Genomic DNA, 144,179 nt, shown 5'->3' on the forward strand with positions numbered 1-144,179 from the left:
CATCCAACATGGCCCCCACCCCTATTCAACACCGCTGCCATTCAACATGGTCCCCTGCCCCATTCAACACAGCTTCCCCGCCCCCATCCAAGACGGCCCCCACCCGCATCCAACAAGGTCCCCCATCCCATCCAATGCGACCCCCCACCCAATCCAACACAGCCCCCACACACAATCCAACGCGGCCTCCCCACCTAATCCAATGCGACCCCCACCCAATCCAACGTGGCCTCCCACCCAAACCAACGCAGCCCCTCACCCCATCCAACACCGTCCCCCAGTAACACAGCCTCACGCCCCATCCAACACCGCCCCCAGCCTCCAACCAACAAGTACCCCCAGCCCATTCAACACCGCCTCTGCCCCATCCAATACCACCTTCGCCCCATCTAACACTGACCCCCCAACATCATCCCACACTGCCCACCCGTCCCCGTCTACACCGCCCTCCAAACACATCCCCGCCGCTGCTATCTTCTCCATCCCCATCCCAAACAATGCAGCTCCCACAACAACAACATCGCTCCCGCCCCATCCAACATGTTCCCCCGACCCTATCCAATATAGTCCCCCCACCCCAAACAACACAACCCCTCCACCTCATCCAACATGGTCCCTGCCCCCATCCAATGCAACCCCCCTCCCACTCCAACACGGTCGCCAGCCCAACCAACACGGCCCCCCCACCCCCATCCAACATGGACCCCGACCCCATCCAACACGGTCCCCAGCTCCTTCCAACACGCCCCTATCCAACGCAGCCACCCACCCCCATCCAACACCGCCCCCCCCTTTCTACATAGCCCCTGAACCCATCAAACACAGCCCCCGACCCATCCAATATGGCTCTCACCGCATCAAACAACGCCCCAACCCCATCCAACGCGGCCCCCCCGCCCCCATCCAACTCAGCCCCCCGGCCAGTCCAACACTGCCCCGCCCCATCCAACACAACCCCCACCCCATCAAACATGGCTCTCTTCGCATCAAACAATGCCCCACTCTACTCCAACACGGCCCCCCACCCAATCCAATGCGGCCCCCCACCCAATCCAACAAGGCCCCCCACCCAATCCAACGCAGACCCTCGCCGCATCCAACACCGCACCCCCAGTTAACACAACCTCCCGCCCAATCCAACACCGCCCCCGCCTCCAACCAACACGGCCCCCCCAGCCCATTCAACACCACCCCCTCCCCATCCAACACTACCTACGCCCCCATCCAACACTGGCCCCCCAACACCATCCAACACTGCCCACACGTCCCTGTCTACCCCACCCTTCCAACACAGCACCCCGATGGTGTCTTCCCCATTCGCGTCCCAAACAACCCAGCTCCCGCGCCATTAAACATTGCTCCCATACCATCTAACACGTTCCCCCCGACCCCATACAACAGGGCCCCACTGCCCCATCCAACATGGCCCCCCCACACCAAACAACACGGCCCCCACCCCATCCAACACGGGCTCCCGCCCCCATCTAATGCGCCCCCCCACCCACTCCAACATGGTCACCATCCCAACGAATACGGCCCCTCACCCACATCCAATGCAGCCCCCCGACCCCATCCAACACGGTCTCCCGCCCCTTCTAACACGCCCCCATCCAACACGGCCCCCACCACATCCAACACCGCCCCCCCTTTCTACATGGCCCCCTGCCCCCATTCAATACAGCCCCCTGCCCCCATCAAAAACGGCCACTGCCCCCATGCAGCATGACCCCCCGCACCATCCAACACAGCCCCCGCCCCCATTCAACACTGCCTTTCGTCCCGATCCAACACGGCCCCATGCCCCGATCCAACATGGCCCACCGACTCCATCCAATGCCGCCAATGGGCAGTTGGCCATATCACGAAATCTCATAAGAGTAGGCTTCAGTGAAGTCCGGGATGACCCCTTTCAGTCAAGGTATACAATAAGTCAAAGGCAGTATCCAACATTTGTCCAGCAGTTTAGATGTGGTCAGACAACTAGAAGGTCAACAACAGGCAAGAGTGAGGGAATTGCACCTGGTCAGTGCTGGAAGTGGGTCACGGTTTGCACTGTGGGTTCATATACAAACTGTCATGGGGAGAGGTTCATGGAGATCAGTCTATCAAGAGAATGGAGTCTGGTCTATCTTGGGCTCCAGCCACTAAAAGTCAAGAGGGAGTGATCAGGCGCTAATGCTGCACAAAGCGACATGAGAATTAGATTGTGGGATTGGACGGCAGAAGGCTGTGATGCATAGGGAATTACAATACTGAAAGGGGACAACTTAATAGATAAGGTGGGGAGATGATAGACCATAGAAAGTGATCATGCATGGTGAGGGGAAAGTGGGAGGGGGTTATTGACTTAAACAACACCCTGGCTTCCAAAGGAAGACAGTGCACTACTAGACCTGTTACATTTTCTTCATATTCCTGCGGTTAGTGGGGAGAGGTTGATAAAGTTGACAGATGAAGACTTTGATTGACAGGTTAGGTGGGGACTTTGGGGAAATGCAAAGCCTACGCTATCACCTGGCAGGATGCAACTAAGATAAAGAAACTGTATCAGAGACTGACTACCCAGAGACCCTGCTCATCAGCCCTAACCATGAAATCCTAAGCACAGTTGTAACCTTGTATTCATATTGATTTTTCCCTATCCAGAAATGTTATTAGACACCATGGAACTGCTGGAACTTGAAAACACGCCATCTGGTTCGGTGTTAGGGCCACTACCACGGTGCCACCAGAGAGAATATGTCACCTCATTGCTGGACAGCTGCATTTGTGATGCCAACAGCGCAAGTTCAATTCCTGCACCAGCTGTTGTATACCTGAAGGTCCACCTTCTCAACGTCATCTTTTACTTCAAAAAGAAATTTCTTTATTCAGAAAGAATATCTTTATATACATAGTCACAAACACAGTTCAGTTCTGTACTCTAGCTTATCAAGGAAACAAAAAAACGTTGGAGCTTGACTCTATCCAACAAAAAAAAACAAAGGCATCTCTTACTTGTAGAAATAAGAGATTAGTTGAAGGTAATTGAGGGCCCAATAACTGACAAATCCCCATTTAACTTCAGCAGAAAGGTCTCAGTCTTTTCCTAGTGCACCTTGGCTGCAGCTGCCCCAAGCTTCTATACGTCCCTCAGTACATAGTCCCTCAGAACCTTCGAATGTGCCGGTCCAAAATATTTGGTTGAGGGCAACTCCTTGTTCTGGAAGACCGACAAGTTTTGGGCAGAGCAAACAACATCTTTCCCTGAGTTGGTGGTCTACCAGATGCAGTCAATGTTTGTCTCGATGTGCATCTTGGGGAACAGAACTCGGTGGCACGGTGATGCAGTGATTAGCACTGCTGCCTCACAGTGCCAGTGACCTGGGTTCAATTTCTGTCTTGGGTGACTGCGGAGTTTGCATGTTCTCCTCATGTCTGCATGGGTTTCCTCTGGGTGGTTCTGATTTCCTCCCACAGTCCAAAGAAACGCAGGTTAGTTGCATGAGCTATGGGAAATGCAGGATTATAAGCACGGAGTGGGTCTGGGTGGGAAACACTTCGGAGGGTCGATGTAAACATAATGGGCCAAATGGTCTCTTTCTGCAGTGTAGGGATTCTATGATCTTTGACAAGTTGAGTGATGACCACAGATAAGTACCTAATGCAATTTATCATTAAATTTAACATTAAAAATTAGAGCTACACAAACCCTGTTAATTGAGCTAAACGTTGAACTGGGAGCTGAGCTGAACTGCATTGTTAAATAATTCATCAATCTTGGAGAGTTGGCACAGGAAGATTACCAGGAGGGTAGCAGAGCTGGAGAACTTCATTTAAATTAGTTCACAAATGGGAACATCATTGGTTGGGCTGGCATTATTGTCCATTCCCAGTTGCCTCGAGGGTGGGCAACTGTGGATGGACAAGCACATTGGTCAAACACATTGCTGTTGGTCTGGAGTCACATGTAAGCCAGACCAGGTCAAATGGCAAATTTCCTTACCTAAAGCACATTAGTGTATCAGACGGCTTTTCATAACAATGTTTTAATGGGGAAGACACCTTCCTTTCCACCTGAAATTGAATTCAATTCCCACCATCTGCCACGATAGGATTCAAACTCATGTCCCCAGAATTATTGACTCAATTTTTTCTGCCCTTGTCTGGTCCCTTCCCACTTCCATCTGTGATTCATCTGACGCCTTACTTTGGTTTTGGATGCTGCCAGGTTTATAGTGTTGTCAATCACAGGGACCCTGTTTCCAATACTCCAACTTCCATGACAGAATAATCATCTCAATCCTTGTGCTCCTCATGTTGTGGCTCAGACTGGGAACACTTCACAGTTACCATCTTCATATCCGGCAGTTTGACCTAAGGATGGACTGGGCAAGGAATGGGAATTTTAATCAGTCACTAGGTTAGCCTGGAAGTATCTGCTGCACATTATATTCCATCTGCTAATTCCTTCCTCACTCAGTGAAGTTGTCCATATCTGTTTACAGCCTCTTTGGTTGTCCCCACAGTTTTCTCTCCCACCCACTGTAGGTCTCTTCAGTGAACCTGGAAACATTAAATTTGTTCCCTTCAGCTACTCACTGCTATTAATTGTAAGTGCCTGTGTCTTTAGCAGTGACTTTTCAGGCAGCCCCACCTTTTTTTTATTTCAAAAATATACTTTATTCATAAAATAATTTGATGGTGTGTACAGTTGGTCATGCCATGCATACGTAAGCATTTACATACAGAAATCAGAATTTATCACTTACATACACAGGTCTGTACGTTTATCAATCATATGCCCATATATTTAGCTGAGGCGTCAGCAGAGCCCAAATGACTGGGTGGGTCCCCATTCTTCTTCAGGCAGGCAGATATTACACTGTGGTCTTTCCCCACCGCGCCTTGGCGGCAGCTGCCCCAAGCTTCAGCGCATCCCTCAACACGTAGTCCTGGACCTTGGAATGTGCCAGTCTGCAACACTCAGTCGGGTTCAGCTCCTTCAGCTGGAAGATCAACAGGTTTCGGACTGCCCAGAGAGCGTCCTTCACCGAGTTGATGATCCTCCAGGCACAGTTGATGCTCGTCTCAGTGTGCGTCTCGAGGAACAGACCGTAGAGCACGGAGTCCCACGTCACAGCGCTGCTCGGGATGAACCTCAACAAACACCACTGCATTCCTCTCCAGACTTCTTCTGCTGAGGTACATCCTAGAAGGAGGTGTGTGACAGTCTCATCCTCCCCGCAGCCGCTTCGAGGGCAGCGTGCGGTGCGGCTGAGAGTCCGGGCGAGCATAAAGGATCTCTTAGGCAGAGCCCTTCTCACCACCAGCCAAGCCATGTCTTGGTGCTTGTTGGAATGTTCTGGCGATGAGGCATTCTGCCAAATGGCTTTGACAGTCTGTTCAGGGAGCCACTCGATAGGATCCGCCCTCTCCTCTTCACGAAGGGTCTCATGGACACTGCGTGCTGACCACTTCCTGATGGACTTGTGGTTAAAGATGTTTTTCTTCATAAACTTCTCCACGAAGGAGAGGTGATACGGAATGGTCCAACTACTCAGAGTGTTCCGCGGCAGCGAGGCCAGGCCCATCCTTCACAACACCGGGGACAGGCAGAATCTCAGTATGTAGTGACACTTGGTGTTTGTGTACCGGGGATCCACACACAGCTTGATGCAGCCACACACAATGGTGGCCATCAGGGTGAGGATGGCATTGGGTGTATTTTCTCCGCCGTTGCCCAGATCTTTGTACAGCGAGTCCCTTCGGACTCGGACCATCTTTGACTTCCATATAAATTGGAAGATTGTCCGGGTGACTGCAGTGGCACAGGTTCTGGGAATAGGCCAGACCTGGGCCACGAAGAACAGCAATGACAGTGCCTCACACCTGATGACCAGGTTTTTTCCCGCGATGGAGAGGGACTGGTTTCTTCCTCACTTTGCTGATACGCTCCTCCCAAGACTTGGCGCACGCTCCAGCACCCCTGAACCAAATACCCAGCACCTTCAGGTGGTCAGTCCTGACTGTGAAGGAGATTGAGGATTGGTCGGCCCAGTTGCCGAAGAGCTCCTGAGGCCTGTTCGACCTGGTCACATATTCACATGAGTGTGCGCACAGAGAGAGTATCCGAGCATAAAATGGCGACATCATCCATGTACAGGGAGGCCTTCACCTGCAGGCTTCCTTCTGTCAGGAATAGTCACCCCTCTCGGGCTTGCATCCTTCCTGATGGACTCGGCAAATGGCTCTATGCAGCACACAAACTAGGCAGGAGAGGGAGGGCAGCCCTGCCTGGCTCCAGATCTAACTGGGAAGCGAGCTGATTCCCACCCATGCATCCCCAATTCGTACTAGCTCGCCAAGCTGGAAATGACATTGTTTACTACCCACCAGCTAGTCCTCCACCCTCCAGGGCACAGCAAACACCGTTACATTCATGATACAATCTCTCTTAACATTGCAATGGTGTCACATACCCATAGAAAACGACAAACAGAGATGAGGGAGGGAGCAGAGAAGTGAGAGGCAAAGAGAGTGAGAAGAGAGAGACAGTAGAGGAGAGACAGATACACTGTCTATGCCTATGAGAGAGAGAGAGCTGTGAGGGCTCACTAGGCTGAACACATCCCTAAATGATGAACCAAAATTCAGAGACTGATCGATAGTCATATGACACTGTGGGGATGGCATTTCAAACCCATGGCCAAAGGAACAATGATGGGAACAATGTCGAGGTGAGTTCTTCCTCTGTACCTAACACCATTTTGTCCCTGTCCTGGGAGTGTTTGATGAGGATGGAGTGGAGGGTGATCTATTCTTATCAATCCCAGGATTGTTCCTGCCCTGGATGTATACAGTTGGCATTACATGTGGCATTACAGAGGCAACATTTCTCTTTGTATAGCTTCTGCTGTCATTGCCCTGTCAATTTTGGTGGGAGATGGATAAAATGGAGATGTCTGAGTCCTTGAAGTGTGAGCTGAAATGGGTTGCTGGAAAAGCGCAGCAGGTCAGGCAGCATCCAAGGAACAGGAGAATTGACGTTTAGGGCATAAGCACTTCTTCAGGAATTAAGGAAGTGTGTCCAGCAGGCTAATATAAAAGGTAGGCAGGAGGGACTTGGGGGAGGGGCGTTGGAAATGCGATAGGTGGAGGGAGGTCAAGGTGAGGGTGATAGGTCAGAGTGGGGTGGGGTCGGAGAGGTCATGAAGAAGATTGCAGGTTGGAAAGGCGGTGCTAAATTCGAGGGATTTGACTGAGACAAGGTGGGGGGGAGGGGAAATAAGGAAACTGGAGACATCTGAGTTCATCCCTTGTGGTTGGAGGGTTCCTAGGCGGAAGATAAGGTGCTCTTCCTCCAACCGTCGTGTTGCCATGGTCTGGCGATGGAGGAATCCAAGGACCTGCATGTCCTTGGTGGAGTGGGAGGGGGAGTTGAATTGTTGAGCCACAGGGTGGTTGGGTTGGTTGGTCCGGGTGTCCCAGAGGTGTTATCTGAAACGTTCCACAAGTAGGCGGCTTGTCTCCCCAATATAGAGGAGGCCACATCGGGTGCAGCGGATGCAATACAGGATGTGTGTGGAGGTGCAGGTGAATTTGTGGCGGATATGGAAGTGTCCTTTGGGGTCTTGGAGGGAAGTAAGGGGGGAGGTGTGGGCGCAAGTTTTGCATTTCTTTCGGTTGCAGGGGAAGGTGCTGGGAATGGAGGTTGGGTTGGTGGGGGGGTGTGGACCTGATGAGGGAGTCACGGAGAGAGTGGTCTTTTCGGAACGCTGATAGGGGAGGGGAGGGAAATATATGCCTGGTGGTGGGGTCCGTTTGGAGGTGGCGGAAATGACGGCTGATGATACGCTGTACATGATGGTAGGTGAGGACCAGTGGGGATCTGTCCTGGTGGTGTTTGGAGGGGCGGGACTCAAGAGCCGAGGAGCGGGGAGCGGGAAGTGGAAGAGATGCGGTGGAGGGCATCATTGACCACGTCAGGTGGGAAATTGCGGTCCTTGAAGAAGGAGGCCACATGGGTTGTACGGTTTTGGAACTGGTCCTCCTGGGAGCAGATGCGGCGGAGATGAAGGAATTGGGAATATGGGATGGCGTTTTTACAGGGGGCAGTGTGGGAGGAGGTGTAGTCCAGGTAGCTGTGGGAGTCGGTCGGTTTATAGTAAATGTCCGTGTTGATTTGGTCGCCTGAAATAGAAATGGAAAGGTCTAGAAAGGTGAGGGCGGAGTCTGAGACAGTACAGGTATATTTGAGGTCGGGGTGGAAGGTGTTGGTAAAGTGGATGAACTGTTGAACCACCTCGTGGGAGCACGAGACAGCGCCGATACAGTCATCGATGTAGTGGAGGAAAAGGTGGGGGGTGGTGCCAGTGTAGCTGCGGAAGATGGACTGTTCCACATATCCTACGAAGAGGCAGGCATAGCTGGGGCCCATGCGGGTACCCATGGCTACTCCTTTGGTTTGGAGGAAGTGGGAGGATTGGAAAGAGAAGTTGTTTACGGTGAGAACCAGTTCAGTCAGTCGAAGGAGGGCGTCAGTGGAAGGGTACTGGTTGGTACAGCGAGAAAGGAAGAAGAGGAGGGCTTTGAGTCCTTCGTGAAGGGGAAGTATGAAGTATGAAGCAAGCTCCATTAAACAATCCCTGGATGTTAGACTAACACGGGACATTCACACACAGAGGTCAGCTTCCGTCATTCTGTACAGAAACCACCCTGAACCCCTCGATTGGATTCCAGTGTGAAACTCACTCCCGCATATCTGGTATTCTTTATACAAAACACCCCGAGACCCTCAATTCAATGTGGACATTATTGCAGTTTTCTGATTTCTGTTCATTAAACAGCCATAATCAAACTCACTCAGTCCCATTTAGTTCCCATTTCTAAAAGGAGATTCTACCTCATTTGTTTTCTTTTTGACTGTTTTCATTTCTATCTGTATCTAAATGATATTCAGTGTCACTATTTCTGGGGTTAGTGTCTATAGTTGAAACATCAGACATCGCAGTTTTCAGCATTACACTGTCCAGTGTCACAGTCAGACCTCACAGTATCTAGTGATAGTGTCCAGAGTGACAGTGTTGTAACCGGCCTGAGAGTGTCAAGCGTTGGAGTGTCCGGACTGACAGTGCCATACAGGGAGTGACAATGTCCAGAATTATTGTGACCGGAGATACGGTGTCCGGAGTGACAGTATCACAAAGAAAGTGACAGTGTCCAGAGTTGTTGTGCCGGAGGTACAGTGTCCGGACTGACAGTTTCACAGAGGAAGTGACAATGTCCAGAGTTATTGTGCCCAGAGGTAAGGTGCCCGGAGTGACAGTGTCATACAGGGAGTGACAGTGTCCAGAGTAATTGAGCCCGGAGGTATGGTGTTCGGACTGACAGTGTCACACAGGGAGTGACAGTGTCCAGAGTTATTATGCCTTGAGGTACTGTGTCTGGCGAGACAGTGACATACAGGGAGTGACAATGTCCAGAATTATTGTGCCCGGAGGTAAGGTGTCAGGAGTGACAATGTCCAGAGTTATTTTGCCCGGAGGTACGGTGTCCGGACACACAGTGTCATACAAGGAGTGACAATGTCCAGAGTTATTGTGCCCAGAGGTAGGGTGCCCGTAGTGACAGTGTCATACAGGGAGTGACAGTGTCCAGAGTTATTGTGCCAGAGGTACGGTGTCCAGAGCGCCAATGTTCCGAGTAATTGTGCTGGAGGTACGGTTTCCGGAGTGACAATGTCCAGAGTTGTTGTGCCTGGAGGTACGGTGTTCTGAGCGCCAATGTTCCAAGTTATATTGCCCGGATATACGGTGTCCGGAGTGACAGTGTCATTGAAGGGAGTGACAATGTTCAGAGTTATTGTGCCCGGAAGTAAGGTGTCCAGAGTGACAAAGTCCAGAGTTATTGTGCCCGGAGGTAAGGTGTCAGGAGTGACAATGTCCAGAGTTATTGTGCCCGGATGTACGGTGTCCAGAGTGACAATGTCCAGAGTTATTGTGCCCGGAGGTAAGGTGTCCAGCCTGACAGTGTCATACAGGGAGTGACAGTGTCCAGAGTTATTGTGCCTGTAGGTAAGGTGCCCGGAGTACAGAGACATACAGGGAGAGACAGTGTCCAGAGTTATTGTGCCTGGAGGCATGGTGTCCGGCCTGACAGTGTCATACAGGGAGTGACAGTGTGCAGAGTTATTGTGCCTGGAAGTAAGGTGTCCGGACTAACATTGTCATACAGGGAGTGACATGTCCAGAGTTATTGTGCCTGGAGGTAAGATGCCCGGAGTGACAGTGTCATACAGGGAGTGACAATGTCCAGAGTTATTGTGCCCGGAGGTAAGATGCCCGGAGTGACAGTGTAATACAGGGAGTGACAACATCCAGAGTTATTGTGCCCGGAGGTACGTTTTCCGGAGTGACAATGTCCAGAGTTATTGTGCCTGAGGTACAAGGTCCAGAGCACCAATGTTCCGAGTTATTGTGCCGGATGTACGGTGTCCGGAGTGCCAATGCTCCGAGTTATTGTGCCTGGAGGTACTGTGTCCGGAGCGGCAATGTTCCAAGATATTGTGCCCGGATGTACGGTGTCCGGAGAGCCAATGTTGCGAGTTATTGTGCCTGAAGGTACGGTGTCCGGAGTGACAGTGCCATTGAAGGGAGTGACAATGTTCAGAGTTATTGTGCCCGGAGGTACGGTGTCCAGAGTGACAACGTCCAGTGTTATTGTGCCTGGACGTAAGGTGTCAGGAGTGACAATGTCCAGAGTTATTGTGCCTGGAGGTACGGTGACAGGACTGACAATCTCCAGAGTTATTTTGCCCGGAGGTACGGTGTCCAGAGTGACAATATCCAGAGTTATTGTGCCCGGGGTTAAGGTGTTCAGACCGACAGTGTGATACAAGTGGTGACAATGTCCAGAGTTATTGTGTCCAGAGTGACAGAGTCATGCAGGGAGTCACAGTGTCCAGAGTTATTGTGCCTGGAGGTACGGTGTCCGGAGTGACAGTATCATACAGGGAGTGACAATGTCCAAAGTTATTGTGCCTGGAGGTACCGTGTCCAGAGTCCAATGCTTCGGGTTATTTCGCCCGGAGGTACGGTTTCCGGAGTGACAATATCATTGAAGGGAGTGACAATGTTCAGAGTTATTGTGCCCGGAGGTACGGTGTCCAGAGTGACAATGCCCAGACTTATTATGCCCGGAGGTACGGTGTCAGGAGTGAAAATGTTCAGAGTTATTGTGCCCGGAGGTACGGTGTCCAGAGTGACAATGCCCAGACTTATTGTGCCCGGAGGTACGGAGTCAGGAGTGAAAATGTCCAGAGTTATTGTGCCCGGATGTACGGTGACCGGACTGAAAATGTCCAGAGTTATTTTGCCCGTAGGTACTGTGTCCAGAGTGCCAATGTTCCATGTTATTGTGATTGGAGTATGGTGTCCGGAGTGAGAGTGTCATTGAAGGGAGTGACAATGTCCAGAGTTATTGTGCCTGGAGGTAAGATGCCCGGAGTGACAGTGTCATACAAGGAGTGGCAATGTCCAGAGTTATTGTGCCCGGAGGTAAGGTGTCAGGAGTGACAATGTCCAGAGTTATAGTGCCTGGAGGTACGGTGTCAGGAGTGACAATGTCCAAAGTTATTTTTCCCGGAGGTACGGTGTCCAATGTGACAATATCCAGAGTTATTGTGCCCGGAGGTAAGGTGTCCGGAGTGACAGTGTCATACAGGTAGTGACAGTGTCCAGAGTTATTGTGCCCGGAGGTAAGGTGCCCGGAGTGACAGTGTCCAGAGTTATTGTGCCCGGAGGTAAGGTTTCAGGAGTGACAATGTCCAAAGTTATTTTGCCCGGAGGTACGGTGTCCAATGTGACAATATCCAGAGTTATTGTGCCCGGAGGTAAAGTGTCCGGCCTGACAGTGTCATACAGGGAGTGACAGTGTCCAGAGTTATTGTACCTGGAGATAAGATGCCCGGATTGGCAGTGTCATGCAGGGAGTGACAGTGTCCAGAGTTATTGTTCCTGGAGGTAAGATGCCCGGAGTGACAGTGTCATACAGGGAGTGACAGTGTTCAGAATTTTTGTGCCAGAGGTACGGTGTCCAGAGCACCAATGTTCCGGGTTATTGTGACCGGATGTACGGTGTCCGGAGTGCCAATGTTCCGAGTTATTGTGCTGGAGGTATGGGTTCCGGAGTGACAATGTCCAGTGTTGTTGTGCCTGGAGGTACGGTGTCCTGAGCGACAATGTTCCGAGTTATTGTGCCTGGAGGTACGGTGTCCGGAGTGACAGTGTCATTGAAGGGAGTGAAAATGTTCAGAGTTATTGTGCCCGGAGGTACGGTGTCCAGAGTGACAATGTCCAGAGTTATTGTGCCCGGAGGTAAGGTTTCAGGAGTGACAATGTCCAAAGTTATTTTGCCCGGAGGTAAGGTGTCCGGACCGACAGTGTCATACAAGTGGTGACAATGTCCAGAGTAATTGTGCCTGGAGGTACGGTGTCCAGAGTGCCAATGTTCCAAGTTATTGTGCCTGAGGTACGATGTCCAGAGCGCCAATGTTCCGAGTTATTGTGCCTGATGTACGGTGTCCGGAGTGCCAATGTTCCGAATTATTGTGCCTGGAGGTATGGTGTCCGGAGTGACAGTGTCATTGAAGGGAGTGTCAATGTTCAGAGTCATTGTGCCCGGACGTACGGTGTCCAGAGTGACAATGCCCAGACTTATTGTGCCCGGAGGTACGGTGTCAGGAGTGAAAATGTCCAGAGTTATTGTGCCCGGATGTACGGTGACCGGACTGACAATATCCAGAGTTATTTTGCCCGGAGGTACGGTGTCCAGAGTTACAATGTCCAGAGTTATTGTGCCCGGAGGTAAGGTGACCAGAGTGACAATGTCCAGAGTTATTGTGCCTGGAGTTACGGTGTCCAGAGTGCCAATGTTTCGGGTTATTTTGCCCGAAGGAAAAGTGTCAAGAGTGACAATGTCCAGAGTTATTGTGCCTGGAGGTACGGTGTCGGTAGTGACAGTGTCATTGAAGGGTGTATTGCAATTTTCAGAGTTATTGTGCCCGGAGGTACGGTCTCCAGAGTGACAATGTACAGAGTTATTGTGCCTGGAGGTACAGTGTCCAGAATGCCAATGTTTCGGATTATGGCACCCGGTGGTATCATTTCAGGAGTGACAATGTCCAGAGTTATTTTGCCCGGAGGTCCGGTGTCCAGAGTTACAATGTCCAGAGTTATTGTGCCCGGAGGTAAGGTGACCAGAGTGACAATGTCCAAAATTATTGTGCCTGGAGTTACGGTGTCCGGAGTGACAGTATCATATAGGGAGTGACAATGTCCAAAGTTATTGTGCCTGGAGGTACGGTGTCCAGAGTGCCAATGTTTCGGGTTATTTTGCCCGAAGGAAAGGTGTCAAGAGTGACAATGTCCAGAGTTATTGTGCCTGGAGGTAAGGTGCCCGGAGTGACAGAGTCATACAGGGAGTGGCAGTGTCCACAGTTATTGTGCCTGGAGGCATGGTGTCCGGCCTGACAGTGTCATACAGGGAGTGACAGTGTCCAGAGTTATTGTGCCTGTAGGTAAGATGCCCGGAGTGACAGTGTCATACAGGGAGTGACAGTGTCCAGATTTATTGTGCCTGGAGGTAAGATGCCCGGAGTGACAGTGTCATACAGGGAGTGACAGTGTTCAGAGTTTTTGTGCCAGAGGTACGGTGTGCAGAGCGCCAATGTTCTGAGTTATTGTGACCAGATGTGCGGTGTCCGGAATGCCAATGTTCCGAGTTATTGTGCTGGAGGTACAGTTTCCGGAGTGACAATGTCCAGAGTTGTTGTGCCTGGAGGTACGATGTCCTGAGCGCCAATTTTCCGAGTTATTGTGCCTGGAGCGACGGTGTCCGGAGAGACAGTATCATTGTTGGGAGTGAAAATGTTCAGAGTTATTGTGCCCGGAGGTACCGAGCCCAGAGTGACAATGTCCAGAGTTAATGTGCGCGGAGGTAAGGTTTCAGGAGTGACAATGTCCAAAGTTATTTTGCCCGGAGGTACGGTGTCCAATGTGAAAATATGCAGAGTTATTGTGCCCGGAGGTAAGGCGTCCGGACCGACAGTGTCATACAAGTGGTGACAATGTCCAGAGTTATTGTGCCCGGAGGTAAGGTGACCGGACCGACAGTGTCATACAAGTGGTGACAATGTCCAGAGTTATTGTGCCGGGAGGTAAGGTGCCCGGAGTGACAGTGTCATACAGGTAGTGACAGTGTCCAGAGTTATTGTGCCTGGAGGTACGGTGTCTGGAGTGACAGTATCATACCGGGAGTGACAATGTCCAGAGTTATTGTGCCTGGAGGTACGGTGTCCAGAATGCCAATGTTCCAAGTCATTGTGCCTGAGGTACGGTGTCCAGAGCACCAACGTTCCGAGTTATTGTGCTGGATGTACGGTGTCCGGAGCGCCAATGTTCCAAGTTATTGTGCCTGGAGGTACTGTGTCCGGAGTGACAGTGTCATACAGGGAATGAGAATGTCCAGAGTTATTGTGCCCAAAGATACGCTGTCCAGAGTGCCAATGTACCAAGTTATTGTGCCTGAGGTATGGTGTCCAGAGCACCAATGTTCCAAGTTATTGTGCCCGGATGTACGGTGTCCGGAGTGCCAATGTCCCGAATTATTGTGCCTGGAGGTATGGTGTCCGGAGTGACAGTGTCATTGAAGGGAGTGTCAATGTTCAGAGTTATTGAGCTCGGACGTACGGTGTCCAGAGTGACAATGTCCAGACTTATTGTGCCCAGATGTACGGTGACCGGACTGACAATGTCCAGAGTTATTTTGCCCGGAGGTATGGTGTCCAGAGTGACAATGTCCAGAGTTATTGTGCCCGGAGGTCAGGTGACCAGAATGACAATGTCCAGATTTATTGTGCCCGGAGGAAAGGTGTCAAGAGTGACAATGTCCAGAGTTATTGTGCCGGGAGTTATGGTGCCTGGACCGTCAGTGTCATACAAGGGGTGACAATGTCCAGAATTATTGTGCCTGGAGGTAAGATGCCCGGAGTGACAGTGTCATACAGGGAGTGACAGTGTTCTGAGTTATTGTGCCAGAGGTACGGTGTCCAGAGCGCCAATGTGCCGAGTTATTGTGCCCGGATGTACGGTGTAATGAGCGCCAATGTTCCGAGTTATTGTGCCCGGATGTACGGTGTCCGGAGTGCCACTGTTCCATGTTATTGTGATTGGAGTACGGTGTCCGGAGTGCCAGTGTCATTGAAGGGAGTGACAATGTTCCGAGTTATTGTGCCCGGATGTACGGTGTACAGAGTGCTAATGTTCTGAGTTATTGTGCAGGAGGTTTGGTTTCCGGAGTGACAATGTCCAGAGTTGTTGTGCCTGGAGTTACGGTTTCCTGAGCGCCAATGTTCCGAGTTATTCTGATTGGAGGTACGGTGTCCGGAGTGACGGTGTCATTGAAGGGAGTGACAATGTTCAGAGTTATTGTGCCCGGAGGTACGGTGTCCAGAGTGACAATGTCCAGAGTTTTTGTGCCTGGAGGTAAGGTGTCAAGAGTGACAATGTCCAGAGTTATTGTGCCCGGAGGTAAGGTGCCCGGAGTAACAGAGTCATACAGGGAGTGACAGTGCCCGCAGTTATTGTGCCTGGAGGCACGGTGTCTGGCCTGACAGTGTCATACAGGGAGTGAAAATGTCCAGAGCTATTGTGCCCGGATGTACGGTGCCCGGACTGACAGTGTACAGAGTTAATGTGCCCGGAGGTAAGGTGTCCAGAGTGACAATGTCCAGAGTTATTGTACCCGGATGTAAGGTGTCAGGAGTGAAAATGTCCAGAATTATAGTGCCCGGATGTACGGTGTCCGGAGTGACAATGTCCAGACATATTGTGCCCGGAGGTAAGGTGTCAGGAGTGAAAATGTCCAGAGTGATTGTGCCCGGTGGTAAGGTGCCTGGAGTGACAGTGTCATACAGGGAGTGACAGTGTCCAGAGGTATTGTGCCTGGATGCATGGTGTCCAGCCTGACAGTGTCACACAGGGAGTGACAGTGTCCAGAGTTATTGTGCCTGGAGGTAAAGTGTCCGGAGTGACAGTGTCATACAGGGAGTGACAGTGTCCAGAGGTATTGTGCCTGGAGGCATGGTGTCCAGCCTGACAGTGTCACACAGGGAGTGACAGTGTCCAGAGTTATTGTGCCTGGAGGTAAAGTGTCCGGAGTGACAGTGTCATACAGGGAGTGACAGTGTCCAGAGTTATTGTGCCCGGTGGTACGGTGTCCGGCCTGACAGTGTCATACAGGGAGTGACAATGTCCAGAGTTATTGTGCCTGAGGTACGGTGTCCAGAGCGCCAATGTTCCGAGTTATTGTGCCGGATGTACGGTGTCTGGAGTGCCAAAGTTCTGGGTTGTTGTGCCTGGAGGGACGGTGTCCGGAGTGACGGTGTCATTGAAGGGTGTGGCAATGTTCAGAGTTATTGTGCCCGTAGGTAAGGTGTCAGGAGTGACAATGTCCAGAGTTATTTTGCCCGGAGGTACGGTGTCCAGAGTGACAATATCCAGAGTTATTGTGCCCGGAGGTAAGGTGCCAGGATTGACAGTGTCATACTGGTAGTGACAGTGTCCAGTCTTATTGTGCCCGGATGTACGGTGACTGGACTGACAATGTCCAGAGTTATTTTGCCCGGAGGTATGGTGTCCAGAGTGACAATGTCCAGAGTTATTGTGCCCGGAGGTCAGGTGACCAGAGTGACAATGTCCAGATTTATTGTGCCCGGAGGAAACGTGTCAAGAGTGACAATGTCCAGAGTTATTGTGCCGGGAGTTATGGTGCCTGGACCGTCAGTGTCATACAAGGGGTGACAATGTCCAGAATTATTGTGCCTGGAGGTTAGATGCCCGGAGTAACAGTGTCATACAGGGAGTGACAGTGTTCTGAGTTATTGTGCCAGAGGTACGGTGTCCAGAGCGCCAATGTTCCGAGTTATTTTGCCCGGATGTACGGTGTAATGAGCGCCAATGTTCCGAGTTATTGTGCCCGGATGTACGGTGTCCGGAGTGCCACTGTTCCATGTTATTGTGATTGGAGTACGGTGTCCGGAGTGCCAGTGTCATTGAAGGGAGTGACAATGTTCCGAGTTATTGTGCCCGGAGGTACGGTGTCCAGAGTGACAATTGCCAGAGTTATTTTGCCCGGAGGTACGGTGTCCAGAGTGACAATGTCCAGAGTTATTGTGCCCGGAGGTAAGGTGTCAAGAGTGACAATGTCCAGAGTTATTGTGCCCGGAAAAACGTTGCCTGGACTGACAGTGTCATACAAGGGTTGACAATGTCCAGAGTTAATGTGCCCGGAGGTAAAGTGCCCGGAGTGACAGAGTCATACTGGGAGTGACAGTGTCCACAGTTATTGTGCCTGGAGGTAAGGTATCCGGGGTGACAGTGTCATACAGGGAGTGACAGTGTTCAGAGTTATTGTGCAAGAGGTACGGTGTCCAGAGCGCCAATGTTCCGAGTTATTGTGCCCGGATGTACGGTGTACAGAGTGCTAATGTTCTGAGTTATTGTGCAGGAGGTTTGGTTTCCGGAGTGACAATGTCCAGAGTTGTTGTGCCTGGAGTTACGGTTTCCTGAGCGCCAATGTTCCGAGTTGTTGTGCCGGATGTACGGTGTCCGGAGTACAAATGTTCCGAGTTATTGTGATTGGAGGTACGGTGTCCGGAGTGACGGTGTCATTGAAGGGAATGACAATGTTCAGAGTTATTGTGCCCGGAGGTACGGTGTCCAGAGTGACAATGTCCAGAGTTTTTGTGCCTGGAGGTAAGGTGTCAAGAGTGACAATGTCCAGAGTTATTGTGCCCGGAGGTAAGGTGCCCGGAGTAACAGAGTCATACAGGGAGTGACAGTGCCCACAGTTATTGTGCCTGGAGGCACGGTGTCCGGCCTGACAGTGTCATACAGGGAGTGACAATGTCCAGAGCTATTGTACCCGGATGTACGGTGCCCGGACTGACAGTGTACAGAGTCAATGTGCCCGGAGGTAAGGTGTCCAGAGTGACAATGTCCAGAGTTATTGTACCCGGATGTAAGGTGTCAGGAGTGAAAATGTCCAGAATTATAGTGCCCGGATGTACGGTGTCCGGAGTGACAATGTCCAGACATATTGTGCCCGGAGGTAAGGTGTCAGGAGTGAAAATGTTCAGAGTTATTGTGCCCGGAGGTAAGGTGTCAGGACTGAAAATGTCCAGAGTTATTGTGCCCGGATATACAGTGTCCGGACTGACAATGACCAGAGTTATTTTGCCCGGAGGTAAGGGGTCCAGAGTGACAATGTCCAGAGTTATTGTGCCCGGTGGTAAGGTGCCTGGAGTGACAGTGTCATACAGGGAGTGACAGTGTCCAGAGGTATTGTGCCTGGAGGCATGGTGTCCAGCCTGACAGTGTCATACAGGGAGTGACAATGTCCAGAGCTATTGTGCCCGGATGTACGGTGCCCGGACTGACAGTGTACAGAGTCAATGTGCCCGGAGGTAAGGTGTCCAGAGTGACAATGTCCAGAGTTATTGTACCCGGATGTAAGGTGTCAGGAGTGAAAATGTCCAGAATTATAGTGCCCGGATGTACGGTGTCCGGAGTGACAATGTCCAGACATATTGTGCCCGGAGGTAAGGTGTCAGGAGTGAAAATGTTCAGAGTTATTGTGCCCGGAGGTAAGGTGTCAGGACTGAAAATGTCCAGAGTTATTGTGCCCGGATATACGGTGTCCGGACTGACAATGACCAGAGTTATTTTGCCCGGAGGTAAGGGGTCCAGAGTGACAATGTCCAGAGTTATTGTGCCCGGTGGTAAGGTGCCTGGAGTGACAGTGTCATACAGGGAGTGACAGTGTCCAGAGGTATTGTGCCTGGAGGCATGGTGTCCAGCCTGACAGTGTCACACAGGGAGTGACAGTGTCCAGAGTTATTGTGCCTGGAGGTAAAGTGTCCGGAGTGACAGTGTCATACAGGGAGTGACAGTGTCCAGTGTTATTGTGCCCGGTGGTACGGTGTCCGGCCTGACAGTGTCATACAGGGAGTGACAATGTCCAGAGGTATTGTGCCTGAGGTACGGTGTCCAGAGCGCCAATGTTCCGAGTTATTGTGACGGATGTACGGTGTCTGGAGTGCCAATGTTCTGGGTTGTTGTGCCTGGAGGGACGGTGTCCGGAGTGACGGTGTCATTGAAGGGTGTGGCAATGCTCAGAGTTATTGTGCCCGTAGGTAAGGTGTCAGGAGTGACAATGTCCAGAGTTATTTTGCCCGGAGGTACGGTGTCCAGAGTGACAATATCCAGAGTTATTGTGCCCGGAGGTAAGGTGCCAGGATTGACAGTGTCATACTGGTAGTGACAGTGTCCAGACTTATTGTGCCCGGATGTACGGTGACCGGACTGACAATGTCCAGAGTTATTTTGCCCGGAGGTATGGTGTCCAGAGTGACAATGTCCAGAGTTATTGTGCCCGGAGGTAAGGTGACCAGAGTGACAATGTCCAGATTTATTGTGCCCGGAGGAAAGGTGTCAAGAGTGACAATGTCCAGAGTTATTGTGCCGGGAGTTATGGTGCCTGGACCGTCAGTGTCATACAAGGGGTGACAAAGTCCAGAATTATTGTGCCTGGAGGTAAGATGCCCGGAGTGACAGTGTCATACAGGGAGTGACAGTGTTCTGAGTTATTGTGCCAGAGGTACGGTGTCCAGAGCGCCAATGTTCCGAGTTATTGTGCCCGGATGTACGGTGTAATGAGCGCCAATGTTCCGAGTTATTGTGCCCGGATGTACGGTGTCCGGAGTGCCACTGTTCCATGTTATTGTGATTGGAGTACGGTGTCCGGAGTGCCAGTGTCATTGAAGGGAGTGACAATGTTGCGAGTTATTGTGCCCAGAGGTACGGTGTCCAGAGTGACAATTACCAGAGTTATTTTGCCCGGAGGTACGGTGTCCAGAGTGACAATGTCCAGAGTTATTGTGCCCGGAAAAACGTTGCCTGGACTGACAGTGTCATACAAGGGTTGACAATGTCCAGAGTTAATGTGCCCGGAGGTAAAGTGCCCGGAGTGACAGAGTCATACTGGGAGTGACAGTGTCCACAGTTATTGTGCCTGGAGGTAAGGTATCCGGGGTGACAGTGTCATACAGGGAGTGACAGTGTTCAGAGTAATTGTGCAAGAGGTACGGTGTCCAGAGCGCCAATGTTCTGAGTTATTGTGCCCGGATGTACGGTATCCAGAGTGCTAATGTTCTGAGTTATTGTGCAGGAGGTTTGGTTTCTGGAGTGACAATGTCCAGAGTTGTTGTGCCTGGAGTTACGGTTTCCTGAGCGCCAATGTTCCGAGTTATTGTGCCGGATGAACGGTGTCCGGAGTACAAATATTCCGAGTTATTGTGATTGGAGGTACGGTGTCCGGAGTGACGGTGTCATTGAAGGGAGTGACAATGTTCAGAGTTATTGTGCCCGGAGGTACGGTGTCCAGAGTGACAATGTCCAGAGTTTTTGTGCCTGGAGGTAAGGTGTCAAGAGTGACAATGTCCAGAGTTATTGTGCCCGGAGGTAAGGTGCCCGGAGTAACAGAGTCATACAGGGAGTGACAGTGCCCACAGTTATTGTGCCTGGAGGCACGGTGTCCGGCCTGACAGTGTCATACAGGGAGTGACAATGTCCAGAGCTATTGTGCCCGGATGTACGGTGCCCGGACTGACAGTGTCCACAGTTATTGTGCCCGGAGGTAAGGTGTCCAGAGTGACAATGTCCAGAGTTATTGTACCCGGATGTAAGGTGTCAGGAGTGAAAATGTCCAGACATATTGTGCCCGGAGGTAAGGTGTCAGGAGTGAAAATGTTCAGAGTTATTGTGCCCGGATATACGGTGTCCGGACTGACAATGACCAGAGTTATTTTGCCGGGAGGTAAGGTGTCCAGAGTGACAATATCCAGAGTTATTGTGCCCGGTGGTAAGGTGCCTGGAGTGACAATGTCCAGAGTTATTTTGCCCGGAGGTACGGTGTCCAGAGCGACAATATCCAGAGTTATTGTGCCCGGAGGTAAGGTGCCAGGATTGACAGTGTCATACTGGTAGTGACAGTGTCCAGAGTTATTGTGCCTGGAGGTACGGTGTCCGGAGTGATAGTATCATACAGGGAGTGACAGTGTCCAGAGTTATTGTGCCCGGTGGTACGGTGTCCGGCCTGACAGTGTCATACAGGGAGTGACAATGTCCAGAGTTATTGTGCCTGAGGTACGGTGTCCAGAGCGCCAATGTTCCGAGTTATTGTGCCGGATGTACGGTGTCTGGAGTGCCAATGTTCTGGGTTGTTGTGCCTGGAGGGACGGTGTCCGGAGTGACGGTGTCATTGAAGGGTGTGGCAATGTTCAGAGTTATTGTGCCCGTAGGTAAGGTGTCAGGAGTGACAATGTCCAGAGTTATTTTGCCCGGAGGTACGGTGTCCAGAGCGACAATATCCAGAGTTATTGTGCACGGAGGTAAGGTGCCAGGATTGACAGTGTCATACTGGTAGTGACAGTGTCCAGAGTTATTGTGCCTGGAGGTACGGTGTCCGGAGTGATAGTATCATACAGGGAGTGACAATGTCCAGAGTTATTGTGCCTGGAGGTACGGTGTCCAGAATGCCAATGTTTCGGATTATTGCACCCGGTGGTATCATTTCCGGAGTGACAATGTCCAGAGTTATTGTGCCTGGAGGCACGGTGTCCGAGCGCCAATGTTCCGAGTTATTGTGCCTGGAGGTACTGTGTCCGGAGTGACAGTGTCATACAGGGAACGACAATGTCCAGAGTTATTGTGCCCAAAGATACACTGTCCGGAGTGCCAATGTTCCAAGTTATTGTGCCTGAGGTACGGTGTCCAGAGCGCCAATGTTCCGAGTTATTGTGCCGGATGCACGGTGTCCGGAGTGCCAATGTTCCGAGTTATTGTGCCTGGAGGTACGGTGTCCAGAGCGCCAATGTTCCAAGTTATTGTGCCCAGATGCATGGTGTCCGGAGTGTCAATGTTTCGAGTTATTGTGCCTGGAGGTACGGTGTCCGCAGTGACAGTGTCATTGAAGGGAGAGACAATGTTGAGAGTTATTGTGCCCGGAGGTACGGTGTCCAGAGTGACAATGTCCAGGGTTATTGTGCCCGGAGGTAAGGTGTCAGGAGTGAAAATGTCCAGAGTTATTTTGCCCGGAGGTACGGTATCCAGAGTAACAATATTCCGAGTTATTGTGCCCGGAGGTACGGTGCCTGGACCGACAATGTCATACAAGGGGTGACAATGTCCAGAGTTATTGTGCCTGGAGGTTAGGTGCCCGGAGTGACAGTGTCATACAGGGAGTGGCAGTGTCCACAGTTATTGTGCCTGGAGGCATTGTGTCCGGCCTGACAGTGTCTTACAGGGAGTGACAGTGTCCAGAGTTATTGTGCCTGGAGGTAAGATGCCCGGAGTGACAGTGTCATACAGGGAGTGACAGTGTCCAGATGTATTGTGCCTGGAGGTAAGATGCCCGGAGTGACAGTGTCATACAGGGAGTGACATGTTCAGAGTTTTTGTGCCAGAGGTACGGTGTGCAGAGCGCCAATGTTCTGAGTTATTGTGACCAAATGTGCGGTGTCCGGAATGCCAAATTTCCGAGTTATTGTGCTGGAGGTACGGTTTCCGGAGTGACAATGTCCAGAGTTGTTGTGCCTGGAGGTACGGTGTCCTCAGCGCCAATGTTCCGAGTTATTGTGCCCTGATGTACGGTGTCTGGAGTGCCAATGTTCCGAGTTATTGTGCCCTGATGTACGGTGTCCGGAGTGCCAATGTTCCGAGTTATTGTGCCCGGAGGTACGGAGTCCAGAGTGACAATGTCCAGAGTTAATGTGCCCGGAGGTAAGGTTTCAGGAGTGACAATGTCCAAAGTTATTTTGCCCGGAGGTACTGTGTCCAATATGACAATATCCAGAGTTATTGTGCCCGGAGGTAAGGTGTCTGGACCGACAGTGTCATACAGGGAGTGACTGTGTCCAGAGTTATTGTGCCCGGAGGTAAGGTGCCCGGAGTGACAGTGTCATACAGGGAATGAGAATGTCCAGAGTTATTGTGCCCAAAGATACACTGTCCGGAGTGCCAATGTTCCAAGTTATTGTGCCTGCGGTACGGTGTCCATAGCGCCAATGTTCCAAGTTATTGTGCCCGGATGTACGGTGTCAGTAGTGACAATGTCCAGAGTTATTGTGCCCGGATGTACTGTGTCCTGAGCGCCAATGTTCCGAGTTATTGTGCCCGGATGTACGGTGTCCGGAGTGCCAACGTTCCGTGTTATTGTGATTGGAGTACGGTGTCCGGAGTGTCAGTCTCATTGAAGAGAGTGAAAATGTTCAGAGTTATTGTGCCCGGAGGTACGGTGTCCTGAGTGACAATGACCAGAGTTATTTTGCCCAGAGGTACGGTGTCCAGAGTGACAATGTCCAGAGTTATTGTGCCCGGAGGTAATGTGTCAAGAGTGACATTGTCCAGAGTTATTGTGCCCGGAAAAACGTTGCCTAGACTTACAGTGTCATACAAGGGTTGACAATGTCCAGAGTTAATGTGCCCGGAGGTAAAGTGCCCGGAGTGACAGAGTCATACAGGGAGTGACAGTGTCCACAGTTATTGTGCCTGGAGGTAAGGTATCCGGGGTGACAGTGTCATACAGGGAGTGACAGTGTTCAGAGTTATTGTGCAAGAGGTACGGTGTCCAGAGCGCCAATGTTCTGAGTTATTGTGCCCGGATGTACGGTGTCCAGAGTGCTAATGTTCTGAGTTATTGTGCAGGAGGTTTGGTTTCCGGAGTGACAATGTCCAGAGTTGTTGTGCCTGGAGTTACGGTTTCCTGAGCGCCAATGTTCCGAGTTATTGTGCCGGATGTACGGTGTCCGGAGTACAAATGTTCCGAGTTATTGTGATTGGAGGTACGGTGTCCGGAGTGACGGTGTCATTGAAGGGAGTGACCATGTTCAGAGTTATTGTGCCCGGAGGTACGGTGTCCAGAGTGACAATGTCCAGAGTTTTTGTGCCTGGAGGTAAGGTGTCAAGAGTGACAATGTCCAGAGTTATTGTGCCCGGAGGTAAGGTGCCCGGAGTAACAGAGTCATACAGGGAGTGACAGTGCCCACAGTTATTGTGCCTGGAGGCACGGTGTCCGGCCTGACAGTGTCATACAGGGAGTGACAATGTCCAGAGCTATTGTGCCCGGATGTACGGTGCCCGGACTGACAGTGTCCACAGTTATTGTGCCCGGAGGTAAGGTGTCCAGAGTGACAATGTCCAGAGTTATTGTACCCGGATGTAAGGTGTCAGGAGTGAAAATGTCCAGACATATTGTGCCCGGATGTACGGTGTCAGGAGTGAAAATGTTCAGAGTTATTGTCCCTGGATATACGGTGTCCGGACTGACAATGTCCAGAGTTATTGTGCCTGGAGGTACGGGGTTCTGAGCGCCAATGTTCCGAGATATTGTGCTGCATGTACGGTGTCCGGAGTGCAAATGTTCCGAGTTATTGTGATTGGAGGTACGGTGTCCAGAGTGACAGTGTCATTGAAGGGAGTGACAATCTTCAGAGTTATTGTGCCCGGAGGTACGGTGTCCAGAGTGACAATGTCCAGAGTTATTGTGTCTGTAGGTAAGGTGCCTGGACCGACAGTGTCATGCAAGGGGTGACAATGCCCAGAGTTATTGTGCCCGGAGGTAAAGTGCCCGGGGTAACAGAATCATACAGGGAGTGACGGTGTCCACAGTTATTGTGCCTGGAGGTAAGGTGTCCGGAGTGACAGTGTCAGACAAGGAGTGACAGTGTTCAGAGTTATTGTGCTAGAGGTACGGTGTCCAGAGCGCCAATGTTCCGAGTTATTGTGCCCGGATGTACGGTGTCCGGAGTGCCAATGTTCCGAGTTATTGTGCAGGAGGTACGGTTTCCGGAGTGACAATGTCCAGAGTTGTTGTGCCTGGAGGTACAGTGTCCAGAATGCCAATGTTCTGAGTTATTGTGCCCGGATGTACAGTGTCCGGAGTGCCAATGTTCTGAGTTATTGTTCCCGGATGTAACGTGTCCGGAGTGCCAATGTTCCGGGTTATTGTGATTGGTGGTACAGTGTCCGGAGTGACAGTGTCATTGAAGGGAGTGACAATGTTCAGAGTTATTGTGCCCGGAGGTACGGTGTCCAGAGTGAGAATGTCCAGAGTTATTGTGCCCGGAGGTAAGGTGTCAAGAGTGAAGATGTCCAGAGTTATTGTGCCCGGATGTACGGTGTCCGGACTGACAATGACCAGATTTATTTTGCCCGGAGGTACGGTGTCAAGAGTGATAATGTCCAGAGTTATTGTGCCCGGAGGTAAGGTGCCCGGAGTAACAGAGTCATACAGGGAGTGATAGTGTCCACAGTTATTGTGCCTGGAGGCACGGTGTCCGGCCTGACAGTGACATACAGGGAGTGACAATGTCCAGAGCTATTGTGCCCGGATGTACGGTGCCCGGACTGACAGTGTCCACAGTTAATGTGCCCCGAGGTAAGGTGTCCAGAGTGACAATGTCCAGAGTTATTGTGCCCGGAGGTAAGGTGTCAGAAGTGAAAATGCCCAGAGTTATAGTGCCCGGATGTACTGTGTCCGGAGTGAAAATGTTCAGAGTTATTGTCCCTGGATATACGGTGTCCGGACTGACAATGTCCAGAGTTATTGTGCCTGGAGGTACGGGGTTCTGAGCGCCAATGTTCCGAGATATTGTGCTGCATGTACGGTGTCCGGAGTGCAAATGTTCCGAGTTATTGTGATTGGAGGTACGGTGTCCAGAGTGACAGTGTCATTGAAGGGAGTGACAATCTTCAGAGTTATTGTGCCCGGAGGTACGGTGTCCAGAGTGACAATGTCCAGAGTTATTGTGTCTGTAGGTAAGGTGCCTGGACCGACAGTGTCATGCAAGGGGTGACAATGCCCAGAGTTATTGTGCCCGGAGGTAACGTGCCCGGGGTGACAGAATCATACAGGGAGTGACGGTGTCCACAGTTATTGTGCCTGGAGGTAAGGTGTCCGGAGTGACAGTGTCAGACAAGGAGTGACAGTGTTCAGAGTTATTGTGCTAGAGGTACGGTGTCCAGAGCGCCAATGTTCCGAGTTATTGTGCCCGGATGTACGGTGTCCGGAGTGCCAATGTTCCGAGTTATTGTGCAGGAGGTACGGTTTCCGGAGTGACAATGTCCAGAGTTGTTGTGCCTGGAGGTACAGTGTCCAGAATGCCAATGTTCTGAGTTATTGTGCCCGGATGTACAGTGTCCGGAGTGCCAATGTTCTGAGTTATTGTTCCCGGATGTAACGTGTCCGGAGTGCCAATGTTCCGGGTTATTGTGATTGGTGGTACAGTGTCCGGAGTGACAGTGTCATTGAAGGGAGTGACAATGTTCAGAGTTATTGTGCCCGGAGGTAAGGTGTCAGAAGTGAAAATGCCCAGAGTTATAGTGCCCGGATGTACTGTGTCCGGAGTGACAATATCCAGACTTATTGTGCCCGGAGGTAAGGTGTCAGGAGTGAAAATGTCCAGAATTATTGTGCCCGGATGTACGGTGTCCGGACTGACAATGACCAGAGTTATTTTGCCCGGAGGTAAGGTGTCCAGAGTGACAATGTCCAGAGTTATTGTGTCCGGTGGTAAGGTGTCCGGAGTGACAGTGTCATACAGGGAGTGACAGTGTCCAGAGTTATTGTGCCTGGAGGCATGGTGTCCAGCCTGACAGTGTCATACACGGAGTGACAGTGTCCAGAGTTATTGTGCCTGGAGGTAACGTGTCCGGAGTGACAGTGTCATACAGGGAGTGACAGTGTCCAGAGTTATTGCGCCCGGTGGTACGGTGTCCGGCCTGACAGTGTCATACAGGGAGTGACAATGTCCAGAGTTATTGTGCCTGAGGTACGGTGTCCAGAGCGCCAATGTTCCGAGTTATTGTGCCGGATGTACGGTGTCCGGAGTGCTAATGTTCTGGGTTATTGTGCCTGGAAGTACGGTGTCCGGAGTGACAATGTCCAGATTTATTTTGCCCGGAGGTACGGTGTCAAGAGTGATAATGTCCAGAGTTATTGTGCCCGGAGGTAAGGTGCCCGGAGTAACAGAGTCATACAGGGAGTGATAGTGTCCACAGTTATTGTGCCTGGAGGCACGGTGTCCGGCCTGACAGTGACATACAGGGAGTGACAATGTCCAGAGCTATTGTGCCCGGAGGTAAGGTGCCAGGAGTGAAAGTGTCATACTGGTAGTGACAGTGTCCAGAGTTATTGTGCCTGGAGGTACGGTGTCCGGAGTGATAGTATCATACAGGGAGTGACAATGTCCAGAGTTATTGTGCCTGGAGGTACGGTGTCCAGCCTGACAGTGTCATACACGGAGTGACAGTGTCCAGAGTTATTGTGCCTGGAGGTACTGTGTCCGGAGTGATAGTGTCATACAGGGAATGACAATGCCCAGAGTTATTGTGCCCAAAGATACACTGTCCGGAGTGCCAGTGTTCCAAGTTATTGTGCCTGAGGTACGGTGTCCAGAGCGCATATGTTCCGAGTTATTGTGCCGGATGCACGGTGTCCGGAGTGCCAATGTTCTGAGTTATCGTGCCCGGAGGTACGGTGTCCAGAGCGCCAATGTTCCAAGTTATTGTGCCCGGATGTATGGTGTCCGGAGTGCTCATGTTCCGAGTTATTGTGGCTGGAGGTTCGGTGTCTGGAGTGACAGTGTCATTGAAGGGAGAGACAATGTTGAGAGTTATTGTGCCCGGAGGTACGGTGTCCAGAGTGACAATATCCAGAGTTATTGTGCCCGGAGGAACGTTGCCTGGACCGACAATGTCATACAAGGAGTGACAATGTCCATAGTTATTCCTGGAGGTAAGGTGCCCGGAGTGACAGTGTCATACAGGGAGTGACAGTGTCCAGAGTTATTGTGCCTGGAGGTAAGATGCCCGGAGTGACAGTGTCATACAGGGAGTGACAGTGTCCAGATTTATTGTGCCTGGAGGTAAGATGCCCGGAGTGACAGTGTCATACAGGGAATGACAGTGTTCAGAGTTTTTGTGCCAGAGGTACGGTGTGCAGAGCGCGAATGTTCTGAGTTATTGTGACCGGATGTGCGGTGTCCGGACTGCCAATGTCCGAGTTATTGTGCTGGAGGTACGGTTTTCGGAGTGACAATGTCCAGAGCTGTTGTGCCTGGAGGTACGGTGTCCTCAGCGCCAATGTTCTGAGTTATTGTGCCCTGATATACGGTGTCCAGATTGCCAATGTTCCGAGTTATTGTGCCCAGAGGTACGGAGTCCAGAGTGACAATGTCCAGAGTTAATGTGCCCGGAGGTAAGGTGCCCGGAGTGACAGTGTCATTGAAGGTAGTGACAGTGTCCAGAGTTATTGTGCCTGGAGGTACGGTGTCCGGAGTGACAGTGTCATTGAAGGGAGTGAAAATGTTCAGAGTTATTGTGCCCGTAGGTACGGTGTCCAGAGTGACAATGTCCAGAGTTATTGTGCCCGGAGGTAAGGTTTCAGGAGTGACAATGTCCAAAGTTATTTCGCCCGGAGGTACGGTGTCCAATGTGACAATATCCAGAGTTATTGTGCCCGGAGGTAAGGTGTCCGGACCGACAGTGTCATACAAGTGGTGACAATGTCCAGAGTTATTGTGCCTGGAGGTACGGTGTCCAGAGTGACAGTGTCATTGAAGGGAGTGAAAATGTTCAGAGTTATTGTGCCCGGAGATATGGTGTCCAGAGTGACAATGTCCAGAGTTATTGTGCCCGGAGGTAAGGTTTCAGGAGTGACAATGTCCAAAGTTATTTTTCCCGGAGGTACGGTGTCCAATGTGACAATATCCAGAGTTATTGTGCCCGGAGGTAAGGTGTCCGGACCGACAGTGTCATACAAGTGGTGACAATGTCCAGAGTTATTGTGCCCGGAGGTAAGGTGCCCAGAGTGACAGTGTCATACAGGGAGTGACAATGTCCAGAGTTATTGTAACTGGAGGTACGGTGTCCAGAGCGCCAATGTTCCGAGTTATTGTGCCGGATGTACGGTGTCCGGAGTGCCAATGTTCTGAGTTATTGTGCCTGGAGGTACAGTGTCCGGAGTGACAGTGTCATACAGGGAATGAGAATGTCCAGAGTTATTGTGCCCAAAGATACGCTGTCCGGAGTGCCAATGTTCCAAGTTATTGTGCCTGAGGTACGGTGTCCAGAGCGCCAATGTTCCGAGTTATTGTCCCGGATGTACGGTGTCCGGAGTGCCAATGTTCTGAGTTATTGTGCCTGGAGGTACTGTGTCCGGAGTGACAGTGTCATACAGGGAATGACAATGCCCAGAGTTATTGTGCCCAAAGATACACTGTCCGGAGTGCCAGTGTTCCAAGTTATTGTGCCTGAGGTACGGTGTCCAGAGCACAAATGTTCCGAGTTATTGTGCCGGATGCACGGTGTCCGGAGTGCCAATGTTCTGAGTTATCGTGCCCGGAGGTACGGTGTCCAGAGCGCCAATGTTCCAAGTTATTGTGCCCGGATGTATGGTGTCCGGAGTGCTCATGTTCCGAGTTATTGTGACTGGAGGTTCGGTGTCCGGAGTGACAGTGTCATTGAAGGGAGAGACAATGTTGAGAGTTATTGTGCCCGGAGGTACGGTGTCCAGAGTGACAATATCCAGAGTTATTGTGCCCGGAGGTACGTTGCCTGGACCGAAAATGTCATACAAGGAGTGACAATATCCAGAGTTATTGTGCCTGGAGGTAAGGTGCCGGGAGTGACAGTGTCATACAGGGAGTGACAGTGTCCAGAGTTATTGTGCCTGGAGGTAAGATGCCCGGAGTGACAGTGTCATACAGGGAGTGACAGTGTCCAGAGTTATTGTGCCTGGAGGTAAGATGCCCGGAGTGACAGTGTCATACAGGGAGTGACAGTGTTCAGAGTTTTTGTGCCAGAGGTACGGTGTGCAGAGCGCGAATGTTCTGAGTTATTGTGACCGGATGTGCGGTGTCCGGACTGCCAATGTCCGAGTTATTGTGCCTGAGGTACGGTGTCCAGAGCGCCAATGTTCCGAGTTATTGTGCCGGATGTACGGTGTCCGGAGTGCCAATGTTCCAAGTTATTGTGCCTGAGGTACGGTGTCCAGAGCGCCAATGTTCCGAGTTATTGTGCCGGATGTACGGTGTCCGGATTGCCAATGTTCCGAGTTATTGTGCCAGGAGGTATGGTGTCCGTAGTGACAGTGTCATTGAAGGGAGTGTCAATGTTCAGAGTTATTCTGCTCGGACGTACGGTGTCCAGAGTGACAATGTCCAGACTTATCGTGCCCGGAGGTACGGTGTGAGGAGTGAAAATGTCCAGAGTTATTGTGCCCAGAGGTACGGTGTCAGGACTGACAATGTCCAGAGTTATTTTGCCCGGAGGTACGGTGTCCAGAGTGACAATATCCAGAGTTATTGTGCCCGGAGGTAAGGTGTCCAGAATGACAATGTCATACAAGGGGTGACAATGTCCAGAGTTATTGTGCCCGGAGGTAAAGTGCCCGGAGTGCCGGTGTCACTCAGGTAGTGACAGTGTCCAGAGTTATTGTGCCTGGAGGTACGGTGTCCGGTGTGACAGTATCATGCAGGGAGTGACAATGTCCAGAGTTATTGTGCCTGGAGGTATGGTGTCCGGAGTGACAGTGTCATACAGGGAATGACAATGTCCAGAGTTATTGTGCCCTAAGATACGCTGTCCGGAGTGCCAATGTTCCAAGTTATTGTGCCCGGAGGTACGGTGTCCGGACTGACAATGTCCATAGTTATTTTGCAAGGAGGTACGGTATGCAGAGTGGCAATGTCCAGAGTTATTGTGTCCAGAGTTATGGTGTCCGGAGTGACAGTGTCACACAGGGAGTGACAATGTTCAGAGTAATTGTGTCCGGTGGTACGGTGTCCGGAGTGACAGTGTCACACAGGAAGTGACAGTGTACAGAGTTATTGTGCCCTGACGTACGGTGTCCGCAGTGACAGTGTAACACAGTGAGTGACAATGTCCAGAGTTATTGTGCTCGGAGGTACGGTGTCCGGACTGACAGTGTCATACAGAGAGTGACAATGTCCAGAGTTATTGTGCCAGCGGTATTGTGTCCGGAGTGACAGTATCATACAGTGAGTGACAATGTCCAGAGTGATTGTGTCCGGAGGTACGGTGTCCGGAGTGACACAGCACCTGTGTGTGTGCTGGGAGGTGAACATTCCTTCAGGAGTGGACCAAAGCCCTGTGAGTTAACTGCACCTTTAAAATATACCATGTTCCTGTGAGTGGGCCTGGTTCTCCAAGGCTAGGACTACTTTTGAAAGTCTGCAGTTAGCTTATCTCTGTTTGAATTCTGTAAACATTCAACTCGACCTTGTGATAGTTGAACTAAGTGAAAGCTGAACTGTTTTGTCGAAAACCAGGGGATGAGAGGATAACTTGAGTTTTGCCTGTCTTCGCCATTGAGAGTGTGCTAAGAAACAGTGTAAGGCAAGCATCTGAACAATGCTCAGTACTCATTACATTGAGGCATTTGGCTTAGTGCAATGGAGTAAATTCTGCAGAATTTGGAATAAAGCTCCTTTCTTTGCTTTTGCTAATAATTAGTCAAGTTTGACAATACTTTGCCATTTCCCTCACTTGTAAAATTGCTGTTTCTCTGAATACAGCTGTAAGTGTTAATTGTTTGTGAAAACTGTGAATTTATTAAATTTAAAAAGAAACAAACAGGACTATTGGGTGTTTCTTTTATTCCTGGTGCTGGAATTTGAATAAGAATTTGTACACCTTGTGTCTTTCACTATCTCACCCTTGCACGCACACACCATGGTTGCTGGGGAAAATATTAACACTAACGCAGTTAGGTGGTCGAGCAGAGGTTACTAAAAATCGTAGGACTATCTGTTTCCTTTCTTCCTGGTGATGTTGTTTATCACTGCATCTGACACCTGCGTGCATTCACATGACATGGGTGCTGGTGAAATATCAGCACGACTGCTGTTCGGCGGTAGTGTAAGAAAAAATAAGCAAGTGTGCCTAGGGTTCTGCTCACTGAGAGCTGTCTCTAAGGGAGATGGATCAGCATATGAAGGACTCTTCACTTTGATAAGGAGGAGAGGAGACTGACTTCTGAATAGCCTCAGTGTGTCTTATTTGCTGCTGTTCATGTCTTCCTACTGAGGAGTTTATCTTGATTTTTGTTTTTTTATTGTTTAGTTTGTTTTCTGGGATATCTTTCTGCTTATTTCTGTTAATTTGAAGCTGTGCTCAGCTGCATAGACAGCTACTCACACCATTGCTGCTCCAACCTGGGACTGCTTCTGCTACTGAAGCCTGGACTTCACCTGCACCCCAGCACTGCTGCTGCCTGGGTCTAAGTACACCTGGGGTCCACTTCCACTGCTGCTCCTGGGGCTGCTTCTGAAAAACTAATAAACAGGACTATCAGATGTTCTGTTCACTCAGAGCTGGCTCTGAGGAAGCTGGATCGGTGTTGAGGACCATGTGGAAATAAAGGGTAGGTTGGTGACTGGATAAGGGCCTCTGTGAAGTTCTTCCTAATGAAGGATTTTTCTGCTCCTCTGATGCTGCTTGACCTGCTGTGCTTTTCCAACACCGTTCTAATCTTGACTGAAATCTCCAGCATCTGCAGTACCCAGTTCTGTGAAGTTATTTCACTATCAACCTAAGAACAATCCTTTACATGCTCTTAAACAAACTTACATTCTTTTGTACACTCTTAACTCTTAAGGGGTAGCCATGGGCTCCAGCTATGCCTGCTTCTTCGTTGGGCACATGGAACAGTCCATCTTTCACTGCTACACCGGCACCTTTCCCCGCATTTTCCTCTACTACATCAATAACTGGATTGGCACTACCTCGTATTTGCATGAGGTGCTTGGAAAGTTCATTAATTCTAGCAACACCAACCAACGTGACCTCACATTCCCATGAACAATTTGGACATCTCCTTTCCCTTCCTGGACCTCTCCATCTCCATCTCTGGCGACAGACTAACCGTGGACATCTACTACAAACCCACCAACTCCCACAGCTACCTGGAATACACCACCTCCCACCCTGCCCCTTGTAAAAACCCTATCCCTTATTCCCAACTTCACTGCCTCTGCTGCATCTATTCCTAGGAGGACCAGTTCCACCATAGAACATCTCAGATGGTGTCCCACCTCAAAGACCACAATTTCCTCTCCCACGTGGTTGACAATGCCCTCCAGTGCATCTCCTCCATTTCCTGTACCTTCACCCTTGAACCACACCACTTCCAACGCAACAGGGGCAGAACCCTTCGATCCTCACCTTCTACCCCACCAACATCTGGATAAATTGCATTATCCTCCACCACTTCTGCCACTTACAAACAGACCGCACCATTAGGGATATATTCCCTTCTGCACTCCATCTGCATTTCAGAGACCATCCCCTCTGTAACTCCCTTGTCAGATTCACACCCACTACCATCCCACCCTACCCTCCTGGCACCTTCCCTCGCCTCTGAACGTGCAAAACCTGCACCCACACCTCCCCCCTCACCTCCGTCCAAGGCTCCAAATGATCCTTCCACATCTGACAGAAATATACTTGTATCTCCACCAATGTCATCTACTGCCTCCATTGCACCCGCTGTGGTCTCCTCTACATCGGGGAGACAGAACTCTGACTTGTGGATTGTTTCAGAGAACATCTCTGGGACACTCACAACCACCAACCAACCCCACCGCCCCGTTGCTGAAAACTACAACTCCCCCTCCCACCAAGGGCATGCAGGTTCTGGGCCTCCTCCATCACCAAACCCTTTCCAGCTGACGCCTGGATATTCCACCTTGGAACCCTGCAACCAGGCGGATCAATGTCGACTTCACTAGTTTCCTCATTTCCCCACCCCAACTTATCGCAGTCCCAAGCCTCCAACTTAGCACCACCCTCCTGACCAGTCCATCGTCCTTCCCATCTGTCCACTCCACCTTCCACAACACTCCCGCCGGATGCCTTCATCTATCTATCACATTCCCAGATACCTCCCCCCACCCACCCAGCATCACATCCCTCCCACTTATCTCTCAGCACCTGGTCCACAAGCCTCATTCTTGATGAAGGGCTTATGTCCAAAATATTGATTATCCTGCTCCTCAGATACTGCCTGACCCGCAGTGCTTTTCCAGTATCACACTCTTGTCTCTGATCTCCAGCATCTGTAGTCCTCACTTTCTCCTACACCTTTAACCTACCAACATTCCTGCATACTCTCGTAAGCAGTCTATATCCTTATAACTCTTCTCATCACAGGCCCAGCCCATTCTTTCTACCCCATCCCTTTCACCTGACCATCTTCCTTTCCACCCATCTGCTCCACCTTACCCACTGACCAATCACAGCCACCTCCTCCCTGCATCCACTTAATGCCATCCCACCAATCTTTCCCCAGCCCCACACCCCCATTTATTTTTTTCCCTCTCTGACACAGTCAAGAAGGAGAGTCATTGCACACACACACACACACACACAGGTCTAGCTTCCTCAAGAGCCAGCTGTCAGAGTGAACTGAACCCCTGACTCTTGTTTTTTTTAAAATTTTTTTCTTCTTTTTTTATTTTTTCCCCACACTACCACCTAACTGTGGTATTGCTTATTTTTCCCCCAGCACCCATGTTGTGTGTGTGCAGGTGTGAGACACAGGGAAAGACACAAGGTGCACGAATCTTTATTCAAATTTCCACCACCAGAAAGAAAGGAAACACGCGAGTGACCAGTGACAAGCAGTGCCCTTCACATCAAAGTGCAATGCTGTGTGATCAAACAGTGAAGGGGAGGGCAGGGATTAAATCAAAATAGAGTTGGAGTGGGAAATAATACACTTCACTCCCTGCAGTGCCCATCTCTCCCTGAACAACTCCATGGTGTTGGTGGACACCGCATGCTCCTTTTCCAGAGCCAGCCGGGCTCTAACGTAACCGCGGAAGAGGGGCAGGTGGATGACTATGGAGGAAGCCAAGGGGAAGTGTTCCTCCTCAGGGCTCAGGGGGATTGTGATATACTTGCGGAAGCTCAAATGATCTGCAGTTTAGGGTCATGTTCAGAAAATCTACCTCAGTGGCGGCTTGGTGCTTGGGGGAGTTAGTAATGGAGTTGACGAGGGCCCTTTCCACCTCCTGCCTGTCCCCCTGGATGATCTGCCAGCAGTTGGAGTTCTCCTCGACCCGCAGGAGGTGTCCCTGCATTGTATTGGTGCCTGGTTTCACCAGCCTGAGGGTCAGCCGGCCCCCTCCTCTCTGGACCAGCAGCCATTGACACAACAAGACGACACTGAGCACACACAGCACTGATCTGAGGCACAACCAGAGGGGACAATGCTGGCTCAGCTTGGGCATAGCATTTTCCAGTGTGCAGTGTCCCCAGTCTACAGGCGATAGGCAAATGCAGAATGGATGCTCTCTGTGCTGGGCAGCACTGCCTCCACCAGGCCTTGGGAAAGGAGTGACTGCAATTTGCTGGAGACGTCGCATCAGCCAGTCCCCTCTCCCTGTTAAACTCTTCTCTTCCCTTTTTCCCAAGATTCGAGGAATTACTCCGAACTTCACTCCCTCTCCACCCGGAACTGCTCTCCCTCTGGAATTCCTCTCACTCTCTCTATGACTCTTTTGTAACCTGTCTCCCTCTATAACCCCTGTCCCTTTGTAATCCCTCTCTTCCACTAACTCCTCTCTCTCCCTCAGTAACTCCTCTCTGTAAGTCCTTTCTCTCTTTCCTCTCCCTCTGTAACTCCTCTCTCTCTCTCTCTCTCTCTCTCTCTCTCTCTCTCTCACTAACTCCTTTCTCTCTTTCTCTGTCCCTCAGTAACTCCTCTCCTTCCTCTCTCGGTAACTCATTTCTCTCTCAGTACCTCATCTCCTCTCTCTCTCACTGAGTAACTCTTCTATCTCCCTCAGTAACTCATCTCCTCCCTCTCTCTGAAACTCCTCTCTCTCTAACACCCTCAGTTACACCCATCCTCACTCTTTCTCTCCCCCAGTAACTCCTCCCTCTCTCTCAGTAACACCTCTCATCCCTCTCTGTAACACCTTTTTTTTCTCCCTCTTTCTCTCTCTCTCGGTAACTCATCTCTGCTTCTCTCAGTAACTCCTCCCACCCTCCTCTGGATGAAACCCAGCCAATGTTCTATTGTTTCTCTCTCGGAGTCCGGGCTCCTCTCACTGCTGTCTGCCGGCCTGGCTACAGGTATTTCCTTCCCCGGTCTCTGCTTCTCTCTGGCCGTTCCGGGACCGGTATTGCCTGGGTGAAGTGAACGAGAGGATCGCGATGGTGTGCAGCCTGGATCGGAGAACCCACAACCAGAGAGAACACAGAGCCAGCCAAGTCCAATAACCCACGCCCCAGCCTGGACTGCGATGCTCTGTCAGGAAGGAACCTGCCATCGAGTCCACAGCAATGTGGGAGGGGTAACCCTTCGATGAAGAGAGGACCAGCAGACGGGAAGGTTTGTACTGTGACTCTTAACTGCCGTCTGGGCAATTAGGGATGGCCAATAAACACTGGCCTGGCCATTGGTGCCCCCATCCCATGAATTTATTTGAAAAAAAGTGACAGTAATAAATCAAATTAAATCAAACTTCACACCCGTCATCCCTCTCTCCTGATGTGAAATTGGAATTATGGTGATTTGACCGTTCATAATAAAGCAGTGAATCTGAGCACAGCAAGTTTATATGAATCCAAAAAGACAATTCCCCTGGCTGAGAGTGGCTCAGAAGTTAGCCTTGCTGGAGCACAGTGCCAGGAACCAGAGTTTGATTCCAGCCTTGGGTGGCTGTGTGGAGTTTTGCATGTTGTCTGAGTGGGTATCCTTCGGGTGCTCTGATTTCAATGATGTTCAAGTTAGGTGGATTGGCCATGCTGAATTGCTCATAATGTAGAGGGATGTGCAGGCTGAGTGGGTTACCATAGCCCCCCCCCCCCCCCCCCCCCGCCCCCCCCCCCCACACACACACACACACACACATTCCTGCAGGTTTAGGCAATGCTCAATCTAATGCAACATCCTGGTGGTTCTCCTTTGCCCCCCCCCCCCCAGTCTAATCACATCCTTCCTATAATGCAGTGACCAGAAATGCGCACACGACTCCAGCTGTGGTCTCACCAAAATCCTGTAAAGCTCCAACATGACACCTCCCTGCTCATGTATTCAGTGGCTTTGACCCATCTTAATTCCCTTACCTGCCTATCCTGCTGCCTTCACGGATGGCTGGACACACAAACCAGGTTCCGTGTAATCTTCAGTACTTGCCAGGGTCCTCCTATTTAACATGTACTCCCTTGCCATGTTAGTCCTCCGGAAATACATATCACAGAAATTTGGGCGTTCAGTAGCGCAGAAAGGAGAAATAAAAGACTGGCATCAAGAACTGGCATCTTTTAAACTTTGTAACTGTGCCCACATACATTACTTCATCTGGAAGTTCACTCCATCAAAAACCATTCTGGGGACAAAAGAGTTGCTCCTCAATCTTTGAATCCTTTTCCTCTGACCTTACAAACATGGCCACTAGTCTTAACTCCCCCAGACTAGGGAAAAGACCCTTGTCATTCACCTTATCCAATCACTGTCATGATTTTACAAACCTCAACAAGGTGACCCCTCAACTTCCTATGCTGCAGTGAAAAACTCGTACAGTTCTGATTACCACACGATCAAAAGGATGTCGATGCTTTAGAGAAGGGACAGAATATATTTACCAGGACGTTGCCTGGTAAGGAGATTTTACTTGTGAAGGAAACTTGGATAGACTGGGTTTGTTTTCACTAGAATGCAGGAGGTTGAGGGGCGACCTTCTAGAAGTTTATAAGATTGTGAATGGCATGGATAGGGTGGAAAGTATGAGGCCTTTTCTCAGGATGGAAGAGTCAAGACACAGGTTCAAGGTTCAGGGGTCAGGGAGGTGTTTTAAAGAGATATGTGAGGCATATTTATCATGGAAATGTTGGCGAGTTCATGGAACACCCTGCCAGAACAGACAATGGAAGCAGACACAATTGTAGTTTTCAAGAAGCATCCAGCAGCAGGCATGAATAGGAAGGGAACAGGGGAATACGGATCCTGTAAGTGAAGACAGTTTTAATATGGAAGGCAAAATGTGTCAATGCAGGCTTCGAGGGTTGAAACGCATTTTCCTATGCTGTAATGTTCTTTGTAAAATGTCCCCAGCCTCTCCAGTCTTTTTTTATATCTCAAACCCTGCACTCCTGGCAACATCCTGGTAAATCTTTTCTGAACCGTTTCCTGTTTAATAATATCCTTCATAAAGCAGCGTGAGCAGAACAGGACACAGTCTTCCAGAACTGTTTTTATCAACTTCCTGTCCAACCTCAGCATGCCATCCCAACTCCAATATTCAGAGGTCTGAACAATGAAGGTCGTCACACTCCAGCAGGCATTGTTTCACCCTGACTCCCCTTGTAATCCAGATGCCATCTATCAACCCCTCAGAAAATTTACAGGAAATGACATCACCACAAACCCCAGGAACCCCGTCCAGGACAAACATATAAATAGAAAGCAGGAGACAACAACTTCGCTTCACTTGAAGGTTACCACTGATGATGTTACCTCGCCAGGTAATGAAATGTCCGGATATCAAACCTACTGCTCAGCGAGCAAATCTGCACCCTAATTTTTTGACGTTTGTTTGATTTCCAGCATCCACAGTTTTTGTCCTTATTCAGATCTGAAGATAAAGCCGTGCATATCTGCGTTTTAGGGGACACTGTTCGCAAGTAATCCATAGCTGATACATTAAACAATAAAGACATTTGAGAGTGCAGGTGGGAGATAATTTAAAACAAGGAAAAAGAGTAAGTGCTGAGAGAATGCAGCAAGTTTGCAGCAACTGTGGAAAGAGAAACAGACAGACAGAGTTAACATTTGGAGTTCAATGTTCAGTTTTCATGACAATTTAAGATCTCCTCTGAATGACAGAACCTCCCACGAGTTCTATTCTGGTGGCTCAGGACTGATGTTCATGTTCAAGTTTTGTGCAAAGGCCAGATCCTACTCAAATGACTACAGTTTAAGCAGGTGAAAACTGTGTAAATTTTGGGAATTAATAGGAGGGTTTTGCAGTTAAAGCACACAAAGCACACAAAGCAATGGCGGTGACTCTGAATTGCCCTCCGGTGCAATTAGGGATGGGCATTCTCATCCTAAGAATGAATGTATTTCTGACGCAAAAATTCAGGGTCGTGGGTGCAGGGGCAGGGGGTCCAGTGATGAGCCCTAACAATATAGTTGTTACAGCCAGGGGAATACATGCCCCAGTCAGGCTGAGCGAGGAGGCGCATAGGGCGACGGACAGGTAGGCACCTTCGCTCAGCTTCAGGACTACAAGTTTGGAATGGTGCAAAAGGGGACCAACTGGCGTTGGTGAATTTGCAGGTAAAATTTTGATGGATGTGGAAGGCTCCTTTAGGGCCTTGGATGGAGATGAGGGAGGAGGTGTGGGCACAGGTTTTGCAATTCCTGCGGTGGCAAGAGAAGGTGCCAGGACGGAGGGTGGGTTGTTGAGGGGGGGGGGCGTAAACCTGATCAGGTAGTCATGGAGGGAACGGTCTTTGCGAAAGGTGGAAAGGGGTGGGGAGGGAAATATATCCCTGGGGGTGAGGTCTGTTTGGAGGTGGCGGAAATGTCGGTGGATGATTTGGTTTATGCAAAGCTTGATAGGGTGGAAGGTGAGCACCAGGGTGTTCTGTGCTTGTTATGTTTGGAGGGATGGGGTCTGAGGGTGGAGCTGTGGGATGTGTACGAGATGCATGGCATGGTATCTTTAACAACGTGAGAAGGGAAATTGCCGTCTCTAAAGGAGGCAGCCATCTGGTGTGTGCTGTGATGGAACTGGTCCTCCTCGGAGCAGATACGGCGGACGAAGAGGAATTGGGAATATGGGATGGCATTTTTGCAGGAGGTAGGGTGGGAAGAGGTGTAAACCAGGTAGCTGTGGGAGTCGGTGGGAATGTAAAAAATGTCGGTGTCACGTCGGTCGTCATTAATGGAGATGGAAAGGTCCAGGAAGGGGAGGGAGGTATCAGAGATGGTCCTGGTAAATTTAAGGTCGGGGTGGAATGTGTTGATGAAGTTGATGAATTGCTCAACCTCCTCGCGGGAGCACGAGGTGACGCCAATGCAGTCATCAATGTCACGGAGGAAGAGGTGGGGTCTGGTACCGGTGTAATTATGGAACATTGACTGTTCTTTTACATTTACCAATTATACTGCCCCTTTTCCCAACTATCCGGATACACTCAAGGCAGAATGGCCAGCTCATCCTTGTACCAGCTCAGCAATCTGCATTATCCAATCTTTGTTTATTTCACCATTTCAAAGCCATCCTCTGAAATGTGAAGGAAGGATGTGACTCAGGAAACACATAGATTTGACAAAAATCTTCTGTGAAGATTGCAGCTCTGTATCAGCTAAGCGACAGAATTTCATGATTATGTGCAATGAATCTGTCACAGTCATATTCAATCATATTTTGTTTCTGATTTACAGTATCTGCAGTTCCTTCCATTTTATTTGATTATCAAGGACCTGAATGCTCAGCACTTCTCCAAAATAAAATGTTCAAATCGTCAATCACTATGAGACAGAAACTAACAGTTAATAAGTCTGTTGTCCACCTGTAAACTTGTGAAACACTGACTGTCTTTGTCCCTGTGCTGCGTAACTGACTTACTCAAGGGCTAATGCAACAGGCCAGACAGACAGTAAGTCAGGTGGCATGCCTGAAATGGTAAATGTCCCTTTATGTTTCTATGAGACAGTATTGAATGCCCAAAGGAATCCCTCGTTAGCATTTGGTGCGAAAAGGTTGGATTATGATGGGGTCTGGATAAGTTAGATATTGCAAACAGGAGATAATCAAATGGACAGTCAATATTTTCAATAACATAAACGAAAGAACTGTGAATGTTGGAAATCTGAAACACAAGTAGAAATTGCTGGATATTTCTCTTGCATTCTCTGCACCGATGCTGCCAGACATGTGGAGTTAACATTTTGACCCTTTTTGCCGAATTGGACTTGAAATGTTAACTCTACTTTCTCTCCACTGGCTTCAATAAGCAGCTCTGCCTCCCCCATTTTGGAGCAGATATTTTAATCTTCATTTACTGTGTAACATCAACTCTGACAGCTCAGTTTCCAGACATGAAAGTTATTTTTTGGAAATGTGCATGCAATTTAAATTCCTCTCATTTTCCCGTTGAAAAGGCTTTGGCTTCTTTTGATGGGCAACATAAAGACAGAACATTTTCTCAAGATTCAAATATAAATGGTTTCTGTTCATTTCTGTTCCTGCCCAATATGTTTGTATTTAAACCCATATCAAAATAATAAATGAACAGATTTTAACAAAGGCCAGAGCATCAGGGGATCTTTAATTGAAAATTAATCAAGATTCAATTTTTTGGATTCCAGAATCCACTGCATAAATGCCACCTTGTGATCCATGAACATCCAACATGTTCAAGAAAATATTGATGATCATTACTCCAGGTCGAGGAGAGCATTACAGCACCATCTGGATATACTGGCACTGAAGTGAAATCAAATAATGTTCATATTTAGATAATAGGGTAATCGAGTCAAAGAGACATACAGCACCCTTCAGTCCAACTTGTCCGTAACAACCAAATATCCTAAATTAATCCAGTCCCACTTGCCAGCATTTGGCCCATATCGCTCGAAACTCTTCCTATTCATATACCCATCCAGATGCCTTTTAAATATTGCAATTATACCAGCTTCCACCACTTCCTTTGGCAGCTCATTCCATCAACGCACCACCCTCTGTGTGTCAAAGTTACCCTTTAGGTCCTTTTAGATCTTTCTGGTCTCACCTTAAACTTATGCCCTCTAGTTTTTGACTCATTCATCCCAGGGAAAATACCTCGTCTATTTCCCCCATCAATATTTCTCATGATTTTATAAACCTCAGCCTCCGACAATTCAGGGAAAACAGTCTCAGTCTATTCAGCCCCTCCCCATTGCTCAAACCCTCCAGCCATAACAACATCTTTGTAATTTTTTTCTGAACGGTTTGAAGTTTCACAGCATCCTTCCAATGGCAGGGAGACCAGAACTGCATGCTGTATTCCAATAGTAGCCTTACCAATCTCCCTTAAAGACACAACATGACCTCCCAAATGCATGCTTCACTATCCTATCTATCTCCGACTCCACTTTCAAGGAACTATGAACCGTCACTCCAAGGTTTCTTTGTTCACCAACATTCCCCAGGATCTCAATATTAAGTGTAATAGTCCTGCCTTGATTTGCTTTTCCAAAATACAATACCATGCATTTATCAAATTTAAGCTCATCGGCCATTCCTTGGCTCATTGGCCCACCTGATCAAAGTCCTGTTTTATTCTGAGAAAAATATCTATTCTAGGTTGTCCACTGCACCGCCGATTTTGGTGTCATCTGCAAACATGCTTACCATACCTCCTAACGTCACATCCATATCATGTCTGTAGATGACAGAGGTGGACTCAGCACCAATCCTGTGACACAGCGTTCGTCACAGGTCTCCAGTCTGAAAAGTAACCCTCCACTACCACCCTCTGTCTCTTCCCTTCTAACCAACTTTTTTTCCAATGGCTAGTTCTCCTGTATTCCATGTGATCTAACCTTGCTAACTAGTCTCCCATGAAGAAGCTTGCCAAACACATCACTGACTTCCACACAGACAACTTCCACCACTCTGCCTTCATCAATCCTCTTCTTCACTTCTTCAAAAAAACTCAAAGAAGTTAGTGAGACATGATTCCCATGCACAAAGTCATGTTACCTATCCCTAATCAGTCCTTGCCTTTCCAAATACATTTAAATCTTGTCTCTCAGAATTCACTTCAACAATTTGTCTGCCACCGATGTCAGTCTCACCAGCCTATAGTTCCCTAGCTTTTTCCTTTCTTAAATATTGGCAACATGTTAGGCAACCTCCAGTCTTCTGGAATCTCACCTTTGGCTATCAATGATCCAAATATCTCAGCAAGGGGTCCAGCGATCACTTCCCTAGCTTCCCACAAACTTCTAGAGTAAACCTGATCAGATCCTGGGATTTATCCACCTTTACCCATTTAAAAATGTCAAGCACCTCATCCTCTGTAATATGGACACTTTTCAAAATATTCCCCCAAATTCTGTATCTTCCAATCCTTCCTCACTGTAAATACTGGTGCACAATAATTGTTTAGTATCTCACATATCTCCTGCAGATCCACATACAGACAGCCTTGTTGATCTTTAAGGGGCTGTATTCTCTCCCTAGTTAATCATTTGCTGTAAGAGTATTTATAGAATCCCTTTCGATTCTCCACAGCCCTATTTGCCAAAACTATCTCATGTCCCCTTTTTGCCCTCCCGATTTCCCGTTTAAAGATTCTCCTGCTGACTTTATATTATTCTAGGAATTCATTAAATCCTGCTGTCTCTGCCTGACATATGGTCTTTTTTTTTTCTTAATCAATACCTCAATTTTAGTAATCATTCGACATTCCCTACACCTACCATTCTTTCCTTTCACCCTGATAGGAACATACTGTCTCTGGACTCCTGTTATCTCATTTTTGATGGCTTCCCATTTACCAACCTCCACCCCCTCCCCTGGCAGCCCAGTCCACTCACACATTCCATTCCATTTTTCTCTTTTCCTTCTTCACTTATGCGTTTTTGATCTGTATACTCTCTTCTTTCTTCTCCTGGCCATGGGACTCCTGTCCTCAGACTGTGCACAAACCCAGCCGGACAGTCTCTCGGCCCAGCTGAGCAATCTCTCAGTAGCCTAAGGTGCCGCCCTCTCAATGGCTGAGCATGTGCAGTCTCTTGGCTAGGTGTGTTGATCTCTCTGCCTGACATGGTGATCTCTCGGCCGGCTGTGGTGATCTGTTGGCCGGGTGTGGGGATCTCTCGGCCGTGTATGGGGATCTGACAGCCCGCCATGGTAATCTCTCAGCCTAGCATGATGATCTCTCAGCCCAGTTTGGTAATCTCTTGGCCCGGCATGGTGTTCTCTCGGCACGGCATGGTCAACTCTCAGCCTGGCATGGTGATCTCTCGGCCTGATGTGGCGATCTCTCGGCCCAGCGTGATGATCTCTCAGCCCAGCATGGTGATCTTTCAGCCTGACATGGTGCTCTCTCAGCTCAGCGTGGTGATCTCTCAGCCCAGTGTAGTGATCTCTCACCAAGGTGTGATGATCTCTTTGCCCGGTGTGATGATCTCTCAGCCTGGTGTGGTGATCACTCGGCCCAGCATGTGCAGTCTCTTGGCCAGCTGTCGACTTAGCATGAAGCTCTAATCTGAAGGTGATTCTTTTAAGTGCAGTCCAACTAAGATTAAGCACTTAAAGACTGTAATGTTTGAACCTGCATCTTTATTCCTTTATTTTCCACTTAAAAGTCAGAAGGTCTGCAACGTATAACTTTTAAACTTACATCGTGTGTTTTATGTTATACTATATTTACTTTAAAAATAAAAAGGGTTGAATTTTTAACATTGTTCTTTCTTCATACCTTCTTCTTAAGATTCTGTGCCGAGGTATTTGTCCCTAAGATTGCTCATTGTGTGGTGACATCATACACTTCTCACTGTATTCCTGTACCTTTGTACTGAGTACATGTGACAATAAAATCAAAATCAAATAACAAACCAAAGAAAGAAGAGTTGGAATAACTATTGGAAAACTTAGCAGAACAATGGGTTATTTAACTCATAAACAGCAACTGCTGAAATAGAGTAACATCTCATAAACACATCTTTGTCACAGGCAAATTAGGTAAAATAGATTGTCTCACATGCAATTCTGGACAAGGATTGTAATAGAGTTGTTCAAGATTTCATTTACTTTCAGTGTTCTAGAAACAGTTCAATATTTATTTCCTATTCATGTCCCTGTCCAAATGTCGTAATTTACATTTACATTACAGTGTAAAAACAGACCTTTGGCCCAACATGTCTACACCGACCCGCCGAAGCATAACCAACATTTACCCCTTACCTAACACGACGGGCAATTTAGCATGGCTAATTCACCTGTCCTGCACATCTTTGTGACTGTGGGAGGAAACCGGAGCACCCGAAGGAAACCCACGCAAACACGGGAAGAACGTGCAAACTCCACACAGTCCGTCGCATGAGGTGGAGAATTGAACCCCAGTCTCTGGCAGTGTGAGGTAGCAGTGCTAACCACTGTGCTACCGTGCCGCCCAGGTAATTGCACCTGTCTGGACCACTTTCTCTGGCAGCTCATTCCATACCCACACCCCCTCTGCATGAAAATGTTGCTCCTCAGGTCCCTTTAAAAACTTTCCCCTCTCACCTTAAACCTGTGCCAACTGGTTTTGGACTCTCCTGCCCTGGGGAAAAGTCCTTGGCTATTCACCTTGTCTCTGCCCCCCTCATGATTTTATAAATTTTGCCAGTGATGATATATAACCCGGGTAGAAGATGAAAGGCTGAGTACCAGGAAATACAGAATCAGAATAAAGGCTTCAGTTTCAAACTGGTAACTAATGGAGTGTCACAGGAATCAATGCTGTGACCTCAACTATTTACAATCACATTAAACTACTGGGTTAGGTTGAGTAAATGGGAAGGAAAAGGAACCTGGAATATAATGTGGCTGTGCCATGAGGTTGTATGATTGACAGGAATAACAGAGAGCAGAACATTATTTAAAAGGAGAGAGATGACAGAATTCTGGAGGAGGAGGGTCTGCCTGTTCTTAGAGAAGAATCACAAAAGAGTAACATACAGGTACATCAAAGAAGTAAGTAGTCATATGGAATATTGATCTTTGATGTTAGGGAGTATTTTTTTAAAGGAGGGAGGTCTTGTTACAACTGCACAGTCACTGTTCAGACCACACATCGAGTATTGAGTTCAGTTTTGGTTTCCTTTATGAAAACGATATGCTTGCATTGGAAGCAGTTCATAGAAGTCTCAGTTCCTTGTTTCAAAACTCCAATTAACCTGGATTAGAAACATTAACTCTCTTATCCCTCCACAGATGCTGCCAGACCTGCTGCGGTTCTCCAGTGATTTCTTTTTAGCATGCTCCAAGAGGTTTATATCTAGAATAATCAATACCCCTGAGTTAGTTACAGACTGGATCTAATCAAGGGATTCAAAGTAGTGATCTGACTGGAAAGCCACTGGAATTCTGAAAATGTGATTGCATTGATATTTTTGTCTCAATAGTATCCAGCGGAGGTGTCTTTTTAAAAGTAAAACTCAACATTCAAACTTCCATGTGCACTAGTCTGGGAAAGCCACATCTGGGACTGTATCCTCCAAGGTGGGTCTGTGTCTCAGTGACCTGGAGCTGTTTCCTGGTTACTGCCTTATCATAGCATCCCTGTTGCAGTGTTTTAAATACAGGAAGAGCTCACTGAACAGAGAAGATCAAAGAACAATGCAGCACAGGAACAGGCCCTTCGGCCCTCCAAGCCTGCGCTCACACATGTTCCCCTTCCACACTAAAACTGTCTTCATTTCCAGGATCCGTATCCCTCCATTCCCTTCCTATTTGTGTATTTGTCCAGGTATTCCCTTAAATGCTGCTAATGTGTCTGCTTCTATCACTTCCTCTGGCAGTACATTCGAGACACTCACCACCCTTTGTTTAAAATAAGGGCCTTGCACATCTCTTTTAAACTTCCCTCCGAGTGGTTTTAACCTGTGCCTTTCGTACTTGACCCCTCTATCCTGGGAAGAAGTCTCATGTTTCCACTTCATCCAATGCCATTCACAATCTTATAAACTTCTACATTCCAATGTAAACAAATCCAGTCTATCCAAACTTTCTTCATAGCTAAAACCACTCATGCTAAGGCAACACCTTGGCAAACCTTTTCTGTACCCTGTTTAAAGCATCAACGTCCTTCTAGTAGTGTGGTGATCAGAACTAGACACAATATTCCAAGTGCAGCCAAACTAAAGTTCTACAAAGCTGAAGCATAACTTGCCTATCATAGAAATTATAGAATCCTTACAGCGTGGATACAGGCTATTTGGCCCAACAGGTCCACACCGACCCTCTGAAGTGTATCCCACGCAGACCCATTCCCCTCCCCTATTATTCCACATTTCCCCTGAATAATGCGCCTACCGTACTCATCCCTGAACACTATAGGCAATCTAGCTTGGCCAGTTCATCTCACCCACACATCTTTGGACTACTGTTTTTCTCAATGCCCATTCCAATGAAGGCAAGAATGCCATAGGCCTTTTTACTCCCTTATCCACCAGCAAGAAAGGAAGCATATGTCAGGTATAGGCAGGATAGATCGAGTGAACCCTTCGAAGAGTATACGTAAGAGAGACATCAGGAGGGCAAAAAGGGGACTATAGACCAGTGAGCCTGATGTCGGTTGTGGGCAAGTTATCGGAGGGAAATCTGAGGGACAGGATGTACATGTATTTGGAAAGGCAAGGACTATTAAGGATAGTCAATATGGCTTTGTGTGTGGGAAATCATGTCTTACAAACTTGATTGACATTTTTGAAGAAGTAACAGAGGATTGATGAGGGCAGAACGGTAGATGTGATCTATATGGACTTCAGTAAGGTGTTCGACAAGGTTCCCCATGGAGATTGTTGAGCAAGGTTAGATCTCATGGAATACAGGGAGAACTAGCCATTTGGATACAGAACTGGCTCAAAGGTAGAATACAGAAGGTGGTGGAGGAGGGTTGTTTTTCAGACTGTGACCAGTGGAGTGCCACAAGGATTGGTGCTGTGTCCACTATTTCTTAACATTTATATAAATGATTTTGATGTGAGCATAAGAGGTATAGTTAGTATGTTTGCTGAAGACACCAAAATTGGAGTTGTAGTGGACAGCGAAGGTTACAACAGGATCTTGATCAGATAGGCTAATGGCCTGAGAAGTGGCAGATAGAGTTTAATTTAGATAAGTGTGAGGTGCTGCATTTTGGGAAAACAAGTCATAGCAGGACATACACGTTCATGGTAATGTCATAGGGAGTGTTGCTGAACAAAGAGACCTTGGAGTGCAGGTTTATAGTTCTATGAAAGCGTAATCTCAAGTTCGTGAAGAAGGCATTTGTTATGCATTACTTTATTGTTCAGAGTATAGAGTACACGAGTTGGGAGGTCATGTTGTTGCAGTACAGGACATTGAGAGAAAGTGAGGACTGCAGATGCTGGAGACCAGAGTTGAAAATGTGTTCATGGAAAAACATGTGTTCATGTTTTTCCAGCACCACATTTTTCAGTACAGGACATTGGTTAAAGCACTGCTGGAATGTTGTGTGCAATTCCAGTGTCCTTCCTATCGGAATGATGTTGCGAAACTTGAAAGGTTAAGTAAAGATTTAAAGGGATGCTGCCAGGGTTGGAGAATTTGAGCTATAGGGAGAGGTTGAATAGGCTGGGACTTCTTTCCCTGGATCGTCAGAGGCTGAGGGGTGATCTTACAGAGGTTTATAATATAATGAGCAACATAGATAGGATAAATAAACAAAGTATTTTCCCTGGAGTGTGGGAGTACAGAACTAGAGGGCATACGTTTAGGGTGAGAGGGGAAAGATATAAAAGAGACCTAGGGGGCAACTTTTTCATTCAGAGTGTTTTACGTAAATGGAATGAGCTGCCAGAGGAAGTGGTGGTGGCCAGTACAATTGCAACATTGAAGAGGCATCTTGATGGGTATGTGAAAGGGAAGGGTTTGGAGGGATATGGGCCTGGTGATGGCAGGTGGAACTAGATTGTGTTGGGATGGCATGGACGAGTTGGATGGAAGGGTCTAGTTCCATGCTGCATATCTCTATGACTCTATGACTCTATGACACTGACACTGCCACCTTTAGTGATCTGTGGATGTGTACACCCAGATCCCTCTGCATATTAATAGTCCAAAGGGTTCTGGCATTCACTATATAATTGCTAGCTGTATTTGACCTTTCAAAATGCATCACCTCACATTTGTTGAGATTAAACTCCATCTGCCATTTTTCTACCTATACTTCCAACTGATTTATATTCTGTTGTACCCTCTGATAATCCTCCTCATTATCCACAACTCCACCAATCTTTGTATCGTCCCAATCTTTGTATCATCCACAAAAGTACTAATTAGACTCCTCACATTTTCCTCCAAATTATTTATATAGGCCATGAACAGTAGACGTCTCAGCACTGATCCCTGTGGAACACCACTAGTCACAGTCCTCCATCCTAGAAAGCTTCCTACACCACTTCCCTCTGTCTCCTATGATTGACTCAGATCTAGACAGGAAAATCCATCTGGCCAGCTCACCCCGATATCATGTGACCTCACCTTTTGTACCAGTCTGCCATGAGGGGCCTTGTCAAAGGTTTTACTGAAGTCCATGTCAACAACATAAACTGATTTTCCCTCATTAATCATCTTCATCATCTCCTTAAAAATATGGTCAAGTTAGTAAGGCACGACCTCTCCCGTATAAAACCATGCTGTCTGTCACTAATAAATCAATTTTTTCTCAATGCATAAAGATCTTCTCTGTGTGAATATTTTCCAGTCATTGCCCTAACACTAACATAAAGCTCACAGGTCTGTAATTCCCAGGATTATCCCTGCTACCCTTCTTAAACAATGGGACAACATCAGCTATTCTCCAGTCCTCTGTGGCCAGAGAGAATACAAAGATGTCTGTCAATGCTGCAGCAATTTGTTCTCTTGTCTCCCACAATATTCTGGGATCGATCCCATCAGGAACCAGGGACTTATTTACCTTAATACTTTTTAAGACACAGAGAATGTTTCCGTGTCCATGTTTAACCTGATGTCATGAGGCTTCATGGGGTCTGGCATTAATGCTGAGCACTTTCAGAGCACAGACCTCTTGACTGTACCCCCCGGAGCTGTTCCCTCTGCTGGCTCTGTCTTGCCAGTGGGACAGGACCTGCCCTGAGATGGTCATTGTGTGGTCTGGGACATTGTCTGTAAAGTGGGATTTTGTGAGTGTGACTATGTTCGTGCATATGTCTGTGAGGAATATACTGCAGATCAGTTTTAAGTGTATTACAAGAAAGAGTTAACACCTCTTTATTTCTTTGAATTTTAGAATCAAGCGGAACTAAATTGTTTTTCTCAGTTGAAGATAATTTAGTTCTCGTTTGCTTCAATAATCAGAGTCTACACCCGATTATTTCTCAATTCAGTAACTAAAGTAACCAGCTGATTATTGCTCAATTCAATAACTGCAGTAACCAGCTGGGTCACCTTCCCAACACACTGCCAGACCAAATACATTGAAAACGGCTTCAGAAAGGCCTGAATTTAAATATAGTTCTGCAGTACCTCACTCTCCCTCCAATAAAGAGTGAGACAATGATGGGATCTGAAATCTGTCTAGAGAGCTTCCAAACTGGGTCCACGCAGTTATTCAAATGCCCCCTCACTCCAAACAATTCAGAACTATCTCAGAGAGGGTGCAGAATATTCCCAAAGGGGAGAGGGACCAGCAGGATGTTGCTGTACACATTGGAACCCATGATACGGGATAGAAAAAGAACGGGTCCTGAGGAGAGAAAATAGGAATTTACGCAAGAATTTAAAAAGTCGAACCCCGAGGGTAGTTGTAGGAGGGGGGTGAAGGTGTGAGTCCTTTTAGTGTAGAGAGTAGGAGAAAGAATATCAGGCTTATTGATTTAACCAAATCATAACTTATACATGTACTTAATAAAAGCAGAGGGCTTAGTAAACGGATTCCCGCGGCAGGGTTTTGAGATTTCACTCCCTATTGCCGGTTTCCTCCCTCATTCATTCCATTTCACGGAAGCGCGATTTGACAGTAACTTTCTTAAAGGGGACAGAGACCCAATTCAATCTGTATCTAACAGCTCCGTGCTGTTGGAGACAACCTGTCTGATGTCCTGCAAGCTGTTCAAGTCCCGATAGATGGTTCTGAGGGGAATTAGTATTCTCGTCTTTTCATAGTTTCGGGTGAGATAGTGCGCTGGGGAGTGGGGAGATCACAGTTTGGTGAATGTCTGAATGAAATGCGGAAGGAGTAAATACCGAGCGATTGTGAGTGGGTTGGCAAATAAAGGGCCTTAATATAAAAACAAAGAAACATATAGTACAATATCTTACACAACCATAGAATATGTTAGTACATGTCTCTGGTGATACATGTCGGCATAAATTGTTGGTACATGTCAAAAATCACACAACACCAGGTTATTGTCCAACAGGTTTAATTGGAAGCACACTAGTTTACGGAGCGACGCTCCTTCATCAGGTGATTGTGGAGGGCTCAATTGTAACACACAATTTATAGCAAAAATTTGCAGTTTAATTAATTTTTGCTAATAATTCTGTGTTACGATCGAGCCCTCCACAATCACCTGATGAAGGAGTATCGCTCCGAAAGCTAGTGTGCTTCCAATTAAACCTGTTGGACTATAATCTGGTGTTGTGTCACCTCACCCTAGTTCTAAACTTCCAAGTCAGTAACTGTCCCCATGACTTGTCCGAACTTGTCCTACCTGTCTATCTCCTTTTCCACCTATCCACTCCACCCTCTCCTCCCTGACCTATCACCTTCATCCCCTCCCCCACTCACCCATTGTACTCTATGCTACTTTCTCCCCACCACCACCCTCCTCTAGCTTATCTCCACTCTTCAGGCTCACTGCCTTTATTCCTGATGAAGGGCTTTTGCCCGAAACGTCAATTTCGCTGATCCTTGGATGATGCCTGAACTGCTGTGCTCTTCCAGCACCACTAATCCAGAATCTGGATTCCAGCAGCTGCAGTCTTTGCTTTTACCTCGCTGATTTTTAACTTTGTCCACCCCAGTCCAACACCGGCATCTCCAAATCATTGATACATCTCGGCACAAATGATGTCGGGAAGAAGAGGAGGAACATACTACAGTGGGACTTCGGAGAACTAGGAAGAAGGCTGAAAAGCAGGACATCCAAGGTTGTTATCTCCGGTTTGCTTCCAGTTCTAAGGGCTGGTGAGGCCAGAAACATGGAGATAATGGACTTAAACGTGTGGCTGGGGAACTGGTGCAGGAAGCAAGGATTCAAGTTCTTGGATCACTGTGGTATGTTTTGTGGTAAGCATAAATTATACAAGAGATACGGTTTGCGCCTTAATAGGTTGGGAACCAGCATTCTGGCAGGCAGGTTTGCTACTGCAACACAGCTACGTTTAAACTAAGTAGCGGAGGGGGAGGGGACAAACTGGATGTTTAAGAAGGAAATTGAAGGGAAAGTTAGAACAAGGGAAGTCAAGAAAGACAACTGTATCAATGAAGCACAAAACTCAATGAGGGATAATGCTGTAAGGTTAAGTGAAATAGGAGTTGAAGGGAAGGGTGAGGGCAGTAACAAATTAAAAATAAGATGGGTGAGCTTGAGGGTCTTTTGGAAATTGGCAGATACGATATTGTGGGGATAACTGAGACGTGGCTTCAAGTGGACAGGGCCTGGGAAATGAATATTCATGGCTACACGTGCTTTTGTAATGACAAACTGACGGGCGGAGGGGTTGGGGTGGCCATATTGGTAAGGGATGATATTCAGTCCTTTGCGCGGGGGGACCTAGAATCAGGGGGTGTAGAGTCAGTGTGGATAGAGCTGAGAAATTCTAAGGGTAAAAAGACCCTCTTGGGAGTTATCTACAGGCCCCCAAACAGTCGTCTGTATGTTGGATGTAAGTTGAATCAGGAGCTGAAATTGGCCGGTCACAAAGATGTTACGGCAGTTGTTATGGTGGATTTCAACATGCAATTTTGTCTCTGGTATTGTGCAATGAACCAGAATTGATCAGAAACCGCGAAGTGAAGGAGCCATTGGGACGTAGTGACCATAATAGAATAACCTTCAATCTGCAATTTGAGTGGGAGAGGGTACAATCGGAAGTGATAATATTTCTGTTGAATAAGGGATCTGTGGAGCTATGAGAGAGGAACTGGCCAAAGTTCAATGGTGCAATACCTTAGCCGGTATTGGAGGAACAATGGCAGATATTTCTGTGTATAATGCAGAAGATGCAGGATCAGTTCATTCCAAAAAGGAATCTCCCTGAGGTAACAGTGGTTGAAGTATCTAAACTTATGGGAATTTATATTTGCCAGGAATTGGTGTTGGAGAGACTGTTAGGTCTGAAGGTTGATAAGTCCCCAGGGCCTGATGGTCGACATCCCAGCGTACTGAAGGAGGGGCTCGTGAAATCGTGGATGCATTGGTGATTTTTTTCCAGAGTTCGATAGATTCAGGATCAGTTCCTATGGATTGGAGAGTGACTAATGTTGTACCACTTTTTAAGAAAGGTGGGAGAGAGAAAGCAGGAAATTATAGACCAGTTAGTCTGTCCTCAGTGGTGGGAAAGATGCTGGAGTCTATTATAAAGGATGAAATTACAACACATCTGCATAGCAGTAACAGGATAGGTCAGAGTCAGCATGGACATATGAAGGGGAAATCATGTTTGATTAATGTTCTGGAATTTTTTGAGGATATAACTCTGAAGATGGACAAGGGACATCCAGTAGATGTAGTGTACCTGGACTTTCAGAAAGCTTTCATAAAGTCCCACACAGGAGGTTAATGAGCAAAGTTAGGCCGCATTGCATTGGGGGCAAAGTACTAACTTGGATTGAAAGTTGGTTGGCTGATAGGAAACAAAGAGTAGTGATAAACGGCTCCATTTCGGGATGGCAGGCAGTGACCAGTGGGGTACCGCAGGGATCAGTGCTGGGACCGCAGCTTTTTACAATATATGTTAATTTATAGAAGATGGTATTAGTAATAACATTAGCAAATTTGCTGATGATACTAAGCTGGGTGGCAGGGTGAAATGTGAGGAGGATGTTAGGAGATTACAGGGTGACCTGGACAGGTTAGATGAGTGGTCAGATGCATGGCAGATGCAGTTTAATGTGGATAAATGTATGGTTATCCACTTTGGTGGCAAGGACAGGAAGGCAGATTACTACCTCTTTGCTTCTATACTCAATCCCTCTTGTTATGAAGGCCAGCATGCTATTAGCCTTCTTCACTACCTGCCGTGCCTGCATGCTTACCTTCGTTGACTGGTGTACAAGAACACCCAGAGGGATTGAGTATAGAAGCAAACAGGTGCTTCTGCAGCTGTACAGGGCCCTGGTGAGACCACACCTGGAGTATTGTGTGCAGCTCTGGTCTCCAAATTTGAAGGAAGACACTCTGGCTATTGAGGGAGTGCAGCATAGGTTCACGAGGTCAATTCCTGGAATGGCAGGACTACCTTACGCTGAAAGACTGGAGCAACTGGGCTTGTATACCCTTGAGTTTAGAAGACTGAGAGGGGATCTGATTGAGACATATAACATTATTAAAGGATTGGACACTCGAGAGTCAGGAAACATGTTTCCGCTGATGGGTGAGTGCCGACCCAGAGGACACAGCTTAAAAATATGGAGTAGACCATTTAGGACAGAGATGAGGAGAAACTTCTTCACCCCGAGAATGGTGGTTGTGTGGAATGCTCTGCCCCAGAGGGCCGTGGAGGCCCAGTCTCTGGATTCATTTAAGAAAGTGTTGGATAGAGCTCTCAAGGATAGTGGAGTCAAGGGTTATGGAGATAAGACAGGAACAGGATACTGATTAAGGATGATCAGCCATGATCATAATGATTGGTGGTTCAGGCTCGAAGGGCGGAATGGCCTACTCCTGCACCTATTGTCTATTGTCTAATAAGATATTTTAAAGTGATTGACTCTCTGCATCAGTAAAGACATGCCAGCTAGCCCACGGAGACATTGGTAATGCTTAACTGATATGGGTGAGCAGGGCAGAACCTCAACAGATCACAGGATATTCAGGGACAAAGGTTACAAGTGACCACATCAGCGAACAGGCACCGTGTGTTAGAATCTGACTGGTAGAGGTGTAATAGACAATGACCTCATGTAATCAAAATGCTGAGTTAATTGAATTATTAATTTGATGTAATTAATTTACAGACCTGATGGAATCATCGCCCAATTGGTTGACTTGTGGACTTGATATGATCAACTGCACAACAACAGTTAGTTTGCAGACTGACATAACTTTGATGTCAGAAAGTGTAAGATTGGTATTATGCGGGTGTTTGACAGAGAGAGCTCAATTGTTCTGTGTGATGGTCTTGAGTTCCTCTCCTGGCTGTAATCAATTCCCTCTTGAATAAACTGCTATTCCTGCTGAATTCCCCAGGCCTTCAGAGTCTTCTTGCCTCACTCCGACAGCAGTTGTATTTGGATTTCTCACAGTGCCATGTCCCAGTGGGAGGAGGAACGGAAGGGTAGAGCAGATGAATGCGCGGCTGAGGAGCTTGTGGAGGGGAGAAGGATCCAAAGTTTTGTGTCATTGGAATCGCTTCTGGGGTAGAAGAGACCTGTATAAGGAGGAACAGTTACACCTGAATTGCAAGGGCAATGATATACTGGTGGGGAGGTTTGCTCGAGCTGCTTGCGTTGGGGGCGGAGGGGTTTGGAATTGATACCCAGATACATAGTGGGGAAAGAGATCAGTCTGAGATTGGTATAGTTGTGTGAGAAACAAAGCTTACGCACTTCAATAATTTCAGTCCGAGACAAGATCTAAATCTGTAGTGTCATTTATTTCACCCTTGCAAGAGGGTGCAATGGCCACTGTATACAAGGCAGAGACACACACACACACACACACACAGAATTCAACGAATACACGATATTTATGTAATTTTGTTCCTTTTTTTATCCCATTGCTCCTCCCCGTTTACATCTTCCACTTCTCTAAGACTGGCACCCATTACTCTTGTTTACCTCTTGCCTTATCCGGCCTTGTCTGTGACAAAATGTTTATTTCTGGCCTCACAAGGCCATTTGACCACATCCCACTGTGGCCCATTGTTAGGTATTATCTATTCCCTCCATCTGTGCTTTCCCCAACCATACAGATCCTTATGTTATTTTAATTGGGGTTTGTTCCTGTGTTTCTGTACAAGTGGGAAACAGATGCTTATAACTACTGCTTGTGCAAGTATCTGGCTTAACCTATATCCTCACAGCACCTTATCTATTTGTCTGTAACATCTACCATTGTTTTGCAGTCATGTTTCATTCTTGCATACAATTTTAGCTAATACAAAAACAATTATGTATTTCCTCCACATAGTTTGCATTCTTGTTGACTCAGCTCTTAGTTGAAAGAATTACACAATGGTGTGAGTTCATTTACCTTGCATAAGTAACTATAATTGCAGAAGTAACACGACTTTACCTATATCCCACAATTTCCCCTTTTTCTTGAATTACCATTTGTTATTTTCTGCATTTTTCTTTTAAGCATCGCCCCCAAAATTCGCAAGCATCATTCCCCAGATTTCATCCATCTTGATCTCACTCATCGCCTCATTATTTAGTCAATTTCCTCTGCTTGGTCCCTTTTAGTGGCATCTATTTCATTTAGGCTGTCTCAATCAGTCTTTGGGTGAGCCCTCGTATGATACAACAGAATATGATACAACAGCCAATGGCCACCAACACCCCGACTACGACTATCAGGGAATTAAGGATGGAAACCATCACCCCCTTCCATTTTCCAAACCATGATACAAGCCATCCCATGAGAGATGTGTCTACTCATGAATTCTCGGCCAGTTCCTCTGCTAAGGTAGTCAATCACCTTAAGACCCGAGTAATTGAACCACAGGCACAATGTTAATAGGAATCAAGGTACAACAGCTTCTTCCTAACACACACACACACACACACACACACACCCTTTTCCCGCTAGAATCATATCAAGGGCCATTCTTTTTTTCCCATGTCATCCTACTTGTCACATCAAACTGTTCTGATATTCCTTTAACCGCATCTCTTGTATAATTTATATTTCACTGTTGATTATAGAAAATGTAATTTATCCAACCTACATTTTTATTAATTGTTACCCACCAGAAGAGAGCTGACTCAAAGCCTGCTGCAATCTGGTTACGAGCCTTGAACTCATCAGGTACCCAAGGGACTCCTATAGAGTCCAGATAAATCCTGTCATCGAAAGAAGTGTCTAACAGTAATCTCTTACTCCTTCCCTTTTTCCCCACTATATTTTCCTTCTCAAATGCCAGGGTAAATGGAATTGCCAATTGCACAATTGTACATATCCCTCTCCAATCCATTGGTATGGTGGGTCTCAATATTTTGCCTCCGCAGTACCACCACAGATCCGCTCGGGGAGCCATTGGTGCTGAGTAGTTCCCTCCAGTGTCCGTATCGGTGCCATTCTTAATCTCTGTACATACTTTTAGCTCCCACAAATCTCTAGACCGATTTGTACCTTGTCTATTCACACACATCGTGTGATTTCCGACTGTGGCTGAAAATGTAGTGGGGGGGGGGCTTTTGAATCTTTCTTCTCCAATGGAGCGAAGATCAGGGATAGAGAGGTACAATTCCTATAATTCCATGCAGTCTTATCCTGATACAGGGTTATCATACATTTCATGACCTTCCTGTCTCGCTTACACCCGAGTGGAAAGGGAACCACCTGGGTCACTGGCCTACCAGAGGCGCATGCATAGCATTTGCTCTTGTGCAGACATCTTACAGTACACTTTACCCATTCAAACCAGTCATCCCCATATCCAGCTTCTATTTCAATGGTCTGTTTCAAGTCCTTTATCTCTATAATTTTTACTACTTTAGGACCATCGGAAGGGGTGAAATATTGTACCTTGTGATTCAATACTTCTGCCCGTTTTCCCTGTCCTGCGCTAATTTTTAAATCAACAGCCCAAGAAATACTTCCCGTTTGCTTATATTTCTATCACAAATGTTTCATCTAACTGTATCTCATAGGTGCCCCCCACCACCCCCACCCCGAGAATTGCTTTGTGCCATGTGGTTTTCTTTATCATTAGGTATATTGGGTTACGCTCTATATCGGCACAATCGAGAGGTAACTGGAAGGTGGCCCGGTGTATTGTGACAAAACCATTATACCAAGTACCATCCCCAAAGGATTTAAGATGTATCTCTGAGATGCAGTACTGTCTCAGATTATCTACATCCCCACAATTTACTAAGTTACATGCATCAGGTCTATTACTTGGGGATTATCAGACTCAGGGACCATTAATAATACATATGAAAATTATATTTGACAAAATCCCAATACAAAGAGAACTAGCATCATAATTCTAAGCATTCCCAGCATTCTACAAATTGTGCTGAAACACAAAAAAAATTAATACACAATCCTACAGAAATAATCCCGCGCTCGCATCGCCACTGTATAATCAGTTACTCAAAGTCTCTTCAGCCTGAGTTTCAGCGGGTCTTCCGTTGATTCGGCTGTCCAGACTTCTTCCTCAACTGGAGATTTCATTGGCCCTTTGATCCGAGTGTAGTGAGTCCAGCCTTTCTCCGCTGTCCTTATTGTCGTTTCAGTAATCAAAGGATCCTGATACGGCCTTTCCCAGTCCGGCTGCAATTTAGTCTCTGTCCATGATGTCACTAAGACCCAATCTCCCGGCCGGATGGGATGAACGGTGAATTCAAGGGGTGGAGTCTGTGCCAATAAACCCTGTTTCCTGAGGAAAGACAAAGAGGAGGACAAGCCCAGTATATACTTATTTAAGAACAAGTCTTTAGTTTCGAGAATTGTCAATTCTCCGTTCGTTTCCAGATAAGGTAATCCAAAGATGATTTCATAGGGGATAGTCCCAAGTCTTTCCTTGTGGCTGTTCGTACTCGCAAGAGAGTTATAAGTAAACATTTGGTCCAAGGGAGTCTGGTTTCTATTATCAATTTAGAGAGCTGTCGTTTGAGTGTTTGGTTCATTCTCTCAACCCTTCCCGATGATGGTGAGTGCCATAGAGCATGGAACTCCCAGGAAATTCCCAACCCTTTCATTATCTCCTGTAACACTTTAGAGGTAAAATGAGTTCCTTGGTCGGAATCTATACGGTTCACTAGCCCATATCGGGGAATTGTGTGCACTAATATTGTTTTAGAAACCACACACGCAGTGGCGGTGGCTAGGGGGTATGCCTCAACCCAACCAGATAGATGATCTACTATGACCAGCATATATTTTAGTCTTCCTACTCTGGGTAGTTCAGTATAATCCACTTGAATACTCTGGAAGGGTCTCAATCCCGGGTCTCTTCCTCACGGGCTCAGTTTTCTCAAGAATTGCTTATTTACCTTTCTGTATGTTATACATCCCTCACATATTTGTTTAGCAATTGTATGTATTCCTTTACATCCATATTCCCTAAAAACTAAAAGATACAATGCTTGTACTCCCCAATAACTGACTTGATGTAGAACAGCCACAATTTCTCACATCATCATTTTGTTTAACATTTCCCTTCCATCGGGTAACATCCATTGCCCGTCTGCTGTTTTTTTGCAGCCCCAAAATCTTTCAATTCTTTTTCTTCTCTTTCAGTAAATATAGGAGCTTCCGGGGATTAGGGACAGTAGGTATTAGGGAATGAATCAGCATTCCTTGTGGGTCTAGGCCTGCTTCCTTTGCCCCTTCATCGTCTAATCTATTCCCCTTAACTTCTGGTTCATTTCCTTTATGATGACCATTTACATGCACCACCGCTATTTCTCAGGGGAGTAATAGGGACTCCACGACGCGTTTAATCAACTCCTCACGTACTAATTCCTTCCCCCGGCTATTGATCAGTCCTCTTTCCTGCCATATCTTTCCGAAAGTGTGCACAACACCAAATGCATACTTAGAGTATGCTGCTCCGTCTTTATTTTCCAACGCCCTAAGGGTTATTTCCAGTGCATAGAGTTCGCAGGAATGAGCTGACCACCCATTTGGCAACCCTCCTGCCTCGACCAAACTAAATTTCATCACATCTACAACTGCATACCCATTATTTCTTTTCCCTTCAGGCACCTGGGATGATCTGTCTATAATGAGTCAGGCTCCTGCATGAAGCGGAACATCTCACAGGACATGCCGACCTTAGTTTGGTATTCTATAATGTCAAGGCAGTTGTGCTCTGGATTCTAAGGAGATTCTCCTTCCCCTTTCCAAAGAAAGGCAGCTGGATTTAAACAACTGTCCGTGACCAACACTAGATCATCCTTTTCTATTAATATTGCCTCATTTTTCAGAACCCACGAGTCCTGTCAACCATCGCCCAGCTTTTTGGGTTAGGATCGTTCTCACTTGGTGTGGGGTGCTTACTATTAGTCCCCAAATGTAAGCTTCCTGCTTTCCTCCACCAACAGTGCAGTGGCAGCCATGGCCTGCACACACTCAGGCCACCCCCGGGATACTGGTCCAATAGCTTCGAAAGATATGCTACTGGCTGTTTCATTCCTCCCCACCTCTGGGTTAATACTCCCAAAGCCGCTCTCTTATCTACGGTAGCAAAGAGCTGGTAAGATTTATCTAGAGAAGGTAAGGCTGACATGGGTGCATGGATCAGATCTCTTTTGAATTCTTAACTAGTTCTTTATCCTCTTCTTCCCAACTCAGACACTTTGGTTAATCCTCTAATAGTTTGAGATATAATTTATTCATCTTTTGAGCATAAGAATCAATCCACAATCTGCAATATCCGTTTAAACCCAAAAGATTCCGCAACTCCCGTTTAGTCCTGGGCCGTGGAATCCCCAGTATTCCCTCTAACCGTTCCGGGCTTATCTTTCGCTTTCCCTCACTAACTAAATGTCCCAAGTATATCACTTCTCGCTCCACATATTGTAGTTTGATTTTAGATACCCGCAATCATTGCTGGCCCAGGAAATTCAATATTTTTTTAGTGGCTTCTACTACTCTTTCTCTTCTCTTTCCTGTTACTAAGAGGTCGTCTACATACTGCAACAGGGTAGGTCCCTTGGGGCTGCTAAATTTCTCCAATATCTATTCTAACATCTGTCCAAATAAATTCGGGGATTGCGTAAACCCCTGGGAGAGCACGGTCCACCGGTATTGCTGTTTCTGTCCTTTTCTGGGATCGTCCCATTCAAAGGCACAAAAATCCCACTTGCCCCAGCCAAGGGACAAGCCCAAAAGGCATCCTTTAAATCTATCACACTAAACCATTTGTGGTCATGATGGATCTTACTTAATAACGTATAAGGATTTGGCACCACAGGGTGCCTGACCTGTTCTATTCAATTCAATGTTCTCAAATCCTGAACCAATCGGATTTTCGCACTGATAGAGTTAGGATATTATAAGGACATATACTTGGATCGAACAGTCCATCTCTAGCCCCTCAATGACTGGCTGCAGTCCTCGTTTAGCTTCTATGTAAATGGGATATTGTCGCTCATAAACAACGTCCCGTTTCCTTTTTAAACTTATTTCTAGGAGATGGTTCTGTACTTTTCCACGATTCCCTTTTCTAGCCCATATAATAAGGTCTATCTCTCTCTCCACATCTTCCATCAACATTGCCATTTGTACAACTAATTCTTTTTCCTGACTTCAAATCTCCAGTCCTAAGATGATAATTAAATCTCTCCTGAGTAAGTTACTTCCTATATCGGGGATATACAACAGTTCCCATGTGACTGTATCATTAGGACCTTTTATCATCATAGGTTCAAATACTGGAACAGTAAATCCTTCCCCTTTTACCCCTGAAACTGTAATTGACTGTGTTGACATTTCTTTGGTTTAAAATTCAGCGATGATCGTGCTGCCCCCGTATCTACGAGGAAGACTACCTCTTCCCCACAGGGTCCCACCTTCAATTTTATCGAGAGTTCCTGGTGGCTCCCCGGGGGCAGGAAACCCTGACACCCCTATTCTTCAACAAAATTGATAAGCGAATTGCCCTTTCTTCCCTTTGTAGATCAGGACACTCCCACTTGAAATGCCCAAGTTTCTGCAATAATAGCATCCTGCCTGTGGAGACTTCCATCTCTGCCCCTGTCTCCCTCTCCCTCTCTGTCCTACATGCTGCCTCCCGCCGCTCCGGTTGCTCACTATTGGTTCCATTCTTTTCTTAACTACCTCATCAATGGTAGCTACCATCATTTTGCCTTCTGTGTTTGTCTCTCATCCTCTCTCTTTGCAAACACTTTCTGTACCTCTCTTAATAATTCATCTAATGGTGTTTCGCTCCTCCCTTCTATCTTCAGTATATTTCTCTGTGTCTGTCCTTGCCTTTGTCATAAAATGTACTTTCAAAAGACCCTGTGCCACTGGGTCCTCAGGGTTCATTCCAGAGTATTTCCGCATTGAGTCTCTTAACCTTTGCAAGAAAGCTGAGGGAATCTCATCTTTCTCCTGTCTAACTTCAAAGGCTTTAGTCAAATTCTGCGAATTCGGAACTGCCTCTCTTTTTTTTAGAATCAGGTCTTTCAACTCCCTCATTTCTTCCCTATGCTCCGGGTTTTGATTTTCCCACTGGTTGTCTCTGAGGGGAAACTCCGTCTCTCCCTGTCCAGTATCCCCATCCTCAATGAGAAGTTCCCTGTCCCATATTTTAATGGCTGCTCCAAGTATAAGTCCCCTTTCTTCCCCAGCAAATAGTATATTCAAAATAGACATTAACTCAGTCCACGAATACAGACTGGGCCCCAAAAATTGATCAAGTTGTTCAGACAACCCTACCGGATACTCGTCCAGGACCTTCATCCCCTTATTAAATATTCTGAACTCCCCACTGATGAGGGGGCACTTACAAACCCAATCTCTTTGTCCCCTATTGGTACCTCCCGATGGGGATAAGTCTTTACATTCTTCCCCATTTTTTGTTTTTGTTTCTCCCCTTATGATTTGGTTTAGATACTCCAGAGGCCTACTCGACGTCTACTTTATTTTTCCTTTTCTTTCAGGATTAAGGTTCGGGAAGAACAACATTCCTGTCCACTGCCCCTTCGTCCACCTCGGGGAGCCATTTTATGGAACTGATCCAGCCGCGATTGCATGCACTTGACCCATTTCTGGTGTTATTAGCGTGGTGCTCATAACACCAAGGTCGTGGGTTCGATCCCCACACTGACCACATGCAGCGCTTGTGTGGTTGCTGTGTTTCCAAACGACGTGCTCCACAAAGCCGTAAGCGCCATCTGCGCAATAAAACATTCGACAGGGTTAGACGCACGACTTGTTCGCCGTACCCGTGATGACTGGTGGATGTTGTCTGCAGCAAATCAACCAGTCTCAGTTGTTTTCACCAACAAATGCAGCACATGAAATATGTGCAGTATTAGGCAGACCTGGCACCGTCTCGGAGGAGAACCAGAGTTCACGCTTCAATTCAATCAAAGATTCGTTCGTGCTATTTTCCTGGATCTCTGTTAATACTCGTCACACGACTTCCAGACGCAATTCGTTCGCTTGCTCACCTCTCATGCATCGACACTGGAGTTATCATATCACCAGCAATATCATAGAGCCATTAATAAAAGCAAATTACTGCGGATGCTGGAATCTGAAACCAAAAGAGAAAATGCTGGAAAATCTCAGCAGGTATCGCACCATCTGCAAGGAGAGAAAAGAGCTGACGTTTCCAGTCTAACTGATTAAAGATAAAGATAAAAACAAAGGGGGAGTATTATGGAGCTACTAATACCACGCTGAGAGAAGGTGAGTCAAGGCTCCAGATGCAAAGGTGATAATGACAGTGCATGGAGAGATTAAAGGGAGATTAAGAGGCGTGAATTACCCAGGCTGAAGCCAGCGGTACGTGACAAAATATGTGAGGGATGGGTGAAGCAGAGACAAAATGGAAAACAGGGGAGAAGGGTAGCAAAGCGGGAGGAGGAGAGCAAAAAGGTATTGAGAGAGTGGGGAGCGAGAGAAAGAGAGACAGTCAAGAAATAAGAGGTACAGAACAGTGAAAAAAAACACAACTAAAAAAGTTAAATAAAATAATTGAAATAAAATTACCTGAAGTTGTTTGAATTCAACAACTTCAGACGATTGTACTTATTTTTTTTAATTTATCTTTTTTATCATTTCACCTGCACTATCATAGAGCCATTAGATATGGACAGCACTGAAAACACAGTCTTCGGTCGCACTCGTCCATTCCAAACAGATATCCTCAACTGATCCAGCCGCGATTGCATGCACTTGACCCATTTCTCTCTAAACCTTTCCTATTCAAGTACACGCCCAGATTCCTTAACAGTATTGGAATTATACCATCCATCACCAGCTCGTCTGGTAACTTATTCCAGAAACGCACCAACCTCTGCGTGCAGCCGTTGCCCCTCACTGCCTTTCGAATTCTCACCCTCCCACACCAGATTTATACCCTCTAGTTCTGAACTGCCCCACCTGAGCGAAAGGAACTTGTCTATTTACCCGATTCATTCCCCTCATGATTGAAAAACCTCCGTAAGATCAGCTCCCAGCCTCTGACGCGCCAGGCGAAATAGTGAGCGAGTGTTCAGCCTGTAAACGTTTGCACCTTTTCCATTTACAAATGTAGGATGATGTAGCATGCTGTCTGAAGCAATCATTTTAGCAGCTGACCTGTCGCTGACAAACTCTGCAGGAAGGACTGACAACTTGCTAAATATGCTGTCAAACGAAGATTTCATAAGCAACATGAGTCATTGAGCAATTGTGCAATTGACTTCTGAGCTGTTGCTGACACCAAAGCAACTGCGTCGTTCGGGAGCAGAAAGAACCCCACTGATAGATTACAATTCAAATGCATTTGGCATAAGGTTCGTAGCAGTTAATCAGCAGCACGTAACCCTGACTCCAAAGGTTTGTGAGTATCCAGAAGAACAGTGAGCGATCGTTGAAGGTACGGTTCTCCAGACGAAATTTGTCAACGTGAGAAGCTGCAGCTGAGCTGGTGGCGTTGCGATTGAAATTGCATGCGTCCGGACATTGTGCTTAATTTTAGATATCAGAGCAAATGGTTAACTCGAGTATGCGCGTTCGGAAAAGTCAATGTTTTTTTTTGTTGAAAAGCTTTGCAACGAAAGGAAATACTTCAGACTATCGTGCGATCGATGAGAAGCAGAAAATGCAGAGCAGCCGTGGTTGTGAGCACCGGCAATATAGGCATTTGCTTTCGCTGGGCCGCCAGCGTTGGTCGGTTAGCTCAGCTGGTTAGAGCGTGGTGCTAATGACGCCAAGGTCGTGGGTTCGATCCCCACCCTGACCACATGCAGCGCTTGTGTGGTTGCTGTGTTTCCAAACAACGTGCTCCACAAAGCCGTAAGCACCATCTGCGCAATAAAACATTTGACAGGGTTAGACGCACGACTTGATCGCCGTATCCGTGATGACTAGTGGATGTTGTCTGCAGCAAATCAACCAGTCTCAGTTTTTTAGACCAACAAATGCAAAACATGAAATATGTGCAGTATTAGGCAGACCTGGCATAGTCTCGGAGGAGAACCAGAGTTCAGGCTTCAATTCAAATCAAAGATTCGTTCATGCTATTTTCCTGATCTCTGTTCATACTCGTCACATGACTTCCAGAGGCAATTCGTTCGCTTGCTCACCTCTCATGCATCGACACTGGAGTTATCATGTCACCAGCAATATCATAGAGACATTATTAAAAGCAAATTACTGCGGATGCTGGAATCTGAAACCAAAAGATAAAATGCTGGAAAATTTCATCAGGTCTGGCACCATCTGCAAGGAGAGAGACGAGCTGACGTTTTTGAGTCTAACTGATTAAAGATAAAGATATAAACTAAGGGGGAGTATTATGGAGCTATTTATAACACGCTGAGTCTGAGTTGGGAAGAAGAGGAAAAAGAACTATTTAAGAATTTAAAAGAGATCTGATCCATGCCCCTGGGTCAGCCTTACCTTCTCCAGATAAACCTTTCCATCTCTTTGCTACAATATATGAAGAGCGCGGCTTTGGGAGTATTAACCCAGAGGTGGGGAGTAATGAAACAGCCAGTAGCATATCTTTCAAAGCTATTGGATCCAGTATCCCAGGGCAGGCCTGAGTGTGTGCAGGCCGTGGCAGCCACTGCACTGTTGGTGGAGGAAAGCAGGAAGCTTACACTTGGGTGCTTACACTGGTAAGCATCCCACACCAAGTGAGAACGATCCTAAACCAAAAAGCTGGGTGATGGTTGACAGATTCGCGGGTTCTGAAATATGAGGCAATATTAGTAGGAAAGGATGATCTAGTGTTGGTCACGCATAATTCTTTAAATCCAGCTTCCTTTCTTTGGAAAGGGGAAGGAGAATATCCTTAGAATCCAGGGCACGACTGCCTTGACATTATAGAATACCAAACTAAGGTCTTCATGGACCTGAGAAATGTTCCGCTTCATGCAGGAGCCTGACTGTTTATAGGCAGATCACCCCGGGTGACTGAAGAGAAAAGACATAATGGGTATGTACTTGTAGACGGGATGGAAGGTGGTGTGGTAGAGGCAGGAAGGTTGCCAAATGGGTGGTCAGCTCATTCCTGCGAACTCTATGCATTGGAAAGTGTCCTTAGGGCGTTAGAAAATAAAGAGGGAGCAGCATACAGAGACTCTAAATATGTATTTGGTGTTGGCACTTTCGGAAAGATATGGCAGGAAAGAGGACTGATCAATAGCCGGGGGAAGGAATTTGCACACGAGGAGTTGATTAAACTGGTCTTGGAATCCCTATTACTCCCCTGAGAAATAGCGGTAGTGCATGTAAATGGTCATCAGAAAGGAAATGAACCAGAAGTTAGGGGGAAAAGATTAGGTGATAAAGTGGCTAAGGAAGCAGGCCTGGACACACAAGTAGTGCTAATTCATTCCCTAATATCTCCTGTTCCTGATCCCCGGAAGCTCTTATATTTACTGAAAGAATTGAAAAAGAATTGACAGATTTTGGGGCTGAAAAAAACAGCAGATGGGCATTGGATGTTACCTGATGGAAGGGAAATGTTAAACAAAATGATGATGCGAGAAATTATAGCTGTCCTACATCAAGGCAGCCATTGGGCAGTACAAGCAACGTATCCTTTAGTTCTTAGGGAATATGGATGTAAGGGAATATATACAATTGCTAAACACATATGTGAGGGATGTATCATATGCAGAAAGGTAAAAAATAAAGTCGTGAGAAAACAGACCTCGGGAGGAAGAGACCCGGGATTGAGACTCTTCCAGAGTATACAAGAAGATTATACTGAACTACCCAGACCAGGAAGACTAAAATATATACTGGTCATAGTAGATCATCTATCTGGTTGGGTTGAGGCTACTGCCACTGCGAGTGTGGTGTGTAAAACAATATTGGAGCACATAATTCCCCGATATGGGCTAGTGAACCATATAGATTTCGACCAAGGAACTCATTTTACCTCTAAAGTGTTACAGGAGATAATGAAAGGGTTGGGAATTTCCTCAGGAAACAGAGTTTATTGGCACAGACTCCACCCCTTGAATTCACCGTTCATCCCATCCGGCCGGGAGATTGGGTCTCAGTAAAATCATGGACAGAGACTAAATTGCAGCCGGACTGGGAAGGGCCATATCAGGAACCTTTGATTACCGAAACGACAATAAGGACAGCGGAGAAAGGCTGGACTCACTACACTCGGATCAAAGGGCCAGTGAAATCTCCAGTTGAGGAAGAAGTCTGGACAGCCGAATCAACGGAAGACCCGCTGAAACTCAGGCTGAAGAGTCTTAGAGTAACTGATTATACAGTGGCGACGCGAGCGCAGGATTATTTCTGTAGGATTGTGTATTAAGTTTTATTGTACTTCAGCAGAATTTTTAGAATGCTGGGGATCTTAGAGTTATGATGCTAGCTCACTTCGTATTGGGATTTTGTCAAATATAATTTCATATGTATTATTAACGGTTCCTGCATCTGATAATCCGCAAGAAATAGACGCTGATGCATGCAGTTTAGTAAATTGTGGGATGTCGATAATCAGAGACAGTACCGCAGCTCAGAGATACATCTTAAGTCCTTTGGGGATGGTACTTGGTATAATGGTCTTGGAACAATACACAGGGCCACCTTCTGGTTTTCTCCCACAATCCAAAGATATGCAGGTTAGGCAAATTGACCATGCTGAGCTGCACGTTCTGTTCAGGGATGTGTCGGTTATATGCATTAGTCAGGGGTCAGTGTCCAGTAATCTGAGAGCAGAATGGTGCTGAGTGGATTATTCTTTGGAACGTCAGTGTCGACTTGTTGGGCCAAATGGCCTGTTTCCACACAGTAGGGATTGTATAAACTTAGAATTGTGTTTCGCGAAACAAAACTGACCTTTTTTTTAACTGTTGCATTAAAAACTTACCTTTAGCTGTCAATTGTCAATATGTAAAATATCTCAATGTTACTGAAATCAATGTTCAAACAAAACACTGCACATAAAGCTGCACAAAGATCTTCATGACCATCTAATTACTGTTCAGTGGAATAATCACAGTAAAATTTTACTGTTTCTGAGATCAATCCCCACTATCACAGTAAGGACCAGGTTATCATTCCCTTCAATAAATGCAATCGTTGTCCTCTGGTATTTCACTTCAGTCGTTATACACCATAATGGTTGTTCAAAGCATGGTTATTCTTTATTATGAAGGGCCAAGTGTTCTTACGGCAAGAGATGTTGTTCGATCTGATGCATGTTCTCAAACAAGTTTTCACTATAAATATTGCAAAAAATGTGTTTATTTGGTATTGTTCAGCTGCTGATGCTAACATTTTCAGTTCATGTTTATTAAGCATATTTGGAGAAAGTGAGGAAAGCTGTGGTGTTGCAAAAGTGCAGGCACATTCAAAGAGCAGGAGTATCGAAAAGATTCCTGATGAAGGGCTTATGCCCAAAACATCGATTCTGCTTCTCCTTGAATGCTGCCTGACCTGCTGTGCTTTACCGGTACAATGCTCTTGCCATTAGAAATATTTGAGTAAATATTCAGAGACAATACTAAAAGTTACCTCTGTCAATTTAATTGACTGTGCTTTCTATTCACGGAACGTTTCATGTTAATTGCTCCTCTTTTTCTTCTTAAATCTGATACAAATTTCAAAATACAGAACACATTAAAATTCACATGAATTATAAATTTACGTTCTCGACAAGAAAACCAATGGAAGGCGATATAGAATTCTTGAACAGCCTACACATTTGAATGAAAAAGCAATTCCTTCTAAAAAATGTTTCCACGTCTGTATCTTTTTCTCAATTCAATAATCCTGGAAGTTTATAATTGTCAGTTGATCTCTCTGAATGAGTACCTAATCAATGTCAATGTAACAGCTGAAACATTAACAACAGATTGATAACTGGGTGTTAAAGACCTTATTTGAAGCCAACAAATGTTTGATATTTCCTAGAATTCCACCAGAAAACATACTTGAATCATAATACAAGAAGTGAGATGTGCAAACCTTATTTTTAAATGAACAAACTCCAATATTTCCAAAGGATTTCAATCTTACGGTCAAAATGAACAGGTGAATGGAAAAACAAAAACAAATTTCTGACAATTCATAAACTGAATAACAATTACAAATTCATTTTGATCAAAGGACAGAGTAATATATAGATGAATCACAACATTTAGTAACAAAGTAGGTAATCAGCTGACTGACAAGTAATACGTGGTAGCATTTGTTAGTTTACTGAAGAAGATATCAACTTTATTTTCAATTTATACAACGACAGAATAATGTTTAATGTGTTTCAATTTTTTGGACTTGCCCCTTTGCAGCAATAAAAGATCAATCTCATTACTTAGACATCGTAATCTTTAATTATGCAACATTTTCAAATATTCTCCAGGAATTTATAAGCGACAGAATTAGATACAGGTCTCCCCTCTAACCGAAAGTAAAGCGTTATTATGAAACCTTACATAAACTGAAAAGGCGTTCGTCGAAGAAGCATTAATTTATATGGGAAACACCTCCCCTTTTCTTAGTAAAAGTGAAAATCCTCTTCAGATTTCTTCCAGTCAGATAAAACAGGAACAGATGTAAGTCTTTTGTAAAAGCAAGGTGGCTAAAGCGAATTTTCCAACACATATTTCTTGGTAACCTGACACAAATAAGCATCAGATTTTGTGATTATTGATATAATAGATAAAAGCAGATCTAATGTTGGATTGAAAAGCAGTTCAATCTGTGCTTAGGTACTCTCTAATCAACATTCAGAGCAGCTCTTGATAGATTTCTCGTGAAGGTGTGATTTGAAACCTTCCCTCGGGTTTAGTAATAGAGACACTGCCACAGCTCCACAGGCTCCTTTCGTAATGTTCCCACTCAGGACGGCAGGACTACAATATTATGTTTAATATGGTTACTCAAATGAAAACTAATCAGCTGTTTATTATAGTAATTTGAATCGGAATTAATTAGGTAGTTTCTGTGTGTAATGGACTGGAAATTAAACAATATTTTACACTAACAATAGAATAAATGAATGATAGTCTTAAATAAAGAGAATCTCATGACAATTCTTTGAAAGACAAATTGACAAAACTGCGGGATCATTGTACTTTAATTTTAAAAATGCATCAGTCATTCAATATGAACATTCAGCCGAAGTCAAGTTCCCTTCCTGTCAACAACGTAGAACTTCCACAATTTCAAAATGAACCGTCATTGATAAAGGAAGGAACAAACAGATGCTAATTCTATTTTCTTCACATAAACGTGCGATGAATTTTAAGTAAGTTTCATATATGTAAAAAGGAAACTCTTATTGTGGTTCTAAATACAATAAGTGTTAGCATGAAGTGAAACATAATCAAATCAATTTAACTGTGTTTTCTCAGTTAAAATACCGTTCAATATTCAAAGTAGTCGAGTGATTGTACACTGCAATATCTTTACATTAATTCAGTGCTGAGACATAATTCCACATTTATACCCCTTATAGTGAAGCAAACTTGTGCCAGGAGTCTGAGCAGGTAGGGGAGGTCTTTACTGAGTACTTTGCTTCAGTATTCACAAGTTAGTGGGACCTTGTTCCTTGTGAGGACAACGTAAAACAGGTTGATATGGTGGAACAGGTCGATGTTAAGACAGAGAATATGCTGAAAATATGTAAAAATCATGGGGATAGATAAGTGCCCTGGGCCAGAAAGGGTATAACCTAGGTTGTTATGGGAAGGGAGGCAAGTGATTACTGTGCTTTGGCAATGATCTTTGCATCCTCACTGTCCACTGGAGTCATACCAGATAATTGGAGGTTGGCAAAAGTTATTCCCTTATTGAAGATCCTGGGAATCATCAATGAGTCAGTCTTACATCAGTTGTGGGCAAATTCTTGGAGAGAATTCTGAGAGACAGGATTTATGATTATTTGGAAAAGCATAGATTGATTAGAGATGGTCAGCATGGCTTTGTGAGCGGCAAGTTATGCCTCACAAGCCTCATTGAATTATTTGAGGTTGTGGCAAACACATTGGTGAGGACAGAATAGTGGGTGTGGTGTATAAGGACTTTAGCAAGGTGTTTGATAAGGTTCTCCATGGTAGGCTCATTCAGAAAGTAATGAGACATGGGATACAGGGAAACCCGGCCTGGTTAGAAAATAAATTGGTTGACCCATAGAGGACAGGGTGAGATTAAATGGATAGTTTTCAGCTTGGAGCACGGTGACCAATGGTGTTCTGAAGGGATTAGTTGTGGGACCTCTGCTCTTTGTGATTTTTACAAATGACTTGGATGAGGAAGTGGAAGGGTGGATTAGGAAGTTTGCCAATGACACGAGGGTTGGTGGAGTTGTGGATAGTGTGGAGGGCTTTTGCAGGTTGCTAGAGGACATTGACAGGATGCAGAGCTGGGCTGAGAAGTGGCAGGTGGAGTTCAACCTCGGAAAATGTGAAATTATTCATTTTGGAATTTTAAATATGAATGCATATTTTTCAGATTAAATACAGGATTCTTGACAATGTGAAGGAACAGAGGGATCGTGGGGTGCATGTCCATACATCCCTCATAGCTGACATCTAAGGTGATAGGGCTATTAAGACAGTGCATAGCGTGTTGGCTTTCATGAATGGGGAGGTTGAGTTTAAGAGCCACGAGGTTATGCTGCAGCTCTATGGATCCCTGATGAGACTGTACTTGGAATATTGTGTTCTGTTCTGATCACCTCATAAGACATAGGATGTGGAAGCTTTAGAAAAAGTGCAGATGAGATTTATCAAAATGTTGTCTGGACTGGAAGGCATGTCTTATGACTAAAGGTTGACAGAGCTGGGGCTTTGGTCATTGCAATGAAAGAGGATAACAGTTTACTTGATAGCTTTGGGTAAGTTGATGAGAGGCATAGATAGAGTGGATAATGAAAGACTTTTCCCGACAAAGTGGCATAATTTTAAGATGAATGGGAGAAGTTGTGCGGAGATGTCAGAGATATTTTCTTTATAGATAGTGGTGAGTGTGTGGAATGCACTGCCAGTGGTGGTAGTAGATTCAGATCTATCAGGGACATCTAAAGGACTCTTGGATAGGAACATGGATGATAGTAAATGAAGGGCATGTTGGTTAGTTTGATCTTAGAGTTGGATAAAATGTCGGAACAACATCGTGGCCAAAGGGCCTGTACTGTGCTGTACTGTTCTATATTCTATGGATTGAAATGAACAATTATTTTATATTAACAACATATAGATTTTCAAAACTCTATTACCATACTTAAGAATAATGATAAATTTCATCTTGTTATTTGACTGTGCTATCTGCAGAAATGAACGGAATTATTGCAGGGAAAAGTAATTAGGATTTTCTAAATTTATAAAGCTGGAATTACACAGATCATTCAAATGAGCAAAAGTCATATTTTCGACAGCGGGCATTGCATCAGAAATAATGGATTCTTTTGTAGGTGTGTTGATTGGAAATAAAATGGATTTTTATATTACTGTATAGGTACTAGGGAAGATTGGATTAAATTCAAATATAAACTTCACTGTAGTTGTTAGCAAGACTAAACTAAAGCATATTATAATTATTGTCATGCAAATACCTTAACAGTTACTGTTAGAATCCTGAAAAAAAGATATATTGTACCATTTTTCAAAAAGTCAATAAATTAAATTGTGAACCTCCGTACACTTGTTACCCAGGCCAATTATTATGCAATTATTGTAATGGTAATGACTTGATAACTAATGCTAAAACCTAAACAGATAAATTGTTTCAATACTTTATCAGCATGTTCCTCTGAAATTGATTGGCTATTTATGAAGATCGGTGAACTGAGGGACAAAATATTGATTGATTGAATTGAAGGAAAAAATGAGACAGTGTTTATTGAACAGAATTGTCTTTGTTTAAAAATGCAGTTAATGCAAGAATAATATATTTTCCTCCATTGGTATTCTTGTAGAGACATTTTTTTAAAAAATTGTCATGATTCAAGGTAGACACTGGTGTCAGAGTCTGCAAAGGGGAGAATGAGAGAATGAAATTCTAAAAAAGCAGAAAGGAAAGGAATTGGCGAGCAGAGGAGCTCCAATTGTACTGTCTCAACCTGCTAACATCTTATTGGGTGAGTTGGAACGCAGACTAGTCAAGCAACAAGCTGACAGTGATACGCACAGAATCATAGCTTATAATGTCCTAGACATCATCATCACCATCCCTGTGTGTCCTGTCCCACCGGCAGGACATGGATGTAACTGAAATGCTGGAACATGCAGGGTAAAGGACTAAGATCTGCAGCATATGATCAATGTGATTTATTTGACATTTCTCCAGAATATTAAACTCCAGTACAATTTTGAAAAGTTACTATCGTCATCAGACTTGAACTATAAATGTCAGAAAAAGAAATATCAGAAAGTTACAGCACACTTGGCCAATCCTGGGTATGTATTGTCTGTAATAGAACTCCCCAGGCTTTACAGCTTTATGTACTCACCATTGAGAGCAAACATTTCAGACTGAACTCTGCCCTCTATGCTTTTATAATCTGTTTTTAACATATTTCTTTGGCAGCTGCACACACCCTATGTCCTTGTTTCTTTCCCAGCTCTAACTCCATTCCCCGTGGCCTTGAGGGACGACCATTTCTGCTGTTTAATCTCTCCTGCCATCCCCCGTGTGACAGACTGTGTTTATGTCCTTGTGTCCACCGCCCCCCCACCCCCCGCCGACCTTGCTCACAACCTGTTACATTTCTGAAGTTTCCCAGACCTCTGTAACTTTCATTGCGCCCCCTGGGTCTATGGCGCGAGTTTTGAGTTCTCTTCCTCCTCAGATAATCAGAAATGTTTCCGGTTGCAGTGTCCCCCAGATTTTATTTTGAAAAGCAGAGCATTTGTGTCAGAGTCAAGTATTTATGAGCCTTCATCCACAATTCCCAGCATTTGTATGTAATTTGTGACCATCCCACAGATGTGTAACGTTCCTGGATTGGCCATGCTAACATGGTCGCAGTGTGCAATTTAGGTGGGTTGGGCTAGCCATGGTTAATGTGGGGTTATGGGGGTAGGGTGGGTGAGCAATTCATTGCAGACTCGATGGGCTTAATAAACACTTCCTGCACCCACGGGATTCTGTGATTCTAACTAGTTGTGATTGTTGTCATGTTTTCCTCATGCCAGATTCATTCAACTCAGATACATATGCTGCCTTTATGATTCTGTGGGTGCTCACTCACTCATTTCCTTCAGTTTTACATCAATTTCGCACTGTATGTGAGGGTGGGAATGGATTTGTAAATATAAATACTCCAACCAAAACCCCTCACAGGACAGGAACTGTTTCTGCAACTTTCATCACTCACAAGGAAGAGGAAAATAAAGGTACAGTCAGAAACCTTACAGGAACTTCGCGGTTATAATCACCAGGAAAGGCTGAACAGCTCAAAATGCTTTTCTCAAGAAAAGAGGAGGCTCAGAGACAACCTGTTACAAGTAGAAAGCTTTGTGTCTGTGTTTTCAGAGATTGAGGTTGAAATCATTGGTTTGGAAGCATGTTTCATTGCCCCAGATCATAAAAGGTGCTGTCTAAATGTGTATCTTTCTTTCTGTCTGTCTGAGTTAACAATCAGACGGACAGGTCAATGTCTGTGTGTCTTACCAAACCCCTGATTGAATCTGTCTCCGCCCACAAACTCAGGTGCCTCACCACTCCCTAGGTCACGGAGAAACTCTGCCGTTACAATGAGAACTGTCTTTGTTGTCACCACTCCTCGTGATTCCGCCTAATCCCCACTTCCCTTCATTAAATCCCAGCTGCCTCGAGTCCACCCACATGGGCATGTTGAAGAGCATGACAGGAGATTGGATTGAAACCGAGAGTTCAATAGTCAGAATGAAATAGGAAGAAGGAAATAACCGGTGATTGTGGATCCCAGGGGATACAGACTCCAGGATTAGTCCTTGTGGGCATTCCTGCAGTAATACGAGACAGCATTCCATGATGAGAGTTAAACCCGGGTGGCAGGAGAGGGAGCCACTGAACATTAGCAGGTTAATTTCAAACACAGGAGGTTTGTTCAGTCAGTAACAGTGTATTCGACATGGAGGTGAAGTGAGCAGTGAGGGGAAATGTTACCACAAGCTGACAATAAAACTTTCATTGGAACAGGAGGAGGCCATTCAGCACCTTGTCTTTGCTCTGCCATTCATGATGATCATAGCTGATGTGTGACCTAACGGACAATTTTCAAAACCCTCTAATTTCATCAATAAACTCCTCTGTAACAGACAAGAAGAGTATTGGAAAACTAAACATCTGCAAATGCTGTGAAATCAGAAAAAAAAATAGAAATCGCTGGAAAAATTCAACAGTTCTGGCAGCATCTGTGGAGAGTGAATCTTTCAGGACTTGTGACCGGTCAGGTGACCAGCTGCAGCTGACCATTCTACCTGTTCTGGAACGCACTCTGGAACAGGTTTGGGTGTGAGATTGTCAATAATAATGGAGAGAAACAGGAGGACGGGCTCAATCAGATTAAGGAATTCACTTAACCCTTCCAGTGGAACACTCACCGACACAGTCACACTGCGGAGAGGCCGTTCACCTGCACCACGTATGGGAAGGGATTTACTCGATCTTACAATCTGCTGAGGCACCAGAGATGGCACAGTTGGTTTAGCCCCTTCACCTGCTCCATGTGTGAGAAAAGATTCATTCAAATCTCTCACCTGCAGAGACATTAGTGCATTCCCACTGGGGATAGGCCATTCACCTGCTCAGTGTGTGGGAAAGGATTCACTCAGTCCTCTGACCTGCTTAAACACCAGCGAGCTCACTCTGGGGAAAAGGTCATTCACTTGTTCCCGGTGTGGGGGGAGATTCACTCAAATGCAGCACCTGTGGAGTCCCCAGTGAGCCCACACAGGGGGAGAGGTCATTCAGATGGTCAGGGTGGGAGAGGGGATTCAGTGATTCATCCTGACCCCCTGAGACCCCAGTGAGCCCACACAGGGGGAGAGGCCATTCAGATGGTCAGGGTGGGAGAGAGGATTCAGTGATTCATCCTGCCCCCGAGACCCCAGTGAGCCCACACAGGGGGAGAGGCCATTCAGATGGTCAGTGTGGGAGAAGGGATTCAGTGATTCATACCATCCCCTGAAACCCCAGCGGGTTCACTCTGGGTAGGAGCTGTTCACCCCTCTGTGTGACAAGGGATTTGCTGCGTCTTCAATACGATTGAGAGACCAGTGAGTGCTCACAGGGAAGTGGTCATCCCCCTGCTCCGTGTGGACTGCAGGACTCTGATTCTGATGTTACTGTCCATCAGAGTCAGGAGGGGACCTTGTACATGATGACACTGCTGGAGGATTGATGTTGTTGTTGTTATTATGGAGTTGACTGAACTTATATTGCCACTTTCTGAACCTCAGGATGTCTCTCTGGGCAGTAAGTCTCCACAAACAGCAATGTGACAATGAACAGGGATCATGTGTTTTGATTTAAATTTCACAGCATCAGGCACAAGGTTGGAGTCCAGCCTTGTCCAACGGCCTGTGTGGAGTTCCCACATTCTCCCCATTTTATAGTGGGTCCTCTCCAGGTGCTCTGGTTTCCTACCATAGTCCAAAGATGTGCAGGTTAGGTGGAACAGTCATGCTAAATTATCCACAGGATCCAAGATTGTGCAGACTAGGTGGATCATCCATGGGAAATGCAGTGTTACAGTGATAGAGTGCTCTGGGCGTGATGTTCTTCGGATGGTCGGTAGGGTTTGATGGGCCAATGCTCTCCTTCCACACTGTTGGGATTTTATTCTATGATTGAGAATAAAGGCTACAGAGCAGGGTGTCCTTGGAGAAGGAGCATGTGGTTTGCATCAATGCTCTCGATGCCTTTAGATGGAGGTGGGCACCGTAGGGGATATAGTGCTTTATCTTCACCGCTGCCCCCTCCGCAATACTCTACTTTGATTTAGTCCCTTCTCATTCTGTCACTTGTAATGGTTTGCTTGGCCCGTAATGGGCTTTGTTTGGAAATATTCAATTGGTTACACAAATAGTTAACTGCATGTGATTATATGTCTAGATTAGAGTGGTGCTGGAAAAGCACAGCAGGTCAGGAAGGATCTGAGGAGCTGGAAAATCAACATTTTGGCAAAAGCCCTTTTCTAGCACCACTCTAATCTAGGCTCTGGTTTCCAGCATCTGCAGTCCTCAATTTTGCACTGCTGGTGATTATATGTTAACCAACCAAAATGGTGTAATGATGATTTTGATGGTGGGAAGGTTGCAGTGATCACATTTCTGGGTCAGAGAAATAAGGAAAAAGAACGCTTCACATCTCACAGAACGAGAACTGAAAAGCTGTTAAATCAATCCAAAGGTTCAGACAGGGAGGGAATATTTCCCTGGAGTTTGAGTAGCTGGAAAGTGATGGTGCCTGGGAATAGACAGGATTTTGTTTTACAGGAGGTTGAAAGTTTTAAAACTGTTATATTCAGACAGTTTACGTTATTTTCGTTAATCTTATTTGCTGTGCAAAAAAACATTTACAACATTTTAAAACCAACATTTACAAACTTGGTGTGAAAGATAAATGTTAAATAAAACCCATCAAACCATCCCTCACTGAAAACTGTTGTGGAAGTGCAATCTCCTGGAGAATCCCTGCCGACTCCTTCCTACCCGGGCTCCACGACTATATACATACCTGGGAGATAGCAGCAGGAGGAGACCATTCAGCCTTTCAATCCTGCTCCACCATTCAAAGGCTAACATCTGACCATCCAGCTCAGTCTCCTGTTCCTGCTGTGTTCCAATCCCTTTTCATGACTACCTCAAAGAACTATGTCTAAGCCCTCCTTTGCCTTCACTGCCTTTTGTTCCAGTGATGTGGTTGTGTTACTGTGTGCGTGTAGGCAGGGGTAATGTGATGGTGCTGCCTCCTGGAGGACACACGCAGCGTCCCTCATCATCCTGCAGTTACATCAACCGGGGTTCAGCAACTAGAGATAGAACCCATTTCCAGGATATGGGCATCACTGGCTCAGCCAGCATTTATACCCCATCTCTCGTTACCCTTCAGAAGATGGTAGTGAGCTGCTGTCTTGTACAATTCACAGTCTCTTTGGTGCAGAGAGATCGAAAATGCTGCGAGGAGATTGTTGCAGGATTTTGTCCGAGTGATTCTCTATCTTTGCTTCTTCAAATACTGGTTAACTTAATCATGATCTGCACATGATTTTGAGATTTCAGTCTGCAAATCTTCACCATCTAGCACCCTGCGTAAAGGAATATGTACAGATTAGAAATTCAGAACAGACAGTTCTAGTTTCTCTGGAATATCTTTTTCCTCTTTCTTCCCTCAAAGCTGTAACCCTCCAGCCCACTTACTCTCTCCCACCATTCTGACTCTACTACCCCCTAATTTATACCCTCCCCATTCTCATGGAGTAACTGATAAACAGATCCATGTCACCACTTCCCATCCCTGGTTAGACTCTGCACCATTTCTGGGTTCACTTCCTTTCCTTTCAGTTGCTGCAAGTCAATAATGTAACAGCAGAATGAAACAAAAGGAAACAGAAAGGGAGGTGGCAGATTCTGGACAGAAGAGGAACCTTCAGTCTGGGAGAATGGGTCAGATCCTTCTTCGTTCCCCATTAGTTGATTCCAAACATTACAATGAATTGGGGATGAAGAGTGGTCCTACATGGGTGTAATGACACTTTGACCCCCATCCCCAACAGATCAATACTATGAGCGGATTCATTCCTTCTCCAGCCAATCCCAGTGTGAAAAACTTTCCGCAAAATATATTTACTCAAAGCACATGCTCCAAAATCTGCCCACATTCTGTAAACGTACATTGCCGGGTTTCCCCATACACGTATGGTCCCTGCCTCAGGGATTGTGGGAGTTGTAGTCCCCATGCAGCCACTGGAGCCCTGTCTCTGGAAAGTCAATGAAAATTGTAGACTGGAGGGTGTTGTGTATCGGAACCGCATTCAGACACACAGAACATATGGACTGTCACTGGGTTTTACTGAGACATCTGCTTCCACAACCTGATTTGCTGATGTAAGGAATATAGATTCAGCCAACTGGGGTGTGGCGAGTTTAATAGGAGGAGCAGATTTTAAGCAGAGGTGGTTCAATGATTAGCATTGCTGACTCACAGCGTGTAGGACCTGGATTTGGTTCCAGCCTTAGGCAACTGTGTGGAGTTTACACGTTCTCCCCGTGTCTGTGCGGGTTTCCACTGGGTGCTCCAGTTTCATCACACAGTCCAAAGATGTGCAGGTTAAGTGGATTGCTTATGCGAAATTCCCAGTGTCCATGCCTGCGCAGGTTAAGCCATTAACCATGGGAAATACAGGGAATGGGTGAGTCTGAATGGGATGCTCATCATAGGGTTGGTGTGGACTCCATGGACGATTACCCTGTTTCTGCACTGTAGGGATTCTATTCTATTCTCATGAAGAAGAATGTACCTATCTCAATGTGTTGTGAATGTGTGGAATTCCCTGTTCAAAATACAGTGGATGCCAGGACAATGAGCAAATTTACTGAAGGGAGACAGATGTTGAATTTGCAATGAATTGAAGGGTGAGAGAGATCAGGCAGGAAATATTCACCCACGGACAGAATAAACACCTTTCCTTCCACATGAAAAGGCCAATGATATTCAGATCGGCACAGATCAAGTAACTATCAAAACTGAACAGGAAGTTCAATTTGAATTTCTCATCCACAAATCCGCCCTTTCAATACTCTACGACAGAGAAAACAAGTCACCACCGTTAACACAGGATGGAAATTCATAAGACAATTATAGCATTAAATTGTAGTTTCTTTGTTCCCCCAAATGTTTAAATCTCAGTCTCACAATTTCTCTCTTCTGTGAACTGAAATCCAAACCAATCTCCTCACTCCTTTCCTCCACACCCAGTTCTCACACACTCTCTCCTCTCGTTGAATTCAGATTCCTAGCTCCTGCTTGCAGTCTAAGAACCAAAACAAAGGGGTGGCACGATGGCACTGCTGCCCCACAGCACTAGGGGCCCAGGTTCGATTCCTGCCTTGGGTGATTGTCTGTTCTCTGCGTCTGTTTCCTCCGGGTGCTCTGGTTTCCTCCCACAATCCAAAGATGCGTAGGTCAGATGAATTGGCCATGCTAAATTGCCCATAGTTTAGGTGCATTAGTCAGAGGGAAATGGGTCTGGGTGGACTACATTTCCGAGGTTCGATGTGGACTGGCTGGTCCGCTGGGGCGAAGGGCCTGTTTCCACACTGCAGGAAATCTAATCTAATCAAGTCTATTACTCTGACATAGAGCCTCCTGGGCGTTGGTGAATCCTCCGCCCACCTTGCAGGGTTTCCTTCCTGGTCAGACCCAAACTGATTTTTTTTCCCCAATCTGGAACCTCTTCTTTATTTTCCCCACATCGACCCTCTGATAAGAACCATCCTGCACACACTGGACAAATCATATCTGGTTGAACTAAAATGAACCAAATTAGAACTTTAATTGCAGGCCCACCGTTGTTCCTTTCCATAACATTCCTGAATCTTCACATGAGTTCTGATAACTTTCTGCAAAATACTCCCCCGAAAGATACGCCGACTACTTGTCACGATACCAGAGCATGGACCATTCCCCTGGATCCTGTTCTCAGAGGGAGGAAGGGAAGGAGCAGCCAATGACAGATTAATCCTATACTCCCACAGCTTCCCTCCCTGGCACTGACCCACCCTGCACATACGCCAACAATTGGCCAGGACTGCGCCCGTGCACTCGTCTCCCCTCCTACAGAGCATGCTCCAGATCACACAGGTGCGTAGTGATTGACAGCAGCTGTGCCCAATAGCGTGGAGGGGGCGGGGCTGCAGGACTGGGACAATGGGATTGTAAACAATGAATGAATGTGGAGGACACTGAGGAATGGACAGGTCAGTGAGGGACAGGATCAGTGCAGCAGCAGGAGGGAATCCTGGACAAACTGAGTAATGGGAGAGTCTGACAGGAGAGAAACTACAGGAAGGTTCTGTTTGGAGACTCAGGCAGAGACAGCTGGGAGACAGTAGGTCTGGTGGCTTGGGCATGTTTTCCAATCAGCCTCTTCAAAGCCACTGTTACCAAACTCTGAACCCGATTCTCTTGGTCCAGAGGTAAGGACACTACCACCATTTCTTGGTGGGCTAGTGGAAAGAAGGGAAGATTCTCTCAATCTCACTCACATGGAAAATCCATGAGCTCCTCCCACTTACTGTCTACGGTGGGGATGGAGGAGACAGAGCAGGTGGGATGGGGTAGGGATATTGGGACTGCCTTTCTAAAGGAACTCACCTGTGTTGGTGTTATTAACAAGACCCAGTACACAGTCAACAACACAAAGCTGGTGTACGGGAACTTTATCCAGAATATTAACACAGACCCCAATGTACAGAGTTAAGTCCTGGATATTAATAACGGCTTTGTATGTGAGAAATCACGTCTCATGAACTTGAGCCAATTTTTTTTGAAGTAACAACAAAGAGGATTGATGAGGGCAAAGCGTTGGAAATGATCTACATGGACTTCAGTAAGGCATTCAACTAGGTTCCCCGTGGGAGACTGGTTAGCAAGGTTAGATCTCATGGAATACAGAGAGAACTAGCCATTTGGATAAAAAAAACTGGCTCAAAGGTAGAAGACAGGAGGGTAGTGGTGGAAGTTTGCTTTTCAGATTGGAGACCTGTGACCAGTGGGGTGTCACAAAGAATCGGTGCTGGATCCACTAATTTCCTAATTTATATAAATAAATATAGGAAGTAATGTTAGTAAGATGACACCAAAATTGGAGGTGTAGTGGACAGTGAAGAGGATAACCTCAGATTATAACGGGATCTTGATCAGATGGTTGAATGTGCTGTGGACTGGACTGGCAGATGGAGTTTAATTTTGATAAATGTGAGGTGCTGCATTTTGGGAAAGCAAATATTAGCAGGGTGTATACACTTAATGGTAAGGTCCTCGGGAGTGCTGCTGTACAAAGAGACCTTGGAGTGCAGGTTCATAGCTCCTTGAAAGTGGAATCGCAGGTAGATAGGATAGCGAAGGTGTTTCGTATGCTTCCCTTTATTGTTAGAGCACTGAGTATAGGAGTTGGTAGGTCATATTGCAGCTCTACAGGACATTAGTTAGGTCACGCTTGGAATATAGAGTGCAATTCTGGTCTCCTTCCTATCAAAACAATATTGTGAAACTTGAAAGGAGACAGAAAAGTATTACAAGCATGTTGCCAGGGTTGGAGGATTTGAGCTACAGGGAAAGGCTGAATACACTGTTTTCTCTGGAGCGTCAGATGCTGATGGGTGACCTTATGGAGGTTTATAAAATCAGTAGGGGCATGGATAGGGTAAATACTCAAGGTCTTTTCCCTGCGGTGGGGAGGAGGTGCGATGTGGGGTGGGAGACAGAGGGGGGAGACCGAGAGTTATTTTGTAGATCTACAACACAACCCTGTTCCTGTTTCCTCCCTATCCCCTTCAATCCCTCTGAAGGGCTCAGAACAAGTGCACAGACCCTGGAAAGTAGAGCTTCAGGGTGATCAAGTGCTGAAGGTTGCATTTCACACGCTGACCTTTATTGGTCTGTGCATTTATCAATAAATGGACCTGGGTTCAATTCCACTGTTCTGGATTCATGTCTGTGGGCACAGACGCGCCTGTCTCCGACCCTGACTACTGGATCCCCTGTCAGTATATCTCTGCCATTCTCCTTTCTCCAGTTCTGGGCAGCGGAGCGATCTGTGGTGTCATGAACCTGGCTGTTGCTGATTTCCCCTGAGAGTCCACCCCACCTGATTCCCCCCTTATAGAATCTCAACTGCTGCACAATATCTGTTTGAGAAGGGGAATGATCACTGGAGAATCCATCACTTCCTTCCTGAGCCTTTTATTTGACCTGATGGTCACCCATTCCCTTTCTGTCTGTGTAACCCTCACCTGCAGTGTGACTAACTCACTAAATGTGCTGTCCATAACATTCTCAGTATTGCTCCACAGCGAGTCCACTCTCAGCTCCAGTTCTGAAAAGCAGTTTCCCAGTCGCTGCAGATGGGCACACTATCTGCACACATCGCCGTCATGGGCACTGGAAGTGTCCCTTATTTCCCACATTGTACAAGAGGAGCACACCACTGGTCTGAGGTCTCCTGTCACAACGTCTCTCTCGATGCAGCGAATTACTCCCATTTAGAGCATTTAAATAACCCAGCAACCTTCCTTCGCTTCAAACATTTTCCATTATAATCAAAAGCCCCGATCTTTACTGAAGCTGATATTTTATTCTTTAAAAACTTTAAAAATACTCTTGCTTGTTCCCATTGGGACCGTGTGAATTTCTGAACGGCCTGAACTAAAACTGCAGCTGTGATTCACCTTCTCCCTGTCTCCCCTCTCTCTGTTTACACCCAACTCCAAAACACTCTCATTGAGCCAAGCAGCCCTCACAGTGCAGCTCTGTCATTTTCATTGTCTGCTCACACCTACACTACCCTCAGCCTCCTGTACTGTCCCAATGCATCCCAATGGGAGATCAGGAACTGGATCGTCCATAAGGAATTTTAATGAGAAGTTTGCAGGGAATTGAAAATAAAGAGAGTTTACAGGTTAACGTCATGAAGTGGGTGATTGGGTCTAAATCTGACAGCTCCTATTAAGAGACGAGGTATAATTTGGATAAATCTGTGCTCCCTCTCAGGCCAATACCCGCTTCCACAGCTGCAGGGGCCAGAATTGAGCACAAACCCCAAGGGTGATCCAACCACGAATTTGAACATCTTTCTGCTTGAAAACAAAAAAATACTTTCCCACAGACAGTACAGACACACCTTTCTCCTTCCACAGTTAAAAATGTCAATGGCATTCAGATCCTGATGACCCTGCTGACGATAGAAAATTGCTTTTGCGATCCCTGTCTCAATTATTCTCAATTAATATCCTATAAAATGAATTCACAAAACAAAACTCACAGTCAGTGCAGGCTTAACAGTAAAGACAAATATTTCCCTGGTATGTGCTTGATGTGTAAATGTCCCTCTTCAAATCGCCCCACCCCCCCCCCCCCCGCCACCCAGGAAGAGGACATGTCCATGAGCCTCGCTGTACCTTGCCCCAAGTAAAGATGGCGACAATAACCCAGGACCTATCACAGTATGAGGCTCACAGCCGTTTTCCCATTTGCTGTAAACGTGGGACCAAGAGTTTCTAATTCAGGCCTAACTACCTGTTCAGAGTGTAATTAAACCCTCCCAGTCTAAACTGGATCCAACTCCCCTTTCCCGTTTCCTCCTCCTACACACAACAAGGGTCATTTTAGGTCCAGTGACCCTTCCTCAGAACGGACAACAGCTGGGAAAATTAGAATCCCTAAGTGTGGAAACAGGCCATTCGGCCCAACAAGTCCACACCCACCCTCTCAAGAGTTTCTCAACCAAACCCATTCCCCGACCCTATTATTTTACATTTCTCCTAACTAATGCACCTAACCTATACATCCCTAAACACAACAGGAAATTTAGCTGGGCCAATTCATCGAACCTGCATATCGTTGGACTGCAGGAGATAGGGGTTAATGTGTAAATGATAGGTGGGGACAGAGCCCAAAAGAGACAGTAACATTGGGAAAGACAAAGGAGTGGATAAAAATCTGGCTGGGAGGGTGCATAGCTGTTAATGAAGGGGACAGGAACCTGTGTCTGGCAGCATCTCAGTGGAGGTGCTGGAAATGGCAGCTGATGATCTACGTTCTGCTGCAAAACACACCCTGAGCTTCCAGTTGCCTGTCACTTTAACACACGAGTCTGTTCCCTGGCCAACATCTGTCTCATGCTTACTGCAGTGTTCCAGCGAAGCTTGATGCATGTTGGCAGAACACTCTGGAACATACCAAAGCAACCCACTAATTTATGGACTGCAATTTCCCCTCCCATGTGTTCAACAATACTCTCCAGTGTATCTCCATCACTTCCCACACCTCTGCCATTGAACCACACCTCTCCATCTGCAACAAGGATAGACCCCCATTCCTCACCTTCCACCCAGATACAACGCATCATCCTCCGCATCATTTCCATCACCTACATTCAGCTCCCACCATTCCTTTCAGCATTCCACAAAGACCATTCACTCTGAATTCCTAGTCAGATCCATGCTCCCAACTAACCCACCCTCCACTCCCAGCCTCTTCACTTGCCAATGCAAGAGGTGTAAAACCTGTGCCCACACCTCCCCCTCACCTCTAAAGGACCCTTCCACATCCAGCAGAGATTTTCCTGCACATCCAAACACCTCACCTATTACGGCCTTTGCTTTCGATGTGGTCTCCTCTCCACTGGGGAGTGAGGACACCAACTTGCGGAATGTTTCAGGGAACATTTCTGGGACACATGCACCAACCAAGCCCACCATCCTGTGCCCGACCACTTCAACTTCCCCACCCACTCCGCCAAGAACACGCGAGTCCTGGGCCACCACCACAAAATCCCAGCCACCCGACGCCTGGAGGAAGAAAACCTCATCTTCCACATTGGGACACATTAACCAAAGAATCAGGTACCCTCATCTCCCCTCCCTTACCTTATCCCAGATCCAACCCTCAAACTCAACACCACCCTCTTGAACTGTCCCACCTGTACATATTCCTTTCCAATTATCCACTCCACCCTATCTCCATTACCCTCCACCTACATCTACCTATTGCCCTCCTAGCTCCCTTCCCACCAACCCCACACATCCCTCTTATTTATCTCTCAGCCCTCTTACAACCCCCCCCCCCCGCCAAATCCTGGCATTCCTGATGAAAGGAATATTCCCGAAACGTCGATTCTCTTGCTCCTGGCATGCTGCCTGACCTGCTGTGCTTTTCCAGCGCCACACTTTAACGCAAGCTGGAAGAACAAAACCTCATCTTCTACTTGGGGACCCTGCACCCCTCTAGCCCAAATATCAAATTCAATAATTTTAGGTCCTGAACTCTCCAATGGCCTAGCGCCCTAGCCTCTTAACACACATGCCAGGCCTTGTTATTACATAGCCTACCATTACACATTACCTATGGTTAGCCACTAACAGTCCCCATAAACAGCTATTAATACTCCCCCAGCCAGATCGTTATCCACTCCTTTATCCAACTGCTCCCATCTCTTTGGACTCTATCACCACCTATCCTTTACTCCTTAACCCTTACCTTCTGCATATAAACCAACATTTCTTTTCAGTAACATCAGTTCTGAGGAAGGATCAGCGGATCCAAAATGTTAACTCTGATTTCGCTTCACAGATGCTGCCAGACCTACTGAGCTTTACCAGTCCCTTCTGGTTGTTGTGTGAGATTTACAGCATCCGCAGTTCTTTTGGTTCTAATTTACCAGGAATTTCTAATTCAGGTCGAGCAGCCTAAAACCGTGCATTTATAAACCACAATAGCTCCATTTCTTCCCCAGACTTTGCAGTCTCTCCCACTCCCTTCACACTCACTGGGACCCCACCCTCACCCTCACCCTCACCCTCACCCTCATCGTGACACTGCGCCTGCACAGCTTATGGCCACGTGTTGGCCTGCTGGACACCAGTTCACCTCCATTGTCTGGAGGATCACGCCAATTCTCCTATTGGTCTGAAGTTGCTGTCAATCACCGGGCCCCATTGTGACATGAGTGGGCTCCTCCCAAGAGCATCGGATGCTGAGGGGTGATCTCATAGAGCTTTATAAAATCATGAGGAGTACAGATGGGAAAAATAGACAAGGTATTTTCCCTGGGGTGTGGAAGTCTAGAAGAGAAGGTGTAGGTTTAAGGTGAGAGGGGAAAGATTTAAAAGGGAACAAAGAGGCAACTTTTTTCACACCGAGATTGATGCATGTATGGAATCTTCTGTTCAGAGAAGTACAATTTCACCATTTGGCATCTGGATGGGTATGTGAATAGGAAGGGTGTAGAGGGATATGTGCCAAATGTTGGCAAATGGGACTAGATTAGGTTGGGATATCTGGTCAGCATGGACCAGTTCGGACAAAGGGTCTAATTCCATGCTGTATATCTCTATGACTCTGCCCTGGGATGAGCTTCATCATTCACAGTGAATTGGGCAGTTACACAGAGCACAGGGGTTTGGGGCTATTCAGCCCATTGGGGCTATACTCTCCCCCTCTGAAGATGGGGTCAGTCTATCCCAACTCACCTCCCATTTGTCTGTAGCCCTCCAAATCCTTCCTTAAAAACGTTAAATTCCAAATTTGTTTTGACAAAAACTACTGAATCTGCATCGAACTGTCGGTCAAACTGTTCCAGATGCTCAGAACTTAGTGTGTAAAATAATCTTCACATTTTTAACCTGCATTATTTGCCAGTTACCTGAAAGTAGTTACTAAAAATTGTGACGTTAATAATTTCTCCCTCTGTCTCACTGTAAATTAAATATCCTGGATTCAAATCTGCTCCTGGTCAAAATCACTGACTACCCTCAGCTCCAAGGAGAATTATCTGACCTTCTGCTAACTCTCCATAAAAGAGAAACCCATCTTAATTTGAGTCGTGCCATAAAGATGTACAGCAGAGAAACAGACCCTTCGATCCAACTTGTCCATGCCGATCAGATATCCTAAATTAATCTCATCCCATATGCCAGCTTTTGGCCTATATCCTTCTAAACTTTTGCTCATCACATACAACATCTCAAAGGCATAACTGGGTAATTGTACCAGCCTCCACACTTCCTCTGGCAGCTCATTCCAGAAATGTACCATGTTCAGCTGGAAACATTGCTCCTTAGATCCCTTTTAAATCTTTTCCCTCACACGTGAAACCTGTGCCCCCAAGCTTTGGACTCACATATCCTGGGAATAAGACCCTGGGATTTCACCCTATCCATGCCCCTCACAATTGTATCCGATGCTCCAGAGAAAACAGCCCCAGCCTATTCATTCTCTACCTATATAGCTCAAACCCTCAACCCTGGCAACATCTTTGCGGATCTTTTCCGAACCCTTTCAAGATTCACAATATCATTCCGATAGCAGGGAGACCAGGACTGAAAGCAGAATTCGAGAAGTGGCTGAATCAATGTGCTGTGCAGCCACAAAATGACGTCCCAACTCCACTACTCAATGCACTGACCAGTAAAGGCAAGGACACCAAACACCTTCTTCACTACCCTGCCTATGATTCCACTTTCAAGGAACTATGAACCTGCACTCCAAGGTCTCATTGTTCAGCAACACTCCCCAGGACCTTCCCATTAAGTGTATAATTCCTGCCCTCGTTTGCTTTTCCAAAATGGACCACCTCACATTTACCTGAAATAAACTCGATCTGATAATCCTCAGCCCATTTGATTGAAGTCCCAATGTACTCTGAGGTAACATTCTTCGCTGTCCCGTGCACCTCAAATTTTGATATCTACTGTAAACCTACTAACTATACCTCATATATTCACATAGAAATCATTGATATAAATGATGAAAAGCAGTGGATCCAGCACCAATCCTGACACCATATTGCTCATCACAGGCCTCCAGTCCGAAAAGCACTACCCTCCGTCTCCAACCTTCAAGCCAATTTGTATCCAAATAGCTGGTTCTCTCTGCATCCCATGGTGTCTAACTTGCTAACTAGTCTGTCATGTGGAACCTTTTTGAATGTCTTTCTGAAGTCCAAGTTAGTGATTTATGTACAAAGCTATGCTGACTATCCCTAATCACTTCTTGCCTTTCCAATTACATATAAACCTGTCCTTCAGAATTCCTTAACAAAACCTTGTCTGCCACTGACTTCAGGCTTACCAGTGTATTTAACCCTGGCCTTTCCTCATCACCTTTCGCAAATAATGGCACCTGTCTTGCAGCACCTCACCTGTGGCTATTGGTGATAGAAATATCTCAGCGAGGGGCCCAGCAATCACTTCCCTAACTTCCCACAAAGATTTGGGATACACCTGATCAGGTCCCACAGATTTACTCAGCTTTATGTATAAGACATCCAGTACAACCTCCTCTGTAATATGGACAGTTGTCAAGTTATCACTATTTATTTCTCCAAAGTATCCGCTTCCATATTCTCTTTCAGTAAATGCTGACATGAAATCCTCGGATAGTATCTCTCCCACCTTCTGTGGTTCCACAGACTGCCTTGTTAGACAATAGACAATAGGTGCAGGAGTAGGCCAATCAGCCCTTCGAGCCTGCACCACCATTCAATATGATCATGGCTGATCATTCCTAATCAGTATGCTCTTCCTGCCTGATCTCCATAACCCTTGATTCCATTATCTTTGAGAGCTCTAGCCAACTCTGTCCTAAGTGAATCCAGAGACTGAGCCTCCACTGCCGTCTGGGTCATAGCATTCCACACAGCCACCACTCTCTGGGTGAAGAAGTTTCTCCTCATCTCTGTCCTAAATGGTCTTCCCCTTATTTTTAAGCAGTGTTCTATGGTTCGGCACTCACCCATCAGCGGAAACATGTTTCCTCCTGCCAGAGTGTCTAATCCTTTCATAATCTTATATGTCTCAATCAGACGCCCTCTCAGTCTTCTAAACTCAAGAGTATACAAGCCCAGTCGCTCCAGTCTTTCAGTGTAAGGTAATCCCGCCATTCCAGGAATTGACCTCGTGAACCTATGCTGCACTCCCTCAATAGCCAGAATGTCTTTCCTCAAATTTGGAGACCAGAAGTGCACAGAGTACTCCAGGTGTGATCTCACCAGGGCCCTGTCCAGCTGCAGAAGCACCTCTTTGCTTCTATACTCAATTCCTCTTGTTATGAAGGCCAGCATGCTATTAGCCTTCTTCACTACCTGCTGTACCTGCATGCTTGCCTTCATTAACTGGTGTACAAGAACACCCAGATCTCTCTGTACTGCCCCTTTACCTAAATTGATTCCATTGAGGTAGCAATCTGCCTTCCTGTTCTTGCCACCAAAGTGGATAACCATAAATTTATCCAAAATAAACTGCATCTGCCCCTCACCTAACTTGTCCAGGTCATTCTGTAATCTGCTAACATCCTCATAACATTTCACCCTGCCACCCAGCTTTGTATCATCAGCAAACTTGCTAATGTTATTTCTAATACCATCTTCTATATCATTAATATATATTGTAAAAAGCTGCGATCCCAGCACTGATCCCTGCGGTACCCCACTGGTCACTGCCTGCCATTCCGAAATGGAGCCGTTTATCACTACCCTTTGTTTCCTATCAGCCAACCAATTTTCAATCCAATCTAGTACTTTGCCCCCATTACAATGCGCCCTAATTTTGCTCACTAACCTCCTGTGCGGGACATTATCAAAAGCTTTCTGAAAGTGCAGGTACACTACATCTACTGGATCTCCCTCGTACATCTTCCGAGTTACATCCTCAAAACATTCAAGATTAGTCAAGCATGATTTCCCCTTCATAAATCCATGCTGACTCTGACCTATCCTGTTACTACTATCCAGATGTGCCATAATTTGATCCTTTATAATAGACTCCAGCATCTTTCCCACCACTGAGGTCAGACTAACTGGTCTATAATTTCCTGCTTTCTCTCTCCCACCATTCTTAAAAAATGGTATAACATTAGCCACCCTCCAATCCTCAGGAACCCACCCCGAATCTATCGAACTCTGGAAAATAATCACCAACCCATCCACGATTTCTCGAGCCACCTCCTTCAGTACCCTGGGATGTAGACCATCAGGCCCCGGAGACTTATCAACCTTCAGACCTAACAGCCTCTCCAACACCAAATCCAGGTAAATATAAATTCCCTTAAGTTCAGGTCCTTCAGCCACAGTTACCTCAGGGAGATTGTTTGTGTCTTCCCCAGTGAACACAGATCTGAAGTACCCATTTAATTCTTCTGCCATTTCTTTGTTCCCCGTAATATAACGCCCCTGTTTCTGTCTTCAAGGGCCCAATTTTAGTCCTAACCAATTTTTGCCTTGCACATACCTATAAAAAGCTTTTACTATCCTCCTTTATATTATTGGCCAGTTTACCTTCGTATCTCATTGTTGATCTTTGAGGATCCCTATTCTCTGCCTGGTTACTCTTTTGTCCTTAGTGTTTTGTAGAATCTCTTTGGATTGTCCTTAAACCTCTTTCCCCCAAAGCTCTCATTTATCATTTTTGCCCTCCTGTTTTCCCTCGAGTGTACTCCTACTGCCCCTATACTCCGACGGATTCACTCAAACCCAGCTGTCTGTACCTGCCATATCCCTCCTTCATCTTTTTGACCAGACCCTCAATTTCTCTCGATACACAGTATTCTCTACACCTACCAGACTTGGCCTTAACAGGAACATACTTTCTATATTCTCTTGTTGCATCAATTTCACAGGCCTATGGAGGCAATGGCAGATGAGGACATGGAAACTGTCATTCTCAGTAAAGAGGTAGTATTGGGAAAGATAATTGTCCAAATGTACATGGGTCTTCTGGCCATGATGGAATGCATCCCAGGGGATTAAAAGAGATGGTGAAGGGTCTATTGACATTCCTTGCGAGAGGGATGCTTCTGCTGCAGCTGTACAGGGTGCTGGTGAGGCCACAATTGGAGTACTGTGTACAGGTTTGATGTCCTTACTTCAGCAAAGAATTACTGACACTGGAGGGGTTTCAGAGGAGGGTCACTGGTTGGGGTCGGGAGTTGAGAGGGTTGGTGTATGTGGAGAGACTTAATAGACTGGGACAATACTTGTTGGAATTTAGAAGAATAGGAAGTTGTATTGGAAAAAATTAAATTAAGAAGGGAATAGATAAGATAGAAGCAGGGAGGTTATTTCCATTGCGGGGGGGGGGGGGGGGGGCAGGTCAACCTAGAGAGCATAACGTCAAAATAACGGTGTATCTGATTTAGGACAGAGTTGAGGAGGAACTTCTTCAGCGAAAGGGTTATGAATCTGTGGAATTCCCTGTTGAGTGTAGTAGTTGACATTATCAACTTGAATTTCTTTAAGACAAAATGTAGATTTGTGAACAGGAAAGGAATTAAGGGTTATGGTGAGAGATCAGGAATGTGGAGCTGAGGCCATGAAAAGATCAGCCCTGATCTTATTGAATGGCAGAGCAGGCTTGAGGGGCCAGATGGCCTACTCCTTCTCCTCTTCCTTCTGTTCCCACTTTGCAGCCGTCCCTTTATCTGGGGGTTGCAAAGAAATATTGAAAGATCTCGCCTTGTACCGTCAAAATTCACCTTTGTCCAATTTTGAACACCAACTTTTAGATCTGGTCTATTATTTTCTGCAACTATTTTAAAACTAGTAGAATTATCGTCAGAGAATCCCAAGTGTGGAAGCAGGCCATTTGGCGCATCACATCCACACTGACCCTCAGAGCCCCCTACCTTACCCCTGTAACGCTGCATTTCCCATGTCCAATACCCCTATCCTGCACATCCCTGAACACTCTGGGCAATTCAGCCTGGATTATCCACTCAACCAGCACATCTTTGGACTGTGGGAGGAAACCAGAGCATCTGGACGAAACCCACACAGACAACCTCAATAAGGTGATCATCCTGTTCTTATTTCCCAGTTCCACCCAAGTAATTTCAACGGGCGAACTCACACAAATATCCTCCCTAAGCAAAACAATAATGTATCCCTTATCAAAAACACCATTCCACCTTCTCTCTTATCCCCCTTTCTATCCTTCCTCTTACATCTATTCCCTGGGACATTAAGCTACCTGTCCTTTCCAATCTTAGCCACGTTTCTGCAATACCCACTGTATCCTGGTCACATGTCCAAAACTATATCTTAAGCTAATCTGCTTTCCATGTTAAACATTCCGTGTCTTGCATTGAAATAAATGCAGTGCAGTGCTATCAAAAGGACATTGCGATGGGTAGAGGAGGTGGGATGGCCCTGTTGCTGAGGGATTACGCTCAGCCCCTTGCAAAGGGGGAGACACAGAATCAGGAGATGTAGAGTCAGATTGGAGGGTGGCTAATGTTGTCCCACTTTTCAAGAAAGGTTGGAGAGAGAAAACAAGGAATTAGAGACCAGTTAGCCTGATGTCAGTGGTGAGAAAGATGCTGGAGTCAATTATACAAGATGAAAGTATGGCTCATTTGGATAGCAGTAAAAGGATTCGTCAGAGTCAGCATGGATTTACAAAGGGGAATATACTGACTTGGATTGAAAATTGGCTGGCTGACAGGAAGCAAAGAGTAGTGATAAACGCTTCCTTTCAGAATGGCAGGCAGTGACTAGTGGAGTATCAAAAGGTTCGGTGCTGGGACTGCAGTGGTTTACAATATACATTAATAATATAGATGAACATATTAAAAGTAATATTAGCAAATTTGCTGAGGACACAAAGCTGGCTGGCAGGCTGAACTGTGAGGGGGATGTTATGAGAATACAGGTTAACTTGGACAGGCTAAGTGCGTGGACGGATGCATAGCTGATGCAGTTTAATGTGGATAAATGTGCGGTTATCCACTTTGGCGGCAAGAACAGGAAGGCAGATTACTATCTAAAAGGAGTCAAGTTTGGTAAAGTGGAAGAACAACGAGATCTTGTACTTGTATTCTTGTACATCAGTCAATGAAAGCAAGCATGCAGGTACAGCAGGTAGTGAAGAAAGCTTACAGCATGCTGGCCTTCATAACAAGAGGAATATAGAAGCAAAGAGGTCCTTCTGCAGTTGTACAGGGCCCTGGTAAGACTGCACCTGGAGTATTGTCTGCATTTTTGGTCTCCACATTTGAGGAAGAGCATTGTGGCTATTGAGGGAGTGTTGGGTAGGTTCACGAGGTCAATTCCCGGAATGGCGGAATGATCATACGTTGAAAGATTGGAGCGACTGAGCTTGTATACGCTTGAGTTTAGAAGAATGGGAGCGGATCTGATGGAGATCTACAAGATTATTAAAGGGGTGGACACTCTGGAGGCAGGAAGCATGTTTCCACGGACGGCTGAGTCCAGAAACAGAGCACACAGTTTAAAAATAAGGGCGAGGCCATTTAGAACAGAGTTGAGGAGAAACGTCTTCACCCAGAGAGTAGTGGGCACATGGAATACACTGCCCCAGAAGGCAGTGGAGGCTAAGTCTCTGGATACTTTCAAGGAAGAGATGGATAGAGCTGGTAAAGATAATGGAATCAAGTGTCACGGAGATAAGACAGGAACAGGATACTGATTGTGGATGATCAGCCATGATCATAATGAATGGTGGTGCTGACTCAAAGGGCAGAATGGCCTATTCCTGCACCTATTGTCTATTGTACCTTGTCAGTCCTACCTCATTCTGTGCCTTGCCCTTGCCTGCCTTGCCTGTCTAACTTCTCAACTATACCAGCCTCAGACTTACCTCCTTTCTCGCTATCTCTTTAGGTTTACCCCCCACTCCCTCACTGGTTTAATGTCTCCCGAGTAGCACGAGCAAATCTCTCTGCTTGGATATTAGACACCTTCCAATTCAGGTGTAATCCATCATTCTTCTGCACCTCAATTCTACCCCAGCAGAGATTCCAATGATCCAAAAATGTGAATCCTTCTCCCCTGTATCAGATCCTTGGCCATGCATTCATCTGCTCTACCCTGCTATTCCTACTCTCACTAGCATGTGGCACCGGGAGTAATCCAGATATTACTACCCACAAGGACCTGCTTATTATCCTCCAGGCTAATTTGCTATCTTCTCTCATCAGGACTTCATCCTTTTCTCTTACGTCATTGGTACCAGTGTACAGCGACCTCCCACTGATCATTCTCCCCTTTCAGTATATTCTGCACCCTCAGAGCCATCCTTCACCCAGACAGTAGGGAGGCACCACCCCATTCTGATGTCTCACTGTTCGCTACAGAAACTGCAGTCTGTGCTGCAGACCAGAGAGCCCCCTATCACCATCGATCACGTGGAACCTGATATACTTCACATTACACTAGATCCATTCCACTAGGAACTTGGCTGCCAGTGCAATATTCCCCTGAGTGTGTGACCCCCAACGCTTTCCAAAACAGTATACATGTTTGAGATGGAAATAACCACAGGAGACTCCTGCACTACTTGCCCTCCACTCCTCCCATTCCGAGAGGAAACCCATCTACCTGACTGGATCGGCAGTATTCCTACCTTTCTGAAACTGCCACCGATCACCCCCCACCCCCCATCCCCCCGGCTCCTGTAAATTCTTCATTACCTTTAACCATCGCTCCATCTGGTCCATGAAATCCTACAGGATTTGCATCCTCACTTCCTGCAGACAATCAGGATCGCTGAAACTTTCCTTAATCTCCTAAAACCAACAGGAAGAGCACATCACTGTACGAATGGCCACCTCTGCACCTTAACAGTCCACAGACCCAGAAAAAGGCACACAGCCTTACAGCTTTACAAAACACTACTCTAGAATAAATTAGGAACAATATTTTATATTAAAAAACTTAATCAAATACCATAAGATGTGTATTTAAAGATATAAGCCGTCGCCCTACTGAATGTTGTATCTTTACTAAAATAAAACAGACTAAGATTTATCTTTGAAGAGACCGAAACCGACTGAGCTGTGAGTCACAGATGAACAGCACTAAACAGAAACTTCGGTCAAATTTGTCCATGCCGACCAGATATCCGAACCTAATCTTATCCCTCTTGCCAGCACCTGGGCCATATCCCTCTAAATCTTTCCTATTCATGTCAAGTATCCAAATGCCTTTAAAATGTTATAATTGTCAGCCTTCACCACTTCTTCTGGCAGCTTATTCCATACACGCACCACTCTCTGCATGAAAAAGTTATTCCTTAGTTCCCTTTTATATCTTTCCCCTCTCACCCTCAACCTATGCTCTCTATTTCTGGACTCTCCTACTCAGGGAAAAGACCTTGTCTGTTTACCCTATCCATGCTACTAATGATTTTATAAACCTCTGCGAGGTCACCCTTCAGTCTCTGATGCTCCAGGGAAAGAAAGCCCCAGCCTTTTTGCACTCTTCCTGCAGCTCAAACCCTGGCAATATCCTTGTAAATCTTTGTTGACCCTTTCAAGTTTCACAACATCCTTCCGATTGACGGAGAACAGAATTGCACACAATATTCCAAAAGAGGCCTAACCAATGTCCTGTACATGACCTTCCAACTTCTATACTCAATGCTCTGATCAATAAAGGAATGTATTCCAAACACTTTCTTCAATATCCTATCTACCTGCAACTCTATGTTCATGGAAATATGAACCTGCACTGCAAGATATCGTTGTTCATCAACACTATCTAGGAAATTGCCACTAAGTGCATCAGTCCTGTTAAGATTTGCTTTTCCAAAATGCAGCACGTCACATTTATCTGCATTAATCTCCATCTGCCACTTCTCACCCATCTGAACAACATCCTGTTGTAATCTGAGGTAACCCTCTTCGCTGTCCACTATACCTCCAATTTTGGTGTCATCTGCAAACTTACTAACTATACCTCCTATGCTCATATCTAAAGCATACATATAAACGACGAAAAGCACCGATCCTTGCAGCACTCTACTGGTCACATGCCTCCAATCTGAAAAACAACCCTCCACCACCCTGCCTTCTACATTTGAGCCAGTTCTGTATCCAATCGGCTAGTTCTCCCTGTATTCCATGAGATCTAACCTTGCTAACCGGTCTTCCATGGGGAACCTTGTCGAGCGCCTTACTGAATTCCATAGATCATGTCTACCTCTGCCCTCAACAATCCTCTTTGATACATCTTCGAATGTATCTTCAAATAACTCAATCAAGTTTGAGAGACATGATTTCCCACGCACATAGTCATGCTGACTATCACTAATCAGTCCTTGCTTTTCAGAATACATGCACATCTTGTTCCTCAGGATTCCCTCCAACAACACGGTGGCACAGTGGTTAGCACTGTTGCCTCACAGCGCCAGAGATCCGGGTTCAATTCCCGCCTCAGGCGACTAACTGTGTGGAGTTTGCACTTTCTCCCCGTGTCTGCGTGGGTTTCCTCCGGGTGCTCCGGTTTCCTCCCACAGCCCAAAGATGTGCAGGTCAGGTGAATTGGCCACGCTAAATTGCCCGTAGTGTTAGGTAAGGGGTAAATGTAGGGGTATGGGTGGGTTGTGCTTCGGTGGGGCGGTGTGGACTTGTTGGGCCGAAGGGCCTGTTTCCACACTGTAAGTAATCTAATCTAATCTAATCTAAAAATTGCCCAGCATAAATGTCAGGCTCACTGATCGAGAGTTCCCTGGCTTGTCCTTATCACTTTTCTGAAATAGCTGCACCACGTTAACCAACCTCTCATCTTCCGGCATTTCACCTGTGATAATCGATGATACAAATATCTCAGACAGAGGCCCAGCAATCACATTCCCAGCTTCCCAGAGTTCTCGGGTTCACCTGATCAGGTGCTGGGAATTAACCAATCTTTACGAGTTACAAGACACCCAGCACGTCCTCCTCTGTAAGATGGACATATTCAACATGTCGACACCTATTTCCCCACATTCTATATTGCCCATGTCCTTCTCCACAGTAAACACTGATGCAAAACATTCAGTTACTATCTCTCCCATCTCCTGCTGCTCCACACATCGGCTACCTTACTGATCTTTGTGGAGCCCTATTCTCTGTCGAGTTACCCTTTTGTTCTTAATGTATTTATAAACACCCTTGGGATTATTCATAACCCTATTTGCCAAAGCTATCTCATGTCCCCTTTTTGCCCTCCTGACTTCCCTCTTAAGTATACTCCTACTGTCTTTAATGCTTAGGGTTTTTTGGGATCTTTGGATTGGAATAAATGCAAAATATTACATCTTGAAAAAACAAACGAGGGCAGACTTACATTAATTAAAAACAGGGCCTCAAGTCGTGATATGGAACAAAGAGGCCAAGGGGTTCGGGCCTTTCAAGTCTCTGTCACATGTAGACAGGGTGGTTAAGCAGGTGCTTAGCACACTTGCCTTCATTGCTCAGACTTTGACTATAAGAGTTCGGACATTATTTTGGATGTTGGGGCGGCCTTTTCTGGAATTCAGTGTCCAGTTCTGGTCATGCTGATATCAGGAGGACATTATGTAGTTGGAGCAGATTCAGAAGAGATTTACCAGGATGTTGAGGGGAATGGATAGTTTCAATTATAAGCAGAGGCTGGATAGGCTGCGACTTCTTTCACTGGCGCGCAGGAGGCTGAGGAGTGACCTTATTAGACGTTTCTCAAATCATGGAGGGGTGGTATCAGTAATGTGAACAGCTGGTGTCCTTTCCAGGAAGGGACGCGATTCAAGACTGGGTACATACCTTTTAAGGTGACAGCAGAATGGCTTTAAAAAGGCGTTCGGGAATTTTTTTTATTTTTGTTCAGACAATGGTTTATGTGTGGAATGAACTCTCAGACGAAGTGGTAGTTGTGAATCAAATTACAATTTTGGGGTGGCACAGTGGCTCAGTGATTAGCCCTGCTGTCAGGGCCCCAGGTTCGATTCCAGCTTTGGACAACTGTCTCTGTGGGACTTGCACATTCTCCCAGTGTCTGCATGGGTTTCTTCCAGGGGCTCCAGTTTCTTCCCTAATGACAGCGCAGCCCTATGGTCTGGTAGGACAATGCTGCCTTTACCTTTTACACAGTGATGCCACTGTGTCTCTGGGATGGGGAGAGGGAATGCTGAAGGTAGTGGATGGGACACCACTCAGGCACAATGCTTTGTCCTGGAGGATGTTCACTTTATTTAATAGTGTTGGGGGCTGCACTGATGCAGGCAAGTGGAGAATGTTCCAACAGAATCCTGATGTGTGCCTTATAGAGAGCAAACAGACATTGGGGAATCAGGGGTTTGGGGAAACTGAGGTGTTCTCCTTGTAGCAAAGGCAGTTGAGAGGAGCTGTTACAGAGGGGTTTAGAAAAGTTACACGTTATAATAATAAACCTTATACCTATCAGCTCATTATACAAGGATTACAGGATACACATGAAAGGTTTGGGAAGATTCAAAGGAGAACTTTTATGCAGCAAATGGGAATACAATGCTCACACACAATGTAAATATCCAGGTCCTGATGAATTGACTAATTCAATCAGAGTTAGGTGTTACAATGATTGAGATTACCATCTGAATGTCCACCTGTAGTATCCTGTAATACAAGTTTATAAAATCTGTCATTGTCAGTTCAGGTTAGAAACTCTCACCATCCCCTCCTCCTGGCCCAGGATGACTGGACACATTACCCCTTGTGGAGGTCAGCAGTCAGTTCAGGTGGAAATCTATGTGGGTTTCTAGGAGTTTCCACCTTGGAACTTCATGTGACTGAACAGGGCAGATCTTTGACACATGGGAAAGAATATTCCAAGAGTCAGTGAGATGTGGAGAGCAGGATTTGCTTCTTTTTTTCCTTCCGTGCTGCTGCTGTGCCTCATCAATAAGACATGGGGGTGAAAGGCTCATGCAGCTCGATGGGCAAGTTGTCTCCATTCTGACCAATGGGCAGCAAGCTCCTCCCATAGAGTATCTCTAAAAACAGAGCAACTCTGCATGCTTCACACTGCCCAGTGCTCCCAGTAAATGTTTAGAAGAATGGAGGGGGGGGGGGGGTGCTCCTGGAAACGGCATAACTGTAAAGTTCTAAGAGTATTGTGAAGAGAGAGAGAGATGCAAAGGAGAAGGGGGCAACAAGTTGTCAGATGGAGTATAATTTGGGCAAAAGTGAAGTCGGTCATTTTGGAGGGGATGATAAGAGAACAGAGTGCCATTTCCATGGTGGAAACTGTAGAAAACTGCACTACAAAGGGATCAGGGGGTAATTGTGCAGGAAACACTGAAAGCTAGCAGATTCTGGGTCAGTCACGAAATCAAGGGTTCATTTCAGATTCATCAAGTTTAAGGTAACACCGACACGGATATGGGGTTTCAGTAGCAATGGAGCTGGGGTGAGGTGGAGACAAACAACATTTTAGAGAATTCCTGGCGTTTGTGATTACGTAGATGTATGATCAGAAGGTCACCTTGGGGTTACAGATATGACAGCAATGTTGTGAAGAGTGTAGTTCTGCCTCAGACCGCACCCAGTGAGAGGGACGGGCTCAGCAGTAAGGGAAAGAAATTTGTAATAGCAACTGAAGGTAATTGGTTTAACCGTAACAATGTTTCATTGGAGGAAATTGCAGCTAATCGAGTAGTGGGAATGTGATAAGCAGTTTGGTAACTGAGCAACAGTGGAGCAATGTAGGGGGATGGTGGGGAGGGAGAGCAGGACATCGTCAGTGTACATGTGAAACCTCACACTGTGCTTTTGGACGATGTCACCTCCTGGCAGTGCGTAGGTGAGAAACAGAAGGGATCAAGGATAGATCCTTGAGGGACACCAAATACAAGGAATTCAGAAATGAAAGGGAGAGTGGAGATGGAGCAGGATTTACAAATGATGGTGAGATCAAATGTTAGTTTTTTTTTTGCGGAATGGATGAGAAAGACATAACCAGAAAAGACAGACAGACAGAACAAGGAACAATACCTGTGAATTGGCAAGGGGGAGTGATGAGGAGGAAACAGAGTTGGAATGTCTGTAGTTTAGTGAGACTAGTAAAAGATCAAGGTGAGCTCTGATAAGGCTTGAGAAGAGACTGGAGAAAGATGCAAGTTTGGGAAAAAAATCAGGAACACCACGTGAGGCAGTTAGTCTCGGTGGGCTAGTGGGAGGGAGGGAAGCAGCAGAGGCCGCTGATCGGATTGTCTCAGTCTTAGTGACAGAGAAACTCAATGTGCTCCTTGCTCTTGTTGTTGAAGGGAAGGATTAAGGAGACAGGATGATGGACAGTGTTTTACAAAGAAACAAACCAGGGTTAGTGAAATATAAAATGAGTGAACAAACCTAATGTATTTAACTTTTATCCAGATATATTAAAATGTACAACTGAAGTCCTTGTTCGAATCACAGCTCGGCAGATGGTGGAATCTGAATTCAAGAAAAAAATAACTGAAATTAGGAATCTCCTGATCTCCATGGAACTATTGTCAAAGGCGAAAAAAATCCTGCCAACCTGACAGTCGCCCAACAAGCTACTCACTGTATTAATCACTGCAAAGTCTCAACAAAGGAATGAAACTGGATGGACCACTTGGCATCTAACAAGGCATTAGGAAATACAAACACAGAATCAGCCCTCTCGAATCTGCAACATCCTGCTCACTAACATCTGTTTTTTTTGTGCCAAAACGTGGCAAGTTGTCTCACAGACTAGTCAAGGAACAGCCTGACATAGTCGTACTCACAGAGTAATCCCTTACAGATAATGGCCAGACACCACCATCACCATCCCTAGATATCGAGAGTGTGATGATGGAAAAGCACAACAGGTCAGGCAGCATCCGAGGAGAAGGAGAATCGACGTTTCGAGCCTAAGCCCTTCATCAGCCTGACCTGCTGTGCTTTTCCAGCACCACACACTTGACTCTGATCTCCAGCATCTGCAGTCTTCACTTTCTCCTGAAATCTCTGGATATGTCCTGTCCCACCAACAGGACAGACCAGGCAGAGGTGATGGCACAGTAGTGTACACACAGGAACCATTTGCCTTGGGAGTACTCAGCATTGACTTTGGACACCAGGAAGTCTCGTGGCTCCTGCTAATTACCACGTACCGTGCTCCCACAGCTGATGAATCAGTGCTCCGCCATGTTGAACAACACTTGGAGGAAGCACTGAGGCAATAAAATGGTGACAAGCCTACTCTGAGTACAGGATTTCAACGTCCTCTACCAAGAGTAGCTTAGCAGCAGGATTACTGACTGAGCTGGTCGGGTCCTCAACGACATGGCTGCTCAACTGGGTTTGCAGCAGGTGGTAACGGAACCAGCAAGAGGGAAAACATACTAGATCTTATTATTAAGAATCTGCCAGCTGCAAATGCATCTGTCCATGACAGTATCGGTAAGAGCGACCATCCCACAGTCTTGTTGGAGACAAAGCCTGACCTTAAAGTTGAGAAAAACCTCCATTGTGCTGTGTGGTACTATCACTGTGCTAAATGGGACAGATGTAGGAACTCAAACTGGATCTCTCTGAGGCACTGTGGGATAACAACAGCAGCAGAACTGTTCTCCAGCACAATCTGTAATCTCATGGGTTTGTACATCCCGCACTCACCCATCACAATGGACAGGAAAGGACGGCATGCCATGAGCAGCACCAGGCATACCTAAAAATGAAGTGCCAACCTGGTGAAGCTACCAAGCAGGACTACCTGCATATCATAAAACCATAAGACATAGGAGTCGAAGTAAGGCCATTCGGCCCATCGAGTCCACTCCGCTATTCAATCATGGCTGCTGGGCACTTCAACTCAACTAACCCGCATTCTCCCCGTAGCCCTTAATTCCCCGAGACAACAAGAATCTATCAATCTCTGCCTTGAAGACATTTAGCATCCTGGCCTCCACTGCACTCCGTGGCAATGAATTCCACAGGCCCACAACTCTCTGGCTGAAGAAATGTCTCCGCATTTCTGTTCTGAATTTACCCCCTCTAATTCTAAGGCTGTGTCCACGGGTCCTAGTCTCCTCACCTAACGGAAACAATTTCCTAGCATCCACCCTTTTCAAGCCATGTATTATCTTGTACGTCTCTATTAAGTCTCCCCTTAATCTTCTAAACTCCAACGAATACAATCCCAAGATCCTCAGCCACTCCTCATATGTTAGACCTACCATTCCAGGGATCATCCGTGTGAATCTCCGCTGGACACGTTCCAGTGCCAGTATGTCCTTCCTGAGGTGTGGGGACCAAAACTGGACACAGTACTCCAAATAGGGCCTAACCAGAGCTTTATAAAGTCTCAGTAGCACAATGGTGTTTTTAATATTCCAACCCTCTTGGGATAAGTGACAACATCTCATTCGTTTTCTTAATCACAGACTCAACCTGCATGTTGACCTTTAGAGAATCCTCGACTAGCACTCCCAGATCCCTTTGCACTTTGGCTTTACGAATTTTCTCACCGTTTAGAAAGTAGTTTGTGCTTTTATTCTTTTTGCCAAAGTGCAAGACCTCGCATTTGTTCACGTTGAATTCCATCAGCCATTTCCTGGACCTCTCTCCCAAACTGTCTAGATCCTTCTGCAGCCTCCCCACTCCCTCAGTACTACCTGCCTGTCCACCTATCTTCGTATCATTGGCAAACTTCGCTAGAATGCCCCCAGTCCCTTCATCCAGATTATTAAAATATAATGTGAACAGCTGTGGCCCCAACACTGAACCCTGCGGGACACCGCTTGTCACCAGCTGCCATTCTGAAAAAGCACCTTTTATCCCAACTCTCTGCCTTCTGTCAGACAGCCAATCCTCAATCCATCCCATTAGCTCACGTCGAACACCATGGGCCCTCACCTTGCTCAGCAGCCTCCCATATGGCACCTTATCAAAGGCCATTTGGAAGTCTAGATACATCACATCCACTGGGTTTCCCTGGTCTAACCTGCTTGTCACCTCTTCAAAGAATACCAACAGGTTTGTCAGGCATGACCTCCCCTTAGTAAATCCATATCAAACAGTATCAGCAGCAAGCAACAGAGCTAAGTAATCCCAACAATCAATGGATCAGATCAGAGCTCTGCAGTTCTGCCACATCCAGTTGTGAATGGTCATGGACAATTAAACAACACAGTTTTTCTCCCGTTTCCCTGTTTATTTCTTTCCTTACCGTAACCTTTCTCTCCATAACTTCCCGAGCATTCATTATGGCGAATCTGTGCCGCGCGCGAGGGTGATCACATGGTTTAGTTTAGCTCCGCCCTTCATTCCCTTTGATTGGTTGGAGGACCAACCGCCCCTAGGTCCTCCAGTCCCGCCCGCCGTCCTTTCATTGGTCCGATGTAGATATCAATCCCCGAGGGCCCTTTGTTGGATAGAGCATGCGCAGTGTGTCCTACTTTTGCTGATGTGTTGGGTAAAGTGATAGAGGGGTTTACTGAGGGGAAGGATCCCTTTGTGTGAGCGCTGCAGTAGATTTCCTTTATTCATGGAGGGAATTCCCTTCCTACTCATGACTGTATAGCTGTGATTGATGAGTCACTGCCAAATGAACCAGTACATAAACACACCATTTTCACAACATCTGAGATCTTCAGCACATTGTCTCGCACACTTCTGTGGAGACAAGAAAAACATGAAACGGAGCCTCAAGGAATCGGAGCAGGCGTAGGCAATTTACCTCTTTCAGCTTGTTGCCCCATTCTATCAGATCGTGGCTAGGCCAACCCAGTCATCAACACCTCTTTTATGCTTGATCCGCATAGCCCTCAACTTCTCAATATTTCAAAAATCTATCTGCCCTCTTTTAAAATAATTTGAGATAGAATCATAGATTCCCTACTGTGTGGAAACAGGCCCTTCAGCCCAACAAGCCAGAACAACCCTCCGAAGAGTAAGCCAACCATTCCCCTCCCGCATTTAACTTTCACAAAAGTTCGGGCGAGAAAATTCTAGCCATTCAATGAGAGAAAAAAACACTTACTTTTTCTAAAATCAATGATCCCTTCTGTAAAGTCCCCTGGTTTGAGACTTTACTGGTGCTAGAAGATCTAGTCAACATCCACCCTGTCAAACTCTTCAGAATCTTGTTTCCATAAGATCACACCTGCTTATTTATTCTTGGTAGGTCAACCCTTTCGTCGTCGAAGTAGCTAAGTGAATCTTTTTTGAATAGTCTCCGATGTTGGTTTATCCTTTATTAAATATGGGAGCTAACATTGTATACAGCACTGCAAGTGAGGACTCAGCAACAACCAGTGTGGTTAACCAATCCTCAATCCATTCTAATACATTACCCCGATACCATGAGCTCCGAAATTGTGCAATTAACTTTTATGTAACACCTTATCATTTGCATTTTAAAAATCCAAATACAGAACATCACTGGATTGCCCTTTATCAGCCCTGCTTGTTATCTCCTCAATGAATTGTCATAAGTTTGTCAAATATAGTTTCTCTTTCACAAAACCCAGTCTACCATGTTTATTGATAAGCTTTTCTAATTGTCCTGCAATTTCTTAATTTAATATTCAACTCTGTAGATTCTTTCAGTAGATTTGCTAAGCATGATTCCCCTCTCTTAAATCCATGTGGACTCTGTCCAATCCTGTCACAGTTCAGTAAGAAACTTGACTGTACTCCAATATAGTTAGTAAATGTATCTGTATTTATTTTTAAAAATTGATTACTTATAAATGCTGGACCCATGCAATATCAATGAATTAGTGACTCTGAATTTGTGTTATAATGTTTTTTTTTGTTAATTCCTCTTCATATTGTGTTATGCAGACAGCACCAAATGATCACTCTTAATTGTGAGTAACTTTGAAAATAATATATTTTAAAAATGACATCTCAAAATTCTGCCTCATTACTGTGCAAGGAGGATTTTGCATTCAATAGTTTGCAGATAAAATTGAACACATTTTTGCTGCAATTTGGCCAGACTGCAGGTTACACTAAAGTGGCAACTCTGTTGTCAAATTCTTACTTGACACTGCCCAAGGCGATACTGATGGGACTTCACTTTGCCATTCTTGTTCACCAGCTTTATTTCCAAGTTTAATCGTAAAATCATTCTAGAGCTTGTAATTTTAGACAACTTCTCTTTTAGGTACATATGTAAATATCATATTGAAATGTTGCACTGAATGGTACCAAATCTGAAATTAGTCTCTAATCTGATAGTAACATGGTCTGACCCGTGTACATATGTATTGGCATCAGTCTATGCCAGTTATTTTTCTGAAGCCTGTGATGCCTGATGAAGGGCTTATGCCCGAAACATCAATGCTCCTGCTTCTCGGAAGCTGCTTGACTTGCTGTGCTTTTCTAGCATGACACTTTTTGACTCTGATGTCTAGCTTCTTTGGTCGTCACTTTCTCCTTTGAGTAGATTCAACCAAGAATAATTTTTGTTGATCAAAGTGCGATAGGAACCAATTCATGAAATTCAGATATCTCACATTTACCTTAACTATGTGAAGGCTAAGACATTACTAAATTGTCAGTATTTGAAACTGTGCTGACAAACTTGTGCAGTATCAGTGCCTCACCTTTAGAGTGTTCCCAGATATCGCGCAGCTGCAGTATTTTGTTTTGCACTCAGCAATATGTTGTCCTCACTTGTTTCTTTGTGAAAGATTACAAAATTAACTTGGATGAACGAACTTATGATTTCTTTAACCAATGTTGGGAGAAAAGAAAATGTCAGTATTTCAAGTGCTGATAAAGTAAAACAAACTGATAATCAGTAGAAAGGGTTTAAGATGGATATGGAACAAATGCTGGCAAATGGGACTAGATTAATTTTTGATATCTGTTCAGCATGGGCAAGTTGGACTGAAGGGTTTGATTTCGTGTTGTAAAACTGTGACTTCATTCTCTCAATTACTCAAGAAGTTGAACACTTCGAGGAGGAAAAGGAGGATTTATGCAGAGAATGCACTTGAAATGATGATTGAGGTATATCAAACTCACATTATTTCATGACCTTTTCCTCTAGGTTCTTCAATGAACAAACTTGTTTTGTTATCTGAATAACTATGTATCATGTGATTTGTTTCGCACCAAATATTTCATTAGGATCTAGTGAACTATTAAGAAGTGTTCATGTTTAAAATTTAGACAGCATGATTGTTAAGCAAGAACAGGATTTACTCCCACTGAATCATTGCTCTATAAAAGGTAACAAGCTTTTTATCTGTTCTGGGCACTGATATATGGGAAAAAAATCCTCGTTGGCAATGTTCTCACATATGTGTAGTAATTGCTTCTGGTCGCTCTTCAGGTTATAGAGGCTCGGAAAGAAATGAGTTGGCCAAAGTTAGCAACATCATTTGGATGGACTATGCTCATTGGGGAAACTTGCAGGATCTGTAGAAGAAACACGTGTTTCAGAGTGTATGCAATAAACCTGAACATTGTTATTTTTTCGCAGAGCTTGGGACCAGACTGGAGCAGCAATGAAGCTCGTATAGTTTTTTTAAATTTCCGAGCTTGCCAAATTATTGTTGGTAAATGCAGGTGACTTTATCAAAGCACATTTCACACGCCCCAGCTAGGAATTTGGTCCCAATTCTGTCAGTCCATCCATTCCAATGGATAACAGGTATTTTAAATGTGGGCACTCCATTTAACTATTTGAATTGGATACTTCAGTGGTTACGTCCTCTTAGATTCTTAATTTCAAATTACTCAAATGTTATTTTTTGTCCCCCCTGAATTTGCCAAGCACTGGGCAGTTCTGGAATATTCCAAATATTTACAATAGATACATTCGCACTATTGAAGGCAACCTGGCAGATTTGAATACCATTCAGGTAGTCAACAACAATACATAAGTAACTTTATGAATTGCTTACTGTACACCAACAACGCAAGCCAAGTATTAGTGAAACCACAGATTCTCTCCCAAGGATTCCAAAATCTAAACAGTGCATTCCAGATGTGCTCACTATCACCATCTGGGAGCAGTCTCCCAAAGTGCTCCCAGAATTTAGAAAGCACACACACTGCCCTCCAAAGATAAATCTGCTGTCACAGGCTTCACTCTTATTGTATACAATGACATTTATTGTCCAGTTCTTTAATGTGACAAATGAGTTTACAAAAAATTTATAAAATACTTTAAATCCTGAAGAAATGTGATGTCAGCCCTTTGGAGAAGTGAATGGAAAGTGTGATGTTTGATTGACCTTTGGCTCTATGTATCAGACTGAACTGAACCTTTAGCAAGATGTGGGATGTTTCCCACACACTTTGTTTTGAAAAGCAAAGATTATGCTCTGAGATTTAAATGTTCAGTTTTAATAAAAGTTCTTCCAAAAATTGAGAGTTTGACTTCAGCTCCTTAAAAGAGACATGTTCTCGGCCTTCAATTTTGTGACATGTGATCATTCTTAGGTAAAGGTGGCTATGTGCAACACTGCAGGATGTTGTGCTGAAGTGTCTCATTGGGTGGAGGAGCTTTATTACTGGTGTAACTTGGCTAATTTTGAGATGGAAAGTCACAGAGTTAAATCTTGTTTTTAAACTGAGGCGTGCTTGTGTAACTCAAATGTGGACACTATGCTCATGTTTACAATGAACCTTTCACTTTTGCAGATTAGTATTTTCCGATCTGTTTTGTTAATAAATTTCACTATAGAAAGCACAATGTTGGAGAACCGCAGGTCCAGCAGCATCTCTGAGGGGAAAAAAACTTTGTAAGTTCAAAGTCTCATGATCTTTTGTCCGTTCAGACAAAGAGTCAGTGAACTTGAAATGTAACATGTTTTTCTCTTCACCGATGCCCTCAGAACTGCTGCGTTTCTCCAGCACTTGGTTTCTGGGGTTCAGATCTCCAGCATCTGCAGTGTATTGTTTTGTTATAGATCCTCTGATTTGACTTCGGGAGTGAGGCAGCAACTGTGATCAACGAGGATAAAACTCCCCAACCATGGAAAAAAAACAGTTCTTTATACTTTGCAAAACACGACTGTAAATAAGAAATGCAGTTAAGCTAACTGCAAGAAGGCATAGCACCTGTCTTGTCTCAAACTTGCTACTCATCTCTGAGAACTAATCTGTCAGAATTGTGTATACTCATTTCCTTTGAGATCACAGTTTTGAGTCACAGTTCCAGTTCCTGGGCTGGGCCTAGTTACCACATTGCAGTGGGGAGTGGAGCTTTGTGTCAGCCTGAAGTTTTTATTAAGAGCATCATTGCAGGTTGAAGTTGACGGTTTTGACTAAAATTGCATCATCAAACATGGAGGAAATCCTTTCAAATGTATTGATTAACTGGACTGAGCCTGTTTACATGCAGTCCTATTAGTAGTGCTGTCATATTCTAAGTTACGAATCACACAACACCAGGTTATAGTCCAACAGATTTAATTGGAAGAACACTAGCTATCAGAGCACCACTCTTTCATCAGGTGATTGTGGAGGGCACAATTCGAAGGCAGAATTTATAGCAAAAATTTATAGCGTGATGTAACTGAAATTCTCCATTGAAAAATAGCTTGATTGTCTGTTCAGTCTTTCATCTGTTCAAATACCATGATAGTTTCACTTCTTTCATGTGTAAATCACAAATACTTTTTTTTAAAAGTTGCATTCCTGACAGTGGCCCACCAAATCACTCATTGTATTAATCACTGCACAGTCTCAACAAAGGAATGAAACTGGATGGACCACATTACATCTACCAATGCACTGGAAAATACAATAACACAATCAGCCCTCTTGACCCTGCAACTTCCGCCTCACTGTGGGCCAACAACAGCAACAGAACTGTACTCCAGCCCAATCTGAAATCTCATGGCCTCGTATATCCCCATTCAACCATAAACATCAAGTCAGGGGATCAACACTCGTTCAATGGAGAGTTCCACAGGGCATGCCAGGAGCAATACCAGGCATACCTAAAAATGTGCCAACGTGGTGAAGCTACCCAACCTGCATGCCAAACAGTGCAAACAATACCAAATAGAACTATGTGATCCAACAACCAATTGTTCAGATCTGAGCTCTGCAGTTCTGCCACACCTAGTCAGGAATGGTGATGGACAATTAAACAACTCACTGCAGGAAACATCACAGATATCCCCACCCTTACTGATGGAGGAGTCTCACACATCCATACAACAGACAAGACAACAGCATTTGCAGCAATCTTCAGCCAGCAGTGCCAAGTGGATGAGCCTTCTACATTGGTCCCTGACATCACAGACGTGAAATGAATTGGTTGAAGCTTATTTCAAATCAGATCAAGAAATGGAGAAATAGTGTAAAGGCTGTCGACCCTGCCAGCATGGTGGCAATAATACTGATGGCTGTGCTCCAGAAATTGCTGCCCACCAAGACAAGTCCAGCACTGGCACCTACTGACATTGTGGAACATTCCCAGGGATGTTCAACACAAAAACGCAGGACAGAGCCAACCCAGCTAATTTCCCTCCATCAGTCGACACTCGCTCAGCAGTGAAGTGATGGAAGGTGTCATCAACAGTGCTGTCAAGCAGCTGCTCAGCAATAACCTTCTGTGACACCCAGTTTGGGTTCTGCCAGGACCACTCAGATCGTGGTCTTGTTACAGACTTGATTCACAAACTGACAAACAGCTGAATTCCAGAGGGGAGGCGAGGGTGATAGCCCAGTCCCACTCCATGACCACTGTTTCGACTTCAGTAATATCACCTGACCTCACCACAGTCTCAGCTCATTTACTGAAACACTGATTCATTCATTTTGTTAACTCTAGATTTCATTACCTAAACGCACTCCTGGCCAGCATCCCACAATCACCCTCCCTATAATCTCCAGAATATTGAAAACTCTACCTCCCAAGTGCTCACTTGTACCAGAACTTGCTGATCCATCAAAATGCTCCCATTTATAAGCAACAGCAATCTACTTTCACACCCTGGGTTTAAAATTCCTGGTTGTAATCATGCCTATCTTCCTGCACCACACACCCTTTCAAATCTCAATAACTCATTTTAGTTTAGACTCCCAATGATGTGTTTATTTTTGAGTTCAGCTGTGTGACTGTTTCTATAGATTCCAAGGCAACACGGTCTGGAATTCCCACCCTAACCCTCTAAGATCTGCTTTCTTCCTTTAAGTCGTTCCTGAAAAAATGCTTATTTCGCAAAAGTTTTGTTCACCGGACATAATATTCTCCATCTGTGGCCTTATGTCAAAAGTTCAATATTTTTGTGAAATTAAAAACGTATTGATTTGTACAGATATCTTTAACTCTGCACTATCTCTGAGTGAATAATTTGTAATGTCTCCTACCCAACCACGTTGTGGGAGCAACTTTACCATTCCAACTGCAGCAGTACAAGGAAATCAAACATCACCTTCTCAACAGGTAACAGAGCTTTGGCCTTGATCACTGGTATCTGTGGAAGGAGAAATATACATCATGTTTCAGAGAGTGCAATATGATTTACAGGGAATGAAAATGGTGCAGAATTTGACTGTCAGAAATGGAAGGAAAATCCACTCATTTATTGGAAAAAAGAACGCTTGACTGTCAAAGATATTGTGGAAAAAATAACCTGATAATGGAGCATATGGTCAGGAGCCAGGCAGCAGTGGACAATTCATTTACAAAGAGGTCTGTGAACGTAATAGTAAAATACTACACAGAGCAAAAATACACACGAGAGACTGAGGAAGCTAGATAACAAACAAATGGACATCAAGGAGCCCGGAGATTAATCAGAGCAATGTTCACTTTTATGATCCCACAGTCAGAGGTGTCTAGCACAGAAACAGACTCTTCAATCCAACCCATCCATGCCAACCAGATATTCTAACCGAATCTATTCTCATTTGCCAGCACTTGGCCAACATTATGTGAACCCTTCCTATTCAAATGCCTTTGAAATGTGACAATTTTACTTGTCCTTTAGGCTCCTTTTGAATTCCCCCCTCAGCTCACCCTAAAACTATATCCTCTAGTTCTGGGTGTAGGGGGTAGTGTAATTTTTAAACGGTTAGCTGCCTTTTGGTCTTTTCTACCTCATAGTAAACACAAGCAGACACTCGAAACTGTTGCCGGACCTCCCCCACGTTTATATGAATGAAACAGTTGTAACAGCTTTCCTCGATAGTTGAGAGGCCGCCCTTAACCACAGTTGTACAACATCATCCATATAAGGGAAGAACGGGAAGCTCAAACACTGATTGGCCAAGTGAATGATAAAAGAATCGCAGGCACCAGAATCCAAAAAAGGAAAACAGTGCAGAATCCGAGCACTCGTTGGTCAAGGCAGCAGTAGTAAACCCAGCCCACATATACATGTATATAATGCGTGGAGATTACTATGCTTGTGTGTGTGTACCTTTGGGAACAGCACCCGACTTTGCAAAGTTGAATGAAAAGTTTTGGACTGACTCCTCCGTGTCTTTGTTCCTGGGAAGGGAAATGAAAAGTGCCGTAGATGGGGCTGGATAGCCACCTATCTCGCACATGGGCTCCACCAACCCTTGTCTATTTATGCTATCTATGTCCCTCACGACTTTATAAACCTCTATAACATCACACATCAGCCTATGACACTCCAGGGAAAATGACCCCAGCCTATTATGCCTCTCCCTGCAGCTCAAATCCTCCAACCCTGGTAACATCCTTGAAAATCAATTCTCAAAACTTTCAAGTTTCGGTGCCTCCTTCTGAAAGGAGGGAGACCCGAAATGCACAAAATATTCCAAAAGTGACCTAACCAATGTCCTGTCCATCTCCTCTACTCAATGCTCTGACCAAAAAAGGGAAACATACCAAATGCCTTCTTCACTGTCCTATCTACCTGCGACTCTACTTTCAAGGAACTATGAACCTGCATTCCAAAGTCTCTTTGTTCAGCAAGATTCTCCAAGATCTTACAACTTAGTGTGTGAGTCCTGCTCTGATTTGCTTTTCTAAAATGCAACACCTCACATTTATATAAATTAAACCCTATCTGCCACTCCCCAGCCCATTGATCCATCCGATCAATATCCCATTGTACCCTGAGACAACCTTTATCACTGTCCACAATACCAATAATTTTGGTGTCACCTGCAAACTTACTAACTGTACCACCTCTATTCACATTCAAATCATTTAAATGAATGACAAAACAAATCCAGAAAAAAAATCCATTTCTCTGGGTGTGAATATGCTCTATGTAAATCCTGCCCTATGACTGTCTACCAGAGAAGGCTGCACATGCGTCCCGCAGAACTTTGCCCTCTACAAAGCTGGCGGCTGCACGTGCCCAGTGAATTGTTGCCCCGAATAAAGATGGTGGTGCTTACTCGAGTCAATCGCTAGATGAGGCATTTTCCCGTTTACTACAAAAACGGGACTGTAAGTTTCAAATTTGTAGTTTCCGATGTGCACCAAATGTCTGTAAACCCTCTCGTCCCATACCAACACCATTTCCCACCCGCTTTCTGCTGTTTATTTCTATCTTTACCAACAGCTCTCTGTCCACACATCCCGAACCGACCGCGAGGATGATCACGTGGTATAGTCTACTCCCGCCTCTCATTCATCCTGATTGATCGGAGGACCAACTGCCCCGCCAGGTCCTCCAGCTCTGTCCTTGCCTTTCCATTGGTCCGCCGCTGACATCAATCACCTGGGACCCATTGTTGGCTGGAGCATACGGATTGCGTCGTGGCTTTTGTTGCTGTTCATGAGTTACAAGAGTTAAAAATGACACAACAGCATCTCAAAACCACCTGATGAAGAAGCAGCAAACCCAGTGCTTCCAAATAATCCTGTTGACCAATAATCATCTGTTCTGTGAATTTTACTTTTGTCCATCCCAATCCAACACTAACACCTCCAAGTCACGAATGTGGGAGGGATGTATAACAGAAGAACTAGGAACAGTAGAAGGCCGCCCTGCCCTTCGAGCCTGCTCTGCCATTTAATAAGATCATGGCTGATCATTTCATGGACACAGAACCATTTCCCAACGTTCTCACCGTGTCCATTAATTAATTACGTTTTTAAAAATCTAACCCAGCTTTAAAAACATTTACTGAACTAGCATCAACTACTTCCCGGGGCAATGAATTCCATCGAGGTCAAGAAGTTCCTGCTCAATTCAGTCTTAAATTTGCTGCCTCTAATCTTGCGGTGATGCTCTCTTGTCCGTGCTTCACCTGCCAATGGAAACATCTCTCTATTTCTATTTTATCCATTCCATTCATTATTTTATATCTTTCCATTCTTCTGAATTCCAATGAATATAATCCCAATCTACTCAGTCTCTCTTAAGCCAAACCCCTCAACTCCGGGATCAACCTAGTTAACCTCCTCTGCACCCCCTCTCGTGCCAGTACATCCTTTCTCAAGTCAGAAGACAACAACTACATGCAGTACTCCAGGGGTGGCCTCACCAGCACCCAAATACAGCTGGAACATAACCTCTGCCTTTAAACACATTCCTTTCAGCAACGAAGGACAAAATTCCATTTGCTTTCTGAACTGATTGTTGTACCTGGTGACCAACCTTCATGCAGAATGATGCTCAGCTCACTCTGCAGAGCAAATGATGCAACTTTTTAACATTCAAGTTATTTTATTTTTAAATGTTACTACAACCAAAGAGTATAAACGTTATACTTACAAACATTCTATTTAATTTGACAGACCATTACCCACTCACTCAATGTATCTATGTTGCTCTGCAAAGTTTCACAGTCCTCCGCTCACTTTGTCCTGCTAATCATCTTAGTGTCACATGCAAACATTGACACCCTACATGTAGTTCCAACTCCAAATCATCTGTATCAGTTGTAAATAATTGCAGTCCCAACACTGATCCCTGAGGCACACGACTTGTCAATGATTGTCAGCAAGAATAATACTCATTTGTCCCCAACAGTTTGCTTCCTATTAGTTTACCAATCTTCTATCCATGCTAATACTCTACCGCTAACGCCATGCACCCTTATATTGTGCAACAGCCTCTTGCACAGCACCTTGTTGATGGTCTTTTGGAAATCCAGGTACACCACATCCACTGGGTCCCCGTTGTCCACCTTGCTTGAAATGTCTTCATAGAATTCCAAAAGATTCGTCAAGCATGACCTGCCCTTCATGAACCCATACTGCATCTGTACAAGGGACAATTTCTATTGAGATTCCCTGTTATTTCTTCCTTGATGATAGACCCAAGCATCTTTCCCACTACAGAGAATAAACTAACTGGTATATAATTCCCCACTTTTTGTCCACCTCCTTTTTAAAATAGTGGTGTCACTTTTGCTGTTTTCCAATCTGCTGGGACTGCCACAGAGTCCAGTGAATTTTAGAAAATTACTGCCAGTGCATTTGCTATTTTTCCTGGCATCTCTTTTAGAACCCTGGGAGGCATTCCATCAGGGTCAGAAGACTTTTCTATCATTAGCTCAATTACCTCCAAAAAGTCTAAAACTAGCTGTTCCGTAATAATGATAGTTTCCAAATCCTCACCTACCTTTGTCTCTTTGCTAGTTACTGGAAAGATATTAGTATCCTCCACTATGATATCCCATAACTAAATGCTTCCTCTCATTTTCCAAAGGACCAACATTTACTTTAGCCATCCTTTTCTCATCATATATATTTATATAAACTTTTGCTCTCTGTCTTTATAGTCTGTGCTAGTTTATTTTTCTCATGTTCCATATTACTTTTCTTTGTAGTTTTTTTGTGGCTTTCAGTTGACCTTTAACGTTTTCCCAGTTCTAGTTTCACGCTGTTTTTGGCCACTTTGTACACCTTCTCTTTCAATTTGATTTTCCAGAATCGCAACCCGATTCTCCAAGCATTTCACATCCTCTTTCTTCTTGCGACGGCACTCTCGAGCTGCTTCCCTGTTTTTCATGAGGCAGATTTCACATTTATGAGTGGTTTCTTCAGCATTCTGGGACTGGCTTTGCAGGACTGGTGAAGATGCCATAACCATTCCCTGGCCAGCAGTGGAGTTAGGAGTTGTACAGATCTGATAGGTTTGGACATCTTCAGCAGCACCTCGTACAAGCACTTGGCTGCCTGGCACAGAAGGGCTTATGCCCAAAACGGATTCTCCTGTTCCTTGGATGCTGCCTGATTCCTGAAGAAGGGCTTATGCCCGAAACGTCGATTCTCCTGTTTTATGGATGCTACCTGACCTGCTGCGCTTTTCCAGCAACACATTTTCAACAAAGATTTGCTGTCCATCAGGGCTCTGTGCATACTGTACAATGGCTGCTCCAACCTTGGCTGTAGCTGCGTTGGTCATTGTTAGTGTCTGGAGTCCTTGCACTCCATCTGTACCATTGTTGGCCAGCTGAATTGCTCCCCCGCTGTGTGATAGCAATGTATTGTCTGCTGATAGTCTGATAGATGGGTGTCTGCATCGTCATTGTAGTAACAGTTGAGACAGACTCTTCTTCTGATTTTTCCTCATCAATTTCTTGGCATACCGGGGTATCAGAAGAAAGTTCATTCAGGATTTTCCTGAATGAAGGCCGTCTCGATAGAATTTCTCTGTGTTTCTGAGAGTCAGTCATGCTATCCACAGATTCCTGGGAGTCCTCACATTCAGATATAGTAGAGATCTGAACAGTCTGAACTTGAGGGGACTGTATGACTGAGGACTGAGCTGCTTCGATAACTCCTTGCACTTGAACAGTCTGCCCATTCAGCAAATGCACTGAAGTTACTGCTGGACATGTCGTTGAATGGATCCCAGGCATGGTGACCTGCATGGTCATGTTATATATTAATTATTCGGATGAAGGGACTGGGGGCATTCTAGCGAAGTTTGCCAATGATACGAAGTTAGGTGGACAGGCAGGTAGTACTAAGGAAGTGGGGAGGCTGCAGAATGATCTAGACAGTTTGGGAGAGTGGTCCAGGAAATGGCTGATGAAATTCAATGTGAGCAAATGCGAGGTCTTGCACTTTGGAAAAAAGAATACAAGCATGGACTATCTCGTAAATGGTGAGAAAATTCATAAAGCCAAAGTACAAAGGGATCTGGCAGTGCTAGTCGAGGATTCTCTAAAGGTAAACATGCAGGTTGAGTCCATGATTAAGAAAGCGAATGCAATGTTTTCATTTATCTCAAGAGGGTTTGAATATAAAAGCAGCGATGCGCTACTGAGACTTTACAAAGCTCTGGTTAGGCGCCATTTGGCGTACTGTGTCCAGTTTTGGTCCCCATACCTCAGGAAGGACATACTGGCACTGGAGCATGTCCAGCGGAGATTCACATGGATGATCCCTGGAATGGGAGGTCTAACATACGAGGAACGGCTGAGGATCCTGGGATTATATTCATTGGAGTTTAGAAGGTTAAGGGGCGATCTAATAGAACCTTTCAAGATAATACATGTTTTGGACAGGGTGGATGCTAGGAAATTGTTTCCGTTAGGTGAGGAGATTAGGACCGGTGGGCACAGCCTTAGAATTAGAGGGGGTAATTTCAGAACAGAAATGCGGAGACATTTCTTCAGCCAGAGAGTTGTGGGCCTGTGGAATTCATTGACACGGAGTGCAGTGGATGCTGGGACGCTAAATGTCTTCAAGGCAGAGATTGATATATTCTTGATGTCACAAGGAATTAAGGGCTACGGGGAGAATGCGGGTGAGTGGAGTTGAAATGCCCATCAGCCATGATTAAATGGCGGAGTGGACTTGATGGGCCAAATGGCCTTACTTCCACTCCTATGTCTTATGTTCTTAGGGTCTAATTTGATCACTTTCCTTAGATACCCATTGCCGAGTATACCTTTTCATACAGTCCTTCCTTTTCACTGGGATATATCTTTGCTGAGCACTTTGTAAAATGTCTTTGAAAATCTTCCACTGCTCATCAACTTCCCACCATAAATTTTTTGTTTATAGTCTACTTTATCCAGATTCTCTCTCATTCAATTGTAGTTCCAGGTGTTCAAGCACAGGACCCAGTTATTAGATTTTACTTTGATTTAAAAGTGCAGCAGGCATTAAATGTGAATATTCAGCTGAAGACAATTTCCCTTCCTTTCAACAATGTCCAACTTCCACTATTTCAAAATGAACAGTCATTGAAAAAGGAAGGAACAAGCAGATGATAATTCTATGTTCTGTACATAAACGTGCGATGAATTTTAAGTAAGTTTTATATATGTAAAAATGAAACTCTTATTGTGGTTCAAAATACAATAAACGTTAGCTTGAAGTGAAATATAACCAAATCAATTCAACTGTGTTTTCTCAGTTAAAATACAGTTCAATATTCAAAGTAATCGAGTGATTGTACACTGCATTATCTTTACATTAATTCAGTACTGAGGTGTAATTCCACATTTATACCCATTATAGTAACGCAAGCTTGTGTCAGGACTCAGAGGCGGTGGGGGAGGTTCTTTGCTTCAATATTCACGAGTGAGTGGGATGTTGTTCTTTGTGAGGACAGTGTGAAACTGGCTGATATGGTCGAACAGGTCGATGTTAACTCTGAGAATGTGCTGAAAATATTGAAAAGTCATGGGGATAGATAAGTCCCCTGGGCCAGAAAGGATATAATATAGGTTGTTATGAGAAGGGAGGTGAACGATTACTGTGTTTTGGCGATGATCTTTGCAACCTCACTGTCCACTGGAGTCATACCAGATGATTGGAGGGTGGCAAATTATTCTTATTCAAGAAAGGCAATTGAGATAATCCTGGGAATCATCGATGAGTCAGTCTTATAACAGTTGTGGGCAAATTATTGGAGACCATTCTGAGAGACAGGATTGATGATTATTTGGAAAAGTATAGATTGATTAGAGATGGTCAGCATGGCTTTGTGAGTGGCAGGTTATGCCTCACAAGCCTCATTGAATTATTTGAGGATGTGACAAGCACATTGGTGAGGACAAAGTAGTGGATGTGGTGTATATGGATTTTAGCAAGGTGTTTGATAAGGTTCCCCATGGTAGGCTCATTTAGAAAGTAATGAGGCATGGAATACAGGAAAACCTGCCTGGTTAGATAATAAATTTGCTGGCCCATAAAAGACAGGGTGAGATTATAGACATAGTTTTCAGCTTGGAGCACGGTGACCAATGGTGTTCTGAAGGGATTAGTTCTGGGACTTCTGCTCTTTTGTGATTTTTACAAATGACTTGGATGATGAAGTGGAAGGGTGAGTTAGGAGGTTTGCCAATGACACGAGGGTTGGTGGAGTTGTGGATAGTGTGGAGGACTTTTGTAGGTTGCTGGAGGACATTGACAGGATGCAGAACTGAGCTGAGAAGCGGCAGATGGAGTTCAACCTGGGAAAATCTGAAGTTATTCATTTTTGAAATTCAAATTTGAATGCATATTTTGAGATTAAATGCAGGATTCTTGACAATGTGGAGGAACAGTGGGATCGTGGGGATCACGTCCATAGATCCCTTATAACCGACATCCGGTGGCACAGTGGTTAGCGCCAGAGACCCGGGTTCATTTCCTGCCTCAGGCGACTGACTGTGTGGAGTTTGCACGTTCTCCCCGTGTCTGCGTGGGTTTCCTCCGGGTGCTCCGGTTTCCTCCCACAGTCCAAAGATGTGCACATCATGTGAATTGGCCATGATAAATTGCCCATAGTGTTCGGTAAGGGGTAAATGTAGGGGTATGGATGGGTTGCGCTTTGGTGGGTCGGTGTGGACTTGTTGGGCCGAAGGGCCTGTTTCCACACTAAGTAATCTAATCTAATCTAAAAAAAAGGTGATAGGGTTATTAAGACTGTGCATGGTGTGTTGGCTTTCATTAGCAGGGAGATTGAGTTTAAGAGCCATGAGGTTATGTTGCACCTCTATGGATCCCTGGTGAGATTACACTTCGAATATTGTGTTCGGTTCTGAACACCTCATTACACATTGGATGCGGATGCTTTAGAGAAGGTGTAGATGAGATTTATCAAGATGTTGCCTGGACTGGAAGGCATGTCTTATGGAGAAAGGTTGAGGAAGCTGGGGCTTTGATCATTGCAGTGAAAGAGGATGAGAGTTTACTTGATCGCTTTGTGTCAGATGATGAGAGGCATAGATAGAGTGGATAATGAAAGACTTTTCCCCACAAAATGGCATAATTTTAAGGTGAATGGGGGAAGTTGTGGGGAGATGTCAGAGATAGTTTCTTTATAGGTAATGGTGGGTGCATGGAATGCACTGCCAGTGGTGATAGTAGATTCAGATCCATCAGGGACATCTAAGCGTCTCTTGGATAGGCACATGGATGATAGTAAATGAAGGGCATGTTGGTTAGTTTGATCTTAGAGTAGGATAAAAGGTCGGAACAACATCGTGGCCAAAGGGCTTGTACTGTGCTGTACTGTTCTGTATTCTATGGACGGAAATGAACATTTATATATTAGCAACACATAGATTTTCAAAATTGTATGAGCATACTTACGAATAATGATAAATTCCATCTTGCTATTTGACTGTGCTATCTGCAAAAATGAACAGGAATTGTTGCAGGGAAAAGTAATTAGGTTCTTCTAAATTTATAAGGCTGGGATAGCACAGATCATTCAAATGAGCAAAAGTCGTATTTTTAACGGTGCGTGTTGCATCAGAAATAATGGATTATTTTGTAGGTGTATGATTGGAAATAAAATGGATTTTTATATTACTGTTTAGGTACTAGGGTAGTTTGGATTAAATTCAAATATAAACTTCACTGTGGTTGTTAGCAAGATAAACTAAACTATATAATAATTATTGTCATGCAAATTCTTTAATAACTACTGTTAGAATCCTGAAAAAAGGATATACTGTACCATTTTTCAAACAGTCAATAAATTAAATTGTGAAACTCAGTATACTTGTTACCCAGACCAATTATTATGCAATTATTGTAATGGTAATGACTTAACAACTAATGCTAAAACCTAAACAGATACATTGGTTCAATACTTTGTAAGCATGTTGCTCTGAAATTGATTGGCTATTTATTAAGATCGGTAAACTGAGGGATCAAATAGCTCGTTTGATAGAATTGAAGGGAAAAAAATGAGCGTGTTAATTGAACAGGATTGTTTTTGTTTAAAAATGCAGTTGATGCAAGAAAAATATATTTTCCTCCATTGGTTTTCTTGTAGAGACATGTTCTTTTAAAAAAAATTGTCATGATTCAATGTTGAGACACTTGTGTCAGAGTCGGCAAAGTGGAGAGTGAGGGAGAAAGAAATTTTTAAAAAGGAGAAAGGAAAGGAAATGGCGAGCAGAGGAGCTCCAACAGTAGTGTCTCACCCTGCTAACATCTTATTGGGTGAGCGGGAACGCAGGCTAGTCAAGCAACAAGGTGACACAGTCATACGCACAGATACATAGCTTACAATGACCGAGACACCACCGTCACCATCCCTGTACATCCTGTCCCACCAGCAGGGGACATGGATGTAACTGAAATGCTGGAGCATGCAGGGTAAAGGACTAAGATCTGCAGAATTCCATGGCAAACAGTAGATTGTTCATTCCATTTATTTTTTTCTTGACTTCAGAGCCATCCTCTACCGATTTGGGATTCAAACCTGAACTTCAGTTGTATATTTTAATATTTTTGATAAATGATAAATACGACAGGTTTGTTCACTTATTTTTAGAATTACTATCACAGGCTTTGTTTATTGTTTTGGAAATAAAAAGAAGTCCATTACCCTGTCTCCTCCATCCTCCCCTCCAACAACAAGAGTGCGGAGCACATGGAGTTTCTCTGTCAATAACATTGAGACAAACCCATCAGCTGCCTCTGCTTCTTTCCTCCCTCTCCACTAGGCCACCGAGCCAAACTGCCTCACAAGAGTGCTCCTCTTTTTATTCCTAAACTTGCATTTCCTAGAGTCTCTTCTCAAGCCTTGTTAGAGGTCATCTTGACCATTTACCCTAGTGTAGCTAAATCATGGACATTCCAAATCTCTGTCTCATCCCCCTGCTTGTCACCACCATCCTCACTCCCCCCCCCCGCCCCCCACCTCCCCACCTTGCAATTCACAGATATTGTTCCATGATCTGTCTGTCTGTATTTTCTGGTTGTGTCCTTCTCTCCCATTCGGCTAAAACCTAATATTTGACCTCACCGTTGTTGGAAAATCCTGCTCCATCTCCACTCTCCCTTTCCTTTCTGAATTCATTTTATTTGGTGTCCCTCCAGGATCTATCCTTGGCCCGTCCTGTTTCTCACCTACACACTGCCAGGAGGTAACATCGCCCAAAAGCACTGTTAGGTTTCACATGTACACTGACAATGTCCAGCTCTCCCTCCCCATCATCAGTCTCCATTACTCCACTATTACTCAGTTATGAAACTGCTTACCACGCTTCGATTAGCTGCAATTCACTCCAATGGAACACTGTAATTGTTAAACCCATTGCCCCCCAGTTGTTATTCCAAATTCATTTCCCTTACTGCTGTGTCCCTCCCTCTCACTGGGAAGTGTCTGAGGCAGAACTACATTCTTCACAATATTGCTCTCACATCTGACCCCAAGGTGACATTCTGATCAGACATCGACACAATCACAAACACCAGGAATTCCAATCTCCTAAAACGTTGCTTGTCTCCTTCTCACCCCAGCTCCATTGCTACTGAAACCATAACCTGTGTCAGTGTTGCCTTTAACTTGACAAATCTGAAACAGAATCCTTGATTCTGCGACAGACCCAGAATCTGGTTCAAGTCTCACCCGTAATGGGACACATCCTCTCCATATGTACCCTGTCAAACCTTGACAGAATCCTGTATGTTTCAAAGAGATCACCTCTCATTCTTCCAAAGTCCAGTGAGTATATTCCCAACTTATTCAGCTTTTGCTTACAGGATAATCCCTATAAAACAGGAATCATCCCAAAGGATCTTCTCTGAATTGCCTCCTATAAACTGCTCTATTTCATGAACTAAAGTGACCCAAACTGTTCAGCTTACTCCAGATGTGGTCTCACTTGTCATTTGTTTAGTTGCCCTAAGGTATATACTCCATACCCTTATATTGCAAACTCTTTGAAATAAGGGACAGCATTCCATTCCCCTTCCTGATTCCCTGTTGTAACTGTGTGCTCGCTTTCTGTGTTTCCTGCTCATTTTCCCCCAGTCCCTTTGTGGTGCAGCTTTCTACAGTTTATCCCAAGTTATACACTATTTGCCAACTTGTTGCCCACTTTTCCTGTGAATACCTCTCTGCAAAATGATTATAATTGTCTTGGCAACATTCCTGTTATGCCTTGTCTTGATTTTCCCCGCTCATTATTCGAAAGATTTACTGGGAGCACTGGGCAGTGGGAAGCATGCTCAGTTGCTATCTATTAAGGGATACTCTGTTTCATGACTGGGAGGAGCTTGCTGCCCATTGGTCAGAATGGAGACAACTTGCCCATCAAGCTGCATGAGCCTTTCACCCCCCATGTCTTATTGATGAGGCACAGCGGCAACACGGAAGGAAAAAAAGGAAGCAAGTCCTGCTCTCCATATCTCACTGAATCTTGGATCATTCTGTCCCATGTTCAGTCACATGAAGTCCCAAGGTGGAAACTCATAGAAACCCACACAGATTTGCCCCTGAATTGCCTGCTGACCTCCACCAGGGGTAATGTGTACAGTCCTTCTGGGCCAGGAGGAGGGGATTGTATGAATCTTAAACTTGAACTGACAGTGACGGATTTTATCACCTTGTATTACAGGCAGATATTCAGATGGTAATCTCAGTCATTGTAACGCCAAAACTGACAGAATTACTCAATACATCAGGACCTGGATATTCATATTGTGTGAGAGTATTGTGTTCCAGATCAATACCATTTGCTGCATAAAAGTTCTTCTTTGAATCAAACCATCCTATCAAGAGATCTTCCCAAATCTTCAACATGTGTCCTGGAATCCTTGTATAATGAGCTGACGGGTGTAAGGTTTATTATTATAATATGTAACTTTTGTAAACCGCTCTGTCATAGCTCCCCACAATTTATTTTGCTACAAGGAGAATACTCTCAGTTTTTCCAAACCCCTGATTCCCCAATGTCTGTTTGCTCTCTATAAGGTACACATCAGGGTTGTGTTGGAACATTCTCCACTTGCCGACATCAGTGCACCCCCACTCACCCAACAATATTAAAGAAAGTGAACATCCTCCAGGGTAAAGCACTGTACCTGAGTGGTTTCCCATCCACCACCTTCAGCATTCCCTCTCCCCACCCCCGAGGGACAGTGGCATCACTGTGTGAAAGATCAAGTCAGCATTGTCCTCCCAGACCATAGGACTGCTCTCTATTAGAGAGAGATGTCTGGTGGTGGTTAACCTGAAGGTTACCACAGCGCAGGCAAGAGGCTAGGTTGAAAAGGACAGTCTATTAATTGTGGATGGTTATTCTTGATGTGTATTAGCAACACACATGTCACATGAGTAATTAATGTTAAAAAAAGCCCCACAAATTCTGGAACTAAAATCCCTCATTCCTTGAACCATCCTGGTAAATCTACTGTGCCCCCTCTCTGTGACCCTGCCATCCTTCCCAGTGTATGGGCGATCTCTGGTTTGCACAGACCCAGCTGCTCTGTGTTCCTGTGGGTGATGTCAGAGAACAACAGTTGCACTAAACCTCACTATCTGGAAGTGAGTGAGAGACAGAAATCTCGATGGCATTTCAGATATATTTAGGAACACACTTGCAATGCCAAGGCTGACAGGTCTCTGGGCTCAGTGCTGGAAAATGGGATTAAAATAGTTAGCTGGGAGATTCGTTTACAGCAAAAACCTGATGGACCACAAAACCGTTTTCCATCATGTCGACCACAGACGCGTAATATAGAAATATGACAAGCCACAATAGAAACCAGGTCAGAGAAGGTGATGTTAGAATAGATGATACGGAATTGATTAATATTTTATTGCAGGAAAATGTGACAGATGTTAAGTGGGACATTGTGGAGCTCAGGGTTTAAGAATAAAAGTGGGTTATCCTGAAGGTTGGAATTAAAGAAAGGCAAATCACAGAGATTTGTGAGGGTGGACAAGATTAGAGATAGGGTGTGTGTTGAGACTAGAGGAGATTAGAGATTGGAGGATGTTGCAGAGATTGAGATGTTTTTGATACCAGAGATAGTGATAGTTCTGAGGCTAGAGAGGAATTATAGAGATAAGGATGAGTTGTTCCCTTTCCCAACCCGACCTCTTTACTGATAATGATTGTTTCTCTGTCCTCATTTGCTATTGCCTCCATAGGCCTGCAGCAATGAGAGAACGCAGATAGTATGTTCCCGTTAAGGCCAAGGCTGGGAGGCGTCGAGAATGCTGCATGACCTGAGAAATTGAAGCTCAGATCAAGAAAATGAAGGAAGGATATGGCAGGTACTGACCACGGGGTTTGAGTGAGTCCCTAGAGGAATAATAAGGGTAGAAGCAGTATACTCGCGGGAAACCAGGAGGCAGAAAAGGAGACATGAGATAGCTTTGGGAAATAGGTTTAAGGAAAAACTAAAGAGAATCTACAAATACACTAAAGGCAAAACAATAACTAGGCAGAGAATAGCGAGCCTCAAAGATCAACAAGACTGTCTGTGGAACAGCAGGAGGTGGGAGAGATTCTGTAATTATTTCATGTCAGTTTTTATTGAAAGGGGATATAAAAGTTAGAGATGTTGGAGAAATAAATAGTGATAACTTGGCAAGTGTACATATTACAGAGGAGGAGGTACTGGATGTCTTAAAATGCATAAAGGTGGATAAATCCCTGGAATTTAATCAGGTATATCCCAGAACTTTGTGGTTAACTAGGGAAGCTTTTGCTGGGCGCCTCGCTGCAATATTTGTATCATCGATCGCCACAGTTGAGGTGCTGGAAGATGAATGCCATTAATTGAGAAAGGTCGTAAGGAAAAGCCAGGGAACTATAGACCGGTGGGCCTGAAGTCAGTGGCAGAGAAGTTGTTGGAAGGGATTCTCAGGGACAGGATTTACAAGTCATTGGAAAGGCAAGAAATGATTAGGGAGAGTCAGCATGGCATTGAAATCATTAACTTGGACTTGAGAAAGACGTAAGGTTTCACAAAACACACTGCTTAGCAGGTTCAGTACCATAGAATTCTGCCGGAACTAGCTGTTTGGATACGGAATTGGCTGGAAGATCAAACAGTCATAGATGGACAGCACAGAAACAGAGACCCGTCAGTCCAACCAGTACATGCTGAACAGATATCCCAATGTAATCTAGTCCGACCTGTCAGCACCCGGCCCATATCCTTCCTATTCATATACACATGAAGATGCCTTTTAAATGTTGCAATCATAATGGCCTCCACCACTTCCTCTGACAGCTCATTCCATACACGTACCACCCTCTGTGTGAAAACGTTGTCTCTCAAGTCTCTTTAAAGTCTTTCCCCTCGTACCATAAACCTATGCCCTCTAGTGCTGGGATCCCCCATACCAGGGAAAAGACGTTGTCTATTTATCCTATCCATGCACCTCATGTTTTGATATGCATCGATAAGATCATCTCTCAGCCTCCGGCATTGCGGGGATAACTGCCCCAATCTATTCAACGTCTATTCAACCCCCCAGCCTATCTCAAATCCTCCAATCCTGGCAACGTTCTTGTAAATCTTTCCTGCACCCTTTCAAGTTTCACAAAATCCTTCCAGTAGGAGGGAGACCATATTTGTATGCAACGTTCCAAAAGTGGCCTAACCAATATCCTATACAGCCACAACATGACCTCACAACTCCTGTACTCAATACTTTATCCGATAAAGGAAAGCATACCAAATGCCGCCTTCACTATCCTATCTACCTGCACTCCAAGGTCTCTTTATTCAGTAACACTCCTCAGGACCTTACCATTAAGTGTATAGTCTTGCTAAGATTTGCTTTCCCAAAATGCCACTCCTCAGCCATTCACCCATCTGATCAAGATCCCATTGTACTCTGAGGTAACCTTTTTCACTGTCCACTACACCTCCAGTTTTGGTGTCATCTCACTAACTAAACCGCCTATGTTCACATCCAAGTCATTGATATAAATGACGAAAGGTAGTGGAACCAGCACTGAACCTTGTAACACTCCACTCGTCACAGGCCTCCAGTTTGAAAAGCAACCCTCCAACACCCTCTTCTGTCTTTGAGCCAGTTCTGTATCCAAATGGTTTGTTCTCCCTGTATTCCAAGAGCTCTAACCTTGCTGAGCAGTCAGTGTCATAGTGGAGGGTACTTTTTGGACTGGAAGCCTGTGATGAGCAATATGCTGTCAGGCTGGGTGCTGGGTCCACTGCTTTTTGCCATTTATATAAATGATTTCTATGTGAATATGGGAGCTATGGTTAGTAGGTTTACAATAGACACCAAAATTGGAGGTGCAGTGTACAGCAAAGTTACCTGAGAGTACAATGAGATTCTGATCAAATGGGCTGAGGAGTGGCAGATGCAGTTTAATTTAGATAAATGTGAGGTTCTGCATTTTGGAAAAGCAAATCAGGGCAAGACTTCTACACTTAATGGGAAGGTCCTGGGGAGTGTTGCTGAACAAAGAGATCTTGGAGTGCAGGTTCATAGTTCCTTGAAAGTGGAATCATAGATAGGCAGGGTAGTGAAGAAAGTGTTTGGTGTACTTGCCTTTATTGGTCTGTGCATTGAGTACAGGAGTTGTAACATCATTTTGCGGCTGTGCAGGACATTCATTCAGCCACTTCTAGAATTCTGCTTTCAGTTCTGGTCTCCCCGCTATCGGAATGATATTGTGAAACTTGAAAGGATTCAGAAAAGATGCAAAGGTGTTGCCAGGGTTGAGGGATTGAGCTATAGGGAGAGGCTGAAGAGACTGAGGCTGTTTTCACTGGAGAATCGGATGCTGAGAGGTGACCATAGAGGTTGATAAAATTGTTAGGGACAAGGATAGGGTAAAGAGCCAGGGTCTTATTCCTGTTTAGGTGAGTCCCAAACTAGAAAGCACAGGCATGAGGGAAAAGATTGAAAAGGGATATTAGGGGCAAAGTTTCAAGCTGAACGTGGCACGTATATGGAATGAGCTGCCAGAGAAAGTGTGGAGGCTAGTACAGTTACAACATTTAAAAGGCATCTCATTGGGTATGTGATTGGGAAAGGTTTAAAAGGTTATGGGCCAAGGGCTGGCATGTGGGACGAGATTAATTTAGGATATCTGGTCGGCATGGACAAGTTGAACTGAAGGGTCTGTTTCTGTGCTGTACATCTCTATGACACTAATAAATTAACATTAAGATGGGTTTCTCTTTTATGGAGAGTTAGCAGAAGGCCAGACAATTCTCCTTGGAGCTTCGAAGGTTAAGCAGTGATTTCGACCAGGAGTTGATTTGTTTCCAGGGTATTTCATTTACAGAGAGACAGAGTGAGAAATTTTTAACCTCACAATTTTTAGTAACTATTTTCAGGTAACTGGCAAATAATGCAGAGGAAAAATGTGAAGATTATTTTAATCACTAAGTTCTAAGCATCTGGAACAGTTTAAAAGACAGCTGGATGCAGATACAGTAGTTATTGTCAAAACAAATTTGAAATTTAATTTTTTACAGAAGGATTTGTCCAAAGGGAGGTGAGTTGGAATAGACTGGCACCATCTCCAGAGGGAGAGAGTACAGCCCCAATGGGCTGAATAGCCTCCAGCCCCTGTGCTCTGTCATACTGACCCATTCACTGTGAATGATGAAGCTCATCACAGAGCAGAACCGTAGAGATGTACAGCATGAAAATAAACCCTTCGGTTTAACTGGTCCATGCTGACCAGATATCCCAACCTAATCTAGTCCCATTTGCCAACACTTGGCACATATCACTCTACACCCTTCCTATTCATATACCCATCCAGATGCCAAATGGTTTAATTGTACCAACATCCGCCACTTCCTGACAGAAGATTTCATACACACACAAACCTCGGTGGGAAAAAGACTGCCCCTCAGATCCATTTTAAATTCTTCCCCTCTCATCTTAAACCTATGCCTTCTCATTCTGGACTCCCCAACCCCAGGGAAATGACCTTGTCTATTTATCCTACCCATGCCCCTCATGATTTTATAAACCTCTATGAGGTCACCCCTCAGCCTCTGATGCACCTGGGAGGATCCCACCACTCAGGTCACAATGGGGCCTGGCTGATTGACACAGCTTCAGACCAATAGGAGAGTTGGCGTGATCCTCCAGCCAATGGGAGTGAATGAGGGGTGGGTCCAGCAGGCCAACACATAACAATCAGCTTTGCAGGTGCAGTGTCACTGTGAGGGGGGACTGAATGTGAAGGAGTGGGAGAGACAGCAGACACTGGGAGAGAGATGGAGTTAGCGTGGACTGAGAAGGTTGATAAACACTGTTTCAGTCTGCTAGACCTGAATTAGATCCTCCGAGTAAATTAGAACCAAAAGAACTGCGGATGCTGTAAATCACACGCAACAACCAGAAGGTACTGGAAAAGCACAGCAGATCAAGCAGCATTTGTGAAAAGAAATCAGTTCGCATTTTCGATCCAGTGATGCTTCCTCAGGAACTGACGTTACTGAGAAAAAAAGTCTGTTTTTATGCAGAAGGTAGGGGTTAAGGAGTAAATGATAGGTGGGGATAGAGTCCAAAGAGAGAGATAGGAGCAGTTGGACAAAGGAGTGAATAACGATCGGATGGGGGGGGAAGGTGAATGCTGTTTATGGGGACTGTTAGTGGCTAACAATAGGTAGTGTGTAGTGGCAGGCTATGTAACAACAAGGCCTGGTATGTGGGATAGGGGGCAAAGACACTAGGATGTGGGAGAGTTCAGGACCTAAATTTATTGAATTTGATGTTGAAGCCAGAGGGTTGCAGGGTCCCCGAGTGGAAGATGAGGTGTTGTTCTTCCAGCTTGTGTTAAAGTGTGATGCTGGAAAAGCACAGCAGGTCAGGCAGCATCCAAGGAGCAGGAGAATTGACGTATTGGGAATGTCAGCACTTCATCAGAAATGTGGGTAGTGGAATACGGCTGAGAGATAAATAGGGAGGGGTGTTTGGGGTTGGGGGAAGTGAGCTAGGGAGGCAATAGGTGGTTGTAGATGGAGGGTAGTGGTGAGAGGGTGGAATAAATAATTTGGAAGGAAGATGGGCAGGTGGGACTGTTCAAGGGGCCAGTGCCGAGTTGGAGGGTTGAATCTGAGATAAGCTGGGGGAGAGGAGATGAGGAAACCTTGATGCCGTGTGGTTGAAAGTTCCCAAAGTGGAAGATGAGGTGTTCTTCCTCCAGATGTTGGGTGGCTCGGATTTGGGGATGGAGGGCTTGCATGTCCTTGGCAGCGTGGTGGCGGAGGGAGTGGGGGGTAGCCGAAATGGTCGGCCACAGGACGGTGGGGTTGGTTGGTGCATGTGTCCCAGAAATGTTCCCTGAAATATTCCACAATTTGGCGTCCCAAGACCAAGGGACACACTAGGTGAGGTGTTTGGGTGGGCAGGGAAATCTCTGCTGGATGTGGGAGGATCGAGTGGTGCCTTGGTGGAGTTAAAGGGAGGGTTTGGGCAAAGATTTTCCATCTCTTGCAGTGGCAAGCGAAGGTGCTTGGAGTAAAGAGTGGGTTGGTGGGGACTGTGGATCTAAAGTGGAAGTGACAGAAGGTATGGTCTCTGTGGAATGCTGAAAGGGGTTGGGAGGGAAATATATCTCAGGTGTTTGGATCTGATGGTGGAAATAGAAGAGGATGATGCGTTGTATCTGGGTGGAAGGTGAGGATGGTGGGATTCCATCTTTGTTGCATTTGACGGGGTGGGGTTCAAGGGCAGTGGTGTGGGAAGTGGAGGAGATACAGTGGAGGGCGTTGTTAACAACATGTGAGGGGAGATTGCAGTCCTTGAAATAGGAAGCCATTTGGTATGTTCTGAAGTGTTCTTCCAGCTTGCATCAAACTTCACTGGAACACTGCAGTAAGCATGAGACAGAGATGTTGGACAGGGAACAGTCTTGTGCGTTAAAGAACAGGCAACTGGAAGCTCAGGGTCTTTTTTGCAGGCACAATGTAGATCATCAGCTTCCATTTCCACCACCACCACTGAGATGCTACAAGGTTCCTGTCTCCTCCATTAACAACTTTCCAACTTCCCACTCCTTTATCTTTCCAAATGATCCTGTGTCCCTTTGGGCTCTGTACCCACCTATTATTTACTCTTTAACCCCTATCTCCTGTAGCCCAAAGATCTGTAGGTTCGGTGAATTGGCCCAGCTAAGGTTCCCGTAGGGTTCAGGGATGTGCATTAGTTCGGGGGAAATGGAGAAAATAGAATAGGAGAATGGGTCTGGGTGGGATAAACTTCGGAGGGTGGGTGTGGAATTGTTGGGCCAAAGGGCCTGTTTCCTGAAGGGATTCTAATTTTCCCAGCTGTCATCGGTTCTGAGGAAGTGTCATTGGACCCGTGATGACCCATGGTGTGTGCAGGAGACGGAAAGGGGAGAGTGGCAGCAGAAACCGGATGAAATGTATCAGTGTAGACTGGGAGGGTTTAGTTACACTCTGGGCAGGTAGTTAGTCTGAATTAGAAAGTCTTGGTCCCACGTTTGGAGCAAAGGGGAATATGGCTTGGGCCTCAGGCAGTAAGAGGTCCTGGGTTATAGCCGCCATCTTTATTTGGGTCAAAGTACAGTAAGGAGCATGAACGTGTCCTCTTCCTGGGTGGGGGCGGGGTGATTTGAAGAGGAGCATTTACACATCAAACACATACCAAGAGAAGTGTTTACCTTCACTGTTCATCTTGCACTGACTGTGAGCTTTGTTTTGTGAATTCATTTTATAGAATATTAATTGAGAATAATTGAGACTGGGATCTCAAAAAACATGTTTCTACAGTCAGCGGAGTCATCAGGATCTGAATATCATTGGCATTTAACTGTGGAACGAGAAAGGTTTGTCTGTTCTGTCTGTGGGAACATATCTTCAATATTTTATTCAAGCCAAAAGCAGAAAGATGTTCAAGTTCACGGTGGGATCACCCTTGGGGTATGTGTTCAATTCTTGGCCCTGCAGCTGTGGAAGGAGGTATTGGCCTGAGAGAGAGCACAGATTTATCCAAATTACACCTCGTCTTTTTGCAGGAACTGTCAGATTTAGTCTCAAACATCCACTTTATAATGTTAAACTGTAAACTCCCTACTTCCAATTCTCCGCAAATTTCTCTTTGAAATTCCTTGTGGACTCAAATTCCAGCACCATTTCAGGTGGAATGTTCCAGATTCTGACAAATGTCTGTTCATTCAGAAACTGCTGAGGCCCATGTTGACTCTGGGGTTACAAAGGGCTGAATTGAAAGATGCGGTGCTGTCCCTGAGCTCCCATTGAGATACATTGGAACAGAACAGGAGGCTGAGGGCAGTGTAGGTGTGAGCAGACAATGAAAATGACAGGGCTGCACTGTGAGGGCTGCTTGGCTCAATGAGAGTGTTTTGGAGTTGGGTGTAAATAGTGAGGTGAGACAGGGAGAAGGTGAAGCTGAAACTCCGTTTTAGTTCAGGCCTTTCAGAAATTCACAGTCCCAATGGGAATAGCCAATTTGTCAGTGATACCTGTGGAGTATTTAAGTTTTTAAAGTATGACATATCAGCTTAAGTAAAGATTTTGTTTGTTATTATAATGGACATGTTTGAAGTGAAGGAAGGTTACTCACTCATTTAAATTCTCTTAATGGGAGTAACTAGATGAATGTAGAGAGACGTTGTGACAGGAGCCCTCAGACCCGTGGTGTGCTCCTCTTGCACAATGTAGGAAATAAGGGCCGCTTCCAGTGTCCCTGACGGCTATTTGTGCAGCAAGGGTTCCCATCTGCAGCTACTGGGAAACTGCTTTTCAGAGCTGGAGCTGAGAGTGGACTCACTGTGGAGCATCTGCGATACTGAGAATGTTATGGACAGCACGTTTAGTGAGTTAGTCACACTGCAGGTGAGGGCTACACAGCAGAAAGGGAATGGTGACCATCAGATCTAGTAAAAGGCTCAGGAAGTGAGTACAGGAGTCCCCCGTTGTTATCCCCTTTTCATACAGATACTGTATACCGCTTGGGATTCTGTAAGGGCAGGAATGAGTGGGGTGGCTTCTCGGGAAATCAGCATCAGCCAGGTTCATGACACCACAGAGAGCTCTGCTGATCAGAACAAGAGGAATGAGAGTGGCAGGGCTATAGTGACAGGGGATTCAATAATCAGGGGTACAGCCAGGCACTTCTGTGCCCACAGACATGAATCCAGGATGGTATGTATTCTCCCTGGGGCCAAGACCCGTGATATCATGGAGTGGCTGCAGGACATTCTGGAGCTGGAGGGTAAACAGGCCGTGGTGGTGCAACACACAGATACCAACGATATCGCTAAACAGAGGGATGAGGGCCTGAAAGATAGACATAGGGAGAGCAGAGATACATTAAAATGTAGCTCCTGAAACGTAATAATGCCAGACTTTCTCCCAGTGCCATGTGCTAATGAGAGCAGGAATGAGAAGGTAGATCAGCTGGATGTGTGGCTGGGGATATGGTGTACCAGAGAAGGGTTCAGATTCTTCAGGCACTGGGACTGTTTCTGGGTGAGACCTGTACCAGCCTGACCGGTTACCCTGGGCAGAGCTGAGACAAATCTGGTGGGGGCTTTTGCCAGTTCTATTGGTGAGTTTGTAACTAGTCTGGCAGGGGGATGGGAACGAAAGTGTAGGCTTATATGAGTCAGATTCAGGACAGGGAATGGGACGTAGAATATTAGTGATGTAGTTAGCGGCTCAGAAAGCCAAAGGAAAGAAGGATTAAACGAAGATTGAGTCCCTCTTCATCCATCAGTCCTGACATCCCGGGAATGTGAGTCAACAAAATATGGAGCTGTGTACATGTCTATGACTCTGTGCTTCAGCAAAATGGTGGAAATCTGTAATAAAAACAAAAAGCGCTGGTGATCCTCAGCAAGTCTGTCAGCATCTGAAATGGTGACAGATGCAGGAAACATTGCAGCCTTGAAGAAGTGTTGAGATAATCACACCAAGCACTACAATATCGATTACACGCTGAGTGCCAGAATGTGGGACTAGCATAAATAGGTGCTTGATGACCAGCATGAATATGATGGGGCTGGAAAAGTGACGTTTCGGGTCAGGGCTATTTATCAAGACTGACAAAGGGTCCCGACCCAAAACGTCAACCTTCCTGCTCCTCTGATGCTGCCCTGACCTGCTGCACCTCCCCAGGTCCACATTGTACAGACTCTGACTTCCAGCATCTGCAGTCCTTAACTATCTTCACATCCCAGGACTCATCTGGTGATCCTCCTTTACACTCTCTCAATAACCAGGAGAGCCTTCCTTGGAAAAGGGGAACAAAGGTGTATACAGTACTCCAGGTGTGGTCTCACCAAGGCCCTTCCAGAAAGGGATCCCTGCCCCCATCTTATCCATAATGGTCATCAAGCACACATGCCTGGTGTGATCATCTGAACACTTCTTCAAGGCTGCAATGTTCCCTGCATCTGTCACCATTTCAGATGTTGCCAGACCTGCTGAGGATCTCCAGCACTTTCTGTTTTCTCTGTTATAGAGTATTGAAAGGGGAGATTTGCAGTTGAGCAATTCAAATTGAACTTTATGTTACTGGATCCGTGCCGATCTGAATATCATTGACCTTTTCATCTGGATGGAAAGGTGGTGCATTCTGTCCGTGGACGAATATTTCAAATGTCAGTGTGACTAGAAAAACTTACTGAGACAGTGAAGTCCATGTTAGCGTGGGGACTGTGGAGGAAGATTTCATTGGTTTTTGAAAGTCTAAACAATCATGGCACATCTCCCTGGAACAGGTAAGCCACAGATTAGTTTTGTATGAGGACAATTAACCATGAAACCAGAAAGACCAAAGGATTCCTGCATCATGGAAAAAGCTATGAAAATGGGATTGTTGGAATGCAGTGAGTTATCCATCATTGATTGTAATCCATTGGCGTTGTCACATCGGTTCCAGTGCCGTGGGGAAACAGGAAATTTGATGAGTGCAGTGTAGGTTTGTTATTCAACTGAAAAGGTGAAGAAGAAATTTACAAGGATGATGCCAGGTCTCAGGGGTCTGAGGTACAGGGAGAGGTTGGACAAGTGAGGACTTTTTTTGTTTAGAGCAGAGGAAACCGCGGGGGAATATTTTACAGAAGTGTATATGATCATGAGAGGCATGGGTAAAGTGAATGCACTCAGTCTTTTTCGCAGGGTCTCAAGGATTGGAGGGCATCTGGTTAAAGTTAGAGGAGAAAGAATACATGGGAAACTGAGGGGCAAGTGTTCTACACAAAGGTGGTATGTATATGGAATGAGCTGCCAGTAGAAGTGGTTGAGGTGGGTATATTAACAACAAGTAAAAGACATTTGGACAAATACATGGATAGGAAAGTTTCAGAAGCAGATGGGCCAAGTGCAGGGAATTGGGGTTAGTGTGGATGGACAATCTGATTGGCATGGGCCAGTTTGGGCCAAAGGGCCTGACTCTGCTGTAGGACGCTATAACTCTAAGTGCATTTGCTATTTCTCCCCCTAACTCTGTTGGTATCATGGGATGTATTCATCGGGGCAAGGAGACTTGTGTACCTTTAGCTCCATTAGCTTGCCCAGCTCTAAATCTTTCGTGATAATGGTTGTTTCTTGGTCTTCACCTACCTCAGTCTCCTTATCAATTACTGGCATGTTCTTCGTATCCTCCACTGTGAAGACTGACTGCTGTGTACTCATATTCCTGAACTCTGCAGGATAGGAAAAACTAGGCACAGAACTCTGAGAGGTCTTCTTTTGAGTCTTTATTGATGAGACATGGCAACTCCCTGGATAGTGTACATGCAAAACACCTTCAGGTAGCTCCCCTTCTTATACCTTTTGTGGTTTGTGACTTTGAATACAGACTGTCTCTCAATATTATCTCCATGGCAACGGCAGTTCAAAAGTCTAGTTCAGTCCAGCACTTTGTGGCTAAACCACACACCCCTCCCCCACGCCCCCGTGGCTCCCTCAAGTATCTGACAGGCACTTCACTTTCATTGGGGCTGACTATCGGGATGGTGATGTGGAGGAGCCGGGGTTGGGGTGGGGTGGACAGAGTTAAAAACCACACATCACCAGGTTATAGTCCGACAGGTTTATTTGGAAGTACAAGCTTTTGGGGTGTGCTGTGATTTTTAACTTGATCAGGATTATCTCTATGGTAACAGTTATGTGCTTCAACAATTACAGAGGCCATATGTTCCCCAAACAATAGGTTTCCCTCTAGCAGTGTAAACTGCTATTCTGTCCCTGGGGAGAGCTACTCATCACTTTTTATCCCAATTCCATCATGCTTTCTGTTGATCTTTGAAGTTTTTCCAATCTCCGAATTTCTCCTTGGTCTTTGACAGTTTGTATGCCTTCTACTTCAATTTCATAGACTCCCTTATTGCCTTAGACATGGCAGATTACTCCTTTTCCTACAGTCCTTCCTTTTCACTGATATATACTTTTGCTGAGAAATTTGAAACATTACTTTGATATTCCTCCACTGTCTGAGAACTGTCCCACAGTAAAGTCTTTGCTTCCACTCTGCATTCGCCAACTCCTGCCTCATCCTATTGTAGTCTCTTTTGTTTAAGCACAGGATCTTGGGATTGGATTTAATCTTCCCGCTTGCCATCTGTGTTCAAAATTCAACCAGATTAATGACAAGTCTTTTTATCAAATTACGAGGGGAGGCGATGTTTCCTGGGTGTTTTGGTTTCATTGTCAGTGACCTTGGCTTTGTAATAAAGTACAGGATAGATATTCACAACAGAGTATTCTGGACGGTGTGAATGTTCTATGCCGTCTAAAACCATAAATCACTGTCACCCCTCAGTTTAAAATTGCAAAACTATTATCTCCTACATGCTTCCTCACTACCTAAGTTTGGAACACTAACCCACCTGACTATCCTGCTCTTTCTGAAAATCTCCTTTGGTGAAGATGGTGAGCTTTGGATTCAGCTTTCCAGTTATTACCGTAAGAAGATAAGCCCTGGGCACAGGAGAGGCAATGCAGCCTTTCGAACCAGCTCCACCATTTAATACGGTGATGATTGAGCTCACAGCTGGATTTTCCCGCCTGCTCTCTCACACTTCAACTCATTGCAAATTCAACATCTGTATCTCTTCATTAAATTTGCTCATTGTCTTGGCATCCACCGCATTTTGAATAGGAAACTCCACAGATTCACAACACATTGAGATAGGAACATTCTTCTTCATGAGAATAGAATAGAGTCCCTCTCGTGCAGAAACAGAGTATTCATCCATCGAGTCCACACCAACCCTATGATGAGCATCCCATTCAGACCCACCCATTCGCTGTAACCCTGCATTTCCCGTGGTTAATTGCCTAACCAGCACATGCATGGACCCTGTGAGCAATTTGGCATGACCAATCCACCTAACCTGCACATCTTTGGACAGTGGGAGGAAACTGGAGCACCGAAGAAAACCATGCAGACATGGGGAGAATGTGTAAACTCCACACAGTTGCCTCACGCTGGAATCAAACCCGGGTCCCTGACGCTGTGAGGCAGCAGTGCTAGCCACTGAGCCACCTCTGCTTAAAATCTGCTGCCCCTTATTAACCTCCCCACCCCGTAATTGGCTGAATGTATATTCCTTACGTCAGAAATCGAGGTGTCTAAGCGGATGTCTTAGTAAATCCCAGTGACAGCCCACATGTCCTGTGTGTCTGAATAGATCTCCTATACACAACACCTTCCAGCCCACACTTTGTTTCACTTTCCAGGGACAGGTCTCCAGAGGCTTCATGGGGACTACAACTCCCACAGTCCCTGAGGCAGGGACCACACGTGTGTGGGGAAACCCACCACTGTACATGTACAGAATGTGGGCGGGTTTTGGAGCATGTTCTTTGGGGTAACTCGCGGAAAGCATTTCACACTGTGATTGGCAGGAAAAGGGACGCATCTGCCTATAGTATTGATCAGTGGGGGGGGGGGGGGGGGAGTCAAAGTGTCACTGCGCCAAGATGGGACCAAGTTCCATTCGCAACTTGTCATAACACTGCGCATTGACCAATGGGAAACAAGGAAGAATCTGACCCATTCTCTCAGACTGAAGATTCCTCTTCTGTCCAGGATCTGCCACCTCCCTTTCTTTTTTATTTTGTTTCATTCTGCTGTTACATTATTGACTTGCAGCAACTGAAGGGAAAGGAAGTGAACCCAGAAAGGAAGTGAACCCAGAAAGGGTGCAGAGTCTAACCAGGGACGGGAAGTGGTGGCATGGATCTGTTTATCAGTAACTCCATGAGAATGAGGAGGGTGTACATTAGGGGATAGCAGAGTCAGAACGGTGGGAGAGAGTAAGTGGGCTGGAGGGTTACAGCTTTGGGGGAAGAAAGGGGAAAAGGGTATTCCAGAGAAACTAGAATTGTCTATTCTGAATTTCTAATTTGTACATATTCCTTTATAGAGGGTGCTAGATAGTAAAGATTTGCAGACTGAAATCTCAAGATCACGTGCAGATTGTGATTAAGTTAACCAGCATTTGATGAACCAAAGATGGAGAATCACTCGGCTAAAATCCTGCAACACTCTCCCTCCCAGCAATGTCGGTCTATCTGCACCAAATAGACTGTGAATAGTTCAAGACAGCAGTTCACAACCATCTTCTCAAGGGTAACGAGAGATGGGGAATAAATGCTGGCTGAGACCGTGATGCCCATATCCTGGAAATGGGTTCTATCTCTAGTTGCTGAAACCCAGTTGATGTTACTGCAGGATGATGAGGGATGCTGAGTTCTTCCTCCAGGAGGCAGCACCATCACATTACCCCTGCCTATACCCACACAGTAACACCACAACGCCACTGGAACAAAAAGCAGTGAAGCTAAAGGAGGACTTAGATATAGTTCTTCGCGGTAAAGTCATGAAAGGGGATTTGAACACAGCAGGAACAGGAGACTGAGCTGGATGGTCAGCTGTTTCCCATTGAATGGTGGAGCAAGATTGAAAGGCTGAATGGTCTCCTCCTGCTGCTATCTCCCAGGTATGTATATAGTCATGGAGCCCGGTAGGAAGGAGTGGGCAGGGATTCTCCAGGAGATTGCACTTCCACAACAGTTTTCAGTGAGGGATGGTTTGATGGATTTTATTTAACATTTATCTTTAACACAAGGTTTCTAAATGTTGGCTTTAAAATGTTGCAAAAGCTTTTTGCACAGCAAATAAAATTAAAGAAAATAACGTAAACTGTCTGAATATAACAGTTTTAAAGCTTTCAACCTCCTGTAAAACAAAATCCTGTCTATTCCCAGACACCATCACTTTCCAGCTACTCAAACTCCAGGGAAATATTCCCTCCTTGTCTGAACCTTTGGTTTGATTTAACTGCTTTTCAGTTGTCATTCTGTGAGGTGTGAAGTGTTCTTTTTCCCCATTTCTCTGACCCAGAAATGTGAGCACAGCAACCGTACCACCATCAAAATTATCATTACACCATTTAGCTTTTGGTTAACCTATAATCTCCAGCAGTGCAAAAGTGAGGACTGCAGATGTTGGAAACCAGGGCCTAGATTAGGGTGGTGTTGGAAAAGGCCTCTCGCCAAAACGTTGATTTTCCACCTCCTAGGATCCTCCCTGACTAGCACCACTCTAATCTAGACATATAATCACTAGCAGTAAACCATTTGTGTAACCAATTGAATATTTCCAAACAAAGCCTATTACGGGTCAAGCAAACCATTACAAGTGACAGAGTGAGAAGGGAATAAATCAAAGTAGAGTTGTTGGGAGAGAGCAGCGATGGAGATAAAGTACTGTATCCCCTACGGTGCCCACGTTTATCTAAAGGCATCGAGAGCACTGATTCACACCACATGCTCCTTCTCCAAGGACACCCTGCTGTGTAGCCTTTATCCTCAATCATAGAATAAAATCCCTACAGTGTGGAAGGAGAGCATTGGCCCATCAAACCCACCGACCATCAAAAGAACATCACGCCCAGAACACTCTAACACTGTAACACTGCATTTCCCATGGCTGGTCCACCTATTCTGCACAATCCTGGATACTGTGGACAATTTTGCACGAGTGATCCACCTAACCTGCACATCTTTGGACTGTGGGAGGAAACCAGTGCAACTGGAGGGCACCCACACTATAATGGGGAGAATGTGGGAACTTCACGCAGGGCGTTGACCAAGGCTGGACTCTAACCTTCTACCTGGTGCTGTGAAGCAGCCGTGCTACAATCACAATTTAAATCAAAACAGATGATCCCTGTTTATTGTCACATTGCTGTTTGTGGAGACTTACTGCCCAGAGAGACATCCTGAGGTTCAGAAAGTGGCAATGTAAGTTCAGTCACCTCCAGCCCAGTTAATGTGGTTAACAACAACAACATCAATACTCCAGCAGTGTCATCATGTACAAGGTCCACTCCTGACTCTGATGGACAGTAACATCAGAATCAGAGTCCTGCAGTCCACACGGAGCAGGTGGGTGACCACGTCCCTGTGAGCACTCACTGGGCTCTCAATCGTGTTGAAGACGCAGCAAATCCCTTGTCACACAGAGGGGTGAGCAGCTCCTACCCAGTGTGAACCGCTGGAGTCTCGGGGGCAGGATGAATCACTGAATCCCTTCTCCCACACTAAGCATCTGAATGGCCTCTCCTCTGGTGGGCTCCTTGAGGTCTCAGCAGGAGGGATGAATCAGGACTCCTCTCTCACACACTGACCATCTGAATGGCCTCTCCCCCTGTGTGGCCTCACTGGGGTCTCGGGGGGGGCGGATGAATCACTGAATCCCCTCTCACACGCTGACCATCTGAATTGCCTCTCCCCTGTGCGGGCTCACTGGGGTCTCAGCAGGAGGGATGAATCAGGAATCCTCTCTCATACACTGATCATCTGAATGGTCTCTCCCCCTGTGTGGGCTCACTGGGTACTCTGCAGGTGCTGCATTTGAGTGAATCTCCCCCCACACTGGGAACAAGTGAATGACCTTTCCCCAGAGTGAGCTCGCTGGTGTTTAAGCAGGTCAGAGGACTGAGTGATTCCTTTCCCACACACTGAGCAGGTGAATGGCCTCTCCCCGATGGGAATGCCCTAATGTCTCCGCGGGTGAGAGATTTGATTGAATCCTTTCTCACACATGGAGCAGGTGAAGGGTCCAAATCCGCTGTGCCATCTCTGGTGCCTCAGCAGGTTGTAAGATCGAGCAGTTCCCTTCCCATACGTGGGGCAGGTGAACAGCCTCTCCCCAGTGTGACTGTGTCGGTGGGTGTCCCGCTGGGAGGGGTAAGTGAATTCCTAATTCTGATTGAGTACGTCCTCCTGTTTTCTCGTTTGTTATTGACAATCTCATTCCCCTCTCACCAGAGCCTGTTCCAGTGTTACAGAAACAACAGAATGGTCAGCTACAACTGGTCACCTGACTGATCACTGGACAGGAACGGTTCACTCTCCACAGATGCTGCCAGGCCTACTGAATTTTTCTAGCAATTTCTGATTTCCCAGCATTTGCAGATGTTTAGTTTTCCAATACTCATCTTGTGTGTTTCAGAGGAGTTTATTGATGAAATTAGAGGGGTTTGAAAGTTGTACGTTAGGTCACACATCAGCTATGATCATCATGAATGGCAGAGCAGAGTTGAGGGGCTGAATGGCCTCCTCCTGCTCCAATGAAAGTTACCCATCGGCAGCTTGTTGTTACATTTCCCCTCACTGTTCACTTCACATCCATGTCTAACACACTGTTACTGACTGAACAAACCTCCTGTGTTTGAAATAAACCTGCTCATGTTCAGTGGCTCCCTCTCCTGCCACCCGGGTTTACTCTCATCATGGAATGCTGTCTCGTATTACTGCAGGAATGCCCACAAGGACTAATCCTGGATGTTCAAAGTTTGGGAGAAGATTTGTAGCTCGGGTGCTTGTTGTTGGGGTTCTGTTCGCCGAGCTGGGAATTTGTCTTGCAAATGTTTCATCCCCTGTCTAGGTGACATCCTCAGTGCTTGGGAGCCTCCTCTGAAGCGCTTCTGTGCCGTTTCCTCCGGCATTTAAAGTGGCCTGTCTCTGCCGCTTCCGGTTGTCAGTTCCAGCTGTCCGCTGTAGTGGCCGGTATATTGGGTCCAGGTCGATGTGTTTGTTGATAGAGTCTGTGGATGAGTGCCATGCCTCCAGGAATTCCCTGGCTGTTCTCTGTTTGGCTTGCCCTATAATGGTAGTGTTGTCCCAGTCGAATTCATGTTGCTTGTCATCTGTGTGTGTGGCTACTAAGGATAGCTGGTCGTGTCATTTCATGGCTAGTTGGTGTTCGTGTATACGGATCGTTTGCTGTCTTCCTGTTTGTCCGATGTAGTGTTTTGTGCAGTCCTTGCATGCAAAACCAATGTAGTGTACAAAATCCCATGCAACGACTGCACAAAACACTACATAGGACAAACAGGAAGACAGCTAACGATCCGTATACACGAACCCAACTAGCCACGAAACGACACGACCAGCTGTCCTTAGTAGCCACACACACAGATGACAAGCAACATGAATTCGACTGGGACAACACTATTATTATAGGACAAGCCAAACAGAGAACAGCCAGGGAATTCCAAGAGGCATGGCACTCAGCTACAGACTCTATCAACAAACACATCGACCTGGACCCAATATAACGGCCACTACAGCGGACAGCTGGAACTGACAACCGGAAGCGGCAGAGACAGGCCACTATAAATGCCGGAGGAAACAGCACAGAAGCGCTTCAGAGGAGGCTCCCAAGCACTGAGGATGTCACCTAGACAGGGGACGAAACGTTTGCAAGACAAATTCCCAGCTCGGTGAACAGAACCACAACAACTAATCCTGGAGTCTGTATCCCCTGGGATCCGCAATCACCATTTATTTCCTTCTTTATCTTTCATTCTGGCGATTGAACTCTCGGTTTCAATCCATTCTCCTGTCATGCTCTTCAACATGTCCATGTGGGTGGACAAGGAGCAGCTGGGATTTAATGAAGGGAAGTGGGGATTAGGCAGAAGCACGAGGAGAGGCGACAGCAAAGACCGTTCTCATTGTAAGGGCAGAGTTTCTCCATGACCTAGTGAGTGGCGAGGCACCTGAGTTTGTGGGCAGAGACAGATTCAATCAGGGATTTGGTAAGACGTTGACTCAGACGTTGACCTGTCCATCTGAGTGTTAACTCAGACAGACAGAAAGAAAGATGCACATTAAAATTCACCTTTGATGATCTGGGGCAATGAAACATGCTTCCAATCCAATGACTGCAACCTCAAATCTTGAAAACACAGACACAAAACTTTCTACTTGGACCAGGCTGTCTCTGAGCCTTCTCTTTTCTTGAGAAAAGCGTTTTGAGCTGTTCAGCCTTTTCTGGTGATAATAACCAATATGTTCCTGTAAGATTTGTGACTGAACCTTTACTTTCCAGTTCCTTGTGAGTGATGAAAGGAGCAGAAACAGTTCCTGACCTGTGAGGGGTTTCGGTTGGAGTATTTATATTTACAAATCCATTCCCACCCTCACATACAGTGTGAAATTGATGTAAAACTGAAGGGAAGGATTGAGTGAGTGTGCGAGATAAGTGGCTGTCCAGCCCCATCTACGGCACTTTTTATTTCCCTTCCCAGGAACAAAGACACGGAGGAGTCTGTCCAAAACTTTTTCATTCAACTTTGCAAAGTCGGGTGCTGTTCCCAAAGGTACACACACACAAGCATAGTAATCTCCACACATTATATACATCTATATGTGGGCTGGGTTTACTCCTGCTGCCTTGACCAACGAGTGCTCGGATTCCCCACTGTTTTCCTTATTTGGGTTCTGGTGCCTGGGATTCTTTTATCATTCACTTGGCCAATCAGTGTTTGAGCTTCCCGTTCTTCCCTTATATGGATGATGGTGTACAACTGTGGTTAAGGGCGGCCTCTCAACTATCGAGGAAAGCTGTTACAACTGTTTCATTCATATAAACGTGGGGGAGGTCCGGCAACAGTTGAGTGTCTGCTTGTGTTTACTATGAGGTAGAAAAGACTAAAAGGCAGCTAACCGTTTAAAAATTACACTACCCCCGACAAATCCCCCGTGTCTTTTCTTACGGCCTGGAATTTTTCAACCGTAAGTTTCTTCTCCAGGTCATTTAATAACTCCCGAGCTTGTTCATCAAACTGCCCTTCTCTAATACTACCCCCGGCCAAGCCGGATTCACGTTGTTCCATCTCGAGATTTATTCGTTCAACCTGCCCATAGGGAACATCCTTCTTAGTAAGGGCGGTTTCGATCAGTCGTTGAGTTAATCCCCGGACACAGGGAATAACGCAACACCCAAGGGCAGTGA

The 144,179-nt window shown here is 45.6% G+C and overlaps 1 non-coding gene and 1 pseudogene across 1 annotated transcript; one reads left to right on the plus strand and one right to left on the minus strand.

Moving 5' to 3' along the window:
- Positions 1-36,232: 36,232 nt before the first annotated feature.
- On the minus strand, positions 36,233-116,610 carry LOC140484466 (cyclic AMP-responsive element-binding protein 1-like; annotated as a pseudogene).
- trnai-aau (transfer RNA isoleucine (anticodon AAU)) lies at positions 65,115-65,188 on the plus strand. Its single transcript has one exon. It is a non-coding gene; the product is annotated as a tRNA-Ile (tRNA).
- Positions 116,611-144,179: the final 27,569 nt, after the last annotated feature.

Source organism: Chiloscyllium punctatum, chromosome 13, assembly GCF_047496795.1.
Source record: "Chiloscyllium punctatum isolate Juve2018m chromosome 13, sChiPun1.3, whole genome shotgun sequence".
NCBI classification, from domain to species: domain Eukaryota; kingdom Metazoa; phylum Chordata; class Chondrichthyes; order Orectolobiformes; family Hemiscylliidae; genus Chiloscyllium; species Chiloscyllium punctatum.